Here is a 144,179-nt window from a genome sequence, read left to right on the forward strand (position 1 = left end):
GTGGAGGGAGTGGAGTGGAGTGGAGGGAGTGGTGTGGAGTGGAGGGAGTGAAGTGGAGGGAGTGGAGTGGAGGGAGTGGAGTGGAGGGAGTGGAGTGAAGTGGAGGGAGTGGAGTGGAGGGAGTGGAGTGGAGTGGAGGGAGTGAAGTGGAGGGAGTGGAGTGGAGGGAGTGGACTGGAGGGAGTGGAGTGAAGTGGAGGGAGTGGAGTGGAGGGAGTGGAGTGGAGGGACTGGAGTGGAGGGAGTGAAGTGGAGGGAGTGGAGTGGAGGGACTGGAGTGAAGTGGAGGGAGTGGAGTGAAGTGGAGGGAGTGAAGTGGAGGGAGTGGAGTGGAGGGAGTGGAGTGGAGGGAGTGGAGTGGAGGGAGTGGAGTGGAGGGAGTGGAGTGGAGGGACTGGAGTGGAGGGAGTGAAGTGGAGGGAGTGGAGTGGAGGGACTGGAGTGAAGTGGAGGGAGTGGAGTGAAGTGGAGGGAGTGAAGTGGAGGGAGTGGAGTGGAGGGAGTGGAGTGGAGGGAGTGGAGTGGAGGGAGTGGAGTGAAGTGGAGGGAGTGGAGTGAAGTGGAGGGAGTGAAGTGGAGGGAGTGGAGTGGAGGGAGTGGAGTGGAGGGAGTGGAGTGAAGTGGAGGGAGTGGAGTGGAGGGAGTGGAGTGGAGGGAGTGGAGTGAAGTGGAGGGAGTGGAGTGAAGTGGAGGGAGTGGAGTGGAGGGAGTGGAGTGGAGGGAGTGGAGTGAAGTGGAGGGAGTGGAGTGAAGTGGAGGGAGTGAAGTGGAGGGAGTGGAGTGGAGGGAGTGGAGTGGAGGGACTGGAGTGGAGGGAGTGAAGTGGAGGGAGTGGAGGGAGTGGAGTGAAGTGGAGGGAGTGAAGTGGAGGGAGTGGAGTGGAGGGAGTGGAGTGGAGGGAGTGGAGTGAAGTGGAGGGAGTGGAGTGGAGGGAGTGGAGTGGATGGAGGGAGTGGAGTGGAGTGGAGGGAGTGGAGTGGAGGGAGTGGAGTGAAGTGGAGGGAGTGGAGTGGAGGGAGTAGAGTGGAGTGGAGGGAGTGGAGTGAAGTGGAGGGAGTGAAGTGGAGGGAGTGGAGTGGAGGGAGTGGAGTGGAGGGAGTGGAGTGAAGTGGAGGGAGTGGAGTGGAGGGAGTGGAGTGGAGGGAGTGGAGTGAAGTGGAGGGAGTGGAGTGGAGGGAGTGGAGTGGAGGGAGTGGAGTGAAGTGAAGGGAGTGAAGTGGAGGGAGTGGAGTGAAGTGGAGGGAGTGAAGTGGAGTGAGTGGAGTGGAGGGAGTGGAGTGGAGGGAGTGGAGTGGAGTGGAGGGAGTGGAGTGGAGGGAGTGGAGTGAAGTGAAGGGAGTGAAGTGGAGGGAGTGGAGTGGAGGGAGTGGAGTGAAGTGGAGGGAGTGGAGTGGAGGGAGTGGAGTGGAGGGAGTGGAGTGAAGTGGAGGGAGTGAAGTGGAGGGAGTGGAGTGGAGGGAGTGGAGTGGAGGGAGTGGAGTGAAGTGGAGGGAGTGGAGTGGAGGGAGTGGAGTGGAGTGGAGGGAGTGGAGTGGAGTGGAAGGAGTGAAGTGGAGGGAGCGGAGTGGAGGGAGTGGAGTGGAGGGAGTGGAGTGAAGTGGAGGGAGTGAAGTGGAGGGAGTGGAGTGGAGGGAGTGGAGTGGAGGGAGTGGAGTGAAGTGGAGGGAGTGGAGTGGAGGGAGTGGAGTGAAGTGGAGGAAGTGGAGTGGAGGGAGTGGAGTGAAGTGGAGGGAGTGCAGTGGTGTGGAGGGAGTGGAGTGGAGTGGAAGGAGTGAAGTGGAGGGAGTGAAGTGGAGGGAGTGGAGGGAGTGGAGTGAAGTGGAGGGAGTGGAGTGGAGGGAGTGGAGTGGAGGGAGTGGAGTGAAGTGGAGGGAGTGAAGTGGAGGGAGTGGAGTGGAGGGAGTGGAGTGGAGGGACTGGAGTGGAGGGAGTGAAGTGGAGGGAGTGGAGGGAGTGGAGTGAAGTGGAGGGAGTGAAGTGGAGGGAGTGGAGTGGAGGGAGTGGAGTGGAGGGAGTGGAGTGAAGTGGAGGGAGTGGAGTGGAGGGAGTGGAGTGGAGGGAGTGGAGTGGAGGGAGTGGAGTGGAGGGAGTGGAGTGAAGTGGAGGGAGTGGAGTGGAGGGAGTGGAGTGGAGGGAGTGGAGTGAAGTGGAGGGAGTGAAGTGGAGGGAGTGGAGTGGAGGGAGTGGAGTGGAGGGACTGGAGTGGAGGGAGTGAAGTGGAGGGAGTGGAGGGAGTGGAGTGAAGTGGAGGGAGTGAAGTGGAGGGAGTGGAGTGGAGGGAGTGGAGTGGAGGGAGTGGAGTGAAGTGGAGGGAGTGGAGTGGAGGGAGTGGAGTGGAGAGAGTGGAGTGAAGTGGAGGGAGTGGAGTGGAGGGAGTGGAGTGAAGTGGAGGGAGTGGAGTGGAGGGAGTGGAGTGAAGTGGAGGGAGTGGAGTGGAGTGGAGGGAGTGGAGTGGAGTGGAAGGAGTGAAGTGGAGGGAGTGGAGTGGAGGGAGTGGAGTGGAGGGAGTGGAGTGAAGTGGAGGGAGTGGAGTGGAGGGAGTGGAGTGGAGGGAGTGGAGTGGAGGGAGTGAAGTGGAGGGAGTGGAGGGAGTGGAGTGAAGTGGAGGGAGTGAAGTGGAGGGAGTGGAGTGGAGGGAGTGGAGTGGAGGGAGTGGAGTGAAGTGGAGGGAGTGGAGTGGAGGGAGTGGAGTGGAGAGAGTGGAGTGAAGTGGAGGGAGTGGAGTGGAGTGGAGGGAGTGAAGTGGAGGGAGTGGAGTGGAGGGAGTGGAGTGGAGGGAGTGGAGTGAAGTGGAGGGAGTGGAGTGGAGGGAGTGGAGTGGAGAGAGTGGAGTGAAGTGGAGGGAGTGGAGTGGAGTGGAGGGAGTGAAGTGGAGGGATTGGAGTGGAGGGAGTGGAGTGGAGGGAGTGGAGTGAAGTGGAGGGAGTGAAGTGGAGGGAGTGGAGTGGAGGGAGTGGAGTGAAGTGGAGGGAGTGGAGTGGAGGGAGTGGAGTGAAGTGGAGGGAGTGAAGTGGAGGGAGTGGAGTGGAGGGAGTGGAGTGGAGGGACTGGAGTGGAGGGAGTGGAGTGGAGAGAGTGGAGTGGAGAGAGTGGAGTGAAGTGGAGGGAGTGGAGTGGAGTGGAGGGAGTGGTGTGGAGTGGAGGGAGTGAAGTGGAGGGAGTGGAGTGGAGGGAGTGGAGTGGAGGGAGTGGAGTGAAGTGGAGGGAGTGGAGTGGAGGGAGTGGAGTGGAGTGGAGGGAGTGAAGTGGAGGGAGTGGAGTGGAGGGAGTGGACTGGAGGGAGTGGAGTGAAGTGGAGGGAGTGGAGTGGAGGGAGTGGAGTGGAGGGACTGGAGTGGAGGGAGTGAAGTGGAGGGAGTGGAGAGAGTGGAGTGAAGTGGAGGGAGTGGAGTGGAGTGGAGGGAGTGGTGTGGAGTGGAGGGAGTGAAGTGGAGGGAGTGGAGTGGAGGGAGTGGAGTGGAGTGGAGGGAGTGGAGTGAAGTGGAGGGAGTGAAGTGGAGGGAGTGGAGTGGAGGGAGTGGAGTGAAGTGGAGGGAGTGGAGTGGAGTGGAGGGAGTGGAGTGGAGTGGAGGGAGTGAAGTGGAGGGAGTGGAGTGGAGGGAGTGAAGTGGAGGGAGTGGAGTGAAGTGGAGGGAGTGAAGTGGAGTGAGTGGAGTGGAGGGAGTGGAGTGGAGGGAGTGGAGTGGAGTGGAGGGAGTGGAGTGGAGGGAGTGGAGTGAAGTGGAGGGAGTGAAGTGGAGGGAGTGGAGTGGAGGGAGTGGAGTGGAGGGAGTGGAGTGAAGTGGAGGGAGTGGAGTGGAGGGAGTGGAGTGGAGGGAGTGGAGTGAAGTGGAGGGAGTGAAGTGGAGGGAGTGGAGTGGAGGGAGTGGAGTGGAGGGAGTGGAGTGAAGTGGAGGGAGTGGAGTGGAGGGAGTGGAGTGGAGGGAGTGGAGTGAAGTGGAGGGAGTGAAGTGGAGTGAGTGGAGTGGAGGGAGTGGAGCGGAGGGACTGGAGTGGAGGGAGTGAAGTGGAGGGAGTGGAGGGAGTGGAGTCAGACAGCATAGCGTACCCTCAGGGTACCCTACAGAGTGGACAGCTGCAGTGCACACCATGAATAAGTCTCCTGAGTCAGCAGTGGGAGGTCATGTTTCAGGGGCTCAAAGTATAGCTTGTTGGTGTTGAAGGTGGGAGGCAGAAAACAGACTCTGAGAGTCCCAAATCTATGTCTTTACAGATATTGAATGTGTCTCTCTCTTTTGCTGTTGGTGCCTTATTTCAATGGTGTCCAAGAGGGCTCGGGGTGACTGTTCTAACCATGTATGCACACTCGGCAAATTAGAGCTTGCTTGTTATTTTGAAATGCTTCCTTTGAAAAAAATTCCACGATGTTATGGGTTGAATTGTGTCCCCCAAAAAAGGTATGTTAAAGTCCTTACCCTAGCACCTCAGAATGTCACATTTAGAAAAGGGGTCATTGCAGATGTAATTAGTTAAGAAGAGGTCATACTCAAGTAGGGTGGGCCCCTAATCCAATATGACTGGTGTCCTTATAAGAAGAGAAGAGACACGAAGGTGGACACACAAGGTGAGAACACCATGTGAAGATGAAAGCAGAAATTGGAGTGATGCATCTACAAGCCAAGAAATGCAAAGGATTGACAGAGACCACCAGAAGCGAGGAAAAGGGCCTGGAGCAGATTCTCCCTCAGAATTCTCAGAAGGAACCAACCCTGCCAACACACTGATTTTGGATTTCTAGCCTCCAGAACTGTGAGAAATACATTTGTGTTATTTTAAGTCACCTTCTATGTGGTACTTTCTTATGTCAACCCTAGGAAACAAATACATGGAAAACCAGAAATACATTTGTATTACCATAAGACATTTCAATATGATATTTGTCAAAGCAAGAAAGGGAAATTTGTTTAACAGAATATGTTAGATTCTTTGAATGTATTTCAACAGGTGTAAATTTTGGTGTTTTTCAACTTTATTGAGGTATTATTGATGAATAAAATGGTAAGATATTTAAAGTGTTGTACATGATCATTTGATATATGGACACATGGTGAAAAGAGTCCCCCACCTAGTTAATTACCACATCCATCACCTCACATGTTTACCTTTTGTGTCTGTGTGAGAATATTTAAGATCTACTTACTCTCTTAGCAAATTTCAGTTATACAATACAGTGCTATCAACTACAGTCACGTTATACATTAGATCCTCAGACCTCATTCATCTTATAACTGAAACTTTGTATCCTTTTACCAACCTCCGCCTATTTCTCCCATCTCCCTCCCCACCCCCAGCCCTGGCAACCACTTTCCTAATCTCAGTTCTGTGAGTTTGACTGTTTTTCTTTTATTCCACATATAAGTGATACTATGCAGTATTTGTCTTTCTCTGTCTGCCTTATTTCACATAATGCCCTCAAGTTCCATCCATGTTGTCACAAATGGCAGTATTTCCTTTTTTTTTAAGGCTCACTAATAGCCCATTTTGTGTGTGTGTGTGTGTGTTTGTGTGTGTGTGTGTGTGTGTACATATATATCCCATTTTCTTTATCCATTCATCCATTAGCAAACACTTAGGTTGTTTCCATATGTTGGCTGTTGTGAATAATGCTTCTATGAATGTTGTATGTGTGTGGGGGTGCAGGTATCTCTTCAAGACAATGGTTTCATTTCTTTTGAATAAATACCCAGAAATGGAATTGCTGAGTCACATGGTGTCGTGTGGGAGACCCGGCGGGGTCTCTGCTCCCGCTCCCCATACAAGAACGCAGGATATGGTGAGGCCAAAAAGGAACACCCACGGAGCCATAGGTAGGGGAGTCATACCGCTATATTCTCTCTGGCAGCACTATACTCTCACTGGAGGCTGGATGCACACAGTCCGCAAACCGCCATCCACGCTTGCCAGCCCAGCCGCCATCTTCTTGCTAGCCCCCATGCTTTCTCTTCTCTTCTTCTCCTAGCATAGCCACAGCAGTTATATTAGTGGCCAATGGCTCACTGGTTACAGCTGACGGCCAACTAGCCACAGCTGATGGCCATGCAATCACAGTTGGCCATTTACTACCTGAGCCAGCACCTGTCTATGTGAGGCCGAGAGCCTGGAAACTACTTTCTGGGGTTCTGCCCCCACACTCCACCCCTACAGGCTCTCGCCTCACAATCTACGCGACAAGCGTCTTCCGCGAGGGGACCTGTGCGAGGAGCCTGGGGGTGAATGCAATATCCTGGACACAGCCAGGCTCTCTGGGCACAGCCAGGGTTTCTCAGGGCACCACCAGTACTTCTGGGCACGGCCAGACTTCCTGGACTTCTTAGGGTACCACCTGTCTCCCCGGGCACAGCCAGGGTTTCTCAGGGCACCACCAGTGCTTCTGGGCATGGCCAGACTTCCTGGACTTCTTAGGGTACCACCTGTCTCCCCGGACACAGCCAGGGTTTCTCAGGGCACCACCAGTGCTTCGGGGCATGGCCAGACTTCCTGGACTTCTTAGGGTACCACTAGTTTCCCCGGGCACAGCTAGGATTTCTCAGGGCACTGCCACTTTCTCTGGGAACAGCCACACTTCCTGGACACAGCCAGGGCTCTCAGGGCACTGCCACCCTCTGTGGGCACAGCCACATTTCCTGGACACAGCCAGGGCTCTCAGGGCACTGCCACCCTCTGTGGGCACAGCCACACTTCCTGGACACAGCCAGGGCTCTCAGGGCACTGCCACTCTCTGTGGGCACAGCCACACTTCCTGGACACAGCCAGGGCTCTCAGGGCACTGCCACCCTCTGTGGGCACAGCCACATTTCCTGGACACAGCCAGGGCTCTCAGGGCACTGCCACCCTCTGTGGGCACAGCCACACTTCCTGGACACAGCCAGGGCTCTCAGGGCACTGCCACTCTCTGTGGGCACAGCCACACTTCCTGGACACAGCCAGGGCTCTCAGGGCACTGCCACCCTCTGTGGGCACAGCCACATTTCCTGGACACAGCCAGGGCTCTCAGGGCACTGCCACCCTCTGTGGGCACAGCCACATTTCCTGGACACAGCCAGGGCTCTCAGGGCACTGCCACTCTCTCTGTGCCTCTCAGGGTACCCTGCTGGAACAACAGCGACTCACAATCAAGGTGCTTACATATTCTCAATGGCGGCCAGTCAAGAGACAAAAGCAAATATCCCCCAGTTCCACTAACAACAGTTCCCAAACAAACAGTCAAGCGGTCCATTAAATTAGGGATGGAAAGCAATTCCCCATAGTCCATAGTCATTCACCAGGGCTGTCCTGGGGGTGAGGGACGACCTTGACCTCACCCTTCTCTCCCACGGAGGACTCAGCAAGCGTTACCTCCTGGGACTACAAGTCCCGCATCCGGGCTGCCCGAGCAGGAACTTCCCCGGCCCACAGGGCTGCAACGACCTTCGCTTTCTCCGGCCTGTGCTGGTTGGGGAACCGTCCACATCTTTCCACCTCTCCACGGGGCTCCATCTCTCTAGCAGCTGCATGGCTTTTCCTGTGCTGGTGGGAGAAACGTCCACATCCTCCCACCCCTCCACGGCGGTCCAGCTCTCCGGCAGCTGCTCCTCCTGGTCTTCCTCAGACTGGGTGTTCACACGCACAAACTGCTCCACCGTCCTTTGGAGAGCTTTGGCCGGCACCGTACCCTGCTTACGAAGCTGAGCTTTTATACGTGTAAACTGCTCCAGTACATTCCGGAGTGTTTCAGCCGACACCATACCCTGCCCGCTGCGCCATTTGTCATGCAGGGGACCCTGCTCGCTGCGCCATTTGTCATGCAGGGCGTCCGGCGGGGTCTCTGCTCCCGCTCCCCATACAAGAACGCAGGACATGGTGAGGCCAAAAAGGAACACCCACGGAGCCATAGGTAGGGGAGTCATACCGCTATATTCTCTCTGGCGGCACTATACTCTCACTGGAGGCTGGATGCACACAGTCCGCAAACCGCCATCCACACTCGCCAGCCCAGCCGCCATCTTCTTGCCAGCCCCCATTCTTCTCTCTCTCTGCTAGCACAGCCACAGCAGTTATATTAGTGGCCAATGGCTCACTGGTTACAGCTGACGGCCAACTAGCCACAGCTGATGGCCATGCAATCACAGTTGGCCATTTACTACCTGAGCCAGCACCTGTCTATGTGAGGCCGAGAGCCTGGAAACTACTTTCTGGGGTTCTGCCCCCACACATGGTAGTTCTGTTTTTAATTTCTTGAGGAACTCCATACTGTTTTCCATAGTGGCTGCACCAGTTTACCTTTCCACCAACAATGCACAAGGGTTCCCTTTTCTCATATTTGTTATCTGTTGCCTTTTTGGTAACAGCCATCCTAACAGGTGTGAGGTGATCTCTCACTGTGGTTTTGATTTGCGTTTCAACAGTTGTAAATTCTGAAAGGTTGGAAAATGGTTTTAAATTTTTATCACCTGCTCATGCAGTTTTAAATCTTGGCAACTAAAAAGAATTTTAAGACAGCATCATTTAAACATCTTGAAGAGATCATTATTAACGTCTTACTCAGAGACTTTTTATTCAGAGTCAGTTTAGGTATAAAAGTTGACATAAAAAAATTGATATTTGGGCCAGCCCCGGTGGCTCAGGTGGTTGGAGCGCCATACTCCTAACGCCGAGGTCGCTGGTTCAATTCATGCATGGGCCAGTGAGCTGTGCCCTTTACAGCTAAGATTGTGAACAATAGCACCTCAGGAGCTGGGCTGCCGTGGGCTGCCGTGGGCTGGTGTGAGCTGCCGTGAGCTGCAGTGAGGGGCCAACTGCCTGGGGGGTGAGTGTGTGTGTGTGTGTGTGGGGGGCACAAGGCTCATAATACCAGCATGGGCCGGGAGCTCTGTCCTACACAACTAGACTGAGAAACAACGGTTTGAACCAGAGTGGGGCGGGAGGCGGAAGAAGGGGGAAAAAAATTTGATATTCATGGAAAGAAGTTCAGGTTTCTCAGTCAAAAACTTGAAAAGATTTTACTTGGAAGTTTCGTACGAATTTCATATTTAATATTTTCCCTAATTTTAAAAGTTTATTTGTCTTATAATTTTATAATTATCTTATAATTTTAAAAGATGTAAAATTTTCACTAATTCCCCTCACAGATAGGTGCCTTCAAATCTCCTCCAGTTTATTCCATTGTGTTGTGCCAATATTATCATTCTTTCTAGGTATACCACGACATAAAATGTTGGAAAGCACTAGAAACACTACAAGAGAGGGTATTAAGAAGTAATTAGTGGAGCCAAATAGAATGGTAGGTCTGCAGAACGGGAGGGTGTGGAAATGAGTGGGCCACTCAGTAAGGGGTAGGCTGGTAGCTGTTTCAAATCGTGAGGGTTAAACAGAAGAGTCCACCTGTGTAAGCAAATAATGAGCTGCAATTTGTAAGCTGCCTTCTCCTTCACTTTCTTCAGGCCAATGCTTGTTTGTAACTGAATATTTCTTAAGCAGTCTGTCTGTCACTTTACCCATGGCTAAGTGACTTCATAATAAAACATCCTATCAACATGCAAATTCACTAGGGAAGAAACTTAAGGTCACTATATTTTACTATTACTCACATTTATAACTCCTAATAGTGTTTGTATTAAATAAAAAAAATCACCTTATATTCATTGAACCACTGAAAGGTCATTATAAGATGCCCCTACAAATGGGTGAACTTATATAATGCAAACTTTTTTAAACCCAGGTTTTGGGCCCATATGATAACATTGCATTTTCACATTTCCTGACTTCAAGCTTGTATGGCCTCATTCCCTTGGAAAGGATCACGTGGGTTTCTAGTCTGTGCCCAGGGTGTTGTGTTGATACAGAGAAAGCATGAATGCAGTAGCTCAGAGCTTGGACAGACTGGGGTCCAGAAATAGGGGCCCCGGTTCTAAGGACAGGATTTCCTCTTGGGTGCCTCTGGCTCTCCCCGGCCCCCGGCCCCAGGAATACCCTTTCTTCCTGTGACCTGGTCTACAGCCTCTTCCTTTCCTCACCATCCCCCGTCCCACCCTCTCAGGAGAGGGGCTCACACCCACACTCCCTGTGCTCCATAGCTCCCGCAACTATAACAGAAACTACAGTTATTTGTTCTTCTTCACATCCCACTAAGCCACAAGTTTGTCTAGACTAGGATAGTGTCTTTTTATAATAAAAGTGTTTTTATTATGAAGTAGATCATAAAAGTTCAAAAAGTGTATTTATCAGCTGTGTGAAAAATAATATAAACAGAGCCACTTGAAAATGGAGTCAGAGCTGCCATCCCAGAGTAATTACCTTACACATCTTACTCCTCAAACCTTTGGAATGTTAAAACTGGGCAAAAGAACCTTTGCACTGGGCCTATGGCAGCATTGTATCCCAAACAACCGTTTGTCATGATTACTGGACTGAAAATTAAAGACATGCTTTAGAATTAGCTTTACTATGTTAGCTTATCTGCACCTATAGAAATTCCTTCCTTCTATTCATGGAATTGATCCCCTGCCCTTTCTCATAAATACCCCTTGCCTCTGCCTCCTAACTGGAACACTATTTAGGTTCCTGCCTCAATCAGTGCTTCACAAATACGTATACTTTTGGATCTCAAATAAACGCTGGTTGCCTCTCACTTTGGCCTTTTATTTTTAGGTTAACACCTGTATGTACATTTTAAATAACAACAATAAAATGAAATATTTTTGAAGCTCCCAATTTTCTTGCTTCCTGCACCCCTCGAGGTAACTGCTTCCATGAATGGGTTATTCATGCTCTTGCTTTTCTGTATAAGTACTACCTGGTTGTGACCTTTATATAAATGGAATTTACATATGCATTCTTATGAGACTTCCTTCTGATGTAAGTATTTCACCCAAGATAATGTTTATAAGATTCATCCATGTTGCTACATATTAGATAGCTGTGGCTGGTTTATTTTCCCCTCTTGGTAGAATTTCATAGTGTAAACTTTCTGCTGTTGATCTTTTCAATACTTTGATGGAGATTTTGGTCATGTCCAGTTTTATGCTATTACAAACAATGCTCCCGTGAACATTCTTAAACACTACTCCTGGGCTTCATGTTTCTCTTAGAGATATATCTAGGAGTGGGATTCAATCTTTCTAGATAACGCCAAATTATTTTCCAAAAGCAATTAACCCAACCTAGATTCCAACCAGCAGTGCCCAAAAGTCCCCATTGTCTCACAGTCTTGCTCAAAATTGCTATGGTCAGACTTTTCAATTTTGCCAATCTGATGGGTATGAAATGGTATTTCATGGTGTTTTTAAGGAAGATGGCTTTTTCATTCTCCAATTCCCAGCATCTAACAGAGGACTTTGCATGTAGGTAAAGCTCACAAATCTTTTATTTGATGAATGAAGAGTAATAATGTAATGTGACAAGTACTATTATAGAGGTGAATGTTAAGAACATATTTGTAAACTACCTGTGTGTCCCTTAGATCTTCAAATCTACTTGCATATCAGAATCGCCCTGGTATTCTTTTCTTTTCTCATTGACATTTTATTACAAAAAACTTTAAACATACAGCAAAGTTGGGAGGGTTTTTACAGTGAATACCCACATCTAGATCCCACCATTAGCATTTTACTAGACTTGCTTTAGGGGGATTCTTTTGAAATATGTCAATTCCCCAGGGCTGAGATTCTGATTCTATAACTCTGGGATGGGAGCAAAGAATCTATTTTTGTTTCTTCCTTTTTGTTTTTAAACTCCCCAGGTGATTCTGATGAACAGCCAGGCTTGGAAACCATTGCCTGAAGGAACTCGCTGCAATAAATAAAGAAGACAGATTTATAATTAGCTTAGCAGTGCTCATTCTTTGTGTAGGGGGGGGGTGTTCTACTGGGTGCCTACAGCCATTTTCTTAGACCACCAGCATTCCTAGGAAATATGTCACCCATTGTCAGTTTTGTGGCGGTAAGGCAGGTTCCTGGGGTAGCAGGTCAGGTCCTCTCAGTGCAAGGAGCTGAGAAGGACCCAGCTCCAGTCTGTCTTGACTCATTACAGGAGCGTCACAGGTAGAAAGAAGAACTTACACTTCGGATCCAAGCCATGTCCTTTCAACATTTATGTGTTGTGCTGCAATGAACTGTATCCCCCAAAAGTCATATTTTGAAGTGATGGGGGAACTGACCTAAAATGGTGGCCCAAGCGAAAAGGGAAGTCCCTAAGCCCCAACCACTTATGCATAACCCTCTCCAAGCCACACCCTGAGCCAATCACCAGATGATGCTTACCTCTTCCCCAACTCCAGGAAGTCCCCAACCCATAAAAACCTGCTCGAAACATTTCTAGGGGTTCAGTATTTGGGAAAGATCCCACTGAGCCCGTCGGCGTAATAAAGCTGACTCTCCTAACTCTCTGAGTGCCGCTTGGGTTCTATCTGGTACTGGTATCCGTAACATTCTTGGTTCCCTGACCGGGAAACCCAACCGTGCTGGCCCCTTGAGCCACCGGTTTGGGCAGGAGCGGGTCATAGAGTGGCAGGAGAGCTGAGACAGGGCTAGGCGTGCCCTTCTGATATCGGCAGGCCCGGGACCGGCGATCTCCCGCCGGCTCTGGCCCGTGACTCCCTGCTCGACCCCAGTAGAGAGAAAGGATGGACAGTCAACCAGGACATCGGACACGGTAAGACCCCGGGGCCCAGACCCAGTTAGGCCTGCCTAAGGGCAGAAGGGGAGCCTGATCACCTCCCACTGAGTCCCACTTCGGACTCTAGTTAGGGCCGCTTTGGGGGAGGGCGTCTTTCCTCCCTGAATGAATGTGTGTGTGCTTGGTCCTGAATGGGATTCTGTGTGGATCCACGGCCTGTCGGCTACGGAACCTGAGTGAGCCCCAACCTGCGTTTCCGTGGTAGCATCGTAAGGCATAATGGTGATTCGCACTCTCGGGGTGCAATCGGGCCCAGGGCTTATATGGGCACAACTTAGCCAAGACGTACCCAAAGTTCCCGCAAAGGATACGGCCAGGTGGGAGTCTGATTGAGACGCTTCCCTTGTCTACGCAACACCGAACATCATGGGAGGGAGTCATGGGAAGCCCACGGTTCTAGACTGCATGTTAAAGAATTTCAGGAAGGGTTTCGGAGGCAACTACAGGGTCAAAATGACCCCCGGATGTCTCTGCACTTTATGTGAACTGGAGTGGCCAAGTTTTGACGTGGGATGGCCCAGAAGGCACTCTTGACCTTCCCACGATTCGCCGAGTCTACATAGTTGTCACGGGGACCCCAGGATATCCAGACCGGTTCCCTTACATTGACTCGTGGTTGGAAATAGCCCGAACCCTTCCTCCTTGGGTACGGTTCTGCTCCAATTGTAAGGGACAGTCCATGGTCCTCATTGCATGGAACCCACAAGGCCGCGCCCAAAAAGACATGACTAAGACCATTTACCAGGGTGACCCCAATGAAGAGCCGCCACCACCTCCCTATGCACCATGGCCAATGGCTGGCGCGACCCTGCCACTTCCAGACACTCCGCTTCCAGCCTCGGCCTCCCCATGGTCCCAACCCAACCAGCCCGGAGCCCAACTTCATAGGATTAGCGAAAATCGAGTCGGACTGAAGAGGACCAGGCTCGTTCAAACTGGGCCCCCATGAGCCCATGGTTGACTTAGATGTAAGGGGCCAAACAGTGAATTTTATGGTAGATACCGGAGCAGAACATTCAGTAGCACCACACTGGTGGCACCGCTCAGGGACCGCAGAGTCACCACAATGGGAGCCAGCAAGGATCAAGCTAAGAGCCGACCGTTCTGCCAGGCTCGGACTTGTAAATTAGGATGACACACCGTGTCGCACGAATTCCTCTACTTTCCAGACTGCCCAATCCCACTCCTGGGACGCGACCTCCTTACCAAGTTAGGGGCGCAAATCTCCTTTGAACCATCAAGCCAAGCCACCATGTCACTGCAGCCCCCGTCAGAGGGACTTATTCTGCCTATCACCACCCCGAGGGAAGAAGAATGAAGGCTCTACAGGAACGGCAGTGTAGAACAGAACCCAGAAGCCTACAGGGCCGAATTCCCGGCGGTTTGGGCTGAAGATAACCCGCCTGGGCTAGCAAAACATAAGGCCCCAGTTTTGGTGGAACTGAGACCCAGAGCTCAACCCCAATGGCTACGCCAATACACCATCTCCAGGGAAGCTTGGGCAGAGATTCAAAAGCACCTCACCTGTCTCAGAGCAGCAGGGATACTCGTAGAGTGCCAGTCGCCATGGAATATGCCCCTCCTGCCGGTAAGGAAGCCTAATGGAGAATACCGGCCAGTACAAGATTTGAGAGCGGTAAAGCCACAGTCTCCCTACACCCCGTAGTCCCAAATCTGTATACTCTCCTCAGTCAGCTGCCCCTGGAGGCCAGATGGCCCACCTGCCTGGACCTGAGAGATGCATTCTTCTGCATTCAGTTGGTGCCCAGAGCCAATCACTGCTCGCCTTAGAATGGACCGATCCTGATACCGGCCGGCAGCTCCAGCTGACATGGACTCGGCTCCCACAGGGCTTCAAAAACTCCCCAACCCTCTTTGGGGAAGCGCTAGCCTCAGATTTAGCCACCTTCCCTCGAGAAGAATACCGCTGCACTCTATTGCAATATGTGGATGATCTGCTCCTAGCCTGTGCCACTGAGACCGAGTGCCAAACTGTGACACAGGCACTCCTGTCCTACTTAGCCGAGGCAGGGTATAGAGACTCCTGGAAGAAAGCCCAGCTCTGCAGAAAACAAGTACAATACTTGGGCTTTGCCATCTTCAAAGGACAGCAGGCCCTCAGCACTGAGCGGAAGAAAGTCATCACTTCACTCCCTCGGCCCACCAACTGGAGAGCGCTCTGTGAGTTCCTCTGAGCCTCCGGCTTCTGCCAGATCTGGAGCCCCGGCTTTTCGGCAACAGCCCAGCCCTTATATGAGGCTCTAACTGGTCAAGAAAAGGCCCCCATGCTATGGACAGAAGATCAAGAACACTCCTTCCAGCGTCTCAAGAACTCACTTGGACAGGCCCTAGCCCTCAGGTTACCTGATGCTGAGAGGTCATTCCACTTATTCGTCCATGAAAGAGACAAAATAGTCTTAGGACCTCTGGCCCAAACAGTTGGACCATGGCTCCGTCCCATTGCCTACCTCTCAAAGAAACTAGACCCGGTAGCAGCGGGTTGGCCACCATGCCTGCAGGCCCTAGCAGCCACTGTGATTCTCATCAAAGAGGCAGATAAGCTCACCTTAGGCCAGAGACTCATAGTTAGAGTACCCCACTCGGTCACCACCTTAATGAACAGTCAAGGACTCCGATGGCTGTCGAATGCATGGCTGACTCAGTACCAAGGGCTACTCCTGGAAAACCCTCGGATCTCATTAGAAAATGTGCACACCCTGAACCCAGCCACTTTCCTGCTAACCAAGGAAGGGGATCCAGAACATGACTGTACAGAAGTTATCAACGAGGTCTATGCCACCAGACCCGACCTCCGGGAAGGCCCACATCCTAACCCGGACCTTACTCTGTATACTGACGGCAGCAGCTTCCTGAGGGATGGAAAACGTCACGTGGGGTATGCGGTAACTACCACAGATGAGGTACTTGAGGCAGCTGCACTCAGATGGTCGGCCCAACGGGCAGAGCTATGGGCACTAAGAAGAGCCCTTACTCTAGCTGAGAGCTGAAAAGCCAACATCTACACCAACTCTCGGTATGCCTTTGCAACCGTCCATATCCATGGGGCTACATACAAAGAAAGAGGCCTTCTGACCATGGAGGGAAAAACTATTAAAAATAAACAAGAAATCCTTAAGCTCCTACAAGCCATTTGCAGCAGGTTGCAGTTATCCGTTGTCGGGGCCACCAGAGGGGCAACGAGCCCTCAGCAGTCAGGAACAGGCTCGCCAACACCATGGCCAAATCAGCGGTGATGGGGAGCCCTAGTGAACTACTCTTGGTCACTGACACTACCACCACCTCCCTCCCACGGTACACAGAAGAAGAACTCAGATGGGCAAAGTCAGAAGGGGCCACCAGATTGCCACAAGGGTGGTGGCAACTGCCCGACGGAAGATTCTTCATCCCAGCCCTGCTAGGTCCTCAAGTAACTGCTGAATATCACAAGTTAACCCACTTAGGAAAAACCGCTCTCAAAGGCCTCCTAGCCAAAAACTTCTACGTTAGCCGGCTGTCAGCTCTTTGCAAGTCCATCAGAGAACGCTGCCTCACTTGTGCAAAGAACAATCAAAAGTCCGGCCCTAGCCCCACCCCAGGATCCAGAGAAGCAGTGCCGCACCTTTTGAGGACCTCGAAGTCGACTTCACTGACGTGACAAACTGCCGTGGTACTAAGTACTTGCTGGTCCTGGTCTGTACCTACTCCAGGTGGGTCGAAGCCTTCTCCACTCAGACTGAGAAGAGCCGCGAAGTAGCCAAGGTCCTCCTCAGGGAGATTATCCCCCGCCACGCGATTCCACTTTCTATCCACAGTGACAACGGGCAAGCTTTCATAGCAGAACTCCTCCAGACAGTGACCAGAGCCATGGGCATCAACTGGAGACTCCATACAGCATACCGACCACAAAGCTCAGGAAAAGTTGAATGCATGAACCGTACCCCCTCAAGAAGACATCAGCTAAACTCCAGGAGACCTCCCTAGGGTAGGTAGATCTCCTACCACTAGCCGTTCTTCGGGCGCACTGCACCCCTGGCAAATCTGGATTCTCTCCCTTCAAAATTATGTTCGGGAGGCCCCCTCCCCTGCTAACCAGCCTCCCTGGCGACATTCACCAGCTGGGGTTCTCCAGCCTCCAAAACCAGATGGCCGCACTAGGCAAGGTCCTCACAGATGTACGTGCTTACATTCTGGAAAGGGCCCCCATTACCCTCGGGGCCCCGGTAACCCCTTTACCCAGGGAGATCAAGTCTGGGTCAAAGATTGGAAGTGCGAGCCCCTCTGACCCTGGTGGACAGGCCCTCACACTGTCATACTTGTTACTCCCACCGCTCTTCAAGTTTCAGGCATCGCTCCGTGGATCCATCACACTCGAGTTAAAAGAGCCCAGCCGGAGGACGACGCCTGGATTGCCCAACCTGACCCAGCCCGTCCACTCCGTCTGACCCTCAAGAAACAGCCCGGATGAGCCTCGCCATCGTCTGCCCGGCCTCCGTCTTCTCTGTCATTGGACTCCTACTATTTCTAGCCTTTGCTGGTTTCATAGCATCCTCCTCCTTGCTACCATCGAGCCATGCATAGTTAACGCTGTCATACGTTTCATAGCGACCTCCGTCACCCGTCGGGCTACAGCCCAGATCCTTGCCCTATGGGGTTATCGTCCTCTTGGCCAATATGATGATCTCTAAGTTGTTACCACTTACGATCATCAACGGGGGGGACATGATGGGGGAACTGACCTAAAATGGTGGCCTGAGCGAAAAGCGACATCCCTAAGCCCCAGCCCACTTCTGCGTAACCCCCTCCAAGCCACACCCTGAGCCAATCACCAGACGACACCTACCCCGTCCCCAACTCCAGGAAGACCACAACCCGTAAAAACCTGCTCAAAACCTTGCTAGGGGCTCAGTATTTGGGAGAGATCCCGCTGAGCCCACCGGTGTAATAAAGCTGACCTTTCTAACTCTCTGAGTGCCGCCTGGGTTCTTTTCGGTCCTGGTATCCGTAACAGAAGCCCTAACCCCCTGTGCCTCAGAATGTGGCTGTATTTGGTGGTAAGGTCTTTAAAGAGATAGTTAAGTTAAAATGAGGTGCTATGGTGGGCTCAATCCAATATGACTGGTGTCCCTCCAAAAAGAGAAAATTTGGACACAGGCATATACAGAGGGAAGACAGTGTGAAGAAACAAAGAAAAGACAGCCATCTAAAAGCCAAAGACAAAGACCTCAGAAGAAACCAACCCTGAAAACACCTTGATCTTGGATTTCGAGCCTCCAGGACTGTGAGAAAATTAATTTCTGTTGTTGAAGCTGCCCAGTCCGCAGTACTTTGTTATGGCAGCTCCAGCAAACTGATACAGATGGCACGAGTCTGGAGTCAGATGGCAGGACAGGCAGACCCAGGCTCCCATCTCCCTTACATCCCCCCAAACAGGCTTCCATCCACAACGAGATGCCAGGGAAGTGCCCACCCCACGGGGACTGCTATTGGGAAACAGAGGCAGACATCCTTTCCAGGCCATTGTGCCTCACCAACATGGGAGTGGCACTGTCTGTACAGATGCGGGTTTTCAGAGCCACCAACAGGCCCTGACAACTGCCGAATGGCCCTAGAACACAGCATAAACAGGGCTAGAGGCTGCTTCAGCTTCCCCCTCACACCTCAAACCTTCCACCTAAAATGTCACCCACCTGTAATTTTACTAACAATTGTCACCCCAATAAAAAAATAAAAGTTAAGCCAACCAAAACAATACAAAAAATAAAATCTCACCCACCTGGAGCCTTTGCTTCACAGCCTCTTTCACTCACAGAATGGAAATGACATTTGGCTCAATCCTCCATTTGTAATCACGCAGCTTTAGTAAAGGAAGTTCCGTTCTGCACCTTTCCCACTGATCTTAAGACAAATGAAGTCTGAGTAGCAACAATGCCAATTGTGTAAAACAGCACTTTTTGTCAGACAGAAGCTGTTTTTCATATTTGCTACATTTAATTGTTTTTTCAGTCCTGTTAGGTACAGTTAGAACTTTGTGATACTTTTTCTGACCTGCCTGATGACAATAAGCTGTTTCTCCTGGCCGTGACCCACCATATCACCATGACTGCCAGCCAGCCTGGCCACACCTTCCTCTCACCATTTAGAAATCTTTGGCATTTCGTTTCTTACCACATGCTTCATTGGCAAGGCTGCCCTGAAGGTCTCCTACATAGGGTGTTCATCTCCTCAGAGGGGTTCCTATGTGGACATCAGTTGCAAGAGTAAGAAACTTGGGTAAGTTGCATTTTTTGAGGTAAGGAGTTCCAAAGTTCTCTCTTTCCTTGTTTCTTCTTGTCCTGAGACTGTCGTCCCATCTTTGAATACTACATTGCCTCCTTGGGCCTTCCTACTTGGTAATGGGGTTCCGTAGAGCCTTCGGTTTATGACATTCCAAGTTTCAGTTCACCCTTTTGGTTTCCAAGCCGTTTGTTCAGGTTCTCATGTTCTGCAATCCTGATTTACTTCTTGTTGTTTAAACAATTTTCCTTGCACTGTTTCAGCACTTTTTACCATTGTAGTTCAATTGTTTGTTCAGTCTCCTAATTGCAACCTACCACCTTAAATATTTCTTACCCCTCCAGTCCTCCAAGCCCTAATTCTACAAGCTGGTTTGGCTTGTGCTGTATCTTTCTGACAGGAAGGACGCAGGGGGTGGGTGTTGGTACTCATCTTAGAATTGGAGTCCATACATTGAGCAACATTGCTTTTTATAAAAGCTTGATCTGTCTGATCCAGTATCAAAGACTAGTCACAGCTAAGGTGACTGACCTTATGCAAGAGTAACATTCATCTTAAAGTAGAAAGCTTCTTAAATGTGGACAAATGTTTCTTCTGAACACTCAGTTATCTCTTTGAAGCCTTCCAGTTGCCAGAGGTTGCTGTGGGGGAGGGGGTGAATTAAAGTACTTCAGCACCTCACTTTTAGTGGTAGCCGGAGAGGAGGGGATTCTAGAATGAATGTGTGTGTGTGTGTGTGTGTGTGTGTGTGTGTGTGTGTGTAACAGGGATAACAAGGGTATCTCAAGTAGCAACAGATATTCAGAAAGACAAACAGAGCCAGTAATGACCTTCTTTGCCCATCAACCGATTTGATCATGCTCATGTGGTCTGTTTTCAGATCTGTTTCAAAAGGTCCCTCTATTGTCCCCTCCTCCAATGCCCCAAATGTCTCCATCTGGCCCTTCCTTAGTCCCTGAAATCTCCAACTTTGGAATTATTCCTCTGGGCATGGCTCTAAAAGTCCAAGTTAACTAGTACAGAGTGTCTAAACTGCGGTCCACGATCCATTTTTAATTGGCCTGCAGCAAATTCCAAAAATATATTTAGTTTACTTAAACAAACCAGGTGAGGCAATACGTACTTCACCTCGAGTGAGTGGCCCGGCTGTTTGTATATTTTACCGCATATGGCCCTTGGTGAAAAACGTTGAAAAAAGTTTGGACACCCCTGCTCTAGTAGCCTCGTCAGCCATTAACACCTTGATGCCAATTGGCTTATCAGACTGGGCAGGCTGGAGTTTAGCTCTGTTCCCGGAAGCCTTGTCAGTCACTGACACCTTCATGCCAAGTAGGTTATCAAACTGGGCAGCATTGGGGTCGGTGTTGCAGGAAGGGATGAGGCACAAGCAACTTTAGAAGGGTGGAGGCAGCTATTTAATGAGAAAGAGCCCACCCTGGTGGGGAGTCTCAGAGAAATACCAGACAGTAACGACATATGGGGCTCTGGGCCCTGGAGAACATCTATCTCCTACTTGACAATTTAACATTCTAGCATCTAAGAGTGGAAGGAAGAGAGGCACAGCACTGAGATCCTTTTTAGAGACTGAGTGCCTAAAGGAGTCTTTTCGTCCCAAACTGCATAAGCGTCTGGCCCCACCAAACCTGGATCCGCTCCTAATTATCAGTCTTGGCCATACTCAAGGAGCACGGAGCCAAGTGTGCTTGCATGAGGGTCTTCATTTTAATTAGGAAAAGCAAACTCCACAAGTTCTGCTGCAATTTCCCCACAAAATTACCATACCTACTGAAGGGGAACAGAGTTTGCCACCCCAAAATATGTCACTTTGGGATATTGATTATTTTAGGCTGGCTAATTTTAAGAAACAGCACAACTGGGAGAAGCTCTGAAAAATCAAGTGGAAGTTCCCACTTTGTAAAGGACATTTACATTTGTAAGGGAAATCTCCATGTGTAAGGGTGTTTTTGCTCCTTTACCTGGCCTGCTTTCACTATCAATAGAGAAGGCACAGACTAAATCTGCATAACACTCTTTCCCTTGTTTACCGGACTTTTCCTGGTATCCTCCCATAACTGACTCTCCACCCCCCAGCATCTTTAGTGTTCAGTTGAAGGAGGTATTTAAGGTGATGGCTTCCGCCATTTTGGCAAGTTACTCAGTGTTCTTGGGTTTCTCTCATTTATACAGCAGGTAAACATGTTATTGAACTTTGTTTTTTCTCCTGCGAATCTGTCTCTTGTTAATTTGATTATTAATTCAGACAGAAGAGCCTTAAAGAGTAAAGCATAATTTTTCCTCCCAGACACTAGCAACTTTATACTGTGGGCCATTTAAATGTCCTTTTGCTGTTTATCTTTTTTCTTGCCCCCTCTTCTCTTTCATATTTTAGACTACACTATTTTGGAGATACGTTTATTTATACCTTCTTCCTCACCCCACTCAAGCTCATAGCAGAGTATGAATTGAGTCCTTTGATATGATACCAAATGTAATATTTCCGAGGGAAATATTGTTGGGTTTTTCCAATTATTGTGACTCTTAGGATCCATGTTCAGCTAATATTCATTTGTAACTATTTTTCACTAAAGTCAATTGGTATGAAATGACTTTCTGGGCCAGCCTAATTCACAGGGCTGCCCAGAATTCCAATGTTTAATTACTTAATATGACTCAAACACTGGAAACTTAAATGACCCTATTAAAGGATGATATATTGGCTTCGAGGGAGGGAGATAAATTGCGACACCTAGGGCTTTTTAAAAAAATAACTCGTGTGTACACACACACACACACACACACACACACACACACACACTCCTAATCACACTGTCAGCCCAGAATGAGGTGAAAGAAGGCTGGCTTTACTTAAGGACTAGCTACTAGTTAACTCTTGATAGTTTCAATACATTACCTTACCCTTTCTCTTGTATCTGTAATTTATTTTTATTCATAATGTTGTCCATTTAAAATAGCACCTTTCAGGTGTGCGTAAAATCGTATGCCCTGCCATTTGAGCAGATAAAATGTTAAATAAGCTCTCTCCTGGATAGGACTTTCATTTAGGGCAAGATCTGAGCGCGGATGTGCGCGGACCCACCGCCCTTCTGTCTAACCCAATCACCCAAGCTTGCCTCATTTGGGAAGGCAGCGTGGGTGGGAGCATTTGGGTGGCATACCCCCAAAACCACAGTAATTGGAAGGGGGTAAAAAGCAAATATCAATTAGTGACTCCTCGGCCATCTACCAATCTTGGTTTCTAAGGGACTCCACCTTAGTCTCGTCAGAAGTAACGGCTTCCTAGGGACCTCCGACTGAGAGGACACGAATCCACAAACATCTTGGTGCATTGAACATTTCCCCGGGGAGGCTCTTGTTATCTGCCCGGCTTCCCTGGCTCTCTGCCTCCCTGTCAGCCTGTGGGCCTGTCAACCAGAATGTTCCCAGCTTCTCAGGGCTTCCGTGGGAATGCGAGCAGAAAGGGCTTTGAGAACTGACGACAGGAACGATGGTGTTTCCTTTGCAGTGCTCTGGGTACCCCGCAATTCTCGGAGTAGTGGGGATGCTGAAATGAGGTTCCCTGCTCCCCAGCACCCCCAACTCCGGGGGTCGGGCGAGTGTCTAAATGTTAGCAAATAATGTGTGTGGGGTGGGGGAGCACAAGGTGGGGAAGGCGAGGTGGTGCGAAGACCCCCCCCCCCCCGCCCCGTGGCCCCCCGCAGACGCGGCCGCGGGGGACGGGGAGGGGGCGACTGGGGCTCGCCGGAGCTCGCTGGGTTGGGCGCCTCCCAGGAAGGCGGGGAGGGGAGCGCCTGTTTACCCAGGAGGGCTGTGCTGATAGCACGTTCCTCGAGTTTACTTTGCTTTCCTTGAGTTTATTGTAAAGGGGTAAAGTTTTCGGATCTGTCACGTGACCCTGACAGGTCCTGCCTATGGCGCGGCAGACCACCCACGCCGAGGGCCATGGAACTGCTTAATAGAAACAGGCTTGTAATTGTGAGTCCGCGCTGCACTCCGCCGAAAGCCTCCGGCGGCCCAGCGCGCCGGGGTTTTTACACTTTCCGTTCCTTTTGTAAAGACGGAGGAGGAGGAGAAGACGAAGACCAAGACGAAGAAAACGACAACGACAAGGAAGACAAAGAGAACCGCAGCGACCAGGCTAGGGGTAGACGAAGACGGGGAGCAGACGGAGGAGCGGAGGACCAGAAAAGGGGGGCACGGGGCAAAAAGAAATTGATGTGAAATCCAAGCCCTGCGTCCGCGCCATCGGCACCCGCGCTCCGGGCAGGGCTTGACGGCCGGCTATGGTGAGTGCAGCCGCCGCCGCCGCCACCTCGCCCTCGCGCGGCGCGCGCCCCGGGGACGCGGGGCTGCGGGAACCGGCGCCCCGCGCGGCGGACTGAGGGCCCGGCGGGCGGCACGCCGGGGCCGGGGGGTTGGGTGGGCTGCGTCTCCGGGGAGCGGGAGACGGCCCCGCGTCTCCACGCTTGCTTGCTGGCTCGCACGCTCTGGGCCCCCGCCCTCCCCCCTCCTCCAGGCGGCCCGGCGGGGCGCGGAGGGGGCTGGCAGCGGCGGGCCGGGTGGGGGAACGGTTCTGCGGGGAATTCTCACGGAGGGGGTCGCCTGGGATCCCATTTGCACGCTTGAAAGGGTCGCCACCTTGGTTTCCTCTCCTCAGCCTGGTGGTGGATACTGAGTCGCCAGTGAAGGCAGAACTGGGATGGAAAGGCTGGTGCGGAGAGTGACAGCGCCCGAGGGGAGGGCACGGGCTGAGCGCGCGCGCACCCGAGCGAGTGCTCTGGTCTCGGGGGAGCTGGTGGAGACCTGCCGGACGATTTGGAGGGTTTGGGCACACACTCTTGGCACCCTGGTCCGGACCCAGGGCCAGGAGAGAGGCACCTTACCAAAAGCTGGAGTTCAAACCTACTCTTCCCCACCCTTGGTGGGAGAAATGGCCAGAGGGGCTTTTCTGAGTTCATGAAGGGGCCACGGGTAGGAGAGGGGTATATGTTGACCTTGCGCCCACGGACTCGGGCGTTCTGGTGCCTGCCATCCATTAAAGAGGTGGGCGGCTTGCCCAGGGCTGAGTGCAGCCTGAGGGGAGCCCTGAGGTGGCTGAACTGATCCAAACTCCTTTAGACCCGGTGCCAACACTGGAACCACAGGATCTCCAGAGACTATACCTCTGGGGTGACATGTGCTGTGTCTCAGGGATTTAAGTTCAGGTTTAAAATGATTCCTGGTGTATGGATGACCAGTAAGTCCAAAGTTTTCAAGTCTTATTTTCTGTCACCTAAGAACCATATGGTTTGTTGTCTTTGGAAGACACCCAGAGGTGGCTATTTTCCCTTTTTATCCTTCCTTTCTCTCTGGGGAGGGGAAATATATAAATAATAAAGACCCACATGGGTGGCTCTAAATATTTAATAATTGGATAACTGAGGTCTTGAACTACAATAGTCCCTTTTCAACATTTTGTGGTATTCAGTTTTTTACTTTTTTTTGTTTGGGCTCCAGTTGTTCAACATGCAATTAATTGCCTCCACAAAGAAAGACAATGTTTTTGGTGTCATCCATTGTTGCTGTAACTTATTATTTCTGGGTGGCACCTCAGGATAAATTTTTGCCTCAGGTGCATTGTGTACCCATGTTGTAAAACACGGGCTTTCAATTGTGAGGTTGTGTGTGTTCCAGTTGTCACCAGCTTCCTTCCACAAGACTGTAAAATGCCTTTGAGTTTTTATATTAAAATGTTGAATCAAGGTGGACACCAATAGGCCCATTCTCAATTTGGGGTATTACCTTCATTTCAAATTCACTAAGTGTATCAAATTTCTGGTTACAATCTAGTCATAATCGAGCAAGCTATTTGAATAGGGGTTAGCACCATTTGGAGTTATTTTGTAGGTAAAAAAAGAAGGCTCTTTTTACCAAATTGTCTTCAACTTTCTACAGATAGAAAAACTGATGAGGCAAATCAATGTGGATTAATATATCTGTCTTCCCTGTTTTATCCTTCTCTCTCTCTCTCTCTCTCTCACACACACACACACACACACACACACACACACACACCTCTTATTTTCTCCCGCCTCTGCCACAGTGTATAAAGCCCTATTGAGACATGTAGGCGTGATGTGTAAACCGGATTAGCAGTGTGAAAGAAAGACACACAATAAGCTGGAATTGTTTTACTTCCCTTTCATTTCTCATGCCTATATCTCTAATAAATTTGTTGCTCCAGCAGTGGGTCAAAGGGATCATGTTGCTCAGCTTCTTTTTCATGCAGTACCCAATGACACAGATCACTGAAATGAATGGTGTGCCTTCTGCTAAATACAAAGCTTGATATAGATATATTAGATGAGCAAAGAGAGATGAGGCAAGACAGAGATGGAGAAAGAAATGTTCAGTGTGTGTCTTTCCAGAATACATTTCTATCCATTAGAGTAAAGTAATGTGGCTAAGAAGATATTGAGAGAAGGTAGGAAATCAATATAAGGATCAATGCTATGTTTTCTTTCAAGTTCATTGTAGTCTCTGAACATTTTCTCTGCACTTGGTGACATTCCCAGCAAGAGAATATCAATAGCTTTGGAACTGCATAAAGTCTAATTACCCTTTTCAAGCTGGTATTTGAACCTGGACTAATAAATGTGGAGATTTCCGGGACCTTCTTAGGACATCTCCCCTCTGCCACACCCCCTTCCCAGCTCACTATAAGCTCAAAAAATGCCAGTGCTCCCTGGTTTGTGCTGTAGACCCCTCATTTACTCCTTTCTGGAATTGGGAGCAACTTCCCATTAAAGGAGATCAGGGGTAATTAGCAGCATTATTTTGACAAGTTGGCTAGAGCTTGGGGAAGGGGAATAGGGGAGGAAACAGAAGGTGGAAGGGAGAAGGGGAGGGGAGTCATGCTTAGGGATTTTACATTCTGTGGCTGCTGAATCTCCATCTCCATCCCTCCCCCCCCCCAACCTTTTAGACTCATTTTTCTTTTAGACTCATTTTCTACCATCACCTTTTAAGTAAATACAAAAGCTGCCAATGAGAAATACTAAGGCATTCTTAGGGAGCCAAAAAAATGTGGATGATGGCATACTGGCTTGAATTGAGTCAAGACTCAACTCTTATCCAAGGTACCTGCTTTGAACTGCTCAGGCTCTGGCCCATCCTGTACCCTGGGGTCTCCATCCACAAATAGAATATACATCAAATCCCCAATTCCTCTCCCTACCCCACCTTCTCAACAGGAATACTATGGAACTTAATGTAATGTTTGCAATTCTTTGCATTTGTGGAGCCAGTATTAAAGTAGGTAGACAAAATTAAAACATGGTCCAAGAGTCAAATTACTAGAATACATTTACCCCTTTATTCATTTGTACTCTGCAAAAATGAGCTAAATTACATTAGATTTTAAAAAGACCCATTTGTTTGGATCTGAGAAACTAGTGAAAAGTTAAATCTTACTGTGGTTTCTCATTACTCCACCAAGTCCAGCTCCCACAATTGCTTATCGTTGGAATGTCCAAACATAAAGGGCAGATGTTTTATTTCAGTGTCATCATTGAATAATCGGATGTCATTTTTGAGATGTGTGTGTCATGGCCATGGATATTTGAAGTATTGGAGCAGAGCATGGAGAAGATATGAATGAATCATATTGTAAGAGTTTAAGGAATCTGTTTTTTAAATGACAGACTCCAATAGTCTCAGATCATGATTGGGAGACCAAAATGACATTTGATGCACTGAGATGAACTTTACTTGGAAAGGGGAAATGGAACACTCAGCTGTTGCTCCAAAGAGGGCCAGCAGTTCCAGGTGGTTAAAAAGGCCACAAGCTCTCACTTACTTGGTTACTCTCACGAGGGGAACCATGCTGCAGAAAGGCCATTAAAATGGACTGTCTGTCTTCCTAACAGACACCTTTGCTGGCCTGGCTCCTCCACTTAGCCTCATCTCAGGTCTGGGGAATCCTTGTGGTTAGTTGAAGTTAACAAACCCGGTGTGGCTCAGCGGTCCCCTGCACTGGGCATGCATATTAAAGGCGACAATGCTTACAAATGTAAATAAGGGCAGATTGGTTAGGAACAACATTATCGCTGGGAATGTCGCACTCGCATGCATCAGCAATGAGGCAAATTGGGGGCAGCCTCAGCCCTGACCACCCAAGTCGAGCAGGCTTCTCTTCCCTTTCTTAAAACGTTACAGAAACTAGGCCAATTAGATCCTCAAAGTAATTCATCTCTGTGTATGAAAAAAGCAGACCACAGGGAAAGCGGCGGGTGGGGGTGGGGAGATTAAGATAGCGCTTGTTAGAGCCCAGGTTGGGGACCGCGTCCTGGAACTGATTGGTAGAATTTTCAGGCCGGGACCATTGTCTGAGATGCTGAAAAGTTAACCTATCAAACAGCGGGTGAGGGGGCTCAGGGCGCTGAAAACCCCCGAGATCAATGCTCAAAACGTTTACGAATTAAGTCAAACCGAGGGAAACAAGCCCGAGTGGAATAGGGTTTGCCATTGAAATGGCGCACATGTAGCAGCAGCCAGAACGAGAGGATATGTAGCTGCGTGCCGAGAGTAATGGGGAACCAAGATGTGTGTACGTAGCCTATAATTACATTTTAGAATTCCATAATCCGAGTAGTTATACTGAAATTGCTATACATAAAAGATTGGGAGGAAGAACTTATATTTTGATCTAAGACGCTGTAAAGAAATTTGAAAAGACAAACATAGCCACCTGTCTATGGCTACATGGTTCCCTTGCCATAAAGCACACATCAAATATAAAAAGACTGACATGGAAAACTAGGGGTACCACCCTCAAGTCTTTAAAAAGTAATTTCCAGCGGCAAGCACTAAATGGTTTGACTTGAAACGTCTGTAGAAGTATTCAGTAAAACAAAACAAACAAAAACAGAACATTAAATCACCTTCCTGATTTCTGCTATTTATCAAACAATAAAGATCAGGATTTCGCTCAAAGATTAAACTTGCTATGTGTCGAGCCCAATCCTCCTGCAATATTATTTATCAATGTACGTAGTACCATTTTCATTGGACGGTGCTCGTCTTCCCTTCTCGATTTTAGCAGCCTTTCCCAGAGCCGCGCACAAAATCACGTGCTCCTTCGGAGTTTTGAATTTCCGCGCTGGCTGGATACTCCGGTCCTGATCTCTTGCACACCCTTAGGCACTTATTCTGTCTCTGTGTTCTATGGGACACCCTACCCCGCCGCGGGGTACTGCACACCGTTTTGCGGGTTAGGGATTCAGGGGGTAGGGTCTCCCAGTGAGACCAGGAAGGAGGAAAAGCTATAGAGGGAAGGTGGCGAGGCTGGGTAGAGAGGAGAGAGATCCGGGAGGAGGAGAAAGGGGTGAAAGGGAGAGGGAAAGAAAGAGGGAGGGGGAACCGAAGAGGAAGGAAGAGGGCGGGCTGGCCGACAGACCCCCCACGGGAGCCGCGTGGGCCGACCGGGTGGCGGGCGGGCGGCGCTGCAGTCTCTCTCCTGCCCCGGCCGCGGCTGCGGCCGCGGGGCCGCTGAATGGAAAGGGATCCGTGCGCTCACCCATTGGTCAGCCAGGGGGAGGCCGCGCGGGCATTGGCCAACGTAAGGGGGCCGGACCGCCTTCAGGAATGTACTACGGCGCGTCCGGCACGTCCGTCCGCGCCGGCGGGGCGCGCGCCTCCCCTGGGCTCCTGGGAGGCAGCGCTGGAGATGTGGAGACCGCCGGGCACGAGCAGAGCGCACGGACTTCCCTACCTCCTTGACCGGGGCCGCGCGGACGCGGGGAGTCCCGGAACTCGGGCGCGCGCGTAATAGGCCTCCGGGCCAACGAGCGCGCGCCGGCCCGGCCCTGGGTCACGTGGCTGCGTGGGCTCCACCCTCTAACCCGCTCCTCCCCCTTTCCATCTGGGTTTCTTTCTTTCCTCTCCTTTCTTTCTTCTTTTTTTTTTCAATGAACACACACCGTGTGCATCTTAAAGCCACACGGCCCCATTTCACGGCTTCAGTCGGCTTCTTGCTGCCGTGGGTCCCTCTGCAGTTCAACGCCGTTTTTTTTTTAAAAAAAAGTAAAAAACAAATACTAAAATAATACAGAATCGAGGGTTTGTGGGTCTGGATCCTAGCTCAAGGAAGAACTTAACTTGCAAACGTAAGAAAAACAAATCCACGGTCCAAAAATTAATTTTTAAATAAAAAGCGAAGCTATGTAGACAGTTTAATTTGACTATGGCCTCAGGACCCACCTCAAAGAGTCGCGTGTTTTCTCCCCCTACGGGAAGTGAAGCCCCGGGATGTCTCGGTGACACTGGCCACAGTGTCCAGACAAGTCCTCGCAATCAGCTCACAATTTGTTTCGATGAATCCAACATCAAAGCCTTTATTCTCCCCTACGTCATGCTATTAAATATAACAGGATGTGTACCAGTTTTTGAAAAAGTTTAAAAGACGTTTTGTTTTTAAATAAGGACGTGGTTAATAAAAAAACAAAAAGGGGGGGAGCCTAAGCCCAAATAAATCCAATAGTCAAGAAAACTTCTTTCTCAAGGAAACAATTTCGGTTCTCCGGGTTGTTAAAAGGATTCTGCAGTTTCTCTTTTACATATGTCACATTAAAGATTCAAATAAAAACGCCTCTGCCTCCATGAGAATGCTTCGGTGTCTGGATTCCACGTTTATAAAACACTGCCTCCTTCAAACCAGGACTGTGCTGCCGTGGGGTTTGTGGGGGAGCGGGATGGGGGGGGATTTTAAGAGAGGGTTGCTTTTCCCAACGTCCTTACTTTCCTCTTTAACTTTCCATTTTGTTTATCTTAATGCTGGGCGTTGTTCCCTGCGAGAGCCTAAGTCTTCTCTTTAGTTATAAAAGAGGAGGGAAAAAAAAAATCTGGCACAAACTGGCGCACTATCCACCACCCTGTCATTATTGGTGCAGGCCTGGGAATTCAAGCCGGACCTCCCAGTATTTGCTGCAGCTTGAGGCCAAGGTGCCTCTGAAAGGGTTTTCTTTGAGGAATTTCAGAAATTGTTTAAGCGCTTAAAAAAATATTACATTTTCCCCCGTGCCTATCGCGAGGCAAATGCTCGTGGGTGTTTATGTGTGTGTGAGTGTGTGTGCGCGCTCAAAAAGCGTCTACAAAAAGAAGACACTGATGAAAAGAAAAGGAATAAAAAAGAAAGGGAGGGAGAGAGCATTCCTTAATGGAAGTATTGCATGCGAGAAGGTTGGCGCTCTCGGAGGCTCCCCCCGAAGCCGGGGATGCACTCACTGGGGTTGCCTACCTGGGTGGTCTCTCTACTTTGGTGAGCTGTTGCTAAGCAGCTAATAATAGTCATGTTTGCTGAGTAATTTCTGCCCTCCGTGAGCCAATCGCGTCGCAGAAACCCAAGCCATCTGACAGCCCCAGGGGCGGGAGCTCCAGCCTTTTTCTCTTTCGCTCGCTCTCTCCCCCTCCACCCCCTCCCCTCCTCCTCCTCCTCTTTCTCCAAATGGAGAGAGTTCTTTTTTTTCTTCTTCCATCTCATCTATTGAATCAAGGAGCTGCTGCGGCCGCTGCCCGCTGCACACACACAGAGCGGAGTCCCCAGGTCCCGGGAGCGAGAGAGGCGCGCTGCACGGGGGCAGAATGGTCCAGCGGGTTGGCGAGGAGCACAAGAAAGCAGAATCCGGGATCGAGCAGCCACCGCGAGCCCAGCAACCAGAGCCCGAGCAGCCCAAGCAGCAACTTCAGGAGCCGCCACCGCCAGCAGCAGCCGCCGCGGGAGCGGCTGCTGCCCCGGCCCGGCAGCGCTGAGACCCACCGGGCACCCACGGACCTTGCGGCAGCGGCTCTGCGCTTGTCCTCCGCGACTGCTCGGGCGACCCGGGAGGCGCCGAGAGAGCCAGCGAGGCCGGCGGGAGCGGCGGGGATTTGCTGCCGTTTTCTGCAGTGAAGGGGTCGCGGAGCGGGGCGGGGGGCGGGTAGGGGGAGTCGGGGACCTCAAGGAGCGCCGAGCGAGCGCCCGAAGGACAGGCTGGCTCTGCGCGCCGGTTCTCGCGCTCCCGAGAACTGGATGTGGGCAGCGGCGGCCGCAGAGACCTCGGGACCCCCGCGCAATGTGGCAATGGAAGGCGCAGGGTCTGACTCCCCGGCAGCGGCCGCGGCGGCAGCAGCGCCCGCCGTGTGAGCAGCAGCAGCAGCGGCAGCAGCAGCAGCAGGTCTGTCAACCGGAGCCCCAGCCCGAACTGCCGGCGGCCAGCAGCGTCCTCGCGAGCCCAGCGCCGGGGCGCGCAGGGAGCCCGCAGCGGCGGCAACAGCGCGCCGGGCCGCCCGGGAAACCTCGGTTCCCGCGGCGGCGGCGGCGGCGGCGGCGGCAACATGGCCTCGGCTGGTAACGCCGCGGAACCCCAGGACCGCGGCGGCGGCGGCGGCAGCTGCAGCGGGGCCCCGGGCCGGCCGGCCGGCGGCGGGAGGCGCAGACGGACCGGGGGACTGCGCCGCCACGCCGCGCCGGACCGGGACTATCTGCACCGGCCCAGCTACTGCGACGCCGCCTTCGCTCTGGAGCAGATTTCCAAGGTGCATTTCAGACTCCTCTCCTCCCACTCTCTCCTCCCTCCTCTTCCTCTTTGGGGTAGCCCCGCCACACACACACACACACACACACACACTCTCTCTCTCTCTCTCTCTCTCTCTCTCTCTCTCTCTCTCTCTCTGTCTCTTTCTCTCTCTCTCTCACACACACATACACACACCTCTTCAGGAAAAGAAGCAGACAAGCGGGGATTGAAAAATTCAAACCCACCCTCAGGTCCTGGAAGGAAAGGGCTGTCTGAGGTCCGCAGGGGGTGGAGGGTGTGTGTGTGTGAGTGTGTGTGTACGCGCCCTCCCCAGCGTGCCTTTTCCGGAGCACTGGAAAGCGGTCCACAGTGGACCACCTCGAGGGCGGCCGCAGCGCGGCACTGCCCGGTGCCCCCTGCCTCGGTGCCCCCTCCTCTCGGGCCCCTGCCCCTATTTGCAGCCCAAAGCCCTGTAATGCTGCCACATTTCTTAACATCTTGGAGGGGGAGGCGGAGTACTGAGAGGCGGAGAGAAGAAGGGGGGAGGGAGCCGAAATAAAGGTGGTTTCCTTTTTTGGCAGCCGGTTTTGCTTTTGTTGAGCATGAAATCTCTGCTCCCTTAAAAACTATCCTCGGAAGAGGGCATCTCCCCTCTTATTTTCCAGTTTTTAAGCCAATTCTTCTCAGAGCCTAGGGGTAAAGGGAAAGTTGTAAACAAATTGCCACCTTAAATCCTTGGTCCGGGTCTGCGGAGCGGCCGGGTTCATTGTGTTTACGAGGCTCGCTGAAATGTGTGGAATCCGGAGAAGGCGAGCACCCAGACGGGGGCCCGCCGGGGCCGCGGCCAGCGCCGGGGAAACGCCGCCGCCGGGAGCAGCCAGCGCCCAGCCAGGACCCCCGCCTGCGCCGGCCTGGGCCCTTCCCCTGTGCACTCCGCTGCTTTTTACATTTAAACCGAAGGGAAGGGAGAGGAGGGAAAGATCCATGTGGCTGCCCTCTTCCGATCACAAATATTGTCGTAAGTTGCAGATGGCTGCCCCACTTCCTAATTCAGCTCACACAGCGTCTCCCAACGCTATGGAAATGGATCCCGAGTTAGCTCCGGTGGCCGCGCTCACCACGTGGATCCCCTTACTTCCACGCCGGGAGGGATCAGGGTGGGGGATCCTGCACTACATTGTTCCCAAAGCGCGCTCGCCCCTCAGCCCGCGTCCCCGCCAGGGTACCCGGAGAGGGATGAAGGGTGGGGCAGGATTTGCGGGGAAGGGAGCGGAGCTTTGCTGGTTCAGAGAAGTTGTGCTCCATCACAGGACTACGCAGCCCCTCCCCTATCAAGTCCCGCGTGGCTATTGCCTGTGTTGAATGATTTCTGTGTTCTGTGCCTCATCTTACCCTTCACGTGTTCTTGCAGCCCCTCCCCCCAGCTCCCCATGTTGCATTCAGGGATGCTGCGCAGGCCACGCGTGGGGGCGCCCCTGCTGTCGCCAAGGTGCAACTCCCACGCTGCAGCCCGTTTTTTATTTAAGCAGCCCACCCCACCCCCCAAGCCGCTCGCGTTCTCTCGTGCCGGCCAGGGAGCCTCCTGGGCACTATCCACCGCTGTCGCAGGATCCGCGGGCGGGTGCGCGCAAGCGAGCGTGGGCGCGCAGGCTGTGACTCCCCGACGCTTACCACTCCTTTCTGCTTCATCCTCAGGGGAAAGCTACTGGCCGGAAAGCGCCGCTGTGGCTGAGAGCGAAGTTTCAGAGACTCTTATTTAAACTGGGTTGTTACATTCAAAAGAACTGCGGCAAATTCTTGGTTGTGGGCCTCCTCATATTTGGGGCCTTCGCTGTGGGATTAAAGGCAGCTAATCTGGAGACCAACGTGGAGGAACTGTGGGTGGAAGGTAAGAGACCCAGCGCCCGGTGCGGCGCCCTCCCGTCCCCCACCCCGGGCTCCTACTACCCTTTCTTCCAATTGATAAAGATATTTGCCAGCGTACACCTAGAGCCTTTCGGTGGCGAGCGAAAACCCCTGCCTGCACCAGGGGGAATTGTTTATTGTTTGCGCGCCTGGACCGGAGCCAGGCCCGTCCGACAAAGGCCGCGCTGTAATCTACTCGGGGCGCTGCGCTGTGCTAGGTGTTGTGGGAGAGAGCGGCGGGGGCGGGCCGGCGGGGGCGCGGGGCCCCTCCGCGGAATGGACCACTGCATGGCCGGGGGCCTCGGGGCCCGCGGCCGCAGCCGCCGCCGCCCGCCTCCGCCGCGCCCAGAGACGCGGCCACAGGCAGGCCACTCGGCTCCTGGCTCTGGTCCTCGGCTTCCGTCCCCCCACCCCCACCCACCGCGTCCAAAGGGAGAAGGGGGAAGGCAGGGAAAGGCCACCCCTCCGGCTGGAGGGAGTGTGCGCGCCCCCGGCGGCCGCTGCCGCCGCGCTGGGGAGGGCGGGGGGAGGGAGCAGCGCGGGCCTGCGGAGGCGGCGGCGTGTGTGGTCCTGGTTTTGGACAGCTTTCAACTCGCGGGAAAAAAACATTTGTCTCAAGGTACAAAAAAAAAGGGTGGGGGGATGGGGGAAGGAGTTAAAAAAAACAGTAAAGCACTGACTGGAACGCATGTTTGCAAAGTAGATTAATGTTTCCTCGCGGGTGGGGGCTTTATAAATGGAATTATTCTGGGGAAAGGCTGCGTTTTGCAGGCTGAATGAAGAAATGTGTTCTAAGAACACGGGTTTGGAGGGAGGGGCCACAGGAGCTCTCCAAGGGGGTTCTGCCAGTCTTTTATCTGCATTCCTCAGTTTGGAGGGGGTGGTTCTTGAAATTTTTTTTTAAGCAGTTGTAAATTTAAAGTAGATCCCCCTTCCCCCACAAACATTTTACATTCTTTTGGTGATACGGGTTTTTTTGTTTGTTTTTGTTTGGGTTTTGTTTTCTGTTGGTTGTTTTTTAATTCTTTTTGGAAAGTGACAGTCTTGCGATTTGGAAGCATTTTAACCTCTAAACACTGCCTTGGGTCTCTTAAAATGGGATGGGGGGAGGGACTTGAGGTAATTATGTAGATATTTCAAACCAGAAATGTGGAGCTTTCCTAATGAAAGCTACCTAAGACAAAATGTGGAAGCCTAAGTTACATGCATAATTGATTCCTTTCAGAATGCTGTTGGAGAACTAACCTTGGAGAATATTTTTTGTTGATTTTGCTTTGTTTGTGAAGATTCAGCTTTCAGTGTTTTGCAAGCATATGGTAGAGTCTTTAGTTGAGAAATGACAATTAAAATAATAGTGCAAATAATTAAAACCAGAAAACATTCTTGCCTTAAGTAGCTTGGTAATTAATACGAAAGTGTTATTTGGATAGAATCCATGGGGGTTAATTTACCTCAGTTTAGCACGTCAATGTTTTTGGTAGATAAAAGAAGGGTTTTAGTCACCATGTATGGTGTCTTAGCAGGAAATTTACTGGGCACCTGTACCATCCCTAGCAATGTGCCAGGCACTGTAAGGGACCCCAGAGCGTGGGAGGCATTCCCTGAGCACAAATTCATGGACTTAAAACTACTCGAATTAGATGGACTTGCACTAAATTTGAGCTCACAGAAAGTGGGCTGAGAAAGTTAAATGGAAAACAGTGAAAAAAGAAAAGCTTCCTTGGAGGTGGTACGGCAAACTAGGGTGACCTGGAGAGAGAGAGAGAGAGAGAGAGAGAGAGAGTTAGTTCTAGGAAGAAGCTCAAAAGGAGGTCAGGCGAAGGCCAAAGCTGAAGGCCCAAGCTGAGCAGACAGATGGCGGTGGGACTCCCCCTCCCCCAGTAGTAATGGGGTGCAGTAGCTCAGGTGGGCCCTGGACAGCAGGGCTGTAGTTTGGAAATTATGTGATTGGCTAGGCTGTGGGGAGCTACCATAGGTTCTAGGACAGAGCAAGGGATGAAATGAGCAGAGGGAACCCCTAGGTCTGTTCACACATTCGCTTTACACTATGTGGTCCAACAAATTTGTTGGGTGTTGGTGATGATGATGACAAGATCATTTTTTGTTGTTTTGAGGAAGACGTTTCAGTAGACCTTTAACGAGTTTAAAGAGAAGTACTGTGATTTTATTTTCTTGACATTGTGTATTTCTAGAAGCAACTATGTTTCTGCATTATACAACTCATTTCAATTCCTGGAAGGAGGAGAAAATGCTCCCACAGGGCTCCATCTTAGTAAGGGAGTGTTAGGGAATGACACACTTGAGATGGCACTCATTTTGCCTGCTTTTGTCCTCGGAGCTGTTTTCCTGGCCATTTCTGTTTTGGCAGTTTCAGTGTACCTCACAGCTTCTCCAGCCAAATACTAATCTTATCTACTCAATACTATGACTTGTTGAGCAACTACCATTACCATTTATTACTTACTGTCACATGCCTTACAACTCAATAAAGTAGCTATTATCTTTATTTTTATAACATGGTAGCTTATGTAATATTTATATATAACTGAATTATTGTCCCGTTTTATATGATAAACTATGGATCTTCTATGTCACCGTGACCACCATGACATTACTCATGACTTAAGCCAACTTGGTCTCCTGTTGACTTTAATTTGTCATTCATTCATCCATTCATTCACTGTATGCGAGATTCTTCCCCTGTGAAAGAAGCAACATTTTCATAAATGCAAGTAAACCTCACCAGGGAGGCCACCATTCCATTCTATAATTTTAATTTAAGAGGTTTTGTTGATGATATATTAAATTTAGTGTTCATGTCAGCAGTAAGGAGTGTGAGCATGTGTTTTGAGGAGTAAGAATTCCCCTGCTGTCTTAGACTGTAGTTGAGTAAAATGAGTAGCAACTCAGAATTTAGGTTAATTTTGCACTTTAATCTCTTATATAAATTCATCATCATTTATCAGCCAAGAAGTCTGTTAGATGGTGATTTCTTAGTAGGGACTGTAAATGTTCTGGCTGTAAACAGGGTACTTGCTACTACACTAAATAAATGAATGGGGTGAATGGAGGTTGCATATTTCCCTAGTTAAAAAGCAACAGAAGACAAGAAAGCATAAGAGATCTTAAGGCAAGAGGAATGCTGAGGCACAGTTTGGGAAAATGCTGTTTTCCTGTGATTTAAAAAAATGACATGTATATGCAGATTTATCACAAACATAAACAACTGAAGACATTATGTTATACTATATACACACACGAATACATACATACTTACACATACATATATATATATATATATATATATATATATCCACTTGCTTATGTGATTGTGTATGCACAGACTTACTTCATGCATCCTCGTATCTACCAAAATAATGTTATCTTTTTAATATAACCAGCAATGAAAGGTATCCTTTGATTTGACTTTCATGCCTTGTTAAATGTGCTGGGGAACTGTGGCTTTATAAATACACTGGCCATAATGTGCAGACCAATATAAGCTAGATAAGGAAGATTGTCTCATTTTTTCATGGCATTGGTGATAAGAATTCTTTGATTCCGTTGTTAAAATGTTCATACAATGATTGCCTTTTAAAAAAACTGTCAGTGTATATTAGATGCTAGCTTGGGTCTTAGGGCAAGTCAAAAATGTCAAATCTACCTCACTTGGGAATGGAATCCTGAAGTTTGGAAGAAGGAAATGTGGAATGATGTCGTGGATATTTGCTGTTACTCAAACACACACCAATGGCAGCAAGGCCTGGGAGAGACTAGTTGTTATTTAAAAGTAAAAATATTCAGTCAGCACCTAATGTTAGTGCCTGCTCTGCGCTAGGCACTGCCCAAAGCTCCAGAGAAAGGGGGGTGAAAGGCCATCACCCCTTCCCTTCAGGAACTGCACCCAGCAGGCACACAGACCACTGACTGAATGGCAGCGACAGCCCCAAAGAGGGGGGCCTTGGCCAAGCACAGGGGCTGGAGGGGGGTGTGTGATGGGGCATTCCAAGGAATGGCATGGGCAAAGGCTCAGAGGACGGGTGTGGCCTCCCGGGGAACTCCCAGTGCTTGCCTTTGGTTGGAATCTCAGGTTTGAGGTGGGGAGCCTTGAGGTTTGAACATGGCAAGAAGGTCTCTGATGCGGGCTTTTGACTGGGGGGCTGCCAGCTCTTTTTTTTTTTTTTTAAGCCAATCTTTGTCTCATGATTTGCAGTAGCGTTTTTGGCCTCTCTTGCTCTCCCTGGTACAGAGCACTTTGCCTGGATCTCACCTTTCTAGGCACAGAAGGGAAATGCTTTATTTTCAGTCTTGTCTATTTCCCTGTTGGCTTTCTTTTTTGCTTAGCACTTTTATCCTCCTGTCTCCCTTAATATCGACCCCCACACACATTCCAACTCTCTCTGACACAAGTTTGTTGTCACGCTGTCCCAGTGACAGAACCTTTCATTTATCTCTTGGAGCCCTTTGGTTTTTTTCTCAAAGCTCGCATAGCCCCTGGCCTCCTTTACGCCAGAGGAGCCTTGACATGAATCCATATCACCTCTTTATTAACATCGCTGGAGGCCGGTATCAGCGCAGGACACAAGTTGTGGCTTTGATTTTTTTTTTTTTTCCAAAGGGGAAAATAGAATTTTGTTTAAATGCCTGCTTGATGTTTATAAGTGCTCTCCAGTTTGTACTACCTACCTTGCCAGCATTATGCTTTCGTGGTCCTTGGTAGTGGTAGGAGATAATTAAGCTTCGCCATCCTTTCAGTTTAGAGCAAATTTTCTCACTGTTGACATTTGGGGCTGGATAGTTCTCCACTGTGCAGCTGTCCTGTGCATTGTGGGATATTTAGCAGCATCCCTGCCCTCTACCCACTAGATGCCAGTAGCACCCTCCCACTGTGACAACCAAAAATGTTTCTAGTCATTGCCAAACGTGTGTGTGGGGGGGTATGCACAAAATTGCCCAATTTAGAACCACTGGTTTAGATAATAGACTCCGATTGGCAGACCCATGCAGTGCAGTGGAAGGCTTTTATTAGGATGGAGCTGTGTCTGCACATATATTGCTGTGAATGCAAAAGAGATGTGTTCTTTAAGATAACTCTCCTACCCCATCCCCATATTTACTGACTTATTTAACTAATTTTTCCCCATTCTAATTTAAATTTTTGATTTTTCTGAGAATTGCATCAAAAATCAAATAGACACCATGACAAGTTGGGGTGGGGGGCAGGCCATAGAAGAAAGAAAAAAAGCTTTATATTCAAATAAATTTTTTCCCTCAGGTAACTTAATTTTGCAGATAAACCTTGTTGTATTTCAACTATAGTAGGCTGAGGGTTTTTTAGCATGAAGGTAACCTTGTAAAAAGCAATGAAAGACACCACTGGCCTTTGTTCGTATTAAAATCACAGCTCCTTTCGGAAGCTCACATAGCACATTATTAGCTCTTTGGTGGTCTGGTTCTCCTCCAGGTGTTTCTGTCACTAACTACGTTTCCCCAGGTGCCCTTATGCAGCAGGACCAAAGGGACAGCCGGGGACTGAGGCATGTCAGCCAGGAAGAGGAGAGATGGGCTCTGCTTTTACTGCTCTTTCCAAGATTATCACCCAGTTTCTGCTCTCAGGGCTGTTAGTTTGGGTGCATTTCACAAGGGACAGAAAAACCGTGCAATGCAGCTCCTTCTTGCTCCTTGGTTTCCTGTTGCACTTTTAAAAATTAGGAGTCTGTTTATTGGATGGGTATTGATTAGATTTCAGTCATGGGCACACACACGCAGCTGGAAGCAGTTGTGGTATTTCTTTCATAGCTGGAGAAAAATGATTTAAAAAATGAACACCCAGCAATAATCGCTTTAAAAATAACAAATAGCCTCAGGTGCCTTCTCAGGGCAGCTGACCCTGAGTCCTCTGTACCGCTGTGCTGTCTGCCTCTCTCACCCTCCAACAAGTTTAGAAGCCAGGTTGGGCGATAGGGTGTTTCAGATGCTCGCAGCGCCGCTTGGAGGCCCCAGAAGATGACAGCTTCCAGATGTATGAACCGCCGGATCCTGGTGTTTGGATTATGCACCACAGCTGATGGCGAGATTAACGCTGGCTGGACAAACTATGGGAGATTTGTCTGGTTTCCACAATGCCATGTTTATGTTTCATTGGGATTTCTCCTTCAAAGCTGACCTCCCCATGACCCCAGGGTTCTGTCCACTCTAGCTGAGCTGTAACTTGTCTGCCCTTCTTCTTGAGTTGGGGTGGGGTGGGGGGAGGTCACAGTTCTGCAGCAGAAGGGGCTGCTTTCGTGGCTGCCCCCACTTCGTGACAGCAGTCTGTCCAGATTTAGCCACTGAAGGGTAGTCTACTCTCCTGGGGCGGAGTGTGTGTGTGTGTGATTTTTAAAGTATTTCTAGCTTGTAAAACAAGTATGGAAATATCTTTAAAGTATTTTAAAGGGGACCAGATTTTAATAGAGGCCATTTTACAGAAATAGAGTATTTTAACTCAGCACTATTTTGACAACATTTTGACAAAAAGTTGAAGGAGTTCAAGCTATGTGAGACTCCTAAAGAATCGTACACATGAGATTCTATTAGAATACTATCTCTTTGTCCCTCACTGATTCCCAGGACCCCTTATGCTTCCTCCCTCCTCCATTGTCCTTCACCCCTGATCCCTTTGCTCATCTTCCCCTCTTTCTTCCCTTCTCTCCCTCTCCCTCCCGCCCTTCCTTCTACCCACCAACTCCTAAACTGCCCAACTCATTGCCTCCCAGTGGGTCTCTGGATTGACTAGGGTGTAATCTAAAATGGTAGTAAATCTGGTTAATCACAAACTGACAGGAGGGAATTAGAAAACGTATTATTTGAAACATACTAGATGCAGAGCTGCCATTTGCATCCTTGGGGTTCTTATCTGGGTGAGGCTTGGTTCCCAGACTGTGTTCTTTGATGGGGTCCTCTCAGCAGAGACGTGCTTCCCCTGTTGAAGAGTCGTGGCATTTTTATGGACTTTTGAGGTAACTTAAGAATCCATTGACAAGTGAAGTGTGAAGTAAATCTCGGTCCCCTGTACTTTATGTGTTGTATGAAATGATGGAAGAATTGGGCCCCGTAGCATATCTGGGATGGTAAGTGAAATGTAAACCATGACATTCCGACCCAGGCGCCCTACTTCAGGCTTTCCCTGGATGGAATTCCCACCAAAGCAAATGGAAGAGGACAGATTTCGTTCTACAACTTTCGGCCATCTCTCGCAGCCTTAGATAGTCCATCCCCATCTGAGTCCTGGAAAGCAGAGGGCTTTGCTTATGACTGCACTTCTGGCAGTTCAGAAGGAGGGAGCCCCGTGGGATTTTTCTCAGTGGGAACCTTCCTTGTATCATTAGGGTCATCAAAATAGAAATACTTTTTTTACTTGTTCTTTGCTTCCAAACTCTGAATTTGGGTGTTTGATGATAACACTGACTGGATTTCCCGCCCCCTCCCCACCCCCTTAAATTGGATATAGAGTGGTTTTCTTCTTTACACTGCAATACCTGTTTTTGTGCAGGTATCTTTAGGCTTGACAGAAATAATTAGCCTTCCAAAACAGAATGCTGCCATTAAGAAACTGCTTAACTGTTGTGGAAATTTTTAGGAAGGAGTTTGAGGTACAGAAAGATGCATCCTGTCCTCAATCCCTTCAAGACTATGACTATTTTGTTCTATTTGGGTTTAGAGTATAGTTGGAAAAACAGCTGTCATGTGTTAGGGAAACTATCGTTGTTGGGCAGTCAGGTACTTGCTAATGAATGACAAGTTTGTTGTTGGCAAGATTTATAATGTGGAGTCAGGACCTTATTTCTAATCCAGAAACCCAGGTGTGAGTTGGCCCATATAGTCCACACTACATGCGGGTCCCAAAGCCCCAGTGGCTGTGGTACTGAAGCTAGTGCAAGGCAAGTCTCTGTGCCACAGCACAAGATTTATTTATTATTGTTCGTTAGGCTAAATGAACAGAAACAGTAGATTCCCCAATTTATCAGCAAGATAGTTTTCAGTTATTGATGAAACGTGTTACAAAAGTAAGCAAAAGGAACTGGATGTGGGCTTTGTTAAGCCAGTGTGCAGGATTTTTTTCCCCCTTAAATCATTGCTTAAGGGCTTCTGGCCCCTAGCTCAGGAATCCTGCCCAAAAATGCCAGATGTATTACACAGTCAAGTACTGCAATGTAAACACTGCTCTGTGCCATGAGGCAGGGTGGTCCATCTCCTGTTTAAGAAGAGCGAGCGATTGGGAGGGAATGACGGGTAAGCCCTCTGCTCTGCAGCGAGCGAGCACAGTAGTGGTCACGTCATTTGTGGTGTCGGCTGCATAGTCAAGATGTGGAACTACAGAAGAATTCATGCTTTGGACTGGCAAAGAAAAGCAGCTTGAATAGGGATGTCAAAGAGAGCAAGATGTGGCTTGGATAATGTTGCTTCACTGGGTTAGAGAAGTTTATCAAATGTTGAACAGAACGGGGTGGGTGGGGTGCTGATAGTGAGAAAGCTATTGACTTCATGGCAGCGTCTGTGAGCATCACCGTTTTCCTCTGCTGTGAGTTAAATGGAAAGGTGAGCAAAGCAAGGAAAGGCAAGGTCAGCTTCCTTCGCACGCCCTCCCCCTGCCCCCCCTTCCCAGTGTCTGAGAGAGCCTGCTGCGTTGGTGCACCTTCTGTGTGTAAACCTAAGATAAATCACATTGCTACTCTCTTGTTTTGTAGCACTGGGGGGTAGGCCAAGATATGTTGCAAAATAAATGGCCTTCCATTTTCAAAATTTAAATAGGTAATCTAATAATGATCATTTAGAGGTGAGAAAGAAACTGGGCCACCCCTGCAGGAAAGTCAAGAAAACTGGGATGCCTAGACGTTATCTGTACATCCAGATAATCTGATGTAATACTGAGCAGTCCTGAGACTGACCAAATTTGGGGTTTTAAAAAATTACTATGAAGATACTTTGTGAGTTAGGAGGAAAAGGGGCTTCAGTTTGAATTTGGGGAATTCTTAAGACAACCTGCAATATTACCCTTATCTAAGAAATCAATTCTGTAGAATGATCAAGAAAAGTTAATTTAAGAAACAGTGATGAAAAAAGCAGGAATTTTAGGATTAAGGAAAATGTAGACTTCTTGATTCTCCCTTCCCCACCACTTTTTTTTCTTTTTTGAATTCTCCCATCTTCTTCACCCCCGTTCCCTGATTTCCTTTGCTCCTTTAGTGGGGAAACCAGAAAACTTCACAAAAATACATGTAAATATCACTCAGTGTCTTTTTAAACAGAGGCTTTCTGAGAGAAAATAACAAGAATTTTTCCTAGCTACCTAAGAAATTCTTTCCTCTTACCTGATTTTTCTCCCATGAGATTTATATATTGCTGTAATCAGTTTTAAAAATGATAAATATGGTACCATCATTTCAGTCCACACATGATCCAGAAAAAAAAATTGCACGTTTAATACCTTGCTTAATTGCAAACAAAGCTTGCAATTTGAAGGATTTGGGATTAGGACTAAATGTCTATTAACTGCTCTTTCCAGAGATTTGGGGAATAGGATGACCCTTTTTTTTTTTTTCCCTTTTTTTTTTTTTTTAATAGGCTACAGTTTCACATGGCTCCCAAAAGAAATCTCTCTCCCTTTTTGTTTCTCACACCAATTGATTTATCATTTTGCTTGCAAGCAGATCCAGAATGTTAGGGCAAGAACACACTCACTTTTTTCTCGTAACTTTTTTGTTGCGGACCGAAACCAGTTGACTTGAATAAATTTTTCTGAGGCCTGAATGTAGCCAGCAACGTGGAAAAATCTTGCCATTCAGGGCCGTCTGAATGTACATTTCAGCCACACAGTAAGCTGCATTGGTAGGCACTGGACTGCTAAATACAACCATTTTTCGCAGCAGCGAGTTAGACAGGTGATTAGCATAATTAGCACCGAGCAGCTATACATATGGTAATGCTGAGTGTGTAAATGCCAGCTGCGGTGTAAAATTTATGTCAGGGGTCGGCAGGGCTGTGTGAAAGTATTGTGTTCCAGCTGCAGGTCAGGGCTGCGAAAGCTTACCTCCTTTTCTCTTGTTGGTGAATACGCCAAACAGAAGAGAAAGACAGAAATATAACAGATACGGCTTTGATGGAACAGCCCAGTTCTGTGCAAGAGAGACTGTTCTATAAAACACACACACACACACACACTTGCACACACCCCATTACGTTCTCTACAAGTTGTGTTTACTTCATGCAGGGCCCACATGAGCAGTGGCCAGGATGGGGCTTTGGGTGGGTGAATGGGCCAGATGATTTCCTGGGAGGAAAACTTTCAGTGAATTTTTAAAAGGAGTTAAGAATTGTGCTTCTGTTTTTCTCCCCATTCTCTTGCCCTCCTCCTCCATTTCTCCCCTACTCCTGCCCATATTGTTTTCCTTCAGATTAAAGGGGGCGGGGGTTACCATTGGGTGTATGGGTGAGCGACATGGAGGTGTTAGCTGACCTTGAACATAATATAAGCTTCCAACAGTGCTACTCTTCCCACCCAGCTTTACTGGTTTTAGGGAAGTGCTAGAAGTTTCTTTGTGGCAGCTATGCTTCCACCTACCACTGCTATCAGACCCATTAGATAAGGATCGTGTAGGTTTCTTGTTTGAAAGGACAGTCTTGAATGGCTCACACCCTTGGAAAGGCACAATGGGGGGATTTATTGCTGTGACCAGTTCATGTATTTTTGCACTTGAAGCATTTTTTTCCCCTGCCATCGTCCCCTCCCACCCCCCATTTGCTTGGTGGCAGTATAGTTCACACCAAGCTGCCCTGGTGATGAAACCTTCTCATGGCAGGGGTTCCTTATGTATGAGCCCCTAATCCAGCTAATCCTGATGGCAACAAAATCAGGAAAGTGGTCCCCCCCCCCCCCCGTCCCCCCCCCCGTCCCCGTCCCCGTCCCCCCCCCCCCCCCCCCCCCCCCCCCGTGATGGACGTCTCCCCATACAGATGGAGAGAGGAGGATTGGAGTGGGAGAGAAGTTGGGCCATCTTGGTGTTCCCCAGGGGCGGGACTCACATGTCCTCTCCTCCATGCTGCTCAAGTAGGAGGCCAGTGAAAAGAGCCAGGGCGGAACAATGGCAGGAGGACTGTTGGAACCCAGAGGAGAGGTGATGCCAGCCCGGCAGAAGCTGGGAGAAGGGAGCTGGGGGTAATGTGACACACCAGCCTGCGTGCTGTGCTAGAGAGAGCCCGCTGCCTTGCAAGCGTGTGGGTCTCGTTATTGTTGGCTTGTTTTCTGCTTTTATTTTTTTAATGAAGACTTTAGGAATCCTTCAGTAAAACCTCCAAACTTGATAACAACATGCTCTTTGGTCCCTGGGTTCCGCTTCCTGGTCCAGCATTGCCTGTGAGGGACCCCGCTGCTGTGTGTCAGACGCTTCTGGGCTTGCTTAGCTCCCGCAGAAAAGGACAGGCTGGGTCTGCACCTGCTTGCTGGGAGCGCCGGAGCATTCAGGTGAAATCGTGGTAGGACCTGGGACAGTTCACAGCTGCGCAGGTAGACGGGGAGGGATAGAGCAGAGCTCTCCTCTGTTGTGTCTTGTGTGTAGCCAGGAACACCCACGGGCCCGCAGCCTGTGACTTCACGGGGCCTGTCTGAGATGGGGTTGACTGCAGCCCTCACTTGCACAGCAAGTGACCAATGGAGAATGGGCCTCCTGACAGATGCAGTGTCATCTTGGAGCGGGTGGCCCTGTAAGAAATACTGGAGGGTTGGGGGGACGGTGGCAGGCAGCAGGTCTAGTTGGGGCAGAGTGCTGGGGTGACCTGATCGTGTGCGACAGAGCGAGCGGGCGGCTTCAGGGAAGGCCATTCAGAGGAAGCAGCCCTCGCTGTAACAGATGGCACCACAAACAGCTGGTGGTGGTGTGGGGGGCTTACAGTAGGCCGCATGCTCCAAATCAGCCTACAGCTACTTCCCCGCAACCCCCCCCCCCCCACTGTCTCTGGGGAGGGGTAGGATGTTTCCTGCTCTTGTCTTGTTTGTGTGGTTTTCACCTCACCGGGCTCCCTTCGTGAAGGCAAATTCCCTTTGGGGGATCTGATTCTAGCATTTTCCCATGGCAACACCCAAGGGCACAATCCCACAAGGAGAAAAACAGCCCAGAAGCTTAAGCAGCAGTTGGCTAGTCATGAATAAAAGAGATGGGTGCAAGAGTGACTAAAACTCACAGCCCAGGAGTTTTCAGCCAATTGCTCAAATTTCTGAATCTTCCATTTTTTTCCATTGGTAAAGCCGGCGTTAATAATTTTGCAGTTGCATCCTTTCAGAGGTTTGTACTTTTTTCACCCTCACAATAACTAATCACAACATTGAAAGAAGGACCTGAAGTAACTAAGGGGGGGGGGGGGGAATCTCTCTAGCATCTGTTAGATAATTCATGGGATTAATCAAATGCAAATGCTACGCTTGCATATACACAGACCCCATTTTCCTAATTGGACTCTGAGTGGGTACTTTTCAGGCTGAAAGGGTCATTTGTTTTGACTGATTGACTTTTTGAGGCTTTGGGGAGAATTAATATCTTATACAGATGACTGCCTGTTCCCAAGGCTCTGTATTGAGGCTGCTCATTCATTTATGCATCCGACACACTGAGTGTGTGCTGTGAGCCTGGTGCGCAGAGGTGAGTGGGCAGCGGACAGTGTCACCCTGAAAAGACTTGGAATTTAGTGGGAAAAACACTTCGGTTGGTCCCTTAGATTATCTTTTTGTGGATCACAATAAGCTTTTGCGAAAAGCTTTTTGCTTGAATGCCATAGGCGTGTATATAGCTCTGTGCAAAAGGCTGGGCTGCAGAATTATACAGCAGGAGAACATCATGGGGGGCAAGGGGTGGGGGTCGTCTCTTGTCTGCCATGGGTTGGAATGGCAGCTCTGGCCCAGCCTATGGACCTGTGCATGGAATGGTTTCTCACCTGCGCTGGCCCTTCTCCTGCGAAAGCCATACTTGGTTTGATCTGGGGAGGAACGGATCAGCAGCGCCTCATCAAAAACTTCTTTGCAGAAGTGATGCTCCTTACCTCACCTCTTTCAAAGAATTGGTTTAAGCCTCAGATTTCTGGAGGAAAAGATGCGGAATTTGCAGGTAAAGAGGCTTAGGGCTGCTTGTTCTCCGCAACCCCTCATCTCTCTGCCCCTTTGGGGACCAGAAAGAAAACGGGGCCTGTCCACTGCCTGCCACCCATGGAGCTCCCTACTGACAAAACTATCTCCTGACTGGCAGTGAAAAATTTGGATGCAACATTGTTGTCCTTCAAAGACTGATTATTTGTCCGCGTAATACTTTAATGCATTATAAAAGCTCCAGCTGGTATATGGGATTTGGTGCTCCAAGACTCATAGTCTCAGCTGGTGCTCAGAAGCCACGAGGCTTGCAGGGCAGTTGGACTTGGGATTAAAGGGTGGGTTCTGCCTCCTTTTAGCTGTGTAGCTCTGGGCCAGTCACCGAACTCTGCAGCTATGTTTTCTCCTCTGTAAAGTAAGGGTACTGATACATGCCCTGTGATAAATGAACAAATGGACGGAGACCTGCTGAGCTATGGGTTCCGGTGTCGGTCTTAGGAGGTTAGTAGTAGCAGTTTTATCCCATTTTCACAGAGGATACTGCGGCTCACCTGCATCAGGGGCTTGTCCATATCTCAGTGCTGCAAGTGGCAGCGTGGGATGGAGAACCCAGGTCTCCTGATATCCGTTCTCATGGTCTGTCCAGTTCATCTTGTCCCAACTTGATGGGGGATTGGCATCGAGCAAAATATTTATAAATAAGTAAATAATGAGTGTGAAAGGGCTTTGCCAGTGGAAAGCACCACACTGTTATAAAGGTGGTTTTGTGTCCTAGCATCCTGAGGTAACATTTTCTCTGAGTCTTGTGCAGAGAGGTTGGTTGTTATTTTACTGTTAAAGTTGTTGTGGGCAGGAGAAGGAAAAGAATATGAGGGCTTCAGTATATGATCAAGATGGCACGTTATTTTTGCATTGAGCTTGTTTTTAATTCAGATCGCTACCAAGTAGCTTTCATATTTATTTTTGTTTGTCATGTGGAAGTCTTTAATTATACATGTTCATTGCAGCAATATTAAGAAATAGAGGTAAACCTCCAAAAGGGAAGCAGTGGAAGATTATCCATCAGAGCCGCTGACATGGCTGTCAGTATCCCTACGTCTACCTCACAGATAGTGGAGCTTACGGTTCATTCTGCTCAGTAGTCAAAAATGACTGTGCAGTATTTCATGAACATTCAGTTATTTAGAAAATAAGAAAGAGGGACTTTGACCTTGAAACTGGCAAAGAGAAGGAAGAAAACCGTGTCCCCCTAGATCACAGCTGCAACTTCAGACACTTGAAATGGGGTCTGTGGGGCTTCCTGAGAGCCAAGCCTCACACCGGCGCATGACAAGGAAGCCAGCAAGTTAAAGAACAGCTCTGGTTGTCACTCCGCTGTGATTTAGAGTAGCGAGTCAGGCGAGTCCATAAAATTGCTGTCCACAGGGGTTTCTGTTTCTGGTGGCTTGTCCAGAGCGCCTTAGGTGAACACTGCTGTAAGACCACGCGAGTGCCATGCGGTGTGTGACACTGGTACACCCAGTGCAGCCAAGTGAATGGCATCGTTGTGGTGTCACCAGGCTCCTTTCTCTCCCTGGAGAAGCCACACCTGAGGGTGTTGTAGTTGCTGGTTCCTCTGCCCAGAGCAGTTACCCCAGCTCTTCGAAGTTATTTCCTTTTAGGTCTCCCCTGGCTGCTCCATTAGAAGTGGTCTTGCCCTGACCCACCTCCCAGTCACTCACTTGTCGTGCCATGAAAGATCTTACTGGTTTGCTTGTCTGTTGCCTGTTTGGCTTTACTGCCAGCGAGCCTTTTGGATCAGAGAACACGTTGGTCTCATCAACCATGGCACCCCACAGCTTAGCACGCACCCCCAAATGCACCCAGCAGGGTGAATGAATTGGGTTACAACCATCTGTCAAGTAAAGTGGACGTTAGCTAAGCTTTTTAAAAAGTACTGAATAGTTTTGCAAAAACATTCGTATGTGGTTAAATACAAGATGACATGTTACGTGTATCATGGCTGTGTATCATGTAAAAATAAGAATTTAACAATACTCAAAAGTAAGATACAGCATAGGTGGCTGAGGAAATTTAGAATTCAGCGTCTTTCAACTCGATGATAATCTTGGTCCCCCTATGATAACAGTCCTGTTCTGGTTGACACTGGTTGTCACATTAGCAAATATTCGTACTTATTACTAGAACAAAGAGATGGAAGAGCAAAGAGATTGAAATGTTTCAATGGCAGAGACCTGAAAATATACACTTTCTATATGTGTTTGTTAAAATATACATCTTAAAACATCTAAAAAGGTGACATTATGGAGCCACTGGTACCTTTTTTAATATCTTGTAGGAAACAGCATCATGTCTGAAAACCCCTGTGATAAAATAATTGGTCCATTATGAGGTTGGTCTGGAAGAGTGCAATCCAAGTTCTCAGCTGCAGGAACCTTGCATCTGATTTTTCTTGTGTGTACTCATCCCTTGGGTCATCCCTTTCCTTGTTGGTTATAGTTACAGGCAGCTGCTCTGCTAAGGTTTGGGAGGGGCAGCAGGGGGGCGGGTGTCTGTGTCTCCTGTTGTTTGTTTTTACCTCATGGTCTTAATTCACCTGAAGTTTTCAGCTTCGGTGAAGGTGAAAGGAAGTGTGACTTTTTGTAAGCAGAATGAGAAATCTCGTTCTAGCCAAGGTTTGAGGAGGCAGGTGGAAATATATTATAAATGATTTATAGGTGTGGGGCATCGATGTCATAGCAGTCAGAATAAAGGAAGAGGTTGAACTTCTTTTTCAAAAAGGCTATTTGGAGCTCCTTGGAGGGCAGCTCTAGCTTTTCAGAAGTGACCTCTGAGCTAATAATTGGCTTTTTAGCCTTAAACAGCCTTTCTGTCTCTACAGAAGGTGGATTGAGTGTTATTCAGCTCACTTGTTAATTGGTTGAAGTAAAGCATTGTGATTTCTGCCAAAAGGAGCCAGACCCTGCCTGCAGGCAGCTTTAGTGGGGCATCCTGAATAGGCCTGTGGTATTACGTAAATTCATCCTCCTTTGCAAGTTGTTTCCCAAGTTTTCCTTAGATTTTTCTTGAACTTCAAATTGATTGCAAGGTCCTCCCTAATTCCCCAGGGCATTTGTCAAAGTTTTCTCCTGGAGGAGTCTTAATACTTTCTGTAACCTACTGATAATTTCCGTCTCTTCCCCTCCCCCCTTCCTCTCCTCCCCGCCCCCTTCCTTGCGTCTCTCTGACTGACACACTGACATTCATTTCGGCCCCACCTCACGGAGTTCCCAGGTAGCCTGAGCCGTGTGTGTGAACCTGGGCAAATGACCCTGCCAGGCTGTGAGTCCGGACTCGCTTTCCTAATGGGGGCGTTACTTGCTTTTTAGCCTGCCCCTTGTTTATAAAATATGCCAGGACAACTAAACAAGCCACTGTTCCCAGTACTTATTTACTTGCCCAAACCAAATGTTTATGTCCGTGAATATTAAACTTGACAAAGGATTCCGCCCCTGGGAAAGCTGCAGTGATCACTGGGGCCCTTCCTGCACAATAGCGGAAGGCCTTCTTCTCAGCAGCCGTGCACTATCGGCTCCTAGGACCGATCAGACTCTGTGAGCCCTGCAGTGTGTGTGCAGAGAACTCAAGGATTCTCTGCTGCCCTTCCAGCCCCTCAACGTCACTGAAAGGGATCAAAACCCCCTCCATGCCTTCACCTCCCTCTCCCCTTCACACCATACCTGCCAGCCACGTGCAGCATTCTGAGCTGGGCTTGTTCTAAAACCATGCTTGAAATACAGCCTTAGGACCTGAGGAAGGAAGAAGACAAAAACCAGTTTGCAGCAACAACGTCACGGGTGCCTGAGGTACCTCGTTGCGCTGGCTTCTAGCATGGCCAGCCTGCTGGAGAGCCAGGTTGGTGCGGGGGCCGGTTCTGAGTCACCTGGGAACTCCTGGAACACGGGCTGCCCGCCTCCAGGCAGCTCAGAACCTGGCACCTGTGTTTCCTGGATGCTGACCCGGTGAGTCTGATAGAACCAGGTTCCAGGGCCTTCCAATGACAGCGCGGCTGCGGCTGATACATTTGGTCCCTCTCCAATGGGATTTCCCCGTGTGCATCTGATATGAATCCCATTATTCATCTTCTCCTGGCAGGTTTTGTGCTGAAAACATGTTTGTCACCTTTTCTTGTTTCTTTTTCCACAAGGAGAAACATTGCCTTGTTACTTTTGCTAGATTATTTAGGAGAAAAGTGTAAATTGAAGCCATTTATCTTGAAATGTGCTGGAGTGGCATATTTATACAAGTGAAAGAAATTGCAACAGAGGTATTTGGTCTGGTCTGCAAGGAAAAGGTGTCTCAAGTTTTCCTGCCCCTCCCCCCTTTCTACATACATTAGTTAAAAGGTGTACAAAGCACGAATGCACTAGGTTTGTGTGTGTGGAAGGCAGGGCAGTCGTTAATGGGTTTTGTGAGTATTTTTTATGTTTATTATCAGCAAAGTTAACAATATCGATAACAATAATACGAATGTTACTCCTTAAATATCAGTCATACATTTTCTTGACCAGAGTGTATTTATCATGTATCCTGCGTTTCTTAGTGAGATAACACATGGATTGTGAATTTGTGGGGATTTTGCTGTTCTAATTGAAACCTGTACATGTTTGTCAGTTGGTGGACGAGTCAGTCGCGAATTAAATTATACTCGCCAGAAGATTGGAGAAGAGGCTATGTTTAATCCTCAGCTCATGATTCAGACCCCGAAAGAAGAAGGTACCAACGTTCTGACCACAGAAGCGCTCCGCCAGCACCTGGACTCGGCGCTCAAGGCCAGCCGGGTCCACGTGTATATGTATAACAGGTGAGCTGGTGGAAGGGAAGGGGCTGCTGCCTAAGGCCCTTTGTTTTAGTAAATAAGGTTGCCCTGGAAAGACACCTGGGTGTTAGTTCAAATAGTTTTGTAATGTATTGGCTTTTTAAAAATCGTGATTTGTTTCCAGAGTTTAGTCGTCAAATACATTACGTTATATTGTATTTTCAGTAAGTATCTTGTCAGTATACCCAAATGAGTAGGATCCTGCAAGCCGCCATTTGGGTGGCTATAGACCTATTCTGTAGATGTTTCATTACTTAAGATGTTTTTAGAACAGTTAGATGCTGCATTGTCTTTGGTCAACTTTCAAGGAATAAGAATACTTACTACTTTGTGTTCACTGTAGATATTGGCAGTTGTTGGTATGTGTCACAAAGCACATAGGAAGTTCAGCCATTATGGTGACTTCCTGCTGCCTGGTAGGTGGAATAAGGTGGACTCACACACAGCTTTACAAAATATTACCCTTTAGCTTCATAGCTATTGTAAAAACGCTGTGGGTATAGTAAACGCATAGGAAGAATTCTGCAGCAAACAAAACTAACAGCACTTTTTCTTATTTGTCTAAACTGAGTTATTCAGGGCAGGGACCATATCTTGTCCATTCTTGTACAGCGTGTAGATAAGGGCAGACAACTGGAGTTTGGTGATAGACCAACTGCCTGAATTGATTAATTTAAACTGGATCTTCTCCCTGATCTGTTGAGATAGCTAAACCCCATTTCCAAGGGACCACTGAATTGACGTTTAGTAGATAACTCCGTCCTACCCCCGTAGACTTTCATCATCTCTTAACTTAGTGGTTGGCAAGTATGATTTATTTTTCACAGGGGAGGTGAGGAAGTGGCAATGTGGACATACTCGTGACCAGAGAGAATTAGGGAGAGAATAAAATGAAAATCTGCATTTGTCCCTGCTGTAACGTCCACTCTGGACTTAACTGGATCGGCTGTAAGACCCATCTAGCTGGAGACAGGATCTAGGGCCCAGCAAGACCTGGGACAAGTCACACATCTTGGGCTAATCTGTAAACTAATTTATGATCACGTTTGCTCTGTTACTGGCAGGAGGTTCCCAGAACAAGACCAGGTATATGTGCATATGAAAGGGCTTTGGAAAATGTGAGGAGGTGCTGTAGCACTTTGTCAGGCAGACTTGGCAGGAGAGCACATCCTCGTTCTTACCGGCACAGCCCTCCCCGTCTGTCAGGAGTGCTGTGGGGGAAGCAACTAAACTACCCAGTGCACTTTTGCAAAGTTTGCAAGTGGAAATGGGTGTTCCAGGGCCCCCTGGATGCGTTCTTAATATAACGGGAACCTACCTTGAGGGGGCTTGTCACTTACATAAGGAGAAGATGTGAGCATCTGTACTATGAAATTACACTCAAACTGAGAGGGAACCCAAGAGCTTTTATGCATTGGAATGAACTTCGAAGAACGCCTAGTTCAACCTATCTAATTTTTTAGGTGAGAAAATTGGGAATTAGATTGTCTAACTAGACAATGTTTTTTTCTAATGCACAGCCATACCCTTCTAAAGCAAGTGTAAATAAGAGTTCATTGATCACGTGATAATAAAACAAGTGTAAATAAGAGTTAATTGCTCAAGTGATAATAAGTGAGAACCTACTCATGCTAGATAGTCTGTGTAGATGCTATGTGGAATTAAAATATAAACATATACATAGGTGGGTGGGTGGGTGGATAACTCGGGTCCTGCTCTCAGGAGCAGACAGTCTAGTTAAGGAGAAGAAAGACATCAGTACAGGTAAGACATCAGCACACACAGAGCTAGTCCCCTGCAGGCCCCACTGCAGGCGCTCCAGGTGTCCGGCAGAGATCCGACCAGTCAGTGCTCTAGCATTCAAGAGGAAGGGGTCATTTAATTGCCCTGGATAAAGAACACTTAGCAAGAAGGTGGCATTTTAGTGGGGTGCTGAGGGATGGATGAGCAGGTTCTGCAGGAAAGAGGGCAAAGTCCAGAACACTCCTTTGGGTGACCAATACAATTGTGCAGTTTGGAGGGAGTTCTTTATTTTCAGTTTTTCTTCTCTTGGATTTTCCATCCCACCGTTTCCAAATGGCCTTTTTTCAAGTTACACTTAATCTCCCTAAAGGTGTGGGCTTTATATACGAGTATAGCACTCTAGTAGGGATAACAGAACTCTATAGCAATACATAGATGAAAGATAAAAGAGGTATTGTTGATCAGTGTATTTACTATCATTTCTATAGGACAAGAAGGGGACTGTAAAGTGGGAAATTGATCTACCTGGCAGTGTTCACAGCATTCATGGTTAACAGCGGGAAAGTTCATTTTGAACACTCTCTGTTAATAAGTACATTATCTGCCAGTAAAAATAAGCCGGTAATGTTTTCTCACCTGAATATATGTTAATACATTACAAACCTTACTGATTTAGTCCGCACTTATTTTGAATTTGTGACAATTCAACTCTGAATTATCTGCCCTGAAGTTGTTTAATGTATGTAGAGAAGCAGATTAATGGTGTAAACAAGATTATTGGGAGAACACTTAAGGAAACAAGACTTCTCAAGCACTTTGGTAGCATTCATTTACATAAACACCCCACACGTTAATTACAACTAAGTATTATCTATTCATTAAAGCAAGCTTGTTGGGTCTCTACTTGGCAAAAGTTCTGCTCAATTTGACAGGTACTTAAAAGTGATCAAAACCGCAGTTCTTTCTATATATGTTCTATAATTCTAACTTTGTACTGATTTCTTTTGTTACAATGAGAAATTGTTTTCTCTACTCTTTAATAGGCAGTGGAAATTGGAACATTTGTGTTACAAATCTGGAGAACTTATCACAGAAACAGGTTACATGGATCAGGTATACTTTCTTTTTGTTTGCAAAAAGAATTCTCAAAAATTCTCAAAAACACGCCGGTGGTTATGTGTTAGCCTAATGCATGGCCTGTTCTTTTTAACTTTGACAGATAATAGAATATCTTTACCCTTGTTTAATTATTACACCTTTGGACTGCTTCTGGGAAGGGGCCAAATTACAGCCTGGGACAGCATACCTACTGTAAGTGTATGATCTTATTTTCCGTTGTCTGATTTCTAAGCTCTAGAATAGTTTCTGATGTTACTTTACCATTGTTTATTCTATTTCAGTTTTGAACACGAAATAAAAACATTGAAATTCCATGCACATTTTTTTGAGTGAATAGTTGGGGGAGATGGGACTTAAGCAGAATATTTTTTCTCTTTTCAAAAAAAAGTTCTGTAGGCATCATTAAATTTCATTCACTTTTACCAGCCCATTTATATGCAAATAAAATGCAAATGATTTTGGAGTATGTGTGATTTTTAACTCTTTAAAATGTTTGCAGTCTTGCAGACCAGGCACTCAATCAAGTTGGTTTAGCTTATCTTTTAAGGAGAGAATTTATTAGTGGGTACACGTCAGAACTAAATATTTTGAGTTAAAGTTCAAGATCTTCCTGTGAAGCAAAATGCTAATCTTCCTTTGGATCACATTAATGACATTTAAGGGGGAAATCTGTTATCTTTGAAGGCCCTGGTAGGGGATGCTTCACAGTTTAGCAGTTGGATATTATATACACAGCATCATTTAAAGAATAATTGTTAATCAGTGTCGACATTTTCAGTTAATTATGCAAGAGTTAGTGCTTGGGTTATTGTTTCTGCCCTAGCTTGCACCTATCTGCAAAAGCAATTTGCAGTGGCCATACTCTGACCTTCAGTGTACAGTTTTAGATGGGAAATAAGGGGTTTTGTGTTTTCTGGTTGGGAGATTCTGAATAATGACTTCAGCCTGGTTAAGCAGCTACAGTGTGGTTTGAACCACATAACAGGCAGCCAAAAGCCTTTCTGGTCTGTCAACAGCACAAATTCAAAAGTGAGTGTGGGGGGAAGTGGCCTTGATGATGGCTGTGATGGCAGAGGCAGCAGGGGGCTTCTGGGGTTGACTGCCAGGCTGTCAGAGAGCACTCATAAGTATGGGATTATTACAGGTAATGGAGATCAAATATTTGGATTGATGACATTTACAAAGCATTTCTTAGGCTGGCAAGTGCTAATTTGACATTTTGATTCCCTCTTTGTTTTTTTTGGGTTTTTTTTTTTGGTCTTAATTTTCAATCTCAGTCTTCTGCTTAGAGGCACCCACTGGCTAATTTTGGTTTTGGGTATTAAATACAATAGATCAGCCAGTAAAGAGTCTTTGTACCTTCATTCATTTATCAGCTCTCTGCTTGCCATCTTCATTCATGAATTGTTTTCCTGGCTTAGGTTTGCATGCAGATAGACCGGAAAGGAGCATTTTTTTTTTTTCAATGCCACTGCCCCAGAGTGGCAGCATTACCAAAAGCCTTGTGCAATTGGATGCAGTATGTGCAATATATGTAGTCCTGTTACTTTACTAAGGGTGTGGAAGCCTCTTTTCATTGTCTTGCCTCCTAATTTTTTTCACAGAGGTAAGGCTCCTTTGCAGTGGACAAACTTTGACCCTTTGGAATTCCTAGAAGAGTTAAAGAAAATAAACTATCAAGTGGACAGCTGGGAGGAAATGCTGAATAAGGCGGAAGTTGGTCATGGTTACATGGACCGGCCCTGCCTCAATCCGGCTGATCCAGACTGCCCCGCCACAGCCCCCAACAAAAATACAACCAAAGTGAGTACAGGCAGTAAGTCTTCTTAGGACGGGCAGAGCGAAAAATTTGATATTTCCCCCCATTCTTTGTTCTGTTATTTTCATTTTTAAGGTTTCATTCTCCGCTATTTGTGGTTTTTTGTGGTTTTTTTTTTTGTCTGTGGAACTAAGTTTGTTTATAGAGCGAAATTTTGCTGTAAGATTTGCCATACGCCTCTCATTAGCCTTGATTTTAATGTTCTCTCTGAAACAAACAAGCCCCGAATGCACTGGATTTTAACAAGACATGTGACCTGCCTGCTAATTCCCGTAATTATGTAGCTGTCTTTCTATTTTAGCCTCTTGATATGGCCCTTGTTTTGAATGGTGGATGTCATGGGTTATCCAGGAAGTATATGCACTGGCAGGAGGAGCTGATTGTGGGTGGCGCCATCAAGAACAGCACTGGGAAGCTTGTCAGGTAATCCGCACACAGAGGGAAAGCCCAGCCATCTTGTTTTTGTCCTGTCCTGAGAAACCACTTCCCTTCTGACATCTGCACGTGTAACTGTATTAATACCTGATAACCTAGCTAGCTGTCTGGTGTAATATTAATAGAATATTAGGAAATATTAGCAGACCAGACCAGCTCAAAAGGCACCGTGTGGGGAATTTTTCGAGAGATGTGTCATTTTCATTGAGACTGTAGTTTGTGACCGTAGGGTGTTAGATCTGCCCATTTTGTAGAAAATTGGGGCAAGTGTAAAGCAAGCAAGAGACATTGGTCATAGCATAAGAGAGTTAAGTGGTATGAGCTAGACTCTGTCATAGCTTATTAAAGGAAAAGACCAGCAAATGACGCTAACCAAGAATTATCCTCTGCACTTGACTCCGCTCCATAAAGTGTCAGGTACTCTGTTTGAGATTTTACCCTCGGGAAGGCGGTCGTCTGGGATTTCTGCACAAGCAAGCGTGCAGGAGTGAGCCAATCATATCTGGTCTAGCTAGCTATCCCTCTACCCTTCCTGTTGCATTGAGTAGAAACAGAAAGGAAATTGCCTATTAATTTAATTTTGGGGCCTATCTGTAAAAGGTTTGTAAGGTTACACCTTTAATATGGTACATCAGTCTATTAAATACAATAACCATCCCGGTCCCATTTTAATGGAAACATGTGCTCATGTAGAAGAGTAGTCTGAGTGCAGGTGAGTGGGGGGCGCTCGTTTGGGATTGGTCGTAGAGCTGCTCCCCTGATCTGTGCCTTCTCACCCTTTCCAACCCCGCGGCAGTGCCCAAGCCTTGCAGACCATGTTTCAGTTAATGACTCCAAAGCAGATGTACGAACACTTCAAGGGATACGAGGATGTGTCGCACATCAACTGGAACGAGGACAAAGCGGCGGCCATCCTGGAGGCCTGGCAGAGGACCTACGTGGAGGTGAGTCTCCGCATGCCGCTGCCCACCTTGCAATCTGGGTACAAGCCCCTTAGTGACTAAATACTTCATTTGAATGATGTTTTAAAACTTTTTTTTCCATTAGAATTTATTTTCAAAACATTGTAATTCTGGGAACGTGGTGGGGAGGATGAAAAGTTTTTTTCACTTTTCTTGATATTGCCCTGATTGGGGTGCCCTGAAACATTTTGAGTAACCACTTGTGAACTCCAGAGCTAAGGCATAATAGTGTTTAAAAAACACTCAGTTAACAAGAAAAGGTGTCTGGAAAACATTAGCAGGCATAGAATCTGTTCACAGCTGCAGTCCCCTTGGTTAGGTCATGTGACAGGAGCTGGCCTTTGTTTCCCAAGCAGTGACCTCTACGGAGCTGCATGTGACCTTTTAAAAGTGGCCAGCAAATGAAGGGGGGAGGAGTGCCCATAAGAATGAGTTGGTTTGGATTAAGGGGGAACTGCTGGAGAGGGGAACACAGCCTTGTAGAGCTCTGGACAGGGGACTGCAGTCTTCCATGTAGAGTAAAGAGCCCAGAGGGACCTTCAGTGGCTGGCTCACCTCAGCACCACTTCTTACTTGATTAGCGGTCACCTTCACTGTCCCAGGCCCAGGGTCATTTAATGTTAGTCCCAGTTCAAACCTGAATCATGTAGAACTCTTTAGAATGCATCAGAAAAAAAGTTGGTTAGGTGGAGGGGACACGCGTCCCCCAACATCTGTGCTGTGGAAGCTCGTTGAAGCTTTCATTCTGTCTGGGACTTTCATGTTGTGACCACAGGTGATTCATCAAAGTGTCGCCCAGAACTCCACGCAGAAGGTGCTTTCCTTCACCACAACCACCCTGGACGACATCCTCAAGTCCTTCTCGGACGTCAGTGTCATCCGAGTGGCCAGTGGCTACCTACTTATGGTAACGATCAATTCAGTTCTCCTGCGGGGTTGGGGGTTTGTTTTGGTTTTTGGTTTTTACCTTTCCATGACGGCTCCTGCTTTTTAACTGCTCTTAACACACATGTGCATCTAAGAGAGCCAGAGAGCTCGGGCTTCATAACAGTTTGAAAAGTGGTTGTGTAAAGCATTTTTTCCCATTTGCAGTTTGCCCACCTTTGACTCGTATCATTTCCTGTGATGTCTGTAATGTAAATTTTTGTTGTTGGGTTTCATAAGTTCTACCTTTTGATTTGGGGTGATGGGTGGGGGAAAACATTAGAATCCTTACACATTCTAATGTTTGGCTTTTGTTTTGTGTCTCCCCCTCCCCCTCCCTCCCCTCCCCACTCCTCCCATTCCCCTTCATTCCTTCACCTGCCCACTCCCACCCCCACCCCCACCCATGGTTCTGCTTGCAGCTTGCCTATGCCTGTTTAACCATGCTGCGCTGGGACTGCTCCAAGTCCCAGGGTGCCGTGGGGCTGGCTGGCGTCCTGTTGGTTGCACTGTCAGTAGCTGCAGGATTGGGCCTGTGCTCATTGATCGGGATTTCCTTTAACGCTGCAACAACTCAGGTACTAAAGGAGCCATCCGTCCACTTTGTTGACCAACATCCCTCCCCGGGCTCCTTTTGTATGGCCTTTCATGTGTCCATGTCACCTAAAGGGTCTTTCAGCCTTTTCCACTAGAATGCCACGTTCTTGGGGGTTGTGTCTGTAAATGGACCACTCCTCCTCGGCAGTGAACAGAAGATCTGAATGGGCTTATTGATTAGTCAAGATGTTTCACTTATCAGTGGAATTTAGATCATTTATTAGAGCAGTGGTTTTCAGACTTCAGTGTGCATTAGGATTACCTGGAGGGGTTGCAAAAACTCGAGATTGCTGGGCTGCACCCCCAGAGATTCTAACTCAGTTGGTCAGGGATGGGGGTGGAGAATTTGCATTTCTAACCAGTTCCCAATGATGCTGGTCCAGGGATCGTGCTTTGAGAATCACTGCTTTAGATGAGTTACAATCCTTCCCATTTATTAACTTAAAAAAAAAAAATCATTGTACATGGAGCTTAGAAATAGAAATGTACAAGATCTACTGTGAGCTAAGACTGCTAGACTTTGGGGATTTAACTAGCGGATAAAACTAAATTCTTTACCATGAGTTAATGTAAGCTGTCCTTTGGGTAGCTACTGGCGGTGCTGGTGACAGTGTTTTAAATAGCCTTAGGATTATCAGAATGGGACCTCACATGTCTAACGCCCTGTCCTCTGTTTTCACTATAGGTTTTGCCATTTCTTGCTCTTGGCGTTGGTGTGGACGATGTTTTCCTTCTGGCACATGCATTTAGCGAAACAGGACAGAATAAAAGAATCCCTTTCGAGGTAATTGAAATACAAAAGAAGAAAACTTTGGGCAAAGCCAAAGCCCCCTCCGTTCCTCAGTATTTGTCCTTTCATTTTTCTCAATCTGGCCCAATAAATAATTTAGTCCCAAGGCAGATGACAGATTACTGGCTCTAAATAAGTAAGTTAGAAGAATCTCAGGAAATGTATTCCAAACTGCACATTTGTCACTTTGTCCTCACCCCACCCCTTTTAAATCATATTAAAAATGTACTTAAATCCTTCTATTGCAGCTTGGTGTTTTGGATGGTACTAACTATGAACATTCATGACTGTGTGAATAGTACTGAAGATGTTTTCAGTGCCTGTGCTGGGGGGAAGGCAGAGACACTCCTCCCTTATCCCCTAATGTCAGCACAGTAAACCGCCAGTTGCCGTGTTTGGCTCGGTGTAGGACTTGTTCACACAGCCTGTGCTCTAAGAGAGCCCTGCCCTTGCAGCTCTCACTCAGCACTGTGGTTTCTCGCCCCCAGGACAGGACCGGGGAGTGCCTGAAGCGCACGGGCGCCAGCGTGGCCCTCACCTCCATCAGCAACGTCACAGCCTTCTTCATGGCTGCACTCATCCCAATTCCTGCTCTGCGGGCCTTCTCCCTCCAGGTGCGTTTCCGGGGATTAAATCTGTGCGCACGGCACTGCCACTGACCATCTCCACCACTGGGCTGGCAGTACCGTGGCCATGAAGTGGCGTAGTATAACAGCATTTGGGACTCTTTCTTCTGGGCAGATGCTTCTTTAAGCAGGAACCCTGACATTCCCTCTAAAAAGGTTCAGGGTCCTTTCCTTCTTTGTAAGCCCATAGCCCAGATGCCCGTGGCCTGGGTATCGTCAGGACCTGGTACCTTATGGACTTGGCCTTGCCTTCATTGTCCAACTGAAATGGTCCCAGGGCCACTCCCTGTGGGACACCAGGAAACCCTACTCCAGATGGCAGGAGTCCTCTGACTCGTCCACAGCACAACCCGCTTCTTGTCCATTCCTGCCTCAAAAGCCCACTACGTTTCTGTGTTCCCTCCTCAAGCATGCCACCCTCTCCGCAGTTCCCTAAAGCAGCCTCAACACAAGGCAGCTGTGTAGAGCAGACCTCACTGACAAGAGGAGGTTGCCGTACAGCCCAAGCGAGGCGACAACTTAAACTTGAATATTAGATGCCACTGTGAGAACGTATGGGCCGTTTTCGCCTGCAGGAGGTTTGTTGGGGCTCTTGCCACCTCCTTTCCTTACTTAGCTTCCACAAACTCTTCCTTTCTCTTTCCTTTTGGTCCCAGACTCCCCTCTCAGGCTGCCCAAGAAAACCCCAAATTCCTCTCCCTGCTTTATGCAGAGCAATTTGACTCCTGCATTGTTCCACTCTCTCCTTCCAAACCAGGCCCTTTCACACTGAGAGGCCATCAAGATATTTTTTTAAACAAAGAGCCAGCTTATGTGAATTGTAAGTACGGAGACTTCTTGAGACTGGGGCTGCAGCCGTGGTCAGTCTGTGCTTGGCCTAAAGCACTGGCATGGCTCTGCAGCTGCCGGAAACCTGCAGGAACCCAGACATCCATCAGGGCAGCAGATAAGGACCACTACTTGGCCACTTTGTGGTCGTCCTATGCCTGAGATGGTTTACGATTTTGATATCTCACGGATGTTATTGAAGTTTTGTGAACTAAATTCGAATTTGAAAGCTTCCACTGTTTTCCAAGACATATTAAAGGAGCAGTGGCATTCCCTTTGTTCATTTCTTTTTCTTTTACAACATGATATGTAATTCATGAGATGGTCAGCTTTTTAAAGGAAACTACTTTTGATGTCACTTTTTAAACTCTTACTCCACTCAGCAGAAATGGACAAATTGTAGATTAGGCTTCTGTTTTTATTTTTGTCAACATAGTTAGTCTTCATATTTGAATTCCATTTTGCTAATTACTGATAAAAGACCTAAGCAACTAACGATCCTACTGTGTCTGGGACAGTACACTTGTTTAATATTTAGTGTCAGATATAACATGAAAAAAGATTCTGTACCAATCATTGCAACTACCAGCTCCCCAAAGAAGAAATACTAAAAAAAAAAAAAAAAAAATTCATTTTTCTTACATATATAAATAGGAAAAGTAAATGAATAAGTGGATGAAGTTAAACCTGAAACTGGGATGGAAGCTCAGGAAAATGGAAAGAGGTCTAACTGCTTAATACTACGGAAGATAATGAAAAGATGGCTGCAGAATTAATTGGTACAGCTGAAGCTTTAGAATGCCGTTTCACATGGGCACGCATCTGCACAGCTCCCTTTGATGTCTTGTTCTTGTTTCATCTGCAGCAGATTCTGGCACTGAGAAGTTGTTCTAGAGTCTCCTAGCAGTGGGACCCTTTCTCCTGCCTCTCTTCTTCCTGCTCACCTTTTCCCTCACTGTTCTTTATCTGCTCTGCCTCACACTCCTTCTTTTCTTCTTGTCCTCTCTCATTTTCTCTCGTCCTCTCTCAGTACACACTGATGATTCATCAAGGCATACTCTCCTTTAATGGTATCCTATGGTGTGGTGGTCTGAAACGCTACATGAGTTTTCCTTACGTCTTTTAGAAAATCCAGTACGCTAAGTTCTCCCAAGGTAAGTACCTGACTGAGATGAAATGAGTACTGTCGGTTTTGCATTTCTATTCCAAGGCTCTGGAGTATCACTTTAGAAAGTTGCTTCTGTGGCTTCCAGGAGTCCTCATTTATTGAAGAATGGCTTCCCATGACACTGGCTCATTCTCTGTCAAAGAAACAAACTCCCCCTCCCCCCAAAAAGAAGAAACTGCAAGAAAAAAAAGAGAATGTACCATGCGTTTGGCAGTAGTTATCAGATATTTTAATGCTTTGAAATGTATTGACAGTCGAAATTGACCATTACGTAGCTTCTCTTACCTTTAGTGAACTGTGTTAAGTTGTGATTTGGGTTATTCACTTGTGTTTGTATTTTCAGGATGCTACAGAGTAAGCATCAAAAGAGAAAGACCCAAAGAGGTTCTATCCAGTAATGAACCTATGTGAATTTAGGAATTTTCCCTGTGGAACTTTTCCAATTTTGTAGCCTTACCAAAATATATAGAATTTTTTCCCACAAAGAAACTGCCCCACACCTCCTTGTCAATCTCCATCCATCTGTCCAAATGCCACCTCTGTACCAGAAAGCATGGCACTGCTGTAATTCTTTGGGAACTGATGATAACTGAATGGTGTTTGTTCTTCAGTGAAACTCCCGGAACAGAATGCCTTATTGTTCCAAATGGCCACAGGCTTGTGATGAGGGCCCCTCTAGGCAGGGCCAGTGCGTCTCTGTGCTCTGCAAGTGTCTCAGTGGGGCCACCATAGATGCTTAGCAGGGAGTGGGACATTTCCTTTAAGCATAGCAATTAGAACTGATTGACAGTGCACAACCCTCTCTGTCATCCTTTCAGATTTCCTCACAATTTCTTAAACTCCCCTTTGCTCCACTTTTCCTTTACTGAGAATTTCTTGCTGTTTGTTTTTACTTATTTGGGCGCACTTTAGGGGGTGTTGGAGTTCTGCTATTTTCTCATCAGAAAAGATCCTCTCTGTGTATGTAATAAGTCATTTGTCAGTGAGTTTAGTTAGATGGGACACTGCTTTGGGGTGCTTCTCTCATTGCTCCATTTCCACCAAGACAGAGCAAGAAAGAGGCCCATCAGACTTGTTCGTTGGATGAGGCTGGAATCAGACACATTCCCCAGCCCCTATGGAAAGTATCGGTGTCTGTCTAGCCTGTGTATGTACACCTGTGTGCTTGTCTTTTCAGTCTCTGCCCTCGTCCTTAGGAACTGTTGTTCAAACCGAGATGCCCAGAGTTTGTCTAAGCATTATGCACCTGAATTCTAGACATGACTAGTAAAGAAAAAGCTGAAAGGATTCGACCCCTAGGATTAAGCTTTCCTGGAAAATCAGACACAGCATCCCTAGCTTGGTCAAGAGTCCTAACCCAGCCTGTGTCCCTCCCCTCAGGAGTTGACCGGATCTAACAGGTCTCAGTCGGGCTGAGGGTTTAGGCATCAGACCTGAGTTTGAATCTCGTTGACTCGGTAACCTCACGCAGGTGACCCTCCTCTGCCCCACCAGGTCTTTATCAGGTGATAGAATATCTGCCTCCTGGTTGCCGTAGGAATTGAATGTATCATCTGTAGCTACCTGATCTCCCGTGGCTCCTCGTTTCTCCTTGCTCGTCCCTGAATAGAGTGTTAAATCCAGCAGTGCCATGTGTGTCCCTCAGACACTGCCTTTTGGCCAGCCCGAGTCCTCTTTTGTCTTCTGCGTCTCCCTGAGGAAGCTTCCCTCCACTGTCCTCACCTCCCCACCCACCCCACATGCACCTCCACCTGTGGAACCCTGTGCATGCTTTTATTATTACATTTATCAGCCCGAATTGTCATCTGTTTAGGGGTCTGGCTATGTCAGTCGCTAAGGGCAGAATTTTGTCTTATTTATCTGTCTGTAGTACCCAGCACAGTGCCCTGGCTTTTCTTTTTCTTTTTTTTCTTTAAATTCTTATTGGGGGAATATTGGGGAACAATATTCCAGGACCCATCAGCTCCAAGGCAAGCCTTTGTTTTCACTCTAGCTGTGGAGGGCACAGCTCACTGGTCCATGTGGGAATGGAACCGGTGACCTTGGAGTTACGAGCACTGCGCTCTAACCACTGAGCCAACTGGCTGCCCCTTGCCTTTTTAAAGTATTTGTATCTTAGATGAATCCTCTAGTCAAAAGAGTGATTTGCTTATTAATATAAGCCCAATTGGACAGGATTTTAAAGTACCTTATTAATGTTAGGGTGGTAAGTGAACACATTCATATATTTTGACTTGATGAGGAATTTCCATGGCAAACTTTTTAAGAAGGGAAGGGTCAGGCCATTTTTCGAAAGAACCTTTTGGTTATTTTTTGGTTTTGTAGACTTAACAAAGAACTAATTATTGAAAGGCATCTCTCCAGAACTCAGGTTTGCAATTTCACCTTGAGCATAAATGCACAATTACTATCCAAAGCGTTTTGCAAAGTTCTCCTCTGATTTTATGTGTCAGTTATAATCAGGTTTTCTTCTCTCACCCTGAGACATGTACCCAATTTAAGAAGGTTTTAGAACTAAACAGTTCTTTGAAAAACCTCACAAGAGGTTTGAATTTTCAAAAAAAAAAAGAAAAAATTCTGGTGATTTCTTGGTTCCTTAGCATTCCAGTTGCACTTTTTTATCGTGCTGCTTCTCTCCATGCTTTTGTGAACGGGAGAGCTCTTTCAACTGTCTTCTATTGGCTTTCTCCTATTAACAGCCCAATTGTGTAATTTTTACTGGGTCAGCAGGAGATTTGCCAAGGCACCACAGAATCTAGCCTGTGTTTATTCTAGGTTATGGAGTGACTTTTGAATCTGTACTTATTTATTCTGCATACTATAATCACACACAGGAATTTCTTTCTGCTTAACTCTCCTTGACCTTTTATGTTACTGCACTCACACACCCCACAAGCTGCTCCAGAGGCTATTTGGAATGTGCCTATTAAAAACCTCAGGGGATGTGTTTGAAATTTTATTCCATGTTTTAAAGGTGACATTTTGATACACTCGATCTACTTTACATAGACATTTTCTGAGTTTAAAACCAAGGCTACACGAACTCTTAGACATGTTCTGAGAGGGAAACGTTCCTTTTTGTTTTAAATTAAAACATCTCAAGTATCTTCTCTGTTCTGCTTTTGTAGATTTGGTCTGGTTAGGTTGCTAGCAAGACGCCAGTTTAGTTCCTGTATTTGTACCTTACAGGTTCATGGGATTATTAGCCATGGAAAGGACCGGAATGATGGGGGCTGGTCCAGTCAAAGTGTCTCTTAATGATGAAAGAGAAGCAAAGCGATGAGAGACTTTAACATCTATTTCAAGTTTAAACAGTTCAGTAGGAAAGTGAAAGAATAATGTTTAAAATATCTTTATTTTCAAAGCAATCCTCTGACTGGGAGGAGACATATCGGTGACCTATACTTTTTTTGTTTTATTCCCCTGTCCCCAGGCGGCTGTAGTAGTGGTGTTCAATTTTGCTATGGTTCTACTCATTTTTCCTGCAATTCTCAGCATGGATCTGTATCGACGTGAGGACAGGAGATTGGATATTTTCTGCTGTTTTACAAGGTACATTTTCTGGCTGCGGTGGCCCTTATTTGTTGGTGCAGAGTGGTAGTGTTTTGAGAACGCTGTAGTCCGTGGACTTGGAAGGAAATGCACTTAACAGGCCTTGTACCTGTGATGGAGGTAGGGGAGAAAATGGACAGAGGTTACTTCCTTGGGGGGCATGGCAGAATTACTGGGGTTCTCTGTACCCCTAAGCGAAACATTCTCACAGACTTGAGGTGGTGATACACGTGGTTATTTCTATCATGAACTGTCATTGCTCATTGTTGGGAGTGTCATATCTGTGCATAAGAGCAGAGCAAAGGTTCAAAACTACCCACCTGGAATAAATACAGCCCTTGGGGTGTTTTTTTGTGTGTGTGTGGTTTTGCTAGTTTGTTTGTTTTAAGGAATTATGCTTTGAAGGGGTTCATCAGCATGGAACTTGATTTTGTAAGCCAAATTCAGGGTCAGCCATCCATTTGACCTCCTTTGACTTACTCATGTCTGTGTCCGGATAGAGAATTCAGGTGATATTTGCGGAGTTCAGTGGTATGCCGTTTCTCTCCTAAATCAGAGCTGTGAAACATGGGTATTATCAGTCACTGACCAAAATGACAGCACCCTTCCCTGTTTCACGGCGACACGTTTATTTCCCACTCTTTCAGCCCCTGCGTTGGCAGGGTAATTCAGGTGGAGCCCCAGGCCTACTCGGAGACGCACGCTAGCGCCCGCTGCAGCCCTCCGCCACCCTACAGCAGCCACAGCTTCGCCCATGAGACCCAGATCACCATGCAGTCGACCGTGCAGCTCCGCACGGAGTACGACCCGCACACGCACGTATACTACACCACTGCCGAGCCACGCTCCGAGATCTCCGTGCAGCCCGTCACACTGACGCAAGACACGCTCAGCTGCCAGAGCCCTGAGAGCACCAGTTCCACGAGGGACCTGCTGTCCCAGTTCTCCGACTCCAGCCTGCACTGCCTTGAGCCCCCTTGTACCAAGTGGACGCTCTCCTCGTTTGCCGAGAGGCACTATGCTCCTTTCCTCTTGAAACCAAAAGCCAAGGTAATGTACCCAAGCAGAACGCTCTTCCTGTCTCCATGTAGGGAGAGAACTGGCTCCTTGGGAATAATCAGGTGGGATCTACTTCATGCCTCCTAAAGAGTTGGTCCATTGGGAGCGGAGGACCCTTTCAGTGAGCCCGCCTTCTATGGGAGTGAATCTATGCAGCAAGTGTTTCTATGAGTTTAGATCAACTCTTTACATTTTAAATATTGTATTCTTCTGGAGGTTGTTTAACATTTGATGACTATGATTTTTATGGTTTTCCCTCTGGGAGAACGACCCCTCCGTGCTGCGTCAGGACCAGTGTGGAGGTAAAAGCGAGGCATAAACCAAACAGCAGCTTCTTTTTGTCAAGAGAGAGTGAGTTACGTCCGTCAGTCTGACCTCGAGCCTCTTCTTCTGTTGCAGGTCGTGGTGATCCTCCTTTTCCTGGGCTTGCTGGGAGTCAGCCTTTATGGGACCACCCGAGTTCGCGATGGGCTGGACCTTACAGACATTGTGCCTCGGGAAACCAGAGAATATGACTTTATTGCTGCACAGTTCAAATACTTTTCTTTCTACAACATGTACATAGTCACCCAGAAAGCAGACTACCCGAATATCCAGCACTTACTTTACGACCTTCACAAGAGCTTCAGTAATGTGAAGTACGTCATGTTGGAGGAAAATAAACAGCTTCCCAAAATGTGGCTACACTACTTCAGAGACTGGCTTCAAGGTAAGATGCTGCGAGAGGGTGCTCGTCCTTTGTAAGCATTCACCGTTTGGTCTTTGGTGTGTTCAGCTCCCACAAGTCCCATTTGTTCACTTTATTCAAGTGTTAGATTATAATGGAACACTGGCATGTTTCATGGACTTCTAAGTCATGCTTAAAGTTCTTCTTATGTAGACTAGTTTTGGGGCAGCCTCCTCCAAAACTGGCTTTTTACCTCTAAAACAATGCCAACAATTCATCAGGTGATTCAGGAACTCCGGTAAGAATTTATGAGTGCACATTAAGAAATGGGAAAGCATGTTATAAAATACGGAGCTGGATAATTCCAGTGCTCTTTTTGAGAGGATGGTGGCTAGTTTGGTGACTAAGTGAAAGAAAGTGTTGATGGAATTTCTAGGCTGGTTCACTGCCAAATTACATCATACTACAACCACTAAATTTTTTATCATTGGTGAATATAATTTAAAATTCCATATTTTGACCATCTTTTGTTTTTGCTTAAAATGCCATGAAGTAAACTTAAAATGCTTAATCACATCTCACAGTATTTTATAAATAATCAAATCCTGCTTTAAAATGCCTTTTTAGCTTCTTACCTTGCTCTTCGAAACGTTTCTAGGAACGAGAGTAGTCAGCTGGAGAAAAAAAAAGATCGACATTTGCTCCTAACTGCTGACTGAATATGAATGTATTCAGTGATTCCAAGAACATCTGCTCATTTATTCTGTGTTGACACATGCAAAGTGAAGTGGAGAATCATGATAATTATCCACAATTCAAGCAAAATGCTATTACTGAAATATCCAAATAATTATGGTTCCCAACATTTTTTGGATTAAGTTATCCAAATGATGGTCTTAATTTCTCACTTAATTAGACTTGTTTAAACACAGATTTAAGTGCCTTTTTTGGTCTTAAGTCAATACACATGTATGTAAAGATTAAGTAGCCAGTTTGTGAGTTTGAATGACATGGTAAACAACTTGAGTGTGATTAAAAATTGTTCAATACAGTTTCTGGCTTTGACTTGTGTTCCTAGAATTTTGTTCATTATATGATTTGATCTCTTTTTGAGGAAGGCAAAGAGAACTACATGATATTAGTATTATTTCTGACATGCTCGCGAGAGTAACTTGAATTTTTTCCAAGTCTTATTTTTCACAGCGGTTTGGGAAGCGTGATTTTTTGGATAATGTCAAAGAGAACCAGACAGTTGAGAGAGTCCCTGCTTTTCATCCCCCCCCCCCCCCAATTGGCCAAAGACATGCAAATAACTCGCCACAAATGACAAAGAGATCTGCAGTGCACTGCCGCTATCTGAGCAAAGGAGGGTTATTGTAGAATTGACTTCAGCGTCTTCAGCCATTCCTTTGGATGCTCAGTATGGCGTGGTAGGTGGAGCTGGGGAAGGGGGCGGAGGGGTACTGTCTCCAGGCAGTGCAGAGGCTAACTTTTTTATAGCGGATTGTAAATTATCCCTACGCTTCATCCCTCTAAAGACCTGAAACGATGGACTTGAGACTCTTTTTAAAACATTCATTTCAATCATGTTTTGGTTGCTAAGTGGACACATAGGACCCCCCTAGACCCAAGTCCGGGTCCCTGCCTGTCTTAGAATTAACTGCATCTGACTCTTAGGAGGTCCGGCAGAGCGCTCCACACAGAGTGGCCACGCACGGGGACTGTTGGCTGCCTAGAGGTATTTCAGGCCTATTGAGTGGTTCATTTGGTCCTTGAACATTTCCTGCAAGGAAGCAGTTATCCTTGAATCAGCTTTCCTTCTAAACAGTATGTGTGGTTGTTAAGTGATGGGACCCTCATTGGTTTTTTTAATGGAATTACCATTTAAAACCATGTCGCCCCACTGGTCTTTATCAACATTTTGATAGTTTGGGAGGTTTTGAACTCCTAAAAATATAAAATGGCAATATGGAAATTGTCCCACGTGTCATCTTTAAACACATGTAGATAAAGTTGGAAATAAACAGCACCCTGTGCATCAGGTACAAATGGTGTTCATTTATATTTCACACTGGATTATGCAAATAACATTTAAATTAATGTTTTCTTTTTTGGGTCCCCTATCAAACAAAAATTGGCAATTGGGATAGTTAGCTCAGAATTTGTCACCAGGAAATAATTTTTAGTATAAAATATTTAGAATGAGGAAAGTTCTATGAAAACTTTTCATGTTTTGCTGTAAAAGAAATAAAATGTCACGGTTCTTTTCTACAGGGTGCATGTGTTGGAATATAAAATGTTGGCCAGGGGGCAGTGGATGCAAATCGTTGTCCCTTGTTTTGTGCCCAGAATCATATTATGTGTGTCAACCCACTGTTCCTTGAGCTTTTGGTAATTAGTCAGAAAATAATATGCTAATTATAAGGACAACTTCTCCGTAAAGTCAGTGACTATTCCTCGTTCATCTTTGTATTCCAAGTAGAATGTCGCTGGGGCCAGCAGCATGGATGATGAATTGACCTGAATTGCCAGGAAGGTGGACCTCCCAAATTGGATCTTTCTATCTTTGTTTCACTCTAGGGTGTCCCAAAGTTCTTAGTGCACAAGTATCTTAAAACTGCGCGCAGAGTTGTGAGACCCACGGTTTGCCACTAGACATCGTCGGTTCTCAAGTTAATTCTGCTCATCTTACTTGTGTCTTCCACAAATCCTTCCTCCGCACCATAGTGTGTTTGGGGCAATTTAGAGCGTCAGTGGTTCAAGCCAACTCTGGAATCAGGCTGCCTGAGCGGAAGCGCACCTCCAACAGTTGCCTCCTAGTGACCCTCATCCAGTGACTTGACCTTGCCAAGCCTCAGTTTCCTCATCCGTAACATGCGAACACTGGTACTAGCAGGGCCATCTCACAAGGTTGTAGGAATTAAGTGAGGCTTAAATTCCTAAGCATTGGAGTAAAATGCTTAGACAGCCCGGTGTACACTTAGCTCCTTAGAATCAACAGGTCAAGAGGGAAAGGGTTAAAGGACCACAGAAGCCATGACGTGATGAAAATTCTATTATGGTGAGGAAAACAGACCAGGCCTCCTTTTTTAGGGGGTGGGGTTGTTTTTTCCCCTCCTGTTTATTTTTTTCAAAAACAAAAAAAAAGGCTTTAGGTAATAAAGTAACATCTGTTCAATACAGCTTGTGTGCCTGCCTTGCTATGAAAAACAGTCTGTGTGAGCATTGGGGGTGCACCGTCCTGGTGGTCTCCCTGCCTGCCGCCCCTCCACTCTCACCCCCTAACAGGCCCTTTTACCACTGAGCCCGCAGACCTCACCCCCAAATTGTTCATATAAAAACAATGCCCAGAGCAATGTCGGAAGGAAGGTTTAGTTTAAAGGGGGGGGGCAGGGTCCTGTGCTTCTCCGCCCCCCCCCCCTTACTGCAAACCCCAGGAGCTTAACCATTTCCACTAATGGAACGCATTTTGGGGGGATAGGGGGGCCTTTGAAGTCACTCAAGGCATATCGTGAAATGAAATAAACCCTTCTCCTTACTGGCCACGTAGAACCCATGCATGTGCCGCTTGTTCAAAAGATGTGGTTTCCTGAGCTGCTGGGGCTCAGGAGCTCTACTTGGGAGGTGATGTGGGGGAAGTAGGGCAGTGGAAAGAGGGTGGGGGTGTCAGAGGAGAGTGTGTGCACACTGGGATGGCTCAGACCCCAAGGCCAGGTCACCAGGGCCCTGTTTTCTCTTCCACACGCTTATCTCTTTACAGCTGTAGCCAAACCGTCAGGTCTGTAATGATGGTTTTGATTACAGAGGCCAAGCACAGCTGTGTGTGGTGGGCTGGTGGGCTCGCCCATCCCCCAAACCCAGAAAGCTCTTTCCTTTCCCTCCCCGGGCTTGCGGTTTGTCATCTGTTCTCACAGAGCCCCCTTGTATTGGCCTGTGGCTTCCTGTTCTCAATCTGATCCAAATTTACCCTGTGAGGTATTTCCCTCTGCACACACGCGCGCACAAGCTCCCTGCCTGCCCTCTCCTCCACACCCCCTCTTCTAAGGAAGGGTGGCAAAGAGGAAGAGAACAGTCGAGAGTGAATAGGTGTTGGCTGTGATCTTTACACAACCTGGCAGCAGATCCCACAACTTGTATTAGCTCCACAAGTTGAACAGATGGAACAAATTGACAGAATCGTGTTCACTCACCCTGGGCTTGAAGCAGCTGAGTTGCTGTTTGAAGTTGGGAATTTGAATGTGTTTTTCCCCCTCCCGGTGGAATTTCTGGATGTATTGAAGAATCCATGCTCAGCACCGACAGTGGCATGAAACAGTTAATGAGCCTGGTGTCTTCCTTGCCAGCCAGCCAGCTCTCTCGTGCTCTGTCTCTTGCTTAGCTTTGGAATAGTCATGGAGGAAAAGGAGAGTTTTTTAAGGTAAAACGTGTTTCCTGGAAATAAATATTCTCCTCTTCCACCTTTGAAGGAATGGTTAGGAGCTACCTGAAGTTCATTCATGAAAAATGTAATGTTATCACTGGCAGTGGAATACAAGTAGAACCCAGGATGACCTGGGCGGATGTCCCCTACGGCCGTGTGCTGCTCTTGGTCCTCAGCCACCGGGGAGGACGAGGATCGTTCCCCTGAAGAGTTATAATGTATTACGCACACTTTTCTTTTTCAGGACTTCAGGATGCGTTCGACAGTGACTGGGAAACTGGGAAAATCATGCCAAACAATTACAAGAATGGATCCGATGATGGAGTCCTTGCTTACAAACTCCTGGTGCAGACCGGCAGCCGCGATAAACCCATTGACATCAGTCAGGTACTCTCACTGCCCTACACGGTGATGTTCCCAAGGGCACTGGTGAGAGCTGTGGGCCCAGCAGCTGCCATACTGATCCTAGCCTATGCTTTCTGGAGACCTGAGCCATTGGGCTGGAAGAACATTGAATTGTGGCTCTAATTCACTTCATCCCACCAGCTAATTGTGTGGCCTCAGGCAACTGGAAAGCCTCACTTTGCCCATCTGTCAAATGGGGACAAATGTGTTGCCTACCTTCAGGGCAGTTGTCAGAACAAAGTGCAGTGGAGGCTTCTTTCCATGTTAGAAATGCTGTGTTGTATTATTCTTTTTGAATTCTAATACTTGGTTACCGCCTTGGTCTTGACTGTATTCAAATTTGAAAAGATGGAGTCATTGGGTAGCAGTCATTTGAATGAGCAGATTTGGGGTGGATAGATTAGGAGATCAGAGAGGTTGCTAGGAGAATGGGAGGATTTGCTGCATTTGATTCATTTGGGTCATCCTGGCCCTAGGAACAGAGAAGGAGGACAGACAGTTTGGTCTGTCGTGAACAAAACATACGGAAATGCAAATCCTTGGAATCTGAGTGGACTCACAGTTCTGCTCACACCCCTTAGTAACAAGAGCTGTTCCTATTTGGTAGTTAAACTCCAACTGCATGTGTACCTTCGCTGTGACACTTTGATTCCAGCATATCCCCTTTGATTCCTCAGGCATGTTGGTGAGTGTGTTTGGACCCTTCAGATTTCAAATGAGTCCAACACTACTACTGGCTTTCCCAGATCCTGTTTCCTCTGCTCTTTGTCGCTTGCTCGCTTCACCTTCAGGCAGAAAACCGTCATGCTAATGATCTTCCCAGCAGCTCTGTTTATTGTCTCCCCTTTTTTGCTGGCATTAAAGGTGACAGATTTACAAAGTACATTGTTCAGAGTTATTATGGAGTGTGAACTCGGTTCTTTACGGCAGCATGCAGCATGCTGTCACTTTTGACAAGGATGTGGGCAGAGGAACCTGAGAGATAGCAGGGGATGCCCGGGGGCTGGGTTGGCCTTCAAGGGCCAGGGATGCCATGGGAGAAAAGTGATTGATTGGGCCAGCACCCCCCCACACACACACACCCCCACCCGTCATTTCCTCTGCCTGGGAGGGAGAAAAGGGTGCTGCATGCACGGAGGCCATGAGCTGTACTATGTAATTCCAGAGACGGCTTGAAGACATACAGTTGTTACATATCCTGTGGATTAATTGAATCCAGATCTCTGAAATTTAGTTCTCTCCTCCTCTCTTTTCTTCCTTCACTCTTTCTCTGTTAACTGCTGTCACTGGTGTTTTTCATTTTGTTAAAAAAGACCAAAACCATTGGAACCAGGCCTGAATGTAAACAGGAAAAAAATATGTGTGTATGTGTGTGTGTGTGTGTGTGTGTCTGTGTCTGTGTGTGTGTGTGTGTGTGTGTGTGTGTGTGTGTGTACCTATCTCAATGTTTTTCACCTACGCAGAGCCCTCCAGACCTACTTGAGAGGGAGCTAGTATTTGGTCAGCATAGGATGTGGTGTCCTCCTTGTGACCACGTCTCTCAGAAATAAGATTACCCAGAAAGACTGGCTGTGCGCCAGTCCCCTCCACTTTCTGGCGATGGGCATTTTTTGAATACACAGGTCATAGGAGGCTAGTGTTAGCAAAATTTATACAGATGTTGTTTTATTTTTATAGCTCTCCTCCATTTACTGGGTGGCATTTCCTTCAGTGTTAACAGCAGAGGTTAACTGCACACAGACGTGTATGGGGATTCTTGCCAGGTTTCCCCCCCTCCCCTCCTATAAATATGTTTCTCCAGATTGTTCATTCTCCGCCTTGGCTGCAGACAGTCTTTTAGCATTCAGATTTAATTGGTTCAGTTGATTCCCAGGCCATCTGCAGAACTCTATGTTATAAACACTCCAATTTTTGCATCCTCTGATCAGTGCATTTTGAGAGAAACCAAAGGTGTTCTGATGGGATTTTCTACCCTTGCAAACAGTGGGTATCCCAGTGTTTGTTATGAATGCTGGTGCCGGGCTCTGCCTCTTCTCTCCCTCAGCAGGAGTGTGTTTGCCCCAAAGCCCTTTCTGAAAGGCCTCTGTTCTTCCCATTTTGCAGCTGACTAAACGGCGCCTGGTGGATGCAGATGGCATCATCAATCCCAGCGCTTTCTACATCTACTTGACCGCGTGGGTCAGCAACGACCCCGTGGCTTATGCCGCCTCCCAGGCCAACATCCGGCCTCACCGTCCTGAGTGGGTCCACGACAAAGCTGACTACATGCCAGAAACCAGGCTGAGAAGTAAGTAGCCTCCATCCAGGGCCTGAGAGCCTATGGAGCCGTCTTACTCTGTTCTTCCAAGCTTAGTCACAGCCCTCGTCGGCTGACGCTGCCCAGGGTTCAAAAGTGTAAACAGAACAATCCATTTCTTTTAGTTTAAAACTCTGGGAGACAGATGAGGATGTGTAATGGAATACAACCCGTGCTCTATCACATTGAGAAATAAGAGTCTGTAATCTCCGTTTGCAGCGTTAACGCTAAGACATCCACCAGGCATCTCTGTGAATGCCAGCTGTTCCTTGTGAAAGCTGGGGACGCCTCCAGGTTGAGTGTTATTTTACTATTGCAAAGTTTTATCGCTGGGGATTATATGTTTATCTTAACTTTGTCAACTCTGGTGTTGAAGGGATTTTTGGCAAGTTGGGTCATTCCTGTAAGCCACCAAGCACCTGTAGTCTGTCAAAGCTGTTTAAGCCAGAGCAGAAAAGTCTGTACACAGCAGCATCCTCTTCCTTTCCCCTCTCTGCCCTGACTTGGAAAGGTGGTTCTGTGTGGATTTAATTTGCATTTATGTTAGAGATACTAATAGCTTATACCTTGGATACGAGGCCGAGGGAAGACGTGAGAAAGGAGACAGGTCCGTTTGCAAACATGGCTGGAGAGCAAGCGGGTTGTGCGTCCCCCGATCTAAACCCCAGAGCCTTGTGGCAAGCAGCCAACGCTTGTCTTAATGAAAATTTATAGTTGAGATTATAATAGGGCAAATCATGTTTAGCAAGTCAACTGAATGACCCCAAAGGGTCTGGAACACACAACGGCAGTAACTAAATGCTTGTTGTGTAAGGATTTCTTCCCCTGCTGCTGAAGACTTAGCATTGCATTGAAAAAGAAGCATGGAAGGTTTAAGTGTGTTAGATCACTAAAAGGATAAGAAAGTTAAGCATTTTTCTCAGAAAAGCATGACTTTCGAGTTATTTTGTTCTCATAAGTGATTGAGTGAAACAGTTTGAACGTAGTATTTTCGCTTGTGTCAGTTGAACAAAAAATGTTCCCACAATTGAATTCCTAAGTTGTTTAGACCCATTACAAGAGTGACTGCTTCTAGAACATTGAAATCAAAGGTTAAATAAATACACAGATCACAGGCTTCCTCCCCACCCCCCTAAAAAAAAATCAAAGGTTGATTACTGCTTAAAAAATTTTAAACCAGGGGCAGCTGGATGGCTCAGTTTATTAGAGTGCAAGCTCTTAACAACAGGGTTGCAGGTTCGATTCCCACATGGGCCAGTGAGCTGTGCCCTCCACAACTAGATTGAAGGCAATGAGCTGCCGCTGAGTTTCCGGAGGGGCAGTCAGATGGCTCAGTTGGTTAGAGCATGAGCTCTCAGCAACAAAGTTGCTGAGTCAATTCCCACATGGGATACTGGGCTGTGCCCTCTGCAACTAAAGATTGAAAACGGCGACTGGACTTGGAGCTGAGCTGTGCTCTCCACAGCTAGACTGCAGGACAATGACTTGGAGCTGATGGGCCCTGGAAAAACACACTGTTCCCCAATATTCCCCAATAAAATTAAAAAAAAAAAATTTAAACCAAAGACTAAAATTGTAAAGACCCAAAGACTCTATCATTGGTATTGCTTTGTCCTTTACGTTGAAACAAGTGCAATAAGCGGACTTTCTTGTAGAGTTCTTTTTCTGCTCATTGCAGTTATGGAGAATCTAGGGACGCACGTCTGGTATGGCCAATCATGGGAATTTGTCACATCTCTTCCGTGCCTGGGTCACAACCCTTTGCCTTTCTCAGTATTGCAAGGAGCCCCTTACCCATGGCTCTCTCCCTGTCACCTTCTCTGTGCAGTTCCAGCAGCAGAGCCCATCGAATATGCCCAGTTCCCTTTCTACCTCAACGGCCTGCGTGACACCTCAGACTTCGTGGAAGCGATCGAAAAAGTCAGAGCCATCTGTAACAACTACACCAGCCTGGGGCTCCCCAGCTACCCCAACGGCTACCCCTTCCTCTTCTGGGAGCAGTACATTGGGCTCCGCCACTGGCTCCTGCTGTCCATCAGCGTGGTGCTTGCCTGCACGTTTTTTGTGTGTGCTGTGTTCCTCCTGAACCCCTGGACGGCCGGGATCATTGTGAGTTTATTCTAAGGGTCTTTGTGGAAGTCAAATTCCTTTCAGCATAGCTCTTTCTGCAGCCGGGAAGTTTTGTTTATGTCTGGGCCTCTGGAGGAGGGTATAGATTGCATCATCTGTGCTATATTTATTCTGCTGGAGGTGGCGAGGTTCATGGTTAGGTAGAGCCTTTACTGGCCTTCGTCTTGTGTCCCGTCTCCCTACAGCTGTAAACTTTGTGTAGATACGGGAGGTTTTAAGTACACTTTCCATTTAAGCATTGATGAAATACAAACACCCAAAAGAAAACTTTTTTTTGTTAATTCAAGTGTCATTTTGTGATAATCCCAGACCTAATATAGAGAAGGTTCTTCTAAACGGAGGGAAAATTAGAGAAGTTAGGACGGTGGTGTGTGAATCAAAGGGTTTTAGAGATGGTTTTGTGTGTTGTGTGTTTTGACTCTTGGGAGAAAAGGGTAAAGTAGTAATCCTAACTTATTTTTTGGCACCCTTTCTCCAAGTATAAGACTCTCAGATTTGAAGTAAGTTTCATGTAGAGTCTAAGAAAATCATGGCAGTGTTTAAATTCCATGAACTATGGCATAGCCTTCAAAATGTCAAAATTGCAAAACCAGAGACCAGGTCTTGTTTCTGCATCATAAGTCTGTGCAGCAGGTATGTTAAAAGGTAAATGTTTAGTCTGTAGGAGTTCTCATGGTACTTAAGCAGTTGATACTGTCCATCTTTCATTAGCTTATTGAGAGAAAGCAAAGGGAACTTGCATTAAACTTGTCCTCCTACCTCCACTGCCCGCTGCCCCACCCCCCGAGAAGGGAAGGTTATTCTGCCCTCTTTCATCCGTGCAAAGTTTATTGTTTTATTTGTGTTTTCTCACCTTTGGCCCAAGAAACTCCAAAGTCAACCTCACAGATTTTCTTTCCATCTCCTTGCAAATTTTTACAAGGCAGATGAAAGGCAAATAAAAGCTTTTCCTTGGATTTAACTGTTTGCTTTGTCCACCCCAGTTGCTCCACATTTCTTCAAAGTGAAGGGGGCTGTAACCTGATCTGCATTAGCCGATGAATCTTTTCTCCTGCTTAACTTGCTCTCGAGTGGTCCTCACTTAGTCCACAGGCTCTCCAAACAAAAGCAAAGCTACTTTTAGGTGAAAGAACTTTTATTCACCCCATCCTATCAGCATTCTTTAGGATGGAGGGTGAAGCAACCCAAAACTCTAAAGTTTCAACTCAGTTACAAAGTTGAGGGGTGCTCTCTGATGGCTAAGGTCAAAACAGAAGGAAATACCTTGTTTTAAATTAAATTTGTAGCTGGTGAGGAGTCTATGTTTGTGTAAATCTTCATAGATTGCTCTGGTGGAGTTTTGAACATTTCTTGCTTTCTAGAGTAGGTTTATTGGAAAAACAATTTGCAGTAGAATACGAAACTTCCTCTCTATGTACTCCTACTGTCCCAAAGTGGCTGTCCCAAATTGTTCCAATGACTCCCTTCCCAGCAGGGAGATGTTGAATTAGGAAGTAAAGACCATTGTTGGAAGTTACAGCAAGTCAGCCCATTCATTGTGTTTGGGTCTCAGGTGTTTCTCTCTGCTCTTGATCTGAAGTGAGGCCACACTGGGACTCTAACTCCTCCCTTGTTTTCCACCCTAGAGTGTGTGTGTGCCCAGCCACTCATCCCTGTGCCTTCTTACAGGTGACGGTCCTGGCTCTGATGACGGTCGAGCTCTTCGGCATGATGGGCCTCATCGGAATCAAGCTGAGTGCCGTGCCTGTGGTCATCCTGATTGCGTCCGTGGGCATCGGGGTGGAGTTTACTGTTCACGTGGCTCTGGTACGGGAGATATTACTACAACTCTATGAAAAAGCAACATAGTTCCTCTTGCTCTCATAGTCTCTGAGTTGGGAATCTTTTCATCTCCTCCAAAATCAAGGAACACACCCAGTACACACACTGGGCAAACGCTTCAGACTGGCACAGACGTTCCCTAGGAGCGGCTGGAATTTGGCTGAACTCCTTTGCTTGGGGAATCTAAAGAGAAGGGCATCGAAGGTGAATGTATGCTGGGCTGGGTCAGTAGTAGGCATTGTCGTCAGTGTGTTGGAGGGAAGGAGCCAGAAAAGATTCTGTTTATTTGGTGTTGTCGTTAGTGTCATCACAGGTCCTAAAGTTGTCGACTGTGCTCCCAAGACAGATGGTGTGTGTGTGCGTACGCGTGCGTATGCTCACGACTACGCACAGTGGTAAAACCACAGTACTAAGGCGAGGATAAAATGAGACCACACGCACAGGCTTACTGGGGATGGCATCATTGAGGGCGAGGCAAGTTGGCAGGCGAGGAGACGCCCTGGGGCTGAGGAGCGAAGGTGCAGGTGCTGAGCACAGAGGAGCTGCTCCCACCTGAGCCCACCCAGCCCCTTCCACCTTCTAGCCTCCAAGTATGAGAATTGGTGTTGCTCTCAACAGGAATTCATTTCCTCTCTCTTCCTGTGCCCAGTCCTGTGAATGCTTTGTTGGAGGAAATTAAACTTCAGAAGGACTCTCGAATCCAAAAGACAAGCTCATTGTCTATACTTATCAGAGAATTATTCAGAAGCCTCATAGCAGTGTGTGAATTATGTTCTATGTACACTGTGCTCATAGCCTACGTCCTTGGGTTATTGGTGGGCATTCAGTGAGCATTTATTAACTGAATAAATACCGATTCCGTTTGGAATGCCCTACCTAGGAAACCGAGCATTGGACTTGGAGCTAATATTTTAGCCTTGGTTTTACAGTCTCTAGCATTGATTTCCTCTGGGCCCAGGACGTGGCACGGGTGTGTCTATACATATACCTCCATAGTCCTTCCACAGAGTCTTTCAGGGTCATTTTTATGCAATTTAGAGATTGTACACTTTTGTGTTTCAGAAGCAATGTTCTCTTGAAGTTGAGCAATTTCCCTCCCAGTGTATAATGAGAAGCTGATAAGACAGAGTCAGTATTCCCTAAATTTTGAGCCTGCCCAAATGACTGTCCTCCATTGAACTGGGAGGAGGGAGAGAGGGTTTTTTTAAAAAAAGAAGACCACAACAGCTTAGAGCTTAGAAACCCATTCTAACATCATTTCTTCAAAACAAGAGAAAATACTGCATGTGAGTTAAGATTCCATTTTATTCTGATGCGAATGAAACTTTGGTCGCTTATATTGGAAACACTGGCAGATGTGTCCTAGAACAGATTCTTACAATGGAAGTGCACACTGCAGTCTTTCAGCGGCAATGGCACCCCAGGTGTTTGCCCACGAGGTGGCATTAAGAGGAATATCCACACCAGGGTTGAGTAAACAATTAGAGAAACCTCTGCTGCTCATATAAGACGTAAGTCCAAGAATTTGAGACGTCTCGAGCCATCTTGGCTCTGTGAGCAGCAGCCCCTGCTCAGTGCCAGGAGCCCAAGTCTTCATCCAGAGACTCCGCACTCAGGACGTGTCATTCTTACCCTCGCCTGTGTGTGAACATCTATATACAGCGGGCAGTTACTGCTCTTACAGGGTTTGTCAAATGATAGAATAAAGTTGGGGAAGAGGACTCTTCTTCCATGAATGTCTTCAAGGAATTGAGGGGTTTCTGTAGTTCTCTGTTTCAGTAACATAACTTGAGTGCCAGAGGATAAACCAATGCGTCTCTTATAACCTCATGGCCCAAGTACAGCACAAAGTGACATAGTTCCAAACCGTCTTCGTGCTTCCCTCCTGAGAGGAAAAGGCAACTAGACTAACCCTAAAGTCTCCCGACTGAAAGAGAATACACGCATATGTAGAACCCACTTGAGAGGAAAGTATGAACCCTCTGCACACCTTGTTATACTTCTGTTTCTCCGTGGATTAAGGAGAATAAGCTTTCTATCCCTCCTCCACCGGGGGCATCGGGTGGGACGCACCCTGCAGTGTGTTGTGAGCCAGGGTTTTTACGGAGCTGCTGCTGCAGAAGCTCCTAGCCCTCTTCTCAGCATGCCCAGAGCAGCCTGAACTTTGGACAGAGAGGAAACGTGTGCCAGGGTTCCTCCCTACTGGGTTCCCGCTGTAGGACCACACAGGGTGCAACAGTAACTATCCCACATTAAATCGGTCCTGGGTCCCACTCTCAAGCTGACGGTCAGATAACCGGAACTTACTCTGTAAAGATGCCATTTGGTAAAACAGTGTTCTTGATCTAGAAGAGCTTTAGAGAATGCAGAGGAGGTTGGGATGTGTCCACACATAATCCACAGAGGTTTGACTTGAATCTATAGTACGCATTTTTTTTTGGTGATATCTCCAAGGTGATACCCAAGAGGTTGAACACAGTGACAGAAATTGTAACCTCAGCATATTCATGTGGAAATACGTATTTAGTACCCAGTTGCATGCGACATTTAGCTAAATCCATTCAGAAGTAAGATCTTGACCATCCAAAAAGTCAGGCAAAATGTAGTTGCTTTCACAACTAGAGGTCTCCCATGTGAGTGGTGTGAGAGAATTTGAGCCGGGGAGAAAACTCAAGAGTGGGTAGCAGTGACAAAAAGTGAACCTTTTGCTCATTTTTTAATAGTTTTGGTTTGGTTTTTAACTTCAGCTAAATATGCTTTCCCTCTTTTTTCATTGTTGTTATTCAAGATTTACATCAAGACCAAATACGACCAAATATCATGAACAAAATTTTTTCAATGTAAGCCTAGATTGAACTAACTGAGTAACCCCAATTAAACATTCCAAGCGCTAAGTAGGAAGCTCTGAGAGGTTCTGCGGAGACAGAAAAGCAGCATGTGGCATTTCAGGCCAGAGTGACCACTGACCGGGTCCAGTCTAGCACTGATCATCCACACTCCTCTCGTTGCACAGGCCTTTCTCACGGCCATTGGCGATAAGAACGGCAGGGCTGTGCTTGCCCTGGAGCACATGTTTGCACCTGTTCTGGATGGCGCTGTTTCTACTCTGCTGGGAGTGCTGATGCTTGCGGGATCGGAGTTTGATTTCATTGTCAGGTAAGCAGGAGCAGGAGAGAAGACTTATTTTAAAAATCATTTGTTCCTGTGGTCTCTGTTGCTTGTTTCCTTCTGTATCTGGTAGATCGCAGCATGTCTGCATTGTGACTCAACTTTGCCCCCCAGCTCTATTGAGGAATAATTTATAATTGGCAAATAAAAATCATGTGTCTTTAAGGTATACAACATGGTGTTCTGATGATCACAATCAGTGATGCCACTTTCTTTTACGTGTATTAACTCAGAGGTAAGCTGAGAAATACAAAGACAAGCTCTCTTCTGGGGCCCTCTTGGGGAGAAAAGATGGAGGGTTTGGAGCTGGCAGCAAAGGTAACTCCACAGCTTGAGGCCGAAGTATCACCCAATATCCCCGTTATTGGTATTCCAGGTTAGAAATAATGTGCCCAGATTTCAGATTCGAATTCCCACTAAGATTTAGGATGCATTTAACATGGAACGTTGGTGTGAAATTTTGGAAATCCAAGCCTGGTTTGGATATTTCTCTTTGGGATCTCGGGGCAAGCAGTCTCTGGTGAATTTAATGAAGAACGTGATTTTCTGAAGTATAAAAGGGGAGCAAGTTTTCCTTTTGAAAGAACTTGAGAACAGCAGAGCAAGGCCATTTTCTTCTGAGAACAGCCTCGGCGACTTTGTGAAGTAGCTACTCTTGGATATAACACCGCTGCTCTGAGGAGGGCCCAGGCCAGAATCACCAATAAGTAAAAGATAGTCCAGAATTACAACCATGGTAAAGCTGAACAAAATGCTAGAAATGGCTGGATTATTTGCTTCCGTAATCTGGAGAGAGAATCTAAACAGGCTTTCCTGGTTCGTGTGTCTCTGATAGGCCTTTCATTTTCAAATAAAAAGAACAGGGTTTTCAGTCTTAGCCAGTTTATGATGGAGAAAACCTCAGTCCGTTGGTGTGTGGTGTACCCATTGGGCGGTTCGGCATCCTGGAGCTCGGCCTTCCTAGAGTGAGTGCCAGAGTTGGCTCACTCTCGTTTTGGTGTAGGGTGAGTGAAGAAGTGAGATGCCTGTGACAATGTAGACCACACTTTTCAAACCGTAATGTGCTTATAAGTCATCTGCGGCTCTCTGTAAACGCAGGTCAGATTTTGTAGGGGGTGGGAGGGTGGGAGCAGAGCCTGCGTTGCCCGCTCCTGGGTGATGCCTGTGCTGCCCGGCTCCTTGACACACTGAATCACATCACAAGCCAGTCAGTACCTTCCTGTTTGCCAGCACCCGATAGGTGTGTGCCCAAACTAGATCGAGGTTTCAGCACGGGTTTTGTTTTAAGCTCTTAATTTGACTTTTCCTTTATTTCCTTAATATACATTTATTCAGGCATTTATAGTTGTTTCTTTATAGTATAAAAAGCCCTATGCCAAGAGTTTCTTTTGTATAATTTCTCATTTGACACAATGTGATGAGCCATTTCATGCAACAGCAATTTACGTGGGACCCCATCCCCCTCCATGTAACTTACAGAAGAGACGAGTTTACAGGCAATTCGAAACCATGGGAAACGCAGGGCATGATGGGATTCCAGAGGCTCTAGCTCAGTCTTGTGGGGGATGCCACGCGAGCCACACAGAGGAAACTTAGCCTGAGTCCGAGCAACCAGTGGGGACCCTGGATGGAGGGCAGAATCCCAGCTCTCTCATCTAATCCAGGGCTCCTTGTTCTCTCCCAGAAATATCAGGGTTCTTGTTTCAAGCACTTGAAAGGGCTTCCCATTTTCTAGAACTGGATGGATTAACCTGATAGAGCCCTCACTGGGGTCGACTCGATGAGCAGACATTGTATACACTAAGCGTCAGAAATCTAATTGGTCTGTTTATTCTACAGTTAGATGGATGGGATGCAAATGTCTTGATGCCTGCTGCTGATATATGCCTCCGCCTAAAGTCCCAGCAGTTTACATTAGAGCAAGACGTTGGCTGCTTGGTTTTTACTAATGCAGCTCAGAAGTTTCTAGTGTTTACAATAGCTGCGAGGTATTTGTATTTTTATAGGGATTCTCTCTCCTTTCATCTAATGTCGAAACATATATAGACATGGCAAAGTTTGGTGCCTGTTCTGTTTTATGATCAAGAGGACCATTAACAGATAGATATCTTGCTCTCCCTCTTCCCAGGACATCCTGTGCTCCCTCTCCCCCATCCCCTCCCCAGCCCAGCCCACTTACAGCAAAATTGCCCTAGAAATCATTAGTGACAGAAACATACATGTGTGTGCGTGTGTGCGCGCAGGCCGCCCCTCCCCCTGTGTGGACTGTCCACCAGTGGCTGTCCCTGGCTGACAGGTTTACCTTGGTATTCATGAACAGTCCCAGACCTTAGCCCTCAGTGGTGGGAAAGCAGGGTCACTTGTGCACTCTCCTCTTCTTCATGGTGCTGCAGCCTTTATGTTCGAATTGGCTGACGCAAAACAAGAGTATTCAGAGATGCTAAATTGTTCAACAAAAGATTGGCCGCAGAGCAGCCCCATCGCTGGACCGCCCTCCCCCGCAAATGCCCCAGCAACCGCAGAATAGGCAGGGTTTTCTTGGCAGAAAGCTGGTTCCTGTGTTCTAAAAAGGTTGCAATTGGAGCTATTTGGTTAAACTGGAACTCACAGGATTCTAGGCAGAAAGTTGTGATTAATGAAAGCCCAGGGAAAGCCTTACCTGATACGCTAGAGACTTAATTAGAGATTCTGCTCTAAGATGCAGAAGCATTTCACAGTGGATTAGCTGTCTGCACAAGTGGGCTGCTTTTCCTCCTGGGCTAAATTGTTTAAATTCTACACCCTTCACTTCATTTGTTTGCTTCTGCTGGGTTTTCATGGACAGGGCCCCTCTGCATTGTATTTGTGCTTTCAGTCTGCTCAGCCATTCAGTTCACATTCCATATTTTTGTGTTTGTGTAACACATTCATAAATAACATCACATGCCATGAGATTTCAGCAAATTAACAAACTAATTTTTTCCCCCTCCTTTCACGAACTAACACTTTGGGTTGTGGAATGCAACCCTCAAAAATCATAAGGTTAAAAAAAAACACCTAATCTTGTGCTGAATTTGAACCATAGTTTTGTTAACAGTTTTTTCACCAGTGTGGGTTTTGCTAATTTTTGGTTTACGATGTGTTGCAATATTTGGGCATGCGAAGGGTAGCTTAATTTATCTTTGCTACAGTGAATGTTCCTGTTTCCCTTTTATCTTCAAGGTATTTCTTTGCTGTCCTGGCAATCCTAACAATCCTGGGTGTTCTCAATGGGCTGGTTTTGCTTCCAGTCCTTTTGTCCTTCTTCGGACCGTATCCTGAGGTCAGTAATTATGCTGCGTGTAGCGTGCAGTCCACGAGCCACCTGAATGCGATTTTTCCTGGTGTCACTCTTAATTTAGATATTTAAGTATATCCACATTACTGATGGTTTACTTTTTCAGTAAACATCTCAGAAACTATGGCTTTTTTCTCTTCAACGTATAGTATAGGGGACGTGGTACTGGTTTGGTTTGGTTTTTTTAAACCAAGTGATTGGCAGCCGGGGTCTTGTAGGTCTATATCAGTGAAGCACTTTGTACTCAAGATGAATATCTGGGCTTGAACAAGAGTGAAAAGGGTGGCACCTGCCTTTCCAGTGCGTGAAAGCAGAGGACAGCTCTTTTGCTCCAGTTGGCAGCCCTTCGGGTCCTCTTCAAGGTGGCAGGGAGGGAGGGGAACATGGGGTAGTGAGAGAGGCTGGGGGCAGGGTGGGGGTACTGCTCTGGGAACTGTGAGTGTGGCTAACAGGTAAATGGACGGTAGCACTTCTAATGTGGAATCCCCTTCAATAGGTGTCTCCAGCCAATGGGATGAACCGGCTGCCCACTCCTTCCCCAGAACCGCCCCCCAGTGTGGTCCGGTTTGCCGTGCCCCCCAGTCATGTGAACAATGGCTCTGATTCCTCCGACTCCGAGTACAGTTCTCAGACGACAGTGTCGGGCCTCAGCGAGGAGCTTCGGCAGTACGAGGCGCAGCAGGGCGCCGGGGGTCCTGCCCACCAAGTGATCGTGGAAGCCACAGAAAACCCTGTGTTCGCCCGCTCCACGGTACGTCGTACTCAGGGGAACCCCCTGCCTGCTGCGAGCAGCAAATCGGGCAGCAAAGTGGAATCATATGAAATTGCCAATATGTGACTCTCCTTAAACTATTAAAAAAATGTCAGTTTCATATAGTTGGATCGAAAAGGGCAGAAGCCAATAATGGTAAGTGCATCGAGCAGTGGCATATATCTTGTACAGGCTAAGTGCAATTTGAGCTAAAGGGCCAGGGGAAAGCAGGCCTTGCCTCTCGCGCTCTCTTTTTATTAAGCTGCATATCACTTTGGAATAATACTTTTTAAAACTGTAGTGGGATTTTTATTGCCAGCAGAAGTGCTGTATTTTTTTTCTCCCACTTCTGTTACCTTTCATTGCTTTTGGTACAGAATTATTTCCGTTATTGTCTTTACCAGAGCTTTTGTGGCTCCGAATGCAGTCTAGGTGGCTGGGGAGGAGCAGGGAAGCTTAGCCTTCGGTAACTCAGCAAAGTTGTGAGCAGCCTGGGGACCCTTCTCAGAGGCTCCGAGAGCCCCGGCCGCATCCTTCACTCTGCTCCCCAGGTTGTCCTCAGCACCCCCAGTCCTGGAGCACAGCACACAAAACACGTGGAAGGTTCTAAGGCTCATATTCCTTCCACTGAGGGCCTCCTGCTGTCCCTCCAGGAAATGGGTATTCTAGTCCCAGGTCAGAGCAGGCCTTCCATGAAAGAGAGGGGCCAACCAAATAACCTAAATTTTCCTCCTCTTCCCCCTCCCTTCCCCCTCCCCAGAGCGATGCCTGCTGAGCTGCAGTGTGAATCTGGTTTTGTTCAGCAGGAGCCTAAAAATAGGTACAAGCTGAGCGACTTTGAAGTTGGTCACGGTCCTTCTGATTGATGTGGCCACTGTGTTGCTCCGCGCTTTGTCAGAGACCCAGAAACCAGATTCCTAACAACCGACCAGAGCAGCGCTGCCCCATAGAACTCGATGTTGCAAATGCCCTCTGTGCTCTTCAGTACAGTAGTCACTGGCCACATGTGGCTGCCGAGCACTTGAAATGTGGCTAATGAGACTGAGGAGCTGAAGTTTGAATTTTAGTTCATTGAAATGTAAAGCTGTACATCCCTAATGGGTACCATATTCAACAGCGTGGGTGGACAGTGCTGCCCACGTCCAGCATTTGGGCACGCCATGGCCACATGCTTAGCAGTGTCAGAGGCAGAGGAGCTCAGGATCTGACCCCACTGAGCGGCGGATGGGGGTAGCGGGCTGTGGGAGGGAGGGAGGCATTGCAGGTACTCTCTAACCACTGCCCGGCATTTATGGGCAGCAGCCGTATGTTATTGGAGAAAGCCTAGACATGGAGTCCAAACGAGGCACTCCTTTGCCCCTGGAGGTTCTCAGAGAATGAGTTTTTCTTTTCTCAGTGAAAAGCCCCGTTGGCTCCCCTGAGCATCTCCCAGCCATCTGTGGGGTTGACTGAGCGCTTGGTTAAGGAACGGTGTGTGTGGGTGGCCAGGCAGGTGCTGGAGGCAAGAAGGGAGGGCTGGGAGTGGTGGGGGTGCTGCCCAGCCTGGGGTTAGCGCCTGGCCTGCTTGAACATGCCCTCACCCTCTGCAGGTGGTCCATCCAGAAGGGAGACATCATCCACCCTCGAACCCTCGACAGCAGCCCCACCTGGACTCAGGGTCCCTGCCACCTGGACGGCCAGGCCAGCAGCCCCGGAGGGAACCTCCCAGAGAAAGCTTGCGACCACCCCCCTACAGACCGCGCAGAGACGCTTTCGAAATTTCTACTGAAGGGCATTCTGGCCCTAGCAATAGGGACCGCATGGGCCCCCGGGGATCCCGCTCTCACAACCCTCGGCACCCAGCGTTCACTGCCATGGGCAGCTCCGTGCCCGGCTACTGCCAGCCCATCACCACCGTGACGGCCTCAGCGTCTGTGACTGTTGCTGTGCATCCCCCGCCCGCCCCTGGGCCCGGGCGGAACCCCCGAGGGGGCCTGTGCCCGGGCTACGAGGACTACCCCGAGATGGACCCCGGGCTGTTTGAGGACCCCCACGTGCCTTTTAACGTCCGCTGTGAGAGGAGGGATTCCAAGGTGGAGGTCATAGAGCTGCAGGACGTGGAATGTGAGGAGAGGCCCCGGGGCAGCGGCTCCAACTGAGGTGTGTGAGGCCGAAGGGACACAGAGGGACACAGAGAGCAAAGCTCCTTGGGGTTTCTGGGGCTTGGAAACCCCGGGCATTGGTATGTGCCGAACTGAACGTGAGTGATCTTTTATCCCTAAGGCAAGGCTGCCATGTCCAAGCTCTGTCATCCTTGGAGAACTAGTCGTGTCCCAAACTGGGTCTCTCCCCTCACTGTTAACCTGTTGAGAGTTACTGCAACTTAACAGAGATGCTAATAGCAGCACCTTTCACTTATTTTTCAATCTTTATTAAAGTGCCATACAGGTAGGTATGATAAATGTACAGCTCAGTGAACGGTTACAAATGAACATACTCATGTCATCAGCTCACAGATGGAGGAAGGGATCACGACCAGCCCCTGGAAACCCCTCCTGCCCTCACCCAGCCTCACACCATTTCTCTTTTTATAAATCACTTTTGCCTGTTTGTGTGCTTTATAAATATGGACTCATACACCTGTTACTTCGTTTGACTTCCTGTTTGTTTTTTTCTTTTAAAGGGTGAGTAAAATCTGAAGCAAAGAGGCCAAAGATTGGAACCCTCCCACCCCCCCACCCCCCAGAACTGCTTGAAGAGAACTGCTTGGAGGTGAATGTCCTGCACCAGGATGGCAGTTCGACGTTACTGTAACCAGTTGTATTATTTTGTGAAATATTTCGATAAATATTTAAGAGGTGTACACATATGTAATATACGGAGGAGCAGATGTAAAGTAGTGTGATCTGGGGCTTCTTCACTCCTGCCCCAGCGTGGGCAGTGGGCAGGCCGCAGCAAGCCCCTCCCTGTTTGTACATTGGTCTCTGTGCCACAACCAAGCTTAACTTACTCTTAAATTTCAGCATATGTTGCTGCTGCTTAAATATTGTATAATTTACCTGTATAATTCTATGCAAATATGGCTTATATAATAGGATTATTTTGTAAAGGTTTCTGTTTAAAATATTTTAAAGTTGCATATCACAACCCTGTGGTAGTATGAAATGTTACTGTTAACTTTCAAACACGCTATGCGTGATAATTTTGTTGTTTAATGAGCAGATATGAAGAAAGCACGTTAACCCCGGTGGCTTCTCTAGGTGTTAGTTGGATGCGATTCTTCTGTTCGGCTGTGTATGTGAACGTGTGTGTGGTTTCCCAATGTACTGTACTGTGATTTTTTTTTTTTCCTGTTTTTGTTTCTTTCACTGTCTGTAAACCCTTCGTGGGCTCTGCCCTAGTCAGGCTCGAAGAGTCGGGATACCGTTATTGCCTGGTGCTGGTGGAGGGCTCGCCTGCCCTAAACGTCACCTGTCCTTTTGCCAGACCCGCTTCACATCCAGGGCACCTCTTAAGATCATGGGCCGCCATCCAGAGACCCCAGCTTGTGCCTCCGAGATGAGTTCCTTCAGGTGGATCTTAATGGTGGAGGTTGTTACCTCAGGGTACAGAGCTAACATCTGTTCGCTGCATTGTTCAAGCATTGGAGAACATGGCTGGTGGTGAGCCTCACGTGGGCCGTGAGTGTATCATGCAGCCTTCATTATACCTCTTGTGACACACACACACACACACACACACACACACACGTCACACACATCACACGTGCGCGCACGCACACCAACACCTTCCCCCCCCCCCCCCCCAAATGTAAGAGTGGATTTGAAAGTGTTTTAGAGACAATGATCTTGCTACAGGTAGAGAAACCTATTCATTCTGGGCCCACAGAGGTGATGGTTTGAGTCCCTACTATTGAAACTCCCTTTCTTCTTAAATTGCACATTTGGTCGTGGCCCTCTGGATCTGTTTGCATCTTTAAAAACAAATAGCAAGCATCCAATATGGTGATATGGCATAAGAGGTTTTGTAGGATATGAGCGTCAGAAGGATCCTTCTCAGTGAGTTTATATTAATATTATGGGTGCACACTTCCTCAATAAATCGTCTCCTTCCTCTCACCGTTTTTAGTGTTACTTCTATGTGACATTTATTCACAAGCAGGAAGATGCTTATTACGTACACCGCAGTGAAGAATGGATGTGGAGGCAGATCTCTCAACCAGGCATTATTTTTAAAGATTTGCTTCTGTATCAATTCTGTTGTTTTGCTCTGAAGCTTGGTCTTCCTCGGCTCTTAGCCAGAGACCAGCGAATGTCGGGGAAGCACTTGGCACTCAGACTCAGCTAATATAGTAGTGCACAAATGGCAGCTCCCGTTATGCTTTCCTGTTTTACATGGAAAATCTTAATCGAAAGGCAACGGGCCCCCAGTAGTACCCAGCAGTGCAGTGACCTCAGATCCTGAACTCGCCACAAAACTGTAAGATACTAATTGGAAGCCGCCAGGTGTGTTAATATGCCAGGGGCCCCAACAGCTACTGTTTGGTGTCTCTGTTACCACACTGTCTACCTACCACCCAGATCTGCTCAGAAATCTTCTGTCCTGATGATGCAAAATTCTGAGGTCTGCTTCCCTCTGGCTCGTGGCTTGCCCCCACTCCTTTCCTGAGCCCAACTTGTGTGGTGCATGACAGCTCGCCCAGCCCCTGCTTTCTACAGCGTAGAACTTTCTCCGATAGTCACATTGGCAAAGGGAGAACGCAGGCGCTGGCAGGCAACTAGAGTCTCTGTCGCTCACTCTTTTTAAAATAGTTTTATTTTGTCTGTCTTATTTGTTCATTTGGATGTTTTAATTTTTTAAAAGAAATCTTTGCTGATATTTATAATTTTGTATCATAAGAATGTTTTCCTACAGTATTTGTCATGCCAGTTTATAACAAAAAAATGCAGGGATTTTTATTTCTATTGGAAACACTATTACAACTATGTTTTACTTTTGAACAGAATTTTTATTTGTATAGAGTGCTTACTAATGTTAAATAGTTCAGAGTATATAACATTTTCATTAAGGACTCATGGTAGGTTTTAGTGTAAGGAGTTTAAAGGAAATAAATATTCAAACTGCGTCTCTTTTCTGCCGATTTTGGTGGAAATGGGTTTGTGTCATTTCAATTACAAAGATAAAAGTATGCCATATAATTTATTTATATGAAAATTTATTTTTGTAGTGTACATAGTAGTCATCAAGTCTTTTGACAGAAGTATATTTTTAAAGAATTTATATGTGATGAATCCATAATGTCTGGAACTTTGCTGAGACATGAGTGGGGCACACTTTTCATTGTAAAGTACAGCAAGGAAAAAATATGTTTTAACAGTGTTAAGAGAGTAAGATCGAGTAAATATTCACGCAATTGTGAAATGTGTATTAGTTACCATTTGTGAACTAGTGTGGTTCTCGTTTTAAATCTTGGAAGGCAAAAATGTACAAACTCTCTAAATATTAATGTTCAAACACTGATAGAAATTCTAACATGAATAAAAAATAATATAACTTGTTGGTTATGTCTTTGTTTATAGAATGTTTTTTAATTAAAATATTTTATGGAGGCAGTTAGTGTGTCAGGCCGTCATAAACTGTTGTTTCGTCGTGCTAACCTTGTCGAATACTCATTTTTTGTTCTACTTCGTGGAGGCATTGTTGATAGAAAAAGAGTTCTATGTTTCTGTTTTCTGACACCAAGAAACTTCCTAAATTACCATTCAAAATGATCCCTTCTTACATCATCTCTTAACATTCTTATTTTTTATGTCATGCTTAATAATTGGAATGTTTATAGAGACAAATTCAGTGATTGTTAAAATAAATGAAGGTATTGTACTTAAACCGTATAGCTGATAATGTGGGGCTGATTGAACCCGATACAGAAAGTTATTTTTCTGAGTGTTTGATATGGTGATACCTTATCTTTAGTAGAGCCAGAGAGAAAAATCAGGCCAGGAATAGCATCCCCACTTGACAGCTGGAAGCAAGGAGTGGTAGGGACGAACTGGAGACCCAAATTGTTTCAAGCATGTGGTGAGGTCAACGAACTGCAGCCCACAGACCTCTTGTTTTTGTACAGATTTATCAGAAGAGACTCACTCACGTACAGATTGTCTATGGCCGCTTTCGAGCTACAATGGCAGAATTGCGTAGTTGCAACATGACTGTATGTCCTGCAAAGCCAAACTATTTATTACTACTAACTGGCCCTTCAGAAAGAGTGCCAGCCCATTTTAGGGCAAGGGTATCATAAGCCGACAACCCTCAAGTGTGGTAGCATTGGCCTGCCTTCGGAGCTTGCTTGAAAAGTGGGATCTCGGGCCACCCCAGACCTACCGAGTCAGAATTCCACGAGTCTGCTTTAAGGAACTGTCCTGGTGGTTCGGACACACCAGCAGAGGCAATCCCTAAATTCCTTCCAGCAGAATGTGGCCATGTTTTTATAATTTGACTTGGTTACACGGCCATTGCGGGCCAGATCTGGAAACAGCACAGCGATCCCGACTTCTCTGTGTGGTCTTTCCACAAGAGCACATGTTCATCTGTGGGAAAGAGTGGAGACCTGTGAACTCCACATTTGTGTCTGGGAGTCAGGAGAGGAATTCCCTGTAGTGCTCTGCCACCACTGTGGGACAAGTCCTCAGTGGAGGGCGTGGGCTCCTGACCTTGCTGAGGGAGGGCCAGACCAGGCCAGACCCTCTGCCACCCTCCCTGCTGAGGGTTCCAGGTGACCCACTGACTCAGGCAAATCACATGAAACATCAGAGCCTCTGTCCTCATCAGTAAAGAAATTAAAGATGATGTGTGGCCCTCACTGACTTCTGGAGGTTGAAAGCTGTGATGCTTGTGACAAGGTCTGGACCAGAGGAGACATTAAGAGTCAAACGAGAATCCCCACAACCTCTGTGAACCCCACACAGTTCTGGTTCACTCACCAATTCTCAGCTTCTTAGAGTTCCCCACCCCTATGGTGACAAGAACCCTCGTACAGAAACCTGAATTGCTGTGGGAGGGTTTTGTACTTACTGAGTCCCTTTTGGGGACATTCGAGGTATACAGTAAACTGACCAAGGAGTAAGACGCCCAGGTAAAACAAAACGGATACTTTACCTGGAAAAAATAATCATAACATACTAAGCAAGATTTTCTGTCTTATAACCTTCCCACCTCCTCCTGGTATCAGCGATGTGTTCCTAAGCCCTTCAGTAGTGAATTTCATACATAATGCTCACTTGGTTCAGTCACAAGTCATGGAGGAATATGCACTCCCCCGAAACAGCACGGAAAATATTAATTGCATTAGTTGAAATTCAAATTGAGAGAAGCTTTCTTTTAGACTTGCTGTATTCCACCAAAATGTCCATCGCCATCTGATCTTACAGTCTTTATAAATTACATATACCTAAGTAAGCTCACTTAATTTTCATGTTGACCTAGGGAGAAGTTTTTCACCAGATTTGTGTCCCAAAATCCACCATATTTATTCAGGACTTAGGTAAACATAAGGCCCCATTTTTTTTGGCACAACGGATGTATTTAACAGCTCCGGGAATGCTGCGTGCTGCTAAATTTCGGGCAGCAGCCACGTTGATGTAAAAGCAGGTGTTTCATTTTTGGTAACTGGCAACTGACCTCTTAAAAGGAGAAGTGGAGATGACCTATTAATCATCCAAAAAGAACGTTTGCCAAGTTTTAATGACTTTTAGTGAAGACTGAACCTAATGAGAACATGCCTCAAACATGAACCTGTGTAATTGTTCATACTGTCGTGATGGGGACATGTTGGATGACACTTGATGCATAGGTTCCCTGCCAGGAAATTACAACTGTCAGCATAAAAATCTTGAAGGGATATTCTGGTCTGTTAGGAACATGATGGACCTTAGGAAAACGGGGACCCAGGACGCTCCATTACAAAAAGAAGAGAGAAATAGGGACGACACAAATTAAACCTGTCATAGCCAAAGCATGTACATGCTGCAAGGCAGAGTGTTTTCATGTCTCCTCCTTAAGGAGTCCCTTTCTGGGGGCAAAGGAAACGGGGCCATTCAGCTGAGAAGCTGTGAAGGGAACTGGCCTTGTAGAGAGCATTTGTCCTGAGAATGAGACACACCCCCACGAGCAGCGTCACCCAGAAGAGGCAACCACAGCTGCGTCTTTCTCAAAGTCAACTGACCCCTTTACATTCCTTTTTTCCTGGAGTGTTCTCTTAGCTTCTCTGTTTCCTGTCCACAAGACTTGAGGCTGAGGGCATGAGTGTGAGATGTAAGCCATCCGCAAGGCAGAAACGAAACCCGATAAGAGTTCACACTGAAACAAGCCCAGGAAATACCTGTCAGCAGCACCGTCTTCCTATACAACACACAACAGCTTGTTTTCCTGCGGAGAGGGGTGGAGGGAGGTGGATAAGAACCTGTTTTATTTTTACGAAGAAAACAAATCGTGTAGATGGAGGAGAAGTTGATGAGCAAGTTCTGACTGGTGAGTTATTATATAATAATGAGGATTGCACCATTAAGCCCATGTCCAAGTGCCAAAAGAAAAAAGCAAAACCTTAGTAATTACAAAGTTCAGACTGCAGCAGCGGTAGGTAGACTCTTGTTGAGAGCCTCTTACAGCAAAAGGAGAAGCAAGATGAGGCAAGAATGGAGAACAGCAGGAGGCTCTCTGCTGTGGACTGAGAAAGAGAACAGCTATCTATCAGAGGAGACGTGTTCAGATGTCCAGAAAGTGAGGCCGACACTGGAAAAGACCCAAGTACCACAAAAAGTAGGAAAAGACCATTAAAATGAGGAAGAGGTATGAAGAAAGGTAAGAATGGAACAGAGTGCCAAGAAACAAAGACCTCCTTCAAAACACCCACAGCCTGCAAGAGCAGTTGCCAGCCCATAATACTTCAGTATCGTGACTGCTGACGTGTCAACAAGCACACCTGGGCCTCTATCCGTGGATGATCTTTTCTTTTCCTATTACAGCTACCACCTCACAGGGGATCATGGAAGGTTACCAAGAATCATGGGAGTTTGTCATGAATCATGGAAGGCTAACGCTGTATGAGACATTTGCCATCTTGCATCCAAGAAACCTAGAGAAGTGATATGACGTGCCTACCGTTAGCCAACGCCTTCAATAGTCAAGTCAGTTTAGAAACTGGATCTAGTCCAGTTCAGTGTTGTTATTTTCTCTTGTTGCCCTCATCACCCCTCCCCCCACATCTGTTTCATGTGTTAATTTCAAAGGCATGGATGACTGCTGTCTACACAACTACTATCACAAGAGTTTCTGGGCCTCTCAGCCACCATGTGCACATAGACTACGTGTCTGCACTGAAGGCAAACAGCTGCAATGGAGGAAGCAATTAGCAAATCTCTGAATTATCCTTCTGATTACACTTAAATTCCAAAAGCTAATTGGCTAAAATGTTCCTCCTTAATTAGAAGCAATTAATATGTGAAACTAGGTATGCATTTCACAAGAGAGTTTGCATTTCATGATTGAAATCTCATAGTTCATTTACTAATGGTCTCTAATGGCCTGTAATCATAAGGTGCACACAATTAAGGTGGGATTTTCAAAGTGTAAGTAAGGGAGGATGCCTGAATTTATGAATTATTCTTTCGCTGCCAAAGATGTAGCTTGCTGCCACCTTGGACTGCAGAACACACAACATGAACACACGTACTTGCCAAACATACCCACATGCGAGGGAAGTCCTGACCTGTCAATTTTGACCCCTTCCGAATTTTCTCCTCTCTACTCTCATTGTCTCAAGGGTTGTCCTCTCTGAGAGGACTCTCCCCGCACCAAGATCAAAAGAAATCTATCCAAAATACAGATTCTAATGGTGGAGCCTCACCCTGAATAGCAAAAATACTGGTAATAAAAACCACCGTTTCTTGCTCAATAAAGGTCAGGACATAAGTTATTTCACCAAACAAAACCAATAAGCATGGTATCAATAGAGACTCGAAATGAGGAGAAAAGAGCGCTAAAATGCAGGAGGAGATAGAAAATAGGAAGAAGAGATGGGGGCAGGGCAGTGAAAAGGATGAGAAATTCATGATTACGGAGGTGAACTAAGAAAGCAAGAAGGAAAAGGCAAAGCCTGACTAAGAAGAAGGTACCAGCAGAGTTGAGGCCATGAGAGGAATTCCTCACCACACACCAAAGTAATTTTCTGAGAATCGTGGTGTTCTAAAACCAAAGAGGGAAGATAGATTATAAAGACACAGTGCCTGGCTGTCTCACTGCCTGGACATCGTGGTGGCTACTCCTGGTTGGGGGCCAGCTCGCACTCTAGACAGGAAGATGGTGGGAGCAAAGATGAAAAGTCAGTGGAATCAGTCAACTCTAGACCCTAACTCATTATGAAAAATGGAAAGTACGTGCTGGGGTGTAAGCAGGCTCTGAAAACGATCAGACCAGGCAAAGCAAAACTGGTCATCTTCACCAACAACTGCCCAGTTTGAGGAAATCGGAACTTGACTATTATGCCATGTCGGCCCAAACTGGTGTCCATCACCACAGTGGCAATAATATTGAATTGGGCCCAGCGTGTGCAAATACTACAAATCATGCACCCTGGCTACCATTGGTCCAGGTGACTCTATATCGTTAGAAGCATGCCAGAACAGACTCGTGAAAAGTAAATCATGCAAAAAATGTCCTTACTAAAACTGGCCAGAGCTTGATTAAAATACACACACACACACACACACACACACACACACACACACACACGCCTTTGTTTTATGTGTGAAGTTTTTCCTCTACCTTCCTTTCATTCTCCAAAATCTTAGAGTGATAGGTGTATTGACCAACTATAGCCCACAGGCCAAGTCCAAATACTACTTGTTTTTATAAATGAAGTTTTATTGAAACACACCTATGCCTATTCATTTATGTATTGTCTGTGGTTGTTTTCATCCTGCAATGGCAGAGTTGAGTAGTTGTGACAGAGATCATATGGCCCACAAAGCCTAAAATATTTATTATCTGGTCCGTTACAGAAAAAGTTTGCCACCTGTGATGTAGAGTATAATGCCTCCAGACCAAACCAAGTATCCACCCTGAGCCCCAGCCCAGACAAATGAGGCTGTTTCTTTCTATTTCTCAAACACACCGGGCATCGTTTGGCCTCAGGGCATTTGCCCTTATACTTCCCTCCCGATGGACTAGACATTCGTCTCCCAGACACCTGGCTCTCTCCCTCATTGAATTCAGGTCTTTGTTGAAATGTCTCCCTCTCAGGAGGGTCCTGCCTGACCACTTAGTTTAAAATTACAAATACAGCTTCTACTCCCACCCCAACACATCCTCGCTCCCTTTTTAACCTCATTTTAGTATGATCTAACATCCTCTCTATTTTGCCAACTTACTTGTTTATGGTCTCTCTTACCCTATTAGAATGTCAGCTCTTTGAAGACAGAGCTTTGGGGCCATGGTTCATCACCATAGCTCTGTATCTAGAATGGTTCCTGGAACACAGTGCTCAGTTAAGTACAGTACTTGTTAAAAGGATGAATCCTGAAAAATAACTACTATAATTACTCCTATTTTACAGATGAGAAAACTGAGACCCTATCAGTTTAAACGATTGGCTACAATCGTTTACCATGCAAGTAAGGGGGAGAGTTAGTACTGGGTTCCTGAGCCTCTAGACTTAAACATGACTGTTGGGAACCATTTCTATTGTTCCTGTTTGTCTCTACTGTTCATTCATTCCACAGCTAGTTACTAAGCATAGCACCCTCTCTAGAAACAGGCACCGTTTTAGATTCTGTGCAGGATAAAAAGAGAAATAGGACTGTAGTCCCTGACATGAAGAGCATTAAAATCTATTTCTATCTCTCCATAAATATACATATATACAAATACACATGTAAAGGCATTCTTGGTTTCTTTTACTTTACTTTTTAAAAATTGTTATTAGCTTTAGGTGTACAAAACAATGTAATAGACATTTCACCCCTCACAAAGTGATAACGCCCTCCCCCAATCTACTAACCCTCTGACATCGTATATATCTATTACAATTCCATTGACTCTATTCCCTATGCTGTACTCCATATCCCGTGACTATATATATATTAAGTTATAGTTGACATTCAATATTATTCAGCTTCAACTTCAGGTGTACAGCACAGTGTTCAGGCATCTACACCTTCCATGAAGTGGTCTCCCTAATTAGACGAGTGCCCATCAGAAACCCTACAAAATCTTTACAACATTATTGATTATATTCCCCAAACTGTCTTTCATATCCCCATGGCAATATTGTAGTTACAATTTATGTGGTTTAATCCCTTCCCCTTCTCCCTCATCCCCACCCCACTCCCAACTAGCAACCAGCAGTTTTTCCTATATATCTCTGAGACTATTTCTGTTTACTTTGCTCATTTATTCAGTTCTTTAGATTCCACATATAAGTGAGATCATATGGTATTTGTCTTTCTCTGACTGACTTATTTCACTTAGCATAATGTTCTCTAGGTCCATCCATATCGTTGCAAATGGTAACATTTCTTTCTTCTTTATAGCTGAGCAACACTCCATTATATAAATGTACCCCAGTTTCTTAATCCAGTCGTCTACCGATGGGCATTTCAGTTGTTTCCAAGTCTTGACTATTGTAAATAGTGCTGCAATAAACATAGGGGTGCATATATTTTTTCAAATTAGCATCTTGGATTTCTCTGGATAGATAACTTAGGAGTGGAAATGCTGGGTCATAAGGTAGTTCCATTTCCAGTTTTTTGAGATACCTCCATACTGATTTCCATAGTGTTTGCACCAATCTGCAATCCCACCAACAGTGCATGAGGGTTCCCCTTTCTCCACATCCTGGCCAGCACTTGTTGTTTGTTGATTAATTGCTGATAGCCATTCTGACCAGAGTCAGGTGGTATCTCATTGTGGTTTTTATTTTCATTTTTCTAATGATTAGTGAGGTTGAGCCTTTTTTCATATGTCTGTTTGCCATCTCTATGTCCTCTTTAGAGAAATGTCTCTTCATGTCCTCTACCCATTTTTAAATTGGGTTGTTTGTTTCATTGGTGTTGAGTTGAATGAATGTTTCATAAATTTTGGATATTAACCCCTTATCAGATATATCATTGACAAATGTCTTCTCCCATTCAGTAAGATGCCTTCTTGTTTTATTGATGGTTTCCTTTGCTGTGAAAAAACTTTTAGTTTGATGTAATGCTGTATGTTTATTTTTTCTTTTACTTCCCTGCCTGAGGGGATATATCACTAATAATTCAGGATATTGTCTACAAATTTGCTCCTTATATTTTCTTCTAGGAGTTTTATGGTTTCAGGTCTTACATTTAAGTCTTTAATCCATTTTGAATTTTTTCTTGTATATGGCATAAGGATGTGGTCCAGTTTCATTTTTTTGCAGTCCAGTTTCCCCAGCACCACTTATTAAATAGACTGTCTTTACCCCAATGTAAATTCTTGCTTCCATTGTCATAGATTAAATGGCCATATAGGCATGGATTTATTTCTGGGCTCTCTATTCTGTTCCATTGATCTATGTGTCTGTTTTTATGCCAGTACCATCCTGTTTTGATTACTATAACCTTGTAGTATGATTTGATGTCAGGTAGCATGATACCTCCCACTTTGTTCTTATTTCTCAAGATTGCCATGGCTATTTGGAGTCTTTTTTGGTTCCATATAAATTTTAGGATTATATGTTCTATTTCTGTGAAAATGTCATTGGTAGTTTGATAGGAATTGTGTTGAATCTATATATTGCCTTAGGTAGTATTGACATTTTAACTATATTAATTCTTCCTATACATGAACATGGTATGTGTTTCCATTTATTTGTATTTTCTTTGATTTCTCTCTTCAGTGCCTTATAATTTTCTGAGTACAGGTCTTTTACTTCTTTGGTTAAATTTATTCCTAGGAATTTTACTGTTTTTGAAGCAATTGTAAATGGGATTTCTTCATTTCTTGATTTCTACTTCTGATAGTTTATTATTAGTGTATACAAATGCAAGTGATTTCTGAATATTAATTTTGTATCCTGCTACTTTACTAAATTCATCTATCAGCTCTAATAGTTTATTGGTGGAGTCTTTGGGGTTCTCTATAGTATCACGTCATCTGCATATAATGACAATTTTCTCCTTTGCAATTTGGATGCCTTTTATTTCTTTTTCTTCTCTGATTGCTGTGGCTAGAACTTCCAGAACTGTGTTGAATAAAAATGGTGAAAGCAGGCATCCTTGTCTTGTTCGTGATCTTAAGGGGAAAGGTTTTAGCCTTTCCCCATTGAGTATGATGTTAGTTGTGGGTTTATCATACATGGCCTTTATTATGTTGAGATATGATTTCTCTATTCCTACTTTGCTAAGAGTTTTTATCATAAATAGCTGCTGGATTTTGTCAAATGCTTTTTCTGCATCTATTGATATGATAATATAATTGTTATTTTTTATTTTGTTAATGTGGTGTATCACATTAATTGATTTACAGATATTGAACCAACCTTGCATACCAGGAATGAATCCCACTTGATCGTGGTGTATGATCTTTTTAATGTGTTGCTGAATCTGGTTTGTTAGTATTTTATTGAGGATTTTTGCATCTATGTTCATTAGGGATATTGGCCTGTAGTTTTCTTTTTTTGTAATGTCTTTGTCTGGTTTTTGGATCAGAGTAATAGTGGCCTCGTAAAATATGTTTGGGAGCCTTCCCTCCTTCAGGATTTTTTGGAATAATTTGAGAATAGGTGTTAATTCTTTTTTGAACGTTTTGTAAAATTCACCTGTGAAACCATCTGGTCCAGGGCTTTTGTTTTTTGGGAGCTTGTTGATTACTGATTCAATTTCTTTGGTAGTAATCGGTCTGTTCAGAGTTTCTGTTTCTCCTTGATTCAGTCTTGGAAGACTGTATGCTTCTAGAAATTTATCTATTTCATCCAGATTGTCTAACTTGTTGGCATATGTTTGCTCGTAGTATTTTCTTAAACTTTTCTGTGTTCTTTGGTATCTGTTGTCACTTCTCTTTCATTTCTGATTTTATTAATTTTTGTCCTCTCTCTCTTTTTTTTTTTTTTTTGGTGAGTCTGGCTAAGGGTTTGTCAATTTTGTTTATCTTTTAAAAAATCCAGCTCTTGGTTTCATTGATCTTTTGTATTGTTTTGTTTTGTTTTTTGTTTGTTTTTTCGTCTCTATTTCATTTATTTCTGCTCTCATCTTTATTATTTCCTTCCTTGTACTCCTTTTGCACTTGGTTTGCTGTTCTTTTTCCAGTTCCCTTAAGTGTAAAGATAGCCTGTCGATTTGAGGTTTTTCTTGTTTCTTTAGATAGGCCTGCATTGCTATGAATTTCCTTCTTAGGAACTGCTTTCACTGCATCCCATAGATTTTGGGTTGTTGTGTTTGCTTTACTTTTTACTATGGGAAAATTTCAAACACACAAACAGTGTGTAGAATAATGAACCCTTATATATCCACCATCCGGTTCCAACAATTGGTAACATTTCCCCAATTCTATTTTGTCAGTTCTCTTCCAACTTTTCACATTTGCTGGAGTATTTAAACACAAATTTAAGACATCATACTATTTCATCTGCAGACACTTCAGTATGTATCTCTAAGTGAGGACTTTGTTTTAAACCTAATCACCCTGCTATATTACACCAAACAAGATTAAAAATAATTCCTTTATATCACATAATACCCAATTCATATTCAAATCCCCCTGATTGTCCCAAAGATGACTTTTTGTATGTTTTATTTTCTCCTATTTTTTGATGTAAATAGTTCTATAATAAACCTGTTTTGTTTCATTTTGAAACAAAGAAAGCAACAAAAATATTTTATGCTTTAAAAAGAAATATGTTAGATAAAGTAAGATACTACTATACTAAATATTATAATATGGAATATAATCCATCATTTACAAAAAAGGAATAAATTAAGAAAAATAAGGCTCAAAGGAATGGATAGATCAGGAAAGGAGTCCTGGAGGAGATGGCATTTGAATTTGGCCTTGAAAGATAGGATTTCAGTAGACAGAGATTGTAGGAAGGTCATTATCAATACAAGAAACAACCTGAGCTAAGTCGCAAAGGGTAGTAAAGTGGGAGTATGTCTGAAAAATGAGGGGCCCATTTCATTGGAGTACACATCACCCATGAGATGTGTTTCCCAGAGTAGAGGTCCTAGGGCAAGCAGCTTCAACAGCATCTGGGAAATTGATAGAAATGTAAGGCCCCACCCCAGCCACACTGAGTCAAGGTTCAGTGTTTTAAGCTCTCCAGGTGATTCTTCAGCTCCTGAAAGTTTCAGAAGTGCTGCACGAAGGACACACTGGAAGAAGGTGACCTTGAAACATAGCCTGAAGGCAATTTGCCAAAACAGGGAGGTCCTCTTGAAGACTGCTGAACAGATACCTGATTGTGTCTGTGTTTTAGAGCTCTGAGGGATGGATGCGGGAAGGGATGCATGGAAAAAGAACCTTGAAGCAGGAAGATCAGAGGAAACTTTTACAGTGGCTGTGAAATAGAATTATAAAAGCAACCAATTGTTTGTTTCGAAACATCCATTCACTCTTTGGTCCGTATTAACCCAATTTTCTTCTAGAGGAAACATCGCTTTCTCCACTTTCAGTCTATTTGCTTCAGGAAGAGTTGTTTTTGTCCCAGGGTCCAGAGTTGATCATGTGACTCAGACCATCCAATAAGAGCATCATCTTCTGGCCACAATGATTGGTTCAAAGATGGGAGCGTGAACTAATTAGAATCTGTCAGATGTTGTGAGGCTTTCACTGAAATTTCTAAAAGGAGGCATAAGATGTGCTTTACCCAAAAATTCATAGACACAGACAATAATTTAGTGGTTACCAGAGGGTAAAGGAAGAGGGGCGTGATAGATGATGGTAAAAGGGATCAAATACATGGTGATGGAAGGAGAACTGACTCTGGGTGGTGAATACACAATGTGTATATAGATGATGAATTACAGAATTGTACACCTGAAACCTATGCAACTTTACTAACAAGTGTCACCCAATAAACTTTAATTAAAAAAAAAAAAGATGTGCTTTCCCATGGGGAATCTGCAGCCTCTCTGTGAACAGAGGGGGAGAGATTTTCTAAGAAAGGAGCCAAAAGAGCAGAAGGCAGAGCCAACAAAGGGAGAGGACAAAATTAAAATTGGTTACAGCATTTGAACCATGAATCAAGCTATGCCTAAAGCTAAATCTATTTCTAAAATATTTAATTTTAAAAAGGCTTTTGTGCTCAGGTAAATTGGAATCAGTTTTTTTGTTTTTGTTTTTTTGTCCTGAATGACCTGAATTCAACCACGGCATTCACTGGACTTGGCAAGGGAGCCACAGATTCACAGGACATTGACAGGTTTTGGACTGTTATTGAGAGAAGAGACTGGGGAAGTAAAAAGGTGACTGACAGTGTTGCAGGTTGGATTTCAGGAGAAGCAGACTCTGAGAAGGAGATATGAGTGCGGGAAGTTTACTGGGGAGAGCTCCAAAGGTCAGGGCCTATGGGAGAGTGAAAGAAGCAGCACTGGGCAGAGGGAGATGGTGAACGGCCATGCAGCTGGTACTACATGGCACTGATATGGCCTGTCAGAGTCTGCTCCAATTAGACCAACGAGCCGAGAGCTTTCACCCTGACTTTGACTAGTCATTGTATGTAGGCTGCCCAGGACAGGGGCATGATCTTGGGCCAGGTGTCTTTCTTCCATTAAGTGCAACTCTCAAAGAGGGTCTGAGCCAAGCGGTCAGCCACCAACACTCCCAAAGCTTAGGGAAGAGGGCTGAGTCTGGGTTTGGGTGGAGCAGCACAGTGTTCACAAGAGCTGGGCATCGGGTCTGAGTGAGTGGTTGTGGGGACACAGGTACCTGCAACTGAAATGAGGGAACGAGGAGGAGCAGATGGACTCAGGGAGGACAGATTTCATTTTGAACTGGTGGCATCTAAACACATGAGAAGATGTTCCTAGAGATCCAGAGAGACATCAATCTGGAAACAATGGAAATGAAAACCATAGTTGATGAACACCTGGCAAGAGAGAGTATAGATCGACAGAAACAGCGAGGATAGAACTTGAAGAGCTCCCAGAGAGAAAAGGGAACAGGAGAAGGAAAGGTACCCATGGCAGGAGAAACGAGGATCAATTAAAAAGGTAGCAGATTTAGGCAGTTCTGCAAATTCCAAAATAATAGTAATAATCGCAAATATGTGCCAGGCGTAAACGTTTACTGTATTCGATGTTCTTCATTTCTGTCAACTAATTTCTGGATAGAGAACTTAAAGAAGGTAATGGCCAATGATTTGGATGGGGGTTAATCAGTTGTGAGCAGTTAATTTAGGGGCAAAATCTGGAACCTGGGCCTAAGACAGGTGTACTTGAAGCATGTATATTTGCTGACGAAGACGTAAAGTCTTCAAAAAGGAGAGTGTGTTTGCTGAATAAATTTTATCCCTACTCTCTGGGTTCTTTTTCTTTTAATAGCTTTATTGGGATATAATTTATATACCATACAATTCACTCACTGAAAGTGTAAAACTCAATGGTTTTTAGTATATAATAGTTATGCAACCATTGCCACAGTCAATTTTAGAACATTGTTGTCACCTATCTTCCCCCATCCCTTCAGCCCTAAGGAACAATTAACCTACTTTTTGTTCAGTTTTGAACATTTCATATAAATGGAATCATATAGTACGTGGTCTTTCTTACTGGCTTGTTTCACTTAACGTATTTTCAAGATTCATCTATGTTGTAGAAGGAATCAGTACTTTATTCCTTTCTATGGTTAAATATGAATCCACTGTATAGCTATGCCACATTTTTGTTTATCATTGGTCAGTTGATGCACATTTGGGTTATTTCTGCCTTTTGGTGATTCTGAGTAGTGCTACTATAAATATGCATGTACCAGTTTTTGTGTGGACATATTTTTTCATTTCGTTTGGATATAGACCTAGGAGTAGAATTGTTGATCATATGGTAACTCTATGTTTAATAATTTGAGGAGAGAGATATATAGGAAGAGTGGGAATATTTTCCATCTGAAAATACACGGTAATAATAAAACCAAACAAACAGCCATCCTAAGGAATGAGCTAATCTGTGAGATTTCAATTCTTCAGTACCAAAGAATTGCTGCATTTGGTTCTCAGAATGGCCATGGACTTAACCATATGCTACGCTTTCCTATCACCACCTATACTTGGGGGTGGATGACAAAAGGAGTAATAGGATGGACCCTTTGATATATGTATATCAATATATATGTATTGCTTGCAAAGAGCATTGTGTAGCTTTTGACAAATTCTGAGTTTGATTCAATTTAACCAGTATATGTCTGAATCTTTTGGGATACCTTAGTGGGAGCTAGGGAGGGAACAAATGATGTATAGTGCTCTGTATCAGATGATTAAAGGACGCTAAGTGGCAGAGTTAGTTATGGGTTAAGTTTCAGTAAGAGATAAGCAGAACCTAGAAATTCATGGGCCGTAAGGATCATTGTGAGCTGGCTGGATCATTTGGGTATCTCTGCAGAGGGAAGGTGGTTTTGAGATTACTTATCTACAGCTACCCTATAAATGAATGTCCAGGATAGAATGGAAGTAGAGATAGTGTCCAAAATAGAGCTGACATCCTGCCAGGTACTGTGCTTTACATAACCCTAGAGCAAGTCTGTGCAGGAGACGTTAAGTCCCATTTTGTACTTGAACATACTGAGGCTCAAAGTGTGTATCAGTTAGGGTCCAACAAGAGAAGCAGAGCTAATAAACAGATGACAGATTGATAAATAGATGATAGATAGATGATGGATAGATAGACTGATGATAGATAACAGATAGATAGGTGGATTTATTACAAGAAATTGGTATACACAATTGTGTAGGGCTGGCTAAGCAAGTCCAAGGTCCTCCTTAAGGCAGACAGGAAGGGAAGATAATGACCAGGCTTGAGCTGAAGCTTACTGTTCACAGGAGAGAATTTCTAAACTTACAGAAGGGGAATACCTTTTTAAAGGCCTCCCACCTGATTAGGTCAGGCCCACCCATGACAATCTCCTTAGGTGATTGATTAGGTACTTACATATGCAAAATTGAATACCTGAGAGAAGGTATGTGCATGCTTCAAAATGGCCACTGTTTCCCTTCCATCCTCCAATTTTCAAAAGAGAATAACCCTAACCAGAAACATACTGGAAAGAGAATGCTGGGGACTGTAGTGTAACCGAGCCTAGCCAAGGCGACACATGAGAAGCCATCATGGAGAGGTTAAGTAACTCTGTTGGTCAGGGCTATATTACAAGGAACAGAATCCACACTAGTTGGTTTAAGCAAAAAGAGATTTATTACAACGTAATAAATGGCTTACAGAGTTATTGAGAAAACTGGAGAAAAAAACTGTGGGCTGAATTTTGAGGAACAATGCCAATGCCACAGACACAGACTACCAAGAAGCTTTCTGCCTCTTTTAAGATCAAGAAGCCACCAGTCAAACCGGAAAGTTCTTCACAGTTTTGGAACCAAGCCACCACAACCGTGGTTCCCAGGAGAAACCCAGAAGCAACACAAATATGGCCCTGGACACACTTCTGCTTTCTGCTTTCTCCAACTGCACCAAATGGTAACCCTTAGCTGCAAGGGAGTCTTGGAAATGTCTTTCATTTCTCACTTCTGAGTTGTAAAACAATTAGAATGGATGTTGGGCACCAACCCTCCACAGTAATATACAAGGCCCTTCAGCGATTAGGGAGCAAAGCCAGGATTTAAATTCAGGTCATGCTCTCAACCCCCCCCTCCCCCCCCCAGGGGCACTTCCTTCCATGATCTGGAATGGTCTTTCTTAACTTTTCAGATTTCAGGCTCTTTCCTGTTTGCAACTTGTATAAAAATATTTCTGGTCTCTGCTATCTAAATTTGCATTTAGCTATTATATCTTTAGCTTCTGTCGTTGTCATCAGCTGCAGATTTTCTGATACAGCTTATACAGTAGGAAATAAAAAGACCCAACTATGTTTCTAACCTGTCCACGTTGCCTCAAGCATTGAGAAGGCTGCAGTGTGTCCAGTCCTGTTTTCTTCCGAGCCAGTCGCTTCAAAATGCTTCTGTTTATGGAAGCTGGCAAAGCAGGTACTGGGCAATTAAACCAAGTGGTTTTAGTGACACCTGGAATTATAAGAAGCATTTGGAGGGGGAAAAAAAACCAAACTTCTGGTAATAATAATAGGAAATATCTGCAATGAGAATCAAGTCTTCCTTGGATCTTCTCTTTGTGTCCTTGTCACATCAGTCTCACACCCCAAAATTCCTAAATAGTTGTCAGTGAACGCACCTGACCAGCCTCTGCAGGCGAGCCAACCTGGCAGCACGAGCTCTCAAAGGACCATGACCATCCACTGTGAGCTGTTCCCGAAGAAGGAAGATTTTACACGTGCTTGTATGACTCCTTCATAACCATTAGCAACTCAGAAATAGACATTTTAAAGTCTCTAAAGGGAACCAAATCAGCATTCTTTGTAAACATCCTCAATGTCAAAGTTCTGGGTAAACTAGACATAACTCCAAAATTTGTAAATCTAAACAAATGGATTTTTTCTGACACAACTGTACAACTTCTTTCTAGGGAAGAATCCCCACAGTAAGCCTTTGTTTAAAAGGAATAACCTTTCTTCATGTGGTTTGTTCAATACATATGCATGCTCACAATATGCACTGGCTGTATACATGTGAGAGGCCTGATAAGGGACATAGTGAAATCTTATCCGCATTTATTTGTGTCAGTTTGATTATCTGGAAGATCAGAAAAATCCTTGTGGGTCTGCAGAGACCACCCATGAATTTACTGACATTGAAAAATGTTCATGGTCGATTCATCAATTAAAAAGCAGATTACCAAAAAAAAAAAAAAAAGCAGTACATTATAACCCTGTTTCTGAAAACAATATCTTTCCATAAGAGCAGAGGCAAAGTCAGCAGCAAGGATGTACATTTTCATTATATTATTCACACAAGCAATATTCAATATCATTTATTGATATTAATGGAATATTATTTAATAATCATTATATATATTATTCAATATGTTATATTTTTCAATATTTATTATACTATGTTATTTCATTATATTATTATTGTTTTGCATATATCTGTATTTTTTAATTGCTCTGCCAAAAACAACCTTTATGTTACAAAGAACTTTTTAAAAAGAGATTTTATTATTGTCCTTCCTCATTTGTTTTCCCTCCTCTTCCCCTCTCCCCCACTCTCCTTTCCTCTCTTTCCTTTTCAAACTAGCATTTTTGAAATTAGCTTTCTTCAGGGATTTTTTTACAAGCAGCAGCGGATCATCACGGAAGCAAGGAGCCTCCGAGAGCGTGGGGCGGGTTGCTCTACGGAGGATTCAGACGTGCTCTGGGAGAAATGAAGGCAGCCTGGGCCCTGGGAGATGCTGCGAGGCCGGGCTGAGCTGGTCTGCCATCAGACAAAGGGACCGCTGCACATGGGAGGCGAGCAGATGCCAACAGACAGCTTTTGTGAGTCCCTTCATGTTAATTAACTTTTGTGAGAACCTTCATGTTAATTAACTTTGCTTGAGCTTTCCCTGGACTTGAAAGCTTTGGAGTGGTTTGTTTTTGTAAAATGCTTTGACTCCAGGGAGAGTGGCTTCAAGAGAGAAAAAAGGAGAAACAAAAAGAAAGAAAGGGAAAATTTTTAAGTGGGGCTTTGCTTACCAGGAAATTTCTTCCCTTGGCGCTGCCCCTCCCTTCCCCCCACAAGAACTGACTCAACCATCAGAGAGAATTTTAATGGCCTTTTTCTTACCCTAAAGAATAAACCAGAACCAGACTTGCATTGCTTTGCCTCACCCAGCGAAGACAGGTGTGTGTGTGTGTGTGTGTGTGTGTGTGTGTGTGTGTGTGTGTTAAAGGAAGCAAATTCAAAGTATGAAGAGCTTTGGCCTAATTGATTACACATTGGAGCAAAGGAAACATGGGACTCGATTTGTGGGTCTGGTTCTGTAAGTGAACAAACCAGCTCATCCATAGAGCATCAGGACCCAGGTGAGACACAGGTTCCTGGTGTTTCCAAGACTTTATGTGGCTGGCCCGGAAGTTAGAGTCTAATAGGTCAAGGAAAAAGAGAAAGTGCAGAAAAGTGGAAAATCTAGTCAGCCCTCTAGTTATTTATAAAGTCTACACAGCATCAAACTACTGATGTACCTTTTTTTCTCTCATTTTATTATGAACATTTTCAAACATACAGAAAAAGTTGAAGCATACAATTAACACTCATATACCCACAACCTACATTCTGTAATTAACACTTTGCGATAATTACTTTTATCACATACATACCCATTTATCCATCCCTCTTACCCATTCATTGAGTCATCTTATTTTTTAAGCTTTCAGAAGTTGCCAACATCAGTATACTTCACCCTTAAATACTTTAGCATGCATCTATTAACTAGTGTTCAATATCTGTTTATCTTTTGGGGAATTTTTAAGGTAAAATTTACGTGTGCTGAAATGCACAAATTTAAAGTCAGCCTTTTGATGAATTTTAACAAATGATACAATTTGCCTTTTTAAAAAAGAATTTCAAACAATGAAAAGTTGCAAGAATGATACAAAGATCTCTCATTTGCCCTTTACCCAGATTCACTACTTTTTAAAACCAGTTATGAGTAACTTACATACATCATATTACCCTTATTTCTTAATAATTCTATGTGTATTTCCTAAGAATAAGGACTATTCTCTTATTCAGGAAACTTGACTTTGATGCGACCCTTTTATTGAAACTGCAGCCTGTATTCCAATTTTGACAATTATCCCAATAATTTTCTTTATAGCATTTCCCTCTTTAATACCGGTTCCAAGTCCTTTGTGAATTATGGATGTAACTTTACTAAGCATCTTTATTTTGTTTAATGCCTTTTGGCTTAAATTCTACTTTGTCTCATATCACAATAACAATCCTTGAAGTCTCATTATTTTAATTAGCCTGGTAAATCCTTGTCCACCTCCTTATTTTCACTCTTTCTGAATCACTGTGTTTTAGGTGTGTCTTTTTTTTTTTTTTTTTTTTAAGTGTTTTGTGATTACAGCTTAGGGTTTTGCGATATAAGCCAATTTGAAGATCTTTTCATAAATAGGGCAGTTAAACCTATTCACATTTAACAATATGACTTATGTTTGGTCTCAACTCTAAAAGCATTTTATGTTATAATTATAGTGTATATTATATTGTATTTACTGTGCCTCTTTCTCTGTTTAGTATGTCAACTATATTAATTTAAAGTTTCTTTAGGTATTTAAGAATTTTTTATTCTAGTTATTACTTTTGTATTTATATATTTTCTAGTTCCCCAGCTCCTTTTTTTTTTTTCTTACTTAACTTCTTATAATCTGACCCATCAATGGTAACTTCTGACTCCTACTTGCTACAACAGGTAATGATCTTATTCTGGTTTACCCTATTTTTGCCCTGTATCCTCCCATCTCTTAGTTCTATTCTTTCTACTTTGTCAGAATGTATAATATTCATATGCTCTCCACATGTTGCCTCCCTTGTTTTACTCCGAGCTCTACAGTGAACTATATTAAGTGTTCACCATTGGTTATTTTGCTGAAATTTCCTCTGTTCACATTTAGTTGGATGAAGTTCATTTTTTAGCATATTCTTCAGGAAGGACATATGTACAGTATTCCATAGTTTGGATAGCTTACATGGATATAAAATCCTTGACTAGCACTTTCTTTTCTTGAGTGTCATGAAAGTGCTGCTGTTAACTTACTTTGAATATGGCTCAGGAGAAGCCTGTTGCCACACCTGACTTTCTTACCTGTAAGTAAATAGATCTTTTTGCCAAGAAACTGAGAATTTCTTTCCTTTGTTTTAAAGTCTAATAGTTTTACTATTATAGGATATATCTTGGAGAAAATTGTCTCATGTCAATTTTCAAAGTTACATAATAGGCCTGTTCTATATGTAGATTGAAATTTTCTTTAATTTTAGGACAGTTACCTTGTATTAGAAATGTAAATACTTGTTCTGTTCCAATATTTTGTTTGTTTCTTCAGGGACTACAATTATTCATGTGTTTGGACCTTTTTTGTCTGCCTTCCCTTTGAGCCACTTTCTCTTGGATGCTTTTAACTTCTTTATCTCATTTTAATTCTCTTGGTTGTTTGCCTACTTTTCTTCAACACCCTTATTAAATTTTCATTGAAATCTATTCTCCATTGGAATTTGTAATTTATTCTTAATTTCTGAGATAAATGCGTTTTTTTTCTTTAATATCTTCTTGAGTTCAATCAATTCATATTGCATTTCTTTCCATTTTGTATCCATTTCTAGTCTTAGTTTTGGTTTTTTTGTTTTTTACATTTATGATTCTAGGATTTTAATCCATTTCCATATATATTTTTTAGGATACTGAATTCAGTCAGGAGGGTTTTGTGAATGGTTTTCTGAGGGATAATTTTCATCAGTTCAAAGGTTATTTTAACATTTTTTATTTTCTTTTTACACTTGTTTTTATAGGAAGTCAGCTTGATTTTTTTCAATTTCTAGGCATTTTATGGGCAGGGTTCCTAGATAAAGTGTGCCTTCTTATGCCAGTTTACTTTTATTTATGTTTTTTTGACATTAAATATTATTTTATATTAATTTCGGGTGTACAGCATAGTGGTTAGATATTTACATAATTTAAGAAATGATCCACCTGACACATCAAGTACCCGCCTGGCACACTATACGTAGTTATTACCATATCATTGACTATATTTCACATGCTATACTTTACATCCCTATAACTATTTTGTAACTACCAATTTGTACTTATTAATCTCTTCACCTTTTTCACCCTGTCCCTCAACCTCCTCCCATATATCACCGCAACAAATCTAGTAGCCATCTGACACCATACATAGTTATTACAATATTATTGACTATATTCCTTATGCTATGCCCTATATCCTTATAACTACTTTGTAACAACGAATTTGTATTTTTTAATCTCTTCCCCTTTTTTCACCCACACTCCCAACCCCCCATCCCATCTGGCAGCCATCAAAATGTTTTCTATATCTATGAGCGAAATCATAATGTATTTGCCTCTCTGTCTGACACTCCACTGCACAATACCCTCCAGGTCCATCCATGTTGACACAGATGGCAGGAACCCATTCCCTTCCATGGCCAAACAATATTCCATTGTATATAGGTACCACGTCCTCTTTATCCATTCTTCCTTCAACGTAAGGCTGCCTCCACATCTTGGCCATTATAAACAACGCTGCAATGAACATACAGATACACAGGTCCCCTTGAGGTAGAATTTTGGGTTTCTTCAGATAAATACTCAGAAGTGGGTCCTTCTTTGTCACTTGTTATAGTCTTTGTTTTAAAGTTTATTTTGTCTGGTATAAGTATTGCTACCCCAGCTTTTTTTTTTTTCTCATTGTTTCCATTATCATGAAAAAACTTTTTCTATCCCTTTACTTTCTGTCTCTGTGTGTCTTTCAATTAGAAGTGAGTCTTGGGGCAGCCAGACGGCTCAGTTGGTTAAAGTGCAGGCTCTCAACAACAGGGTTGCCGGTTCGATTCTCACATGGAATGGTGGGCTGCACACCTTGCAACTAAAGATTGAAAATGATTGGACTTGGAGCTGAGCTGCGCCCTCCACAACTACCGTGCTTCCCCAAAAATAAGACCTAGCCAGACCATCAGCTCTAATGCATCTTTTGGAGCAAAACTTAAAATAAGATGTGGTCTTATTTTAATATAAGGCCATGTCTTATATTAATTTTTGCTCCAAAAGATGCATTAGAGCTGATGATCCAGCTAAGTCTTATTTTTGGGGAAACACAATAGACTGAAGGACAGTGACTTAGAGCTGATGGGCCCTGGAGAAAATTATTCGCCAATATTCCCCAATAAAATTAAAAAATACATATGTGTTTTAATTAAAAAAAAGTGAGTCTCTTGTGGGAAGCATATGTAAGGCTTTTGTTTTCTTATCCATTCAGCCCTCCTATGTCTTTTGATTGGAGCATTTAATCCACTTATATTGAACGTAATTGTTGGAAGATATGTAGCTATTGCCATTTTATTATTCATAACTTTGATTTATTTTTTTTCCATCTTAAAGAGTCCCTCTAATATTCCTTATTGTACTGGTTTGGTTGTGATGACTCCTTTAACTTTTTCTTGTCTGGGAAGCTCTTTATCTGTCCTTCAATTGTAAATGATAGCCTTGCTGGGTAGAGTACCCTTGGTTGTAGGTCCTTGTTTTTCATCATATTGAATATTTTGTGCCAATCACTTCTACAAAGTTTCTGTTGAGAAATCAGCTGACAATCTTATGGGAGCTCCCTTATAAGTTACTAGTTGCCTTTCTCTTGCTGCTTTTAGGATTCTCTCTTTGTCTTTAACCTTTGCCATTTGAATTATAATGTGTCTTGGTGTGGACCTGTTTGGGTTCATCTTGTTTGGGACTCTCTGCGCTTCCTGGACTTGTATGTCTTTTTCCTTTACCAGGTTATAAAAGTTTTCAGTTATTATTATTCTTCAATAGGTTCTCAATGCCTTACTTTACCTCTTCTCCTTCTGGCACCCCTATGATGTGAATGCCGTTACACTTGATGTTGTCCCAGAGGTCTCTTAAACTATCCTCATTTTTTTGGATTCTTTTTTCTTTTTGCTGTTCTGATTGGGTGTTTTCTGCTACCTTGTCTTCCAAATCAGAGGATGACTAATTTGATCCTCTGCTTCATCTAGTCTGCTAGTGATTCTTTCTAGTGCATTCTTCATTTCAGTTACTGTATTCTTCACTTCTGACTAGCTCTCTTTTATGGTCTCTATATCCCTTTTTATGATTGCTGTATCTTTGTTGAAGGTCTCACTAAGTTCCTTGAGCATCCTTATAATCATTGTCTTGAACTCTGTATCTGGTAGGTTGCTTGCCTCCATTTCATTCAGTTCTGTTTCTGGAGTTTTCTCCTGTTCTTTTGTTTGGGCTGTATTTCTTTGTTTCCTCATTTTGGGCTGCCTCTTTGTTTGTTTCTATGTATTAGGTAGATCTTCTATGTCTCCCAGTCTTGGCCGGGTGCCCTTGAATAATAGGTCCCTGTGGGGCCATGGCACAGTATCCCTGTTCACCTGCTCCAGGTGTTCCATGAGTGTCCCTTATGTGGGTTGTGTGTGCCCTCCTGTTATAGTTGAGTCTTGATTGCTATTGGAACATCAGTGGGTGAGATTGACCCTCAGGCCGATTGGCTGTGGGGGTTGGCCATGTCCATAGCTTATGGGCTGCTGTGTGTGGGGCTTACCCCAGTGTGAGAGGGGTTCACCCCAGTGGACTCTGGTGCCTGTTGAGACCGAACTTTGTGTGTGCTGCTTATAGGGCTAATTGGGTGGTGCTCTGCTGTGGTTTGATGCCAATGTCCAAATATATTGGTTTTGTGGCCCCTTAGGAGGGGCTCTGGTGCAGGCCCAGGTCACCCACTTCCTGTGATCAGCCAGATACTACCTGGGAGGAGCTACAAAGTGATCCACAGTTGTTTGTTGCCTGTGCCAGACCTGAGGCCCATGGGAGAGGCCACGCTGCAAACAGAGTATGGCTGCCACCAGTATCAGGCCTGGGGTAGCTCCACAAAAAGCCAGGACACCCCGAGGCCTGCTGCTACCCACTGGTTCCCTTCAGGTTCAGCCTTATGCAGTACACGAGTTGGGTGTGGCAGGGTCTCACCCAGTGGGAGTCACTACAGTGGGAAGAATTGTGGTCAGTAGGTTAAAGTAGACTTTGGTTTGATGCCAGTGCTGAGCCTGGAGCTACTCAGCAAAAGTCTCAGAGCACACCATGGTCATCTGTCACCTGCCTGGTTCCTGAGGACTTTGATAGTTTTTCAAGAAAGATTGCAATTCGGGCAGGGCTGATTGCTCTCAGAGAAAGTGCCTTTGGTGTTGGGCGAGTTGGGTGGGGCAGGGTCTCAGTGAATCAGCAGAATGGAGCAGCAGAACTCACCAGGCCAATCAGATTCAGATTTGGCCTGTGAGGGTGGTATCAACACCAGAAAGAGGGCGCCTGCCTGTGTGCTGCACAAGAGAAGGGCCCCACACAGGGAAAATGCTGACTGTTCTCCAGCCATTGCTGAAAAGCCACATATCTCACTCTGCCCACCATATGCTTTTGATGCCCCCTGAGTTACTATCCCTCTGGTGAGTGCCTGTGAGTGAGAAAGTCTGTGCACGGGCTGTTTAAGAGGATGTCTGGGTTTCCTGCAGCCTTTTTCCCACCCAGATGGTCAGAATCTGCACTGTTTTTTACAACCAGATGTTGTGCTGGCTCCTCTTCCTGGTACCAGTACTCTGGGCTGAAGAGGCTGGTGTGGTGCTGGGGTCTCATGCTTCTCTAGGGTGAACATCTGTGGCTGAGATATCCCTCCCAGTTTTCAACTGCTGCATGGAAGTTTGGCATCAGCCCGTTTTGCATCTTCACCCCTCCCCACCAGTCTTGACATGGCTTCTTTACATCCTTAGTTATAAAACTTCTGTTCAGCCAGACTTCTGATGGTTCTCCAGGTTGATTGTTCTATAATTTAGTTGTAATTTTATTGTGTTCATGGACGGAAGCAGGCACAGTGTTTATCTACTCCGGCAACTTGAGTCTCCCTCTCTTATGCTAATTTATTAAAGTGTACTTTCTTTAATTGATGATATTGTTGACAGTTGTGGTGGTGGTGGTGAAAGGGGATTGATTGGTAGAATGGCAGGCTGATAAATGTTTCACAACCAGATATCCAGGAAACACAAGTAGCCTAATTTGTAGCATTTGCCAGTTTCTGTGGTGTATACTTGTATACTCCCTCCATGGCAGATATCAAACTACCAATAGGAAGTCACCAAACACAAAGTTGTGAACAGATGCTATCAGTCCTTGTGAGCTATTACGTCTCCTGAATATCTTGTTTCTCTTTTGTTTTTGCACGATGTTTAATTTTCTCTCTTATTCCCTTCTTGTTCGTGGCAGCATCTTCAAAGGCACAATCCCTTCTTTATTTGATATTTCACTGAAGCAGCAATGCTTCTTTATGCTGCCATTTCTGGTACTGTTCATTTTAAGCCCCTCTGCTATAGCTGGTGCTTTGAACTACTAAGTCCCAGATATATGTTTAGTATTTTGACACTTACTGCTGGACTTTTCTGGCCTGATTTTACCTATGCTTTATCTGTATTTTTCACATCTCTTTCCTATTTTTATGGGTCACTTAAGTTTCCCTCTCTCTAATCTCAGCATCCATAGGCTTGCAGTGGTGGTGAGACTCTCCTGGAATTTGGTGTTTATTTCTCATTTTACATGTAATTTGGAGGTCATGGTATTCTGTGTGTACTAGTAATGCTGAAGGCATGGGTCAAGTATGATTTCATTTGCACTCCTTTGTGATTTTATGTTTGGGAAATAGATGTATAAGGATATATATAGAGATATTTGGATTCAGGCAGCCATCACTACCTCCCAGACATGAAAACTTTTCTGGCTTGACTTTTTATTATCAAATGCAATTGATTATTTCAATGTCATGTTGATATAAGATGTGAGCTTTTCAGTTTACCCCACTTTAGGTGAGACTTGGTCCCTTAGGCTAAGTCTGTGTGCCCCAGGAGCTAAAGCCTGATTTTAATATCCAGTTAGAATGATTAATATGTCTGGGTATCTACCCAAAAAATCTGAAAACATTTAGAGATAAAGACACGTGTGCTCCAATGTTCATTGCAGCTTTGTTTACGGTGGCCAAGACATGGAAACAACCAAAATGTCCTTCGATAGATGAATGGATAAAGAAGTTGTGGTATATATACACAATGGAATACTATTCGGCTGTAAGAAAAGATGATATAGGAACATTTGTGACAACATGGATGGATCTTGAGAGAGTAATGCTGAGCAAAACAAGTCAGACAGAAAAAGCAGAGAACCATGTGATTTCACTGATATGTGGTATATAAACCAAAAACAACAAAAGAACAAGACAAACAAATGAGAAACAGAAACTCATAGACACAGACAATAGTTTAGTGGTTGCCAGAGGGTAAGGGGGGCGGGGGGTGGGGGGTGGGAGATGAGGGTAAGGGGGATCGAATATATGGTGATGGAAGGAGAACTGACTCTGGGTGATGAACACACAATGGGATTTATAGATGATGTAATACAGAATTGTACACCTGAAATCTATGTAATTTTACTAACAATTGTCACCCCAATAAATTTAATTTAAAAAAAAAAAAAAAAAGAATGATTAATATGGTGAATGGCAAATGTCATCCCGACAATTCCGGGTCAGTGGGGTTGGTGAATTGATGCAACTAGAACTTCAGGTAAAGTCTCATCCAGCTGTTTGTGTCAGCCTGATCTCAATGTATACCAATTAGGCAGAAATGCTTGGGCTTTGGTGGCAGTGGTAGAGGGAAAGGGAGGAAAATATGTCAAAATAATGGCAATTTGAAGATATTTTTAATGTTGATGTGCAATAGAGTAGGACAGGTCTTCAATTAAAAGCTGTTCAATGTTCTTATGGCTCTCAGTATTCACAAATGCATTTAATGTTCGTTATTTAACCTCATCCCAACACGTCCCATATCTTGTATTTACCACAGTACCTACCACAGATTCATAAGTAAAGCTGTTGATTTATTGATTTCATATTTTTAAAGCACCATCATAGTCATAGAATGAGTCAGCAAAACACAGGCTGTATCTACCGTACAGACTACAACTCCATGTGCTTAAATATAAATTCATTCCATTCATTCAGTCAGTCGACAAACACATTTTGAGCATAAGCTCCTGGGACTGTTCTAAAGATTATGGGAAGAGGAAATGAATGTGACATAGACTCTGCCCTGAGGTAGCTGGACTCTCAGTTCCTTGCTGCCTTTCTTACTCCAATTTCAATTCTGGACATACACTGTATCTATATAACACCCGAGTAATTGAATGAAAAGTTGAAAATCCAATTTATTGTTAACATCTATACCTTTAGATTTTTGATTCAGACATTAAAACAACTCACTATTTTTATGTATCTGTCATTGGAATGGTAAACCATCCAAATTTGACTTCGCTTTCACTTTTCATTTCATCTTTTTGATGTATTATAGGCACAACTACAATTTTATAGACCTGGAGAAAAATTCAGTTTTCTGACTTATGGAATATCTGCCACCAAGTGATGAACACTGGTAGAATTTTGAACTTCATCTTAAAGAATTTGTTGTAAACTCTAGTGAGTTGTTTTGATGGAAGAGATAAATATATCTGCAGAAAGATTATAATATTTTTATTTTATTGATTGATTGATTGATTGATTATAATATTTTTTAAGATCTTAGTCCAAGATTGCCTTCTGGTAATGGAGAAAAAGTAGACTTCAAACTAACTGGACTTAGGGTAGTTTGGTTTGGTGAGGTAACATTCCAGATGGAAATTCTGAAACTGAAAGAGGGTCACACAAATCAGATACCCATCCAATGGATTTTTAAATGTATGTATACATGTAAATACATCCTTTGGATTCTCAACAATATGATTTTCTTTGCAGAGATTCTGTTGCACAGCATGATGTAGGCCACTCTTGGTAAGCAGCCTGCTTTGAAGCAATCCATCACGCTTGGTTCCTTAGATCTTGTAGTTTTTCTTTGCTCGTGATACATTTACCAACACATCCCCTTAATTATACATGCCACTGCAGACTCTTTTTATGTGGCTCCAGCTTCCTTCACTGACTGGGTGAGGGAGACCCCATTTGATTTTGTAGCTTTATTGAAGTGGAGAAATGCTTCACTACCCCTTATCTTAAATGTACAGCAACAAAGCTGTCTTGCTTGGGTTATATAAAAACGTTTATAGAGAAGCAAGATGATTAAAGCTGGAAGGGCTCCACTGACCATTGAGATTGAGGATGATTTTTTTTTATACTTCTTTATATTTTCCAATTTTCTTTCAGTGCATGTGTATTACTTTTTTCAAAACCACGTGATCAAAGTTTATTTTAAACACACACAAAACTGAAAAGAAGAATGCCAAAATTATACAGTTACGGGAGTTAAAATGATTTTTATAGTCTTCATACTTTTAGTATTTTCTAAATGCTATTTTTAAAATAACAGCAATTATACACAAAAAGCAGCCCAGAATTACCAAAAAGTTATTCTTTTTATGGAAGTCAATAAGCATTATAAAGAGCAGTCTTAAAAATTCTAATCTCTTAGCATCTAGATTCCCATTGTTTTCAAACTCTACTTCAGATAATTCTTCTTGATAAATGTTAAGATTTAATTTAAGACCTCTTCAGCCTTCTTGTCTTTTAACATTTTCAACACACTGCCTTGCCTATCTATTCACTCTGCATCTCTGAGGCTTTTGAAAAGCAAGCCTATCTCTCCTTCCCTACACACACACACACACACACACACACACACACACACACATGCACGCAGTGTCACAGTGGTAATATCTGGGTAGCAGAAATATGATTTTAGTTTGTTTTGATTTGTTTTTGCTTGCCTATATTTTCTAATATTCTTCTAAAGTGTTGCTTTAATAATAATGAACAGTTGGATTTTTTTAAACAATGAATTGATCATGTAAATAACTGCCTCCCAAGCAAATAAATACAACATTGCTCCATAATCTTACCAACACTTGGTATCAGAATTTCCATTTCTGGAAATCTGGTGGTTACATAGTGGTGTTACATCCAGAGTGGTGTTAACTTCCACTTCCTAATCATTAATGAGACAGTCATTGGTGTATTTGTCTAACTGCATGGAATCGACGGAGTCGTATTTACTACATTTTAAAAAGTGTAAAATCTTGATATCTGGTAGAACAGCTTCTCCAACTTTGGTCTAAATCTGCTGTGCAATACAGTAGCCACTAGCTCTGTGTGTTTTTTAAGCCCTTGAAATGTGGCTAGTTCAAATTGAGATGTGCTTTAAATGCAATATACACATCAAAAACTTATTACCAAAAAAATAATGAAAAATACTTATTAATAATTGTTATATTGATTATATGTTGAAATAAATTGGGTTAAGTAAAAATACATTATTAAAATTAATCATGAGGCCTATCTCTTTTTAATTTTTTAAATGTGGCTACTAGAAAATTTAAAATTACACACATAGTTCACATTTTTGTGTCATGTTGTATTTCTCTTGGACAATACTGTTCTTTCTAGAGTCAAATGATTTTCCTACTTATTCTTTAAAATTTTTTTATTATTATTAGTTTCAGGTGTACAATTAATGTACTATTACAAAATAATGTAATAGTTAGACATTTCGCAACTCACAAAGTGATAACCCAACTCCCACAATCTATTGCCCCCTGACATCGTATATATCTGTTACAATTCTATTGACTATATTCCCTATGCTGTACTCCATATCCCATGACTATATATATTTTAAATTATATCATGTTTCCCCGAAAATAAGACCTAACCAGAAAATAAGCCCTAACATGATTTTTCAGGATGACATCCGTGAACATAAGCCCTAATGCATCTTTTGGAGCAAAAATTAATATAAGACCCGGTCTTATTTTGGGGGAAACACGGTAGTTGACATACAATATTATTCAGCTTCAACTTCAGGTGTACAGCACAGTGGTCAAGCATCTACACCACCCATGAAGTGGTCTCCCTAATAACATGTGTGACCATCTGACACCCTACAAAATCTTTACATTATTGATTATATTCCCCAAACTGTCTTTCATATCCCCATGGCAATATTGTAGTTACAATTTATGTGGTTTAATCCCTTCCCCTTCTCCCTCATCCCCACCCCACTCCCAACTAGCAACCAGCAGTTTTTCCTATATATCTCTGACACAATTTCTGTTTACTTTGCTCATTTATTCAGTTCTTTAGATTCCACATATGAGTGAGATCATATGGTATTTGTCTTTCTGCACTGACTTATTTCACTTCGCATAATGTTCTCTAGGTCCATCCATATCATTGCAAATGGTAACATTTCTTTCTTCTTTATAGCTGAGCAACACTCCATTATATAAATGTACCCCAGTTTCTTAATCCAGTCGTCTACCGATGGGCATTTCAGTTGTTTCCAAGTCTTGACTATTGTAAATAGTGCTGCAATAAACATAGGGGTGCATATATTTTTTCAAATTAGCATCTTGGATTTCTCTGGATAGATAACTTAGGAGTGGAAATGCTGGGTCATAAGGTAGTTCCATTTCCAGTTTTTTGAGATACTTCCATACTGATTTCCATAGTGTTTGCACCAATCTGCAATCCCACCAACAGTGCATGAGGGTTCCCTTTTCTCCACATCCTGGCCATTAATTGCTGATAGCCATTCTGACCAGAGTCAGGTGGTATCTCATTGTGGTTTTTATTTTCATTTTTCTAATGATTAGTGAGGTTGAGCCTTTTTTCATATGTCTGTTTGCCATCTCTATGTCCTCTTTAGAGAAATGTTTCTTTATGTCCTCTACCCATTTTTAAATTGGGTTGTTTGTTTTTTTGGTGTTGAGTTGAATGAGTGTTTTATAAATGTTGGATATTAACCCCTTATCAGATGTATCGTTGGCAAATATCTTCTCCCATTCAGTAAGATGTCTTCTTGTTTTATTGATGGTTTCCTTTGCTGTGAAAAAACTTTTAGTTTGATGTAATCCCGTATGTTTATTTTTTCTTTTACTTCCCTGCCTGAGGGGATATATCACTAATAATTCAGGATATTGTCTACAAATTTACTCCCTGTATTTTCTTCTAGGAGTTTTATGGTTTCAGGTCTTACATTAAAGTCTTTAATCCATTTTGAATTTTTTGTCTCATGTGGCATAAGGATGTGGTCCAGTTTCATTTTTTTGCAGTCCAGTTTCCCCAGCACCACTTATTAAATAGACTGTCTTTACCCCAATGTAAATTCTTGCTTCCATTGTCATAGATTAGATGACCATATATGAATGGATTTATTTCTGGGCTCTCTATTCTGTTCCATTGATCTATGTGTCCGTTTTTATAACAGTACCATGCTGTTTTGATTACTATAACCTTGTAGTATGATTTGATGTCAGGTAACGTGATACTGCCCACTTTGTTCTTATTTCTTAAGATTACTGTGGCTATGCAGGGTCTTTTGTGGTTCCATATAAATTTTAGGATTATATGTTCTATATCTGTGAAAAATGTCATTGGTAGTTTTATTCCTACTTATTCGTAAGTCAGAATTGGTAGTTACTTTTTTTCTTAGGAAATGTTCCATTTTGTCTAATTTTAAAATGTATTAGCATAAAGTTGTTCATAATATCCTCTTGTGATTTTTTAAATATCTATAGCTTCTGTAGTGATGTCTCTATTTTCATAAAATTTCTGATTTTGGTTGTTTATGCCTTCTCTTTTTTTTTCTTGATTAGTCATGCCAGGGATTTGGAATTATTAATGTTTTTAAAGAATCAACGTTTGATCTGATTGGTCGTCATTTTATATGTTTGGTTTGTGTTTCACTAACTTCTGCTCCTATGTTTATTACTTTCTTACTTCAACCTTCTTTGTTTTTATTTTGCTGTTCTTTTTGTATTTTTTGTGATGTATTCTTCAGTTATTGATTTTTAGACTTTTTCTATTTTAATGTTTTCTGTTTCATGTGTTTTAATATGTAGCATTTCATTTTAGTTCAGTTTAAATATTTTTTCATCTTCATTGTGATTTCTTACTTGATCCATAATATATTTAGGAGTATCTTTCAGCACTTCCAACCAAGTGGAAATGTTTTATTTATTGATTAAACTTTTAATAATTGATTAAACTTTTAATAATTGATTTCTAACATAAATTCTTTGGGTCCAGAGAACATTCCTCTGTAAAATTTATTGAAACTTGTTTTTATGGCCCACTAGGTTGTCAATTTTTGTATGTTCCTTTTTCGTATGTCTACTTGGAAAGAGCATGTACTCTGCAGTTGTTGGAGACAGGTTCTATATATAATTTAGGTTGAGTTTGTTAATCATTTATGAGTCTTCTGTATTGTGAATTTTTCTTTCAACTACTAAGAGGAGTGTTTTTAAAATACCTCCTATGAGTCTGTCTATTTCTCATTTTAGCTGTTAATTTTCAAGTTAAACATATTGAGGCTATACAATAGTATAGGTGTATACAAATTTAAAATTATTTTTGTAAATCTAGCCTGTATCATTATAAACTAGCTCTCTTTATCTCTCATATTGCTTTTTGCTTCAAAGTCCATTTTATCAAAGTCTATAATATTCATAAAGCTACATCCACTTTCTTTGGTTAATATTTGCGTAGTATATATTTTTTTATCCTTTATATGTGTCTCACTTAAACAGCATATAGTTGAGTGTTTTTTAAAATATATAACAATCTTTTAGCTGAAGAGTTTATTCCATTTACATTTAATATAATTATTGGCATATTTTCATTGAAATATACAACCGGATTTTGTGCCTCCTACTTATCCTACTTGTTCTATAAATTTTCCTAAACTTTATTCCCTTTTTTCTCATTGAGTATTTTTACATCACTCCCATTTTTCTCCTGTTAGCTTAGAAGTTATACATGTTGTTTCTATTTTATGGTTACATTAAAAAGTTATAATATACATATTTAATTGATGAAAGATAAAAGTTAACCAATACCTTTCCAAGCTATCTCCAGTGTTTCCCATCTTGGTTAACAAGAACTCCTTTTTTCCAGTTGCTCAGACCTAAAACCTCAGTCAGGGTTGATTTCTTGGGTTTGTGACTTGTGACTGCAAAAGGGCATTGAGCTTGATTTAATGTCCTGCTGTAGCTGTCTTGAAATTCTTCATAAATTTTGAACAGGGAACCCTGCAATTTCATTTTGCATTGAGCCCTGCAAATTGTGTAACTAGTCCTGACTTTGAGGTATACTTCACTCCTCATTTTCTCTCACATGTCTATCTATTACATTGGCAAATTCTATTGGCTTCGCCTCCTAAATATATCCAGAATTTGACAGTTTCTCACCATCCCCACCTTACTACCACCATCTTAGCTCAAGGCGCAATCATCTTTTGCCTGAATGATCAATTTAGAGCAAAATAATTTTGCTCAAACTCAAGTCAGATGATGGCACTCTGCTCATACTCTCTGAAGGCATCCTATATTATTCAGGTTAACTTACCAAGTCCTTGCCGTGACATAAAAGGTCCTATGGGATCTGGTCCCCTATTTCTTTTGTCACTGAATTTCCTAGTACTCTTCCCCTCTACTCAGATCTAACCCCACTAGCATCTTTTCTATTGTTTGAACACTCGATGCATGTTCCCACCTCAGAGCCTTCGCTGCTGTTCTTCCTTCTGCCTGGAGTGCCCTACTCCTCTTTCTGCCGCTCCCCCACTGACCCCCACACACACATTCACATATTGACATGGCTAGCTAGCCTCCTTAATTCCTTCAAATTGACTTGATCTCATCTATACTGTAAAGGCCAACACCCAATATTTTACATTCCCCTTTCCTGCTTTAATTATTCCTGTACTTATCACTGTATAAGATACTTAAAAGAAAACAAACTTACATTTCTTGTTTTTTTTTCTCTGTTCCCTCTAGAATATAAGTTCTGAAAAGACGAGTTTTGTTTGTTTATCATTGCATTTCCAATGCCTAAAACAGTGCCAGGTACATAAGAGAAGCTCAAAAACTTTTGTTGAATGATGACTAAATGAATAATATAGGAATCTTTGAAAACTTTAACTCCATGGATTATTCCAGTGTATGTTATTGTTGTCTTGTATTTTAATTATATATATATATATATATATATATATATATATATATATATATATATATATGACACTATTATTGCTGTTTCTTTATAGTCAATATTCATTTACATTTGCCCATATTTTTACCACTTTCTTTTCTTTTCATTCTTTCTTGCATTTTAGACCTGCCATCAAGGGTTAATTTCCTTCTGCCTAAAGCGTATCCTTTAGAATTAAAGTTAGTAAGTGTCTGCTGGTTACAAACTTTCTCAAATAGCTTTCCTGGGTGTGGAATTCTAGGAATATTTACCTCCTTTCAGCACATTGAAAATATCATTTGTCTGATTTCTGGCTTCCATTATTGATAATGAACTTTCAATCTACTAATCCATTGAAGAAACATTGTCTTTATTCTCTGGTTGCTTTTAAAAAAAAAAAAAAAAATTGTTTTTCTGCATTTTCATTTTGATATGACTACTCCCCCACCCCCTCCATTTAGCATGTTACCAAAATATGTCCACATCTTAATCTCTGGAATGTGTTGGAAGAAGAATATTTGCATATGTAATTAGATTAAGGATTTTTTTAGATGAGAGGATTATCCTGGATTACATGGGTGGGCCTTAAATGCTACCACAAATTTCCTCATAAGAGGTAAACAAAAGGAGGTTTGACACACACAGGAGGAGGCAATATAACCATAGACACAGAGATTGGAGTGATGCAGCCACAAGCCAAAGAATGCCAAGTAATGCTGGCAGCCCCCAGAAGCTAGAAGAGTCCTGGGACAGATTCTTCCCCAGAGCCTCCAGAGAGAGCACAGCTCTGTGACACCTTGATTTCAGACTTCTGGTCTGCAGAAATGTGAGAGAATAGATTTCTGTTGTTGTTTTAAGCCACTGTGTTTGTGGTAATTTGTTACAGCAGTCACAGAAAACTAATGCAATAAGCTCGGGACTCAGTGTGCCTCTCAATGTGTGAATAGACGTCTTTAGTCAGTTCTAGAAAATTTCTAGCCATTAACTTTCTTTTTTTAAAACTTTTGTTTATTTTAAGCATGTTTTCCCAGGACCCATCAGCTCCAAGTCAAGTAGTCGTTTCAATCTAGTTATGGAGGGCGCAGCTCATGGTGGCCCATGTGGGGATCGAACCGGCAACCTTGCTGTTAAGAGCACCGCGCTCTAGCCAACTGAGCTAACCGGCCGCCCCAAGCCATTAACTTCAAATACTGCCTTTTCTCTTTCTATCTCTTTTCTCCTTTTTGAAATCAAATATATGTTAGATTTTTCTCACTACATCATAGCTCTTACCTTTTCTATATTTTCCATGTACTTTTTTGTCTCTTTGTGCTACATTTTGGATTTCTTCTGATTTGTATTGCAGTTCATGGAATCTGTCCTCTGCTGCTAAACAACCTTCTAGTTTTTTGTTGTTATATTGCCTAAAGTGCTGCCAGCCCAGACTACAAGAAGAGCTCGATGTTACAATCTTCATGCCTGTACCTGTGTGTAAGGTCTTAACGGGTGTTTGTGAGTCCCCTCCTCCACCATATTCCATGTTCCCCTTCAATTCAGGGTTTACTTTTCAGGGTTATTTATTCAATGAAGCTACCCAAACCTTTATTAACAGGAATCTGAGTCCTGGATCACACTTCACAGAGTTGCTAAGATCTTCCACTAGTTTTTACCACAGAACATGGTAAAACCAGTAGGTGAGGTGGGTCTCTGGGTTTCTCTCATAGTTCTCCTTGTTCTTGTGATGTGGCATAAACTCTGTTTCCCTGGAGAATTGGGATAAATCAACCCAGCCAACACTTAATCCAACTTTTGCGTGGTCGCTTAGTGGTATGAGGAGCCTCAAATGACCAAGGTAGAATTCACAACTTCCCAGTCAGTGATCAGGTGCCCAGTGGAAGCAGTCCTCTCTTCAGTACTCAGATCTCTAAATTAATAGAGTCCAGAATCACAGAGGCAATAAACAAAAATTTTGCAAGTAGCAAAGGGAAAATTTTGTAAATGGGTGACCAAATGTGATAATGAGAGGTGCTGTGCCCTTCAACGTCATTAATTCTTCAACTCGTTAATTCTGATGATGGGAGAAACCACCATTGCTCACTGATTCCAAGCATATACTGTATCCCATAAAACAAGATGCCAACCTCATAAGGTGTTACTGGCAACACACCTGAGTCTTCTATAGATTACAGGTATTGCACTTCATTTCATTGTGCGTTGCAGATACTATATTTTCTTTTCATAAACTGAAGGTAAAACCCTCTACCAGCAAAAAGATTGTAACTCACTGGAGGCTCAGATGATGGTTAGCATTTTTTAGCAACAAATTATTTTTTAATTACGGTGTGTACATTGTTTTTTAGACATAATGCTATTGCATACTAAATAGACTAACTGTATAGTGTAAACATAACTTTTAATTCACTGGGGAAGCAAAAAATTCATGGACATCACTTTATTGTGATACTCACTTTATTGGGGTGGACTGGAACAAACCCCCGATATCTCCAAGGTGTGCCTGTAGTTTGTTATGAAATCAGATGCTTCTGGGTATGTAGAAGGTGAAACCCATTTTAATTTTCCATTGCCTTACTTCTTTATGGATTAAGCGTCTTTGTCAAAACCACAAGGATGCATAAAGTATTCACTAAGTTCATGAATGGCATTGCTGGAAGAAGCCTGGTGGGTAGGGAAAGCAAATCCAAACACCAAGTAAGTATTTATGCAGTTTCATCAGATGAAATAACTGTATTACATTTATTATAGTGGGGCTGTTGATAATGGAATAAGCTGTCTGTGCTTGTGTGGGGCAGGCAGTATGTGAGAAATCCCCATACCTTCTGCTCAATTTTACTGTGAACCTAAAACTGCTCTAAAAAAGTAAAGTCTATTTTTAAAAATGTAAATAAAGTATTTATTACATGCCTCTCCAATGTAATCAACCTGCCACGTGTGGCTGGCTTGTCCCCACAGACATGAAACCTTTGCAGGGGTTCAGAGATGGTTACTGCTGCTGGCAAGTTGAGCACTGTGAAAGGAAGTGACATGGTTTTTTTGTTGTTCACTGACAGACTCCTGTCCTACTGCTGTGGCCACTTTTTAAAATAGCCCATTGAGTAAGGAATTAGAAGGCTGTGTAAAGAAGCTAACTAATGTCCTTAGGGTGGGTCATTTGTCCACTTGCGTAGTGTAGCTGCGTCTGTGATAGGGGCCTGTGGGTGACCATTTACATGGGATACAAATATTCTCACACACTATCGCAAAAATGTTCATTTACAGTCTTTTTCCCCAAGCCTCCTGGTCACCCCTTCTCCAGTCTTGCTCCTTCCAAGTCCCCATTTGTCCAGATAAATAGCCACTGTTTTGAAACAAAAAAGATCCTTACTTCAATCTCATGCTTTTCAGGAAAAGTGAACAATGACCTGTATCAACTAAAGTTCGGAAAATTGGAAAGTGTTTTTTTTTTGTTTTTTTTTTTTTAAACCAATGTCTTGCTGACTCATTGAGTCCACATTTCAGGAAACCACCTGAGAAAATAATCAGGCTCTCTTTCTTTTTTAAAATCAGGATCACTTTCAATTGCTCAGGCTATTCTACTGAATCCAGGTTCTTTGCTACGTGATCTTGAAAAGTCAGGTTATCTAACATTCAAATAATTGATGCTCTGGAGAGCAGGAATAGAGGCAATAGAGTGGAGAAGGTTAACAGTGACATGCAGCAAATCCGTGAATAATATTCTTTTTTTCAACACTGTATGGTGATAATATTGATGAGATGCTGTAAGAACTTAACTCTTGTTTATATCAATTAGCCTATGGTAAAATTGGTTTCATTATACATCTTTTCGTTTAAAGTTGCAGAACCTATTAATGACGTTAAGTGAGGACTTACTGTAATGTAAGATACTTTCCCAAAACTGAATGATGCAAGTTTCCAGATGGAAAAAGCTTAGCACTATAGATAAAAATTAACTCACACCAAGGCATATCATTGTGAAATTTAGAATACAATGAACAAAAAAGAACCCCCCATATCCCAGAGAATATTTCTTTACAACGTTACAATCTGATAGACATAACAAAGCCTTTAGATTTCTCAACAATAACACTGGGATCTGAGAATAATGGAACTATGCCTCCATGAGGGAAAATGATGACCAACCTAGATTCTACATATAACAAACTGTCTATTAAAAATGAGAGTGATCAAAATGGCAGCGTGAGGTGAGCGTCTGTAAAGCTCCCCTGGAATTTACAACTAATCAAACAACAATAACTCCACAAAGGATTCCCTGCACAGCAGACAGGCAAGACGAAGAGGTCCACTACTGAATTCACCTAAAGGGGGTGAATCCAGCGAGTGGGGGAGGAGGGAAGGGAGAAGTGCGGAGAGGGAGCCGCGCGGGTGCAGGACGCAGACCTAGCTCAGTGCTCCGAGCTCGCTGCTTCCCGGAACTACCGCAGCTGCGGGAGAGGGAAGAACTCGGATTGTTAGGGCCTCCGCTTATGGCCCACAGGGCTGAGGGGACAGCATATAACACGGCTGAACCCAACGCTCACGGCAGAGACCTCGGAGCAAAGACTGAGGGAAGAAGGCTGAAAACGGTGGTTTAAGCCCTCACTGTGGAAGAGAATAGAAGCCAGAGTCACTGAGACTAGCCGCCTCCTCCCTACCTTCCCAGAGCTCGCCCCGCCCCCACCTGCCCTGTGCTAGAAATAGAACAGTAGCAGTGTCAGATCAAAAGAATAGAATATTTGCTGTTCTGAGAACTGTGGACCGCAGACGCAGATTTGCAGCCCAACTAGTTCCAGCAAAGGGGAGGGAGCTGTGGAAGCAGGACCGGCTGTGGTGGTGGTCGCCGCCATTGCTCTGCGCCACCTCTCACAACTCACCCCGCCCCTGTCCCCACCTATCTGGGTGGATCCCTGCAGGAGTAAATAGAACTGCTGAAACATACGGGCTCTTAATCTGGTGCAGGAAGAGCTTTGGAACATCAAAAGCTCTCCGCATACCCACCGGGACACTGCGCCCTGTGACCTAGACGAACTATTAACAGAGGAGAAGCCCGTCTCCCAGGGAATCCCCTCATTGTGTGAGAAGCTGGAATAGTGCAGAGAAAACATAGCACTACCGTGTGAGAGAGAAAAAAAGGTTGCAGTCGGAGAAAAAATAAAACATTCTACCAACAAGTACTGGAAAACAAAGGAAAGACCTCTTCCTATCAACCTGCTGCAGAAGGCACTCCTGTAGATGTCTAGGAAGAGAAATAATAAATCAGTACTTGCCATCAATAACCAAGGCAACAAGATAGCTCAGAAAGAAAGTGAAAAGTCTCCAGAAAAGGAACTTAAAGATATGGAAATATGTGACTTAAATGACAGAAAATTCAAGATTGCAGTCCTGAAATAACTCAACGAGATGCAAGAAAACACAGAAAGGCAATTTAATGAACTCAGAAACACAATCAAAGAACAACATGAGCATTTTACGAAAGAGATTGAAATTTTAAAAAAGAACCAAATAGAATTTCTGGAGATTAAGAACTCAATAGAAGAAATTAAGAATGAAATAACCAGCTTAGGTAGTAGAGTTGACCAGATGGAGGAAAGAATCAGTGACATCGAAGATAGAAACCTGGAAATGACACAGATAGAAGAAGAAAGAGACTTGAGACTTAAAAGAAATGAAAGAACTCTACAAGAACTTTCTGACTCCATCAGAAAGAGCAATATAAGAATAATGGGCATACCAGAAGGAGAAGAAAGAGAGAAGGGAACAGAGAATATATTCAAACAAATTGTCGATGAGAACTTCCGAAACTTGTGGACAGAACTGGATCCTCGAATCCAAGAAGCAAATAGAACACCTAATTACCTCAATCCCAACAGGCCTTCTCCAAGGCACATTGTATTGAAGCTGTCTAAAATCAACGACAAAGAAAGAATCCTCAAGGCAGCCTGGGAAAAGAAGACGGTAACCTACAAAAGAAAGCCACGTAGATTATCATCAGATTTTTCAGCAGAAACTCTACAAGCTAGGAGGGAGTGGAACCAAATATTCAAACTATTGAAAGAGAGAAATTATGAGCCAAGAATAATATATCCAGCAAAGATATCCTTTAGCTATGAAGGAGGAATAAAGACCTTTCCAGACATACAGAAGCTGAGGGAATTTTCTAATACACGACCTGCACTACAAGAAATACTAAAGGAGGCTATTCGACCACCATCAACAGGGACAATTTGTGGCAACCAAAACATAAAAAGGGGGAGAGTAAAGGCCTGAACCGGAATATGGGAATGGAGAAAGTAAGCGTGCTGAAGAAAATGGAATACTCTAAATATCAAACTTTCTTTTACATAAACTTAAGGGTAGCCACTCAAAAAAAATCCAGAACTGAAATATATACTGTAATAAAAGAAGACACAGAGGGAAACATCATAGAATACCACCACATAGAAATAATAGACAACAACAAAAAGGCAAAGAAACAATGGAGACACAGCCTTACCAGAAAACTAAAGATAGAATGACAGGAAATCCTCACATATCAATAATCACCCTAAATGTAATTGGACTGAACTCACCAATAAAAAGGCACAGAGTAGCAGATTGGATCAAAAAACTAAACCCAACCATATGCTGTCTCCAAGAGACACATCTCAGCTACAAGGACAAGCATAGACTCAAAGTGAAAGGGTGGAATTTGACACTCCAAGCAAATGGTATCCAGAGAAAATCAGGTGTAGCTATACAGATATCAGATGAAAGAGACTTCAGGGTGAAAAAGATAACAAGAGACAAAGATGGACATTTCATAATGGTAAAGGGGACTATACAACAAGAAGACACAACAGTCATCATTATTTATGCCCCCAATCAGGGAGCACCGAAATACACCAAGCAACTACTAACAAAACTAAAGGGAGAAATTGACCAGAACACAATTATACTAGGGGACTTAAATACACCATTGACAGCTATGGATAGATCATCCAAACAGAAAATAAATAACGAAATAGCATCCCTAAATGACACATTAGATGAAACGGACATAATTGACATATATAGAGCACTTCATCCTAAAACATCAGACTATACATTCTTTTCTAGTGTACATGGAACATTCTCAAGGATAGACCATATATTGGGACATAAAATCAGCCTCAGCAAATTTAAGAAGATTGAAATCATACCAAGCATAATCTCTGATCTCAAGGCTTTGAAATTGGGTATCAACTGCAAAAAGAAAGCAGGAAAAAACACAAATACATGGAGATTAAACAACATACTTTTAAAGAACGACTGGGTCAAAGAAGAAGTTAGAAGAGAGATCAAAAGATACATAGAAACAAATGACAATGAAAATACATCCTACCAAAATTTTTGGGATGCAGCGAAAGCAGTTTTAAGAGGGAAATTTATCTCATTACAGGCCTATCTCAAGAAACAAGAAAACTCCCAAATAAATAACCTCATGTTACACCTTAAAGAACTAGAAAAAGAAGAACAAGTGAAACCCAAGGTCAGCAGAAGAAAGAAAATAACAAAAATCAGAGCAGAACTAAATGAAATAGAGAACAAAAAGACAATAGAAAAAATTAATGTGACAAAGAGCTGGTTCTTTGAAAAGATTAACAAAATTGACAAACCCTTGGCTAGACTCACTAAGATAAAAAGAGAGAAGACACTAATTAACAAAATCAGAAATTAAAAAGGGGAAGTTATCACAGACACCACAGAAATACAAAAGATCATCCAAGAATACTATGAAGGACTATATGCCACCAAATTCAATAACCTGGAAGAAATGGACAAATACTTAGAAACATACAGCCTTCCAAGGCTGAACCATGAAGAACTGGAAAATCTAAACAGACCGATCGCCAGTAACAAAATTGAATCAGTCATCCAAAACCTTCCCAAAAGCATAAGTCCAGGACCAGATGGCTTCACTAGTGAATTCTAACAAACCTTCAAAGAAGATCTGATACCAATCCTGCTCAAACTCTTCTAAAAAATTGAAGAAGAGACAGTACTCTCTAACTCATTTTATGAGGCCAATGTTACCCTGATACCAAAACCTGGTAAGGACAGCACAAAAAAAGAAAACTACAGACCAATATCGCTGATGAATACAGCTGCAAAAATCCTAAACAAAATTCTAGCAAATTGAATACAACAATGCATTAAAAAGATTATTCATCACGACCAAGTGGGGTTCATCCCAGGGGCACAAGGATGGTTCAACATCCGCAAATCCATCAATGTGATACATCACATAAACAACATAAAGGACAAAAATCATATGATTATATCAATTGATGCAGAAAAAGCATTTGAGAAGATGCAACATCCATTTATCATTAAAATACTTAATAAAATAGGTATAGAAGGAAAATACCTTAACATAATAAGGGCCACATATGACAAGCCCTCAGCTAATCTCATAATTAATGGTGAAAAACTGAAGCCCTTTGCTCTACGTTCAGGAACACGACAGGGCTGTCCCCTATCACCTCTGCTTTTCAACATACTGTTGGAAGTCCTCGCCAGAACAATCAGGCAAGAGAAAGAAATAAAAGGCATCCAAATTGGGAATGAAGAAGTTAAATTATCACTCTTTGCAGATGACATGATGCTATATATAGAAAACCCTAAAGACTCCACCAAAAAACTATTAGAAACAATCAATGAATACAGTAAAGTTGCTGGCTACAAAATCAACGTACAAAAGTCCATTGCTTTCCTATATACTAACAATGAAATCTGAGAAAAAGAAATACAAAAAACAATTCCTTTTGCAATTGCACCAAAAAGAATAAAATACCTAGGAATAAACTTAACCAAGGATGTGAAAGACCTATATGCTGAAAACTATAAGACATTTTTGAAAGAAATTGAAGAAGACACAAAGAAATGGAGAGACATTCCGTGCTCATGGATTGGAAGAATCAACATAGTTAAAATGGCCATATTACCCAAAGCAATATACAGATTCAATGCAATCCCCATCAAAATCCCAATGGCATATTTTAAAGAAATAGAACAAAAAAAATCATCAGATTTGTTTGGAACCACAAAAGACCCCGAATAGCCAAAGCAATCTTAAGAAAAAAAGGACAATAATGGAGGTATCACACTTCCTGACTTTGGCTTGTACTACAGGGCTACAATAATCAAAACAGCATGGTGTTGGCAGAAAAACAGACACGTAAACCAATGGAATAGAACTGAGCACCCAGAAATAAAACCACATAAATATGGACAGATAACTTTTGACAAAGAAGCTAAAAACATACAATGCAGGAAAGACAGCCTCTTCAATAAATGGGGCTGGGAGAATTGGATTGCCACGTGCAAAAGAGTGAAACTGGACTGCTATCTGGCACCATGTACCAAAATTAATTCAAAATGGATGAAAGACTTAAGCATAAGACCTGACACAATAAACTGCACAGAAGAATACATAGGTACTAAACTTATGGACCTTGTGTTCCAAGAGCATTTTATGAATTTGACTCCAAAGGCAATGGAAGTAAAAGCTAAAATAAACGAATGGGACTATATGAAACTTAAAAGCTTCTGCACAGCAAAAGAAACCATTGACAAAATAAAGAGGCCACCAACTGAATGGGAGAAGATTTTTGCAAACAGTGCCTCCGATAAGGGGCTAGTATCCAGAATATACAAGGAACTCATGCAACTCAACAACAACAAAACAAACAACCCAATTGAAAAATGGGCAGACAACCTAAAGAGACATTTCTCCAAAGAGGACATACAAATGGCAAATAGACATATGAAAAAATGCTCAACATCACTAATCATCAGAGAAATGCAAATCAAAACCACAATGAGATATCACCTCACCCCAGTCAGAATGGCTATCATCAACAAGACAAATAGTAACAAGTGTTGGAGAGGCTGTGGAGAAAAAGGAACCCTCATACACTGTTGGTGGGAATGCAGACTGGTACAACCGTTATGGAAGGCAGTGTGGAGGTTCCTCAAAAAATTACAAATAGAATTACCATATGACCCAGCAATCCCTTTCCTGGGTATCTACAAAAAAATCTGAAAACATTTATCCATAAAGACACGTGTGCTCCAATGTTCATTGCAGCTTTGTTTACAGTGGCCAAGACATGGAAACAACCAAAATGTCCTTCGATAGATGAATGGATAAAGAAGTTGTGGTATATATACACAATGGAATACTATTCGGCGGTAAGAAAAGATGATATAGGAACATTTGTGACAAAATCGATGGAACTTGAGAGTATGATGCTAAGCGAAATAAGTCAGTCAGAAAAAGCAGAGAACCATATGATTTCACTGATAGGTGGTATATAAACCAAATACAACAAAAGGACAAGACAAACAAATGAGAAACAAAAACTCATAGACACAGACAATAGTTTAGTGGTTACCAGAGGGTAAGGGGGGTGGGGGGTGGGGGGTGGGAGATGAGGGTAAGGGGGATCAAATATATGGTGATGGAAGGAGAACTGACTCTGTTTGATGAACACACAATGGGATTTATAGATGATGTAATACAGAATTGTACACCTGAAATCTATGTAATTTTGCTAACAATTGTCACCCAAAAAAATTTAATTTAAAAAGAAAAAAAAATTAGAGTAAAACAAATACAAGTTCAGACATTCCTGGTTTCATCTCCTATACACCTTTTATCAAGAAAGAGGAAGACGTGAGACATGAAAAGGGGAAATTCAACATAGCAAATTGTTGAAGGGAGTCTCTAGGATGCGTGTAAAGGGAGAGCCCAAGATACAACTGTAAAACAAACAAAGAAATAAAAACTGAGACACACAAACAACAGTTTAGTGGTTACCAGAGGTTAAGAGGGGAGAGGGGTGGTAGAAGAAGGTAAAGGGGGGTCAAATAAATGATGATGGAAGGAGAACTGACTCTGGGTGGTGAGCACACAATGCAATATATAGATGATACATTATAGAATTGTACACTTGAAACCTATGTAATTTTACTAACCATTATCACCTCAATAAATTTAATTAAAAAAAAGATACAGCTGTAAGCCAAGTGCAGCCAGTCCCCACAGAAACAGCACCGCTCAAGGGACAGGCAGGAGCAATGCTGTCACACCACCATGCCCTTTGCCATTGTACCACCTGTATATTGTCCTTAAACTAATACATGTACATAGCTTAAAAAGCCAAATAGTACTGAAAGGCATTAATAAAATACAGATGTTCTAGCGATCAAAAGAGACCAACTACATACCATGTTTCTCCGAAAATAAGACCTAGCCGGACAACCAGCTGTAATGCGTCTTTTGGAGCAAAAATTAATATAAGACCCAGTCTTATATTATGTTGTATTCTATTCTATTCTATTTATTATATCATATTATATTATATTATTATATTATATTATATTATATTATATTATATTACATTATATTAATTATATACCCGGTCTTATAAGACTGGGTCTTATATTAATTTTTGCTCCAAAAGACACATTAGAGTTAATGGTCAAGCTAGGTCTTATTTTCGGGGAGGCATGGTAGAACAACATGGGTGAGTCTCAAAAATGTTATGCTGAGTGAAAGAAGCCAGACCCACCCCCCACCAAAAAAAATACTTTTTATATAAAGTTCTAGAATTGGCCAAACAAATCTAATTTATTGTGATCAAAATCAGATCATTGGTTGCTTTGGGAGTGTGGGGTGGAATTAACTGGGAAACGGTGCAAGGGGAACTTTCTGGGGGATAGAAACAGTCTATATCTTACTCAGAGATAGTCTTTTGTCCAACCCCACTGAGTATGCAGTTAAGATCTGTGCGTTTCACCTAATGTGAAAGATGCCTCCATAAACTTAACATGTATATGTATAAGTATATCTGTGTGTATTTATATGCTCTTTGCCCCACCCCTTTCTATCCCTCCCTTGAGAAGATATAAGATCTAGGAACTAGGGAATGCAATCCCAAAGAAAGGCAAGGCAATTCCAAGGATGACAGCAAAAGAAGTCTCAGGATGACAGCTGTGCCACAGGCCCAGATAGAAGGAGAATGGAGGTCTGCAGGAGGGAAAGCGCCAAGAAAAGAATGGAACAAATAGATTGCTTTATGAGGAAGCCTGAGGACTTGCCTTGTGGAAAGTTGTACTGAGAGGTTATTAAAAGGTTTGGGAAAGAGAACCAAGCAAATGAAAAAGAAAGGCTATTATTAACTTCAGGAGGGAAAATGTAAGGAAGGTAACATGGTCACAGTACTCTACACTGCTCACCTGAGAATAGTTACATAGACATAATCACATAATCACTGAAAATTAATCCTAAAATTTGTGACATAATTATATTGCGGGGACAAAAAAGGGAGAGCTGAGGGGATAGTTCCTCTACTGTAATGTGAAGTCAGTAGATAAAACAGATGAATCAGAAGAGGTCAGGATACACACATTACTTAGAACTATGGCCATGTAAATACCAGAAAAAAATACCTTAAAAAGTTGAAAAGTAGTTGTTCCTAGGAAAAAAAATGGGGGATGCAAAGAGCAGGAACCACTGTGTTTTGGCACAAGCTGTTGAATATTATTGCACTTTATAAATATTGTGCATATACTGCTTGATAAAATGAAAATTACATTAAAATTGTTGTGGACTTTAAATTCTATTAACAAAGCAACGTTAGTCTTTTCCAACAATGGAGTTCAACTTCCTACGGAGATTTCTGGAGAGATTTGTAAAAACACTTACCTCCCTGCTAAGTCATTCTCCTTAAGCTGTTTGCAAACTAGAAAACCCTTTTACTCCCCGAATCCTAATTATCAGCCAGCCAATTAAATAAAGTATCATCGATTCTAAAAGCCATGATCAATTTAATAACAGCTTTGGGACAGACGTGGTGGAGAATGGTCAGGAAGCCTACTTTGACATGAATGCAAATGCATCCCAATTTCAGAAATATTAATATGTGAAAAAAATGCATCTCTCAACTGAGGGATACTTTAAAATATCCTGGTATTTCAGTGGTTGCTTTGGAAGACATGTTCTGTCTTGGCCTGTTGGCTGCGGTATTTTTGTACGGCTATACAGTAGATGTATCACCCAGAGTCCCCTCTGTGACTGAAGCCCTCTGCCCTCAGCTACGCTGAGTATTAGCTGCCAACAACTTTTAATGGAGCTCCTCTCTGATTTGCCTTCTGCTCAAAAGTGCCACCTTTCCTTAATTCACACCCGCTTCTCCAGGACCACTGGCATCCAATGAGCATGAAACCCAGGCCTCCAATGCCCTTTCAGCTCCAGAGCTGCCGTGGGGATCGCTGAGGCCTCTGTTGAGGCTTCCTGGCCGCTCAGCTCACCTTCTGCCGTGCTTGCTCTCTGGGCTGTAGATCCTGACAGCATTCCCCAGCAGAACTTCAGAATTCAAATCTCTTCAGAGTCAGCTTCCTGGGGATCCTACCTGGAGCAAAGTCTCGTTTCGGACTTCGGCCTTTCCCTTCATGCTGAAGGTAAGAATTCTCCTGGTATTGACATTTTTCAGGCCTGACAGCACCATCTCTCTCCGTGCAGAACTGAAAGTATCATACCTGAAGCCTGGATTCACTTCCTAAGGTTCGAGGCTGCTGCTTTTCTGGGCCAGAGCCGATCTCCAGGCTCCTGACGATGCACCTCAGACAGAGGCAGGCTGCCATCCTGCTTTACCACTGATGTGACACCTGACTCCTGAAAATTGCTCACTGTTGCCGAGGCTCCACATCCTCCTGTGAAAAATGAGGACAGATGAGAGAACTTTCGGAAAGCATTCAGCACAAGCCTGGCACATAGCAGGGGCTCAGGGGACATCCTTTCCCGTTCCTGTCTCCCGTGCCACTCCAGGTTGTACCATACCTCAGCCATGCACACTGACCCACTGCACTCCAAACATCCCGGTAAGATCAGAGAAAATGGGCTCAGTTGTGGGCCCAGGCTGGACTCCACCTGGGACCTGCACTCAGGGAAGGCTACAACTAGACAAGGCTTTCGAGGTGTGGCAGGCCATGCGGGGTGCGGCCTGGGGTCTCACCCCAGCCCCAGGGAAGAGGCCACTGCGTTCAGTGAACCAGGAGACGCTGAGAGGGAGAGCTCAAGCTGCCTTCGGTTCCCTTGGGAACTGGAGGGGGTGTTGGGGGAAGTGTCCCTTTTCTGCGCTCAGCTGGGAATGAGCTGGTGGAGAATTTTCCTCTCCAAGCAGAGAGAATTCTCTTCCCCTCCCTGCCCCCGCCTCCCTCTCCCCCCTCCCTATCCACTCCGCAGCCCACCAGTTCTCTGGGCAACTCTGGTTAGCAGTTTGGGCCTTTCTTTCTGCACACAATTGATGTGGAGAGCTCGAATCTGGCCCATTCAAACACCACATGGAACACTCTGTGTTTGTCACTCAGCTTCTAGAAACATGATCTTATCCAATAGAGGCAAAACCCAACTGGCCTTCCTCTCCCAGTGACAATGTTTGTGCTACCTCCCGTAGCATTGCATTTTCTGTAACTTCTAGATTTAACATTTCAAATTATTTTTCATGGGGGCTCCTATAGATGCTGAGTTCTGGTTACTTTTTCCCCCCTAATGCTGAAAGGTTCGATTCTTCCATCTATCCATCAACAAATCGCATTGAATGACGGTGCTCAGTGACCCAGGATGCCACTGGAGACAAAACACACCATACATATTTTCTGGTCTCCCTGGAAAATTAGTGCAAACACTTTCATCACTGCAGAGAAGGAAAATATGCACAGAGAGGTGAAGATTTGCTTTGGTTTTTTTGTTTTGTTTTTCTAAGAAGAGATTTCCCCCTCCTCCAAACGGTGAAATTTTTATTGTTCTTATTTGTCTGCAAATTAATCAGTTAACTTGAATTCCTGTGAGTCTCACTTACTTTCTGCAAGCTAAGGCCCTTTTTTCTCTCCAACTTGTAGAGATATTCCATTTTCGCCCTGCCTTGTTAAAAGTGGCACTTAAAGTATTTTAATTTGAATTCTTATTCCATCTGTTCTGCTTTTTTAACCCCAATTTTAAAGAATCCTCTTTTCTTTATGAATGGCCCATTTTTAATTCATTGGAAAACTGGTTGGGTTGCTTCACCCTTTCTGTGTCTCCTATTAAATTTTCCCTTTTATGAAGAGATACAGTCTAGCCCTCTGGAAATGAAGCAGCAGGAGAAGCAGGCGCTCCTGCCCTTACTGCAGTCCTCATGTTGTGCTCTGTGAAGTTGCCCCCTCTTTTAGGTGGAGAGGACAATTAATCTCTTAGTACACAGAAGTGGTGCCTGATTGCTTTAAGATGAAAATGTTTGTGTGCAGGGTGGTCTATTTAAAACAGTTCCCATGTGATGCAATGCAACTTGAAAGGAAACTCAGATGAGTCACTCATTTAACAATAATAATTAGCATTTGGGAATGTTGCTTAGAACACCCAGCAGAAGAATATTTTATTGATTCCTTAAGAGTTTCCACACTGTGGCTGAGGCCTCAATCAAGGCAACATATTAAAGACTGACATGCAGTTTCATTTGTAGGAGTTTGGAATAGGAGAGATCAAGTTTAACAACAGTTCAAGAGGAAAGGACTTAGTGAATTTAAAGGACTTCAAAATCAGATCAGTGGGACCTAGTTGTTAAAAAAGTCATTAAAATGTTGGGATGCATTAATACAAGCATGATGTCTTAAACAAAGGAGGTGATTATGTCCTTGTATTCTTTGATGGTCAGGCCATATTTGGAGTATTTTTTCAGTTGTGAGTGATGAGTTTTAAAATAGACATTAACAAACCAGAAAGTGTCAACCTGAATAATAAAGGATCTGGAAATCATACAGAATAATCATACCTAGATTAGTTAGGAGAAAGGGTTCTGAGTTAGATAGGACTGGGTTACAGTCCCAGTTCTGTAACTTACTGATGTGACCTTGAGAAAGTTACTTAACTGTGCCTCCGTATCCTCATCTAGAAAAATGAGGTAGTACTAATAATACCCATATCATGGGGTTACTTACTCATGTGGATTAAATAAAATCATATATACTATGTAGCACAGTGCCTACACGTGACATGTGCTCAATAAATATTAGGTATTATTATTAGTACTGACAACAAAAACAGTCACTATGATATCATCTTATAGTTGTGTGGCATTTTCGGTGTGTAAACTATGTTAACACGTTTTCTCATGTTCACATTTAATATGTTAGCCTTTATTCTCATTTTCAGAAGAAGAGAACTTCATGTGCCCGAGGGGCCTTTCCTTTATTCCCAGGGCCGAGGACCCGTTTCTCCTGTGCTACCGTCATGCAGCCTCACAGCCCAGAGCAGCATCTTGGCACCCAGCAGATGATGGGGTGAAGCTACCCTACCCCTAAGGAGGAGGCTGTGGACAACCCCAGAGGGATGGCCCCTGACCACAGACTTCACCAGTCTTTGAGATCACACACCTTCGTCATCTGGCCTTTTGTGAACAGCTGTATCTGTAAGTGATAACAAGGTCATTTAGACATTCCTGTCATGCTCATTATCTTGAGGAAGGAGCCCCCTAAGCTGACAGCTGTGGGGGCTCGAGCAAGTGATTTAGCTTCTTCTGTGCACATCAGATTCCTCAGCACAGAAACAGAGACCCTTCTTGTGTCAGGCAGTTCATGGAAGCACAGGAAAATCCTTTGAAAAGAGTAGAAGGGGGCAGCCGGATGGCTCAGTTGGTTGAAGCATGAGCTCTAAACAATAGGGTTGCTGGTTCGATTCCCACATGGGCCAGTGAGCTGCGCCCTCCACAACTAGATTGAAGACAATGAGCTGCTGCTGAGCTTCCGGAGGGGCAGCCAGATGGCTCAGTTGGTTAGAGCATGAGCTCTTAACAACAAGGTTGCTAGTTCAATTCCCGCATGGGATGGTGGGCTGCTCCCCCTGCAACTAAGATTGAAAACGGCAACTGGACTTGGAGCTGAGCTGTGCTCTCCACAGCTAGACTGCAGGACAACTTGGAGCTGATGGACCCTGGAGGAACACACTGTTCCCTATTATTCCCCAATAAAATTTAAATATATATATGTATATATATATGTATATATATATATGACTAGAAGGTGCTCACAACAGCATTGCTAAAGTAATTTCAAAGCAGATGATACTAGCATTTAAATATCAAAACGCTTTAAGTCAAGGCCACGTTAACTAGAGCTGACTTGTACAGAGCCACCAGGGTCATGGGCAGATGTTCATAATGAGACATTTATAAATGGAATCACTATTTGGTCCAGCAACTTTACCTGGAGTGGAGGCCCCCGCCTATCCTTTGAGCCCGGAGCCTTCCAACACAGCAGCCTGGTTCCCCAAGTCCTGTCTTGGCCACCCACATAAGCCCAGGCAGGCATGCTCCCTCCCCCACCTTCCCCCCTCCATCTGGGGAACCTCTGGACTTCTCTGGCATCTGGGTCTTTCACTCTACTTCAGCCCTTTTCTACTCCTGCTTTAAGCACCATTATCACTTCTGGTCATTCTTCTGGCACAAACCCTGGTCCCCAGAAACCCTCACTCAGGTCAGCCCTTAGTCCCTTGGAAAGGGAGCAAAGGGATTCAAATCTGCTCTCCACCTTCACCTTAGAAGGCACCTCAAGGTCATGGCATCTCTGGAATTGAGCACTGAGCCTTAAAGTGAGGTCTAGGGAAAAGCTCATGACATTGGCCTTGGCAGTGATTTCATGGATATGACACCAAAAAACAAAGGCAACCAAAAAAGTAGGACTATATCAAACTGAAAAGCTTCTGCACAGCAAAGAAAGCCATCAATAGAGTAAAAAGGCAACCAGAATGGGAAAAAAGATTTGCAAACTATATATCTGTTAAGAGGTTTATTTTAAAAAAAAATAAGGAACTCTTACAACTTAACAAAAAAAAACCTAATAACTTGATTTAAAAATGGGCAAAGGACTTAAATAGACATTTCTCCAAAGAAGACATATAAATGACCAACAGGCACATAAAAAGATGCTCAACATCGCTAAGCAACGGGGAAATGCAAATTAAAACCACGATGAGATGCCACCTCACATCAGTTAGGATGGCATTTATCAAAAAAACAAAAGACAAGTGTTGGCGAGAATGTGGAAAAATCGGAACCCTTGTACCCTGTCGGTGGGATTGCAAAATGGTGCACAGCTATGGAAAACAGTGTAGAGGTTCTTGAAACCTAAAAAAGAAGGAAATCCCGCAACATGTGACAACATGGATGAACCTAGGACATAATGTGAAGTGACATAAGCCAGTTACAGGACAAATACTGCATGATTCCACTTATAGAGTTATCCAAAATGGTCAAACTCATGGAATCAAAGAAGAGAGTTGTGAGTGCCAGGGGCCAGGGGTGAGGAGAATGGGCAGTTGCTACTCAACAGGTATAAAATTTCAGTTATGCAAGATGAAAAATTCTGGAAATATGTAATACAACAATGCGCCTATAAATAACAATACTGTATTGTACACTTAAAAATATTTTAAGAGGGTACACCTTATGTTAAGTGTTCTTACAATAATAACAGAAGATAGATAGAGAGATAGAGAGATAGAGAGATAGAGAGATAGAGAGATAGAGAGATAGATGTAACCAACCAGGAAAGTGCAACTTTTTATTTAAGTGAGGTTTGTTCTCACACGAATGTCTCTCTGTGTGTACATGTGTGTGTGCACATGTGCACGAGAGAGAGAGAGAGAGAGAGAGAGAGAGAGAGAGAGAGAGAGAGAGAGAAAGATGATTTATGTATCAGTTCAAATATACCAATATCCTTTCAGATTGTGCAAGGTTATACCAACACTCTAATTTAGAATCAAGCATACAGTTTCACAATGCCAGGAATAAAAATAAAGGTATTCAATCAGTCTATTAAAAAGAGTATTTTGTGTGTGTGTGTGAGTGTGTGTGTCTATGTTTAAAAGGAAATATACCTCAAAGTTAACACTGGTTCTCTCTACATAATATGTTAAAGATATTTTTTCTTGACTATGTTTTCTCATTTTAAAAAATGTTATAATGAACTTGTATTACTGAATAGTAAAGAACTAATAAGAGCTGCACAACAGCCTGGGGCTGTTGTAACTGGTTCATAGCAACTAGCATTAGAAATGTCCCAATTTCCTAAAGACGATGAATTGGTAGACCAGCTAGTGTCCATCCAATATCCATTCTCTCCTCATTCCTTACCATCAGCCTGTGACTTTGTGGGGGGACAGCACGAGGCCCAGAAACCACACTTTCCTTTGCATCGAGGGGTGGTCACATGACCCAGTTTAATCCATAGGATGTGAGCAAAAGTCACTGAGTGAGGCTTGAACTTGGTTGTTGTTACGATTTTCTTCTATCATGTGCTTGCAGCAATAGGAGAC

At 44.3% G+C, this 144,179-nt stretch overlaps 1 protein-coding gene and 1 pseudogene across 5 annotated transcripts; both read left to right on the forward strand.

Annotated features, from left to right (window-relative positions):
* The first annotated feature begins 22,914 nt into the window (after positions 1-22,914).
* Positions 22,915-91,488, forward strand: PTCH1 (patched 1). Of its 5 annotated transcripts, none has more exons than XM_019711985.3 (24): positions 22,915-23,228; positions 33,171-33,363; positions 51,145-51,334; positions 54,136-54,205; positions 54,312-54,403; positions 55,816-56,014; positions 56,332-56,453; positions 57,262-57,409; positions 58,203-58,334; positions 58,774-58,929; positions 59,634-59,732; positions 60,227-60,352; positions 65,794-65,912; positions 66,560-66,962; positions 67,371-67,680; positions 72,303-72,445; positions 74,567-74,750; positions 76,588-76,868; positions 78,558-78,695; positions 81,724-81,866; positions 85,080-85,179; positions 85,691-85,945; positions 87,535-88,084; positions 88,608-91,488. In XM_019711985.3, exons 1-23 carry the CDS (start codon positions 23,226-23,228, stop codon positions 88,081-88,083), a joined length of 4,155 nt encoding a protein of 1,384 aa, XP_019567544.2. In that variant the 5' UTR covers positions 22,915-23,225; the 3' UTR covers position 88,084; positions 88,608-91,488. The 5 variants fall into 5 exon arrangements, with proteins under 5 accessions (XP_019567544.2, XP_074186355.1, XP_019567550.2 ...); XM_019711991.3 differs by lacking the exon at positions 22,915-23,228 and adding an exon at positions 30,937-31,494; XM_019711990.3 differs by lacking the exon at positions 22,915-23,228 and adding an exon at positions 32,253-32,493.
* A 3,269-nt stretch (positions 91,489-94,757) lies between these two features.
* LOC141571260 (large ribosomal subunit protein eL30 pseudogene) lies at positions 94,758-96,909 on the forward strand (annotated as a pseudogene).
* Positions 96,910-144,179: the final 47,270 nt, after the last annotated feature.

Source organism: Rhinolophus sinicus, chromosome 16 (assembly GCF_057876585.1).
Source record: "Rhinolophus sinicus isolate RSI-liver-muscle chromosome 16, RSI-T2T, whole genome shotgun sequence".
NCBI classification, from domain to species: Eukaryota; Metazoa; Chordata; class Mammalia; order Chiroptera; family Rhinolophidae; genus Rhinolophus; species Rhinolophus sinicus.

Excerpts from the sequence above, each read along its gene's own strand:
- PTCH1 (XM_019711991.3), top strand. The coding sequence starts at position 31,294 with ATGGCCTCGGCTGGTAACGCCGCGGAACCCCAGGACCGCGGCGGCGGC. Across the intron at positions 54,206-54,311 it reads AAACAGGTTACATGGATCAG|ATAATAGAATATCTTTACCC; the intron begins GTATACTTTCTT and ends TAACTTTGACAG. Across the intron at positions 54,404-55,815 it reads CCTGGGACAGCATACCTACT|AGGTAAGGCTCCTTTGCAGT; the intron begins GTAAGTGTATGA and ends TTTTTTTCACAG.